Here is a 136,841-nt window from a genome sequence, read left to right on the forward strand (position 1 = left end):
TTTGTGACTTTTTATTTGTCAATATGAGGACCAGAGATCGATTATAGTAAGAAATTTAGCATCATGGAATTTCCTAAGCTTTTCCTCTAAATTGTCTGGACGAGTTCAAACTGGTACAATAATCTTATTGATGTTACGTGCGCCGATGACCCAACCACACCTTGTCATCTAGATTACTCATGGCCAAAATAGGCCTTCAGTAAGGGGAAAATGATGGTTGTATTACGCCCCATTCAAGCCTCCTGTTAATCACTTTTCTTACTGTTTCCCTCTTTGTCCATGGGATAGTGTACGATGTAGAAGGAAAAGTTTCCTGAGGATATACACCCATTGTGTTCACAAAATCCTTAATGATACATGTTCTTCTTCTCAAATATATGTATATAAGCAAGTATCAGTTCCTTAAGTTATGCTTGCTATTCTTGAGACAAGCACTTTGATTCACTTACCTTTGTGTTGATTGTGTCGACGTTCACCTCTTCTGCTGCTGATTGTTCGTTATTGTATGTGTGTACAAACATGACTATGGGATTTACCAATTGAACGTCTAAGTCGTAACTTCAGTCTTACGTCTATCAATACTTCCCCAGATTAGGTCTATTGCAAATAATTGGTTATTTACAGTGAAATATCATTGGCCCTTTCCTAAATAAATTTGTACTTGGTATGTCCTAAATGTCTCCATACCAATTAAACAATCAGCTACTAATTTCTCTACTATCAAAACACTGCATTGTACAGAATACTGTCCTAATTGGATGGGAATTAAGCTTGTATTTTGACTCCTTTCGATTCCTGATCGGTGGCAGTTTGTACCTTGTAATTTTGCAATGGCACTGTGGGTATACGTTCATGTTGTTTCAGTTCTTGAAAGAATCCCTGTGATATCAAATTAGTCATAGCACGTGTGTCAAGCACAATGGGCAAATAAAGGTAAAAATTTTGGCTTTAATAGTAGCTTGTACCTTGCCCTCTGTCAAGTTTTCCTATGTAACCTCATTACTTTAATATAGATCATCTTTCACATTACTATCTCGATCGTAACTGATAAAGCAAGTGTCAATCAAGCTCGTGTTCCCACTCTCCTACCAGGTCACAGAACGGGCGTCTACCGAGATAGGTTCAAGTTTCCAGCGTCGCTGTGGCATCAGTCTCTGGGCTAGGCATAACTTCTAAAATGCAGACTCTGAAAAACAAAAGAGAATCAAAAGGTAGAGCACAGGTGTTGTGAGCGTCGGGACAGAGACTAATAAATGCACAGTCTAACATAACAGTCGCGATATTTCGTCTCGTTTTTTGTTACCCACAACAACGGCAGTGCCCCAAACAGCCAGCAAGGGACACTCCTGAACATAATACCGTTGGGGTACGAATACCATCGATTATATCGATTTGCAATAACTTCTTTACAATAGGGAGTGTATTTGGTGCCATAAAAATGGCCAATAACTAAAAAATAACACCTCATTCGTCATTCTTTAGTTTCATAAGAACTCTGAGGGGTACGGAACGGTTCATCACATGATAGTTTATTTATTATTTTCTTGTAATGTACAGTTAATTAGTAAATAGTTTCGTTTTCTTTTAATAACAAAAAATTGCTAGTAAACACCAGAAGACCTGTCGTTTTGTGGAATGACCTCGTTTATCTACTGAACAAAGTGGAGGTATGTTTGCTACACTTTCAGCGAAACAAGGGAATGTGGGGCTTAGGAAACCTATATGGAATATACTACAAACATTACTTAACGTACCAAATATGCCACTGCACCTGTATTTTAAGGGATAACGACACAGTCGTGACAGCAAATCTTCAAAAGCAATAAAACTGTTTCTCAACACAGGAGGCAAATCCACAATATCGTTGCTAAATATGAGCCATGAACGGCAAAAATCTTCAACACATCCGCTTTGGAAGCAAAGGTAATTATATTTCCAAATATATTTATGTATTATATAGTCGAGTGAAGTGTATGAATGGGCGAATCATTAGACTCCGTAAAAATTTTTTTTAGGTGTCCAGGAAAATGTCCGTGATAATAACAATAGCAAACAAAAGACATATATGACTTTCAGATCTGAAATAAGTATTTATATTCTCTTGTGTTCATTGGAGAAAGCTGCAGATATATGCACATTCGAAAGTATTTCTTCTTGAATAAGTTGCAGCTTTTGTCGTTGAGTCAGTATGATTTAGCTCTTTTTACATCTGTTTCACAATACTTCATGTCTCTTGGAAATTTACTAACATATGGAACACGAAAATACAAGAACTATTTCGTTAATGAAGTAGAAAATAATTAAAAACCAATATTCTCCTTATGACGTATGCGATTATCTGCTTTCTCGCCGCTTGTGGTGCTAGTGTCGCTTTAGCTGCCAAACGATAACTTTCGCTGTGAGTGCTGTGACTGTACCGTATTGAACTGGAACATAGTTCAGTCCAGTCACAAAACTTACAGTCCAAGCAGCGAGTACATAAACAGTACAACTCGCAACACCTGAAGAAAGCGCCAGGGTCAGTCGTCGAAACGCAGTACATAAAATGGAAACAACAAATCAGCTGTTCATTTGGAAGCACACTATAAGGTATCTAAACGCTGATTCTTGAGATATTTCTACTCTACACTCATTCCAGAGATATTTCTACTCTAAGTTCTTACTCTGCTCATAAAGACGTTGAATTAAGTCGACATTCTTTGGAGAGATCTTTAATATAATTCTAACAAATTATTTGTTCAGACAGGAGAGTTAGACATTGTCTTAGCATAATCTTGTTATAATGAAGGCTGCAGCGAAAGGCGAAACAACATATCGAGATGATTTCAAGTGGCCTCAACTGGAGGAGACTTCTTGGGAGCAAAAGAGAAAAAAAATGCCAGAAAAAATACGACCTTCACCTCTCTACCAAAGATTTGATACACATGGAGAAGTGTCATCTGAAAACTGGCCGCGATTTAACTTTTATCACAGAAAAAAGGAAATACTGGCTACTGATCCAAGAGAACCGTTCGAAACAAAAGTAAGCAGTAAGTGAAAAATTTTTAATTCGAATAAGCTAATTTTTTTGTAACAGCTTGCATGTAAGCGACCTAGTACAATAATTTCCTGTAAAGGTTGCTGTTAATAAGTCGAATACGATCTGGGAACCACATGCTTATTTTGGAGATCGAAGGGGAACCACACATAACATTTAGGCCTACAGTTGCGACTCTCAGTCTCATTCACGATGCTGGCGCCAAATATGTCCACTGGTCAGAATGATTAACTGTCGAAGTTGATGATTCATGTAACGCCAAATAAACCGAAACTACGATTGGTCGACCAGTCACGAAACTATCGTGTTCATCGACTTCTTTATTAAGTGTTCCTGTTAATTTATCAACACAAACTTTCCGTGCACGTTTGGCATGACATCTAAAGTTAGTCGTCTTGTCAATAGGGTCTGGCAACCTTTCGACAAAATAGCAATAAAAACATTAATTAGAAGAGTTCAACTGCAATAGCATCCCCCCTCAAAATTTTGGATGTGGTTACAGACTGATATTGAATGTAACCCGAGTTCTGGACTTTATGCAGTATTTAAAGAATTTTATGATATAAATACCTAAAACTACAAGATAAAATCAGTAAAGCAGTATTATATAACACACACATTTTCGATTGTTATTAATAATAAGAAAGTCTCTAGTCGCCAGACTTATAACTTAACATGAAGTGGAATGCCATCTCGGATGTGTCTCTCTTTTGTATAGAGGATATCTAAAGTAGTTTTACTCATTCAAAATTGATTTCAACTATTCTACTAGTGTCCTTGACACCGGCAACGTTAATGATTCTGTAATCTCTTGAACTAAAATCTCAATAAGTGCAACAATGTCGCAAGAATTACTTAATTGGACTATTGGACGCCTTTCTCAAAACCAGGGCAGTCACAGTTGCCATATTTAAGGTTACATAAATCTGGAAAATCACTCGAAGGCTCGGCGGCAGGTTTATGGTTCATTGAGTGTAGGAAAACATATAAAAACGCGTTTATATTTATGTATTATTTTATTATTACTATTATAGATGAAAGTTCTATAATTAATGGATTTGATTAATTAAATTCTAAGTGGATTTGCATATAAGCAATTGCATTTTGCTAACATAATTTAAAGTCTAATACAGATGCTTCACAAGCTTTCTCATCAACACGGTTTCGTGCAATATGTAAATGCCACCCAAAAAACTTTTCAGCAATTCTTATCTGCAGATATTCTGCCTCATTTTCTAAAATTCTATATAATTGGGTAGAAGTGGTTGTCATGCATTGCAACGCCAAGCTAGTTTCTACAAACATTCTGCACAAGTTAGCACAAAAATATAACTATGGTTCAAATGGCTCTAAGCACTATGGGACTTAACATCTGAGGTCATCAGTCCCCTAGACTTAGAACTACTTAAATCTAACTAACGTAAGGACATCACACAAATCTATGCCCAAGGCAGGATTCGAACCTGCGACCATAGCAGCAGCACGGTTCTGGACTGAACCGCCTAGAACCGCTCGGCCACAGCGGCCCGCTAATGTAGGTTTAAAGACGTCTTACTAAATATGCGATTCCAAGTAGCTCTCATCATCTGTTGTAATGAATAACAATGTCTAAATGGCTGTGGAACACTAATTACCAATCGACTGAAATAGGAAATTATTACTGGGTAAACTTCAAAACTCTTTTGTATAGCAGTAATCAAAGAAAGCCACCTTTAGTCAGCCATAGTGCCAGTAGTGTCAGTGTCGTCGTAACCGCTGTCCGCTTCACGTCTGCTGTGCAGCGAGCTACCTTAATTTAAGTATTAACTGTATTTTTCTTACTTGTCACTTCTTCTTCCGTGTGTTTTTGCTTTTAGGAAGCTTTAATTTTCGAGTGCTAGTAATAGTGTTCCATAGATTTCGTGTTTGTTTTGAATACAGTCAGAGAGAGTCCCTTTAGTCAACCACAGTGCTAGTGCCAGGAGTGCTAGTGTTTGTTTTGAATACAGTCCAGAGACAGGTAGTGCTATTTTCATTGTTTTGTACAAGAAGTGGCTAGCAGCCACAGTTTAGTCAACAATCAGCTGTCTTTAGTGAATTAGCAGTTTAGTAAAAAGTTGATTAGCTCTCTACAGTAAATTGATTTCTTAGGATGGATAGGATGTGTGACTGCTGTGTACGGACGCAGGAGGAGCTGGTCAATGCTCGCGAACAGCTGAGCGTGTTGATGGCCGCGGTCAGCCGTCTTCAGGCTGCTGCCTCGGAGTGTAGCGGCAGTGGGGAGTCTGGTGCGTCGCATGGTACACCCCAGGTGTTACATGCTTCACCCACTGTCCCTGTTGTCGAGACATCTTCATGGGTACTGGGCATGGTTGGGCCACCCTCTCCCCAAGGGGAGTGGCGGGCTCGGCGGCGTTCGCGGCGCACGAGGCGGAGGGTAAATGTGGAGGCTGGCCGTGTGGCATCGCCCGCTCCGCCTGTGAGTGGACATGTGGCTGCTCCTTCAGCAAGGTCCGAGCAGGCACACGGGGGGAGGGGTTTATTAGTTATTGGGAGCTCCAACGTTAGGCGGGTGATGGAGCCCCTTAGGGAAATAGCGGAAAGGTCAGGGAAAAAGGCCTGTGTTCACTCTGACTGCTTGCCGGGGGGTCTCATCCGAGATGTGGAGGAGGCCCTGCCAGCGGCGATAGAGAGCACTGGGTGCACCCGACTGCAAATTGTTGCTCATGTTGTCACCAATGACTTATGCCGTCTGGGTTCAGAGGTCATCCTCAGTTCGTACAGACTGTTGGCGGAATTGGAGAAGGCGGAAAGCCTCGCTCGGCGGGTGGAACCAGAGCTAACTATTTGTAGTATCGTTCCCAGAACCGATCGCGGTCCTCTGGTTTGGAGCCGAGTGGAAGGCTTAAACCAGAGGCTCAGACAATTCTGTGGGACCTGGGGTGCAAATTTCTCGACCTCCGCTATCGGGTGGAGAAATGTAGGGTCCCCCTGAATAGGTCAGGCGTGCACTACACGCCGGAAGCGGCTACAAGGGAAGCGGAGAGGGTGTGGAGTGCACATGGCGGTTTTTTAGGTTAGAGAATTGCCTCCCTAGGCCCGACAAGACGCCTCCTGAGACGCGGCAAGGTAGGAGTAGGCAAAATGCAACAGGGAATAACAATATTAATGTGCTAATAGTAAACTGCAGGAGCATCTATAGAAAGGTCCCAGAACTGCTCTCATTAATAAATGGTCACAACGCCCAAATTTTAAAAAAGGTAGGAAGATTTTTCTGTTTAGCAAAAGTGACGAAAAGCAGATTACAGAGTACCTGATGGCTCAACACAAAAGTTTTGTCCCAAGTACAGATAGTGTTGAGGATCAGTGGACAAAGTTCAGAACCATCGTACAATATGCGTTAGATGAGTATGTGCCAAGCAAGATCGTAAGAGACAGAAAAGAGCCACTGTGGTACAAAACCGAGTTAGAAAACTGCTGTGGAAGCAAAGGGAACCTCACAGCAAACATAAACATAGCCAAAGCCTTGCAGACAAATAAAAATTACGCGAAGCGAAATGTAGTGTGAGGAGGGCTATGCGAGATGCGTTCAATGAATTCGAAAGTAAAGTTCTGTGTACTGACTTGGCAGAAAATCCTAAGAAATTTTGGTCTTATGTCAAAGCGGTAGGTGGATCAAAACAAAATGTCCAGACACTCTGCGACCAAAATGGTTCACAGGTAGATGCCGTGTTTCTTGACTTCCGCAAGGCGTTCGATACAGTTCCCCACAGTCGTTTAATGAACAAAGTAAGAGCATATGGACTATCAGACTAATTGTGTGATTGGATTGAAGAGTTCCTAGATAACAGAACGCAGCATGTCATTCTCAGTGGAGAGAAGTCTTCCGAAGTAAGAGTGATTTCAGGTGTGCCACAGGGGAGTGTCATAGGACTGTTGCTATTCACAATATACATAAATGATCTTGTGGTTGACATCGGAAGTTCACTGAGGCTTTTTGCAGATGATGCTGTGGTGTATCGAGAGGTTGTAACAATGGAAAATTGTGCTGAAATGCAGGAGGATCTGCAGCGAATTGACGCATGGTGCAGGGAATGGCAATTCAGTCTCAATGTAGAAAAGTGTAATGTGCTGCGAGTACATAGACAGATAGATCCCTTATCATTTAGCTACAAAATAGCAAGTCAGCAACTGGAAGCAGTTAATACCATAAATTATCTGGGAGTATGCATTAGGAATGATTTAAACTGGAATGATCATATAATGTTGATTGTCGGTAAAGCAGATGCCAGACTCAGATTCATTGGAAGAGTCCTAAGGAAATGCAATCCGAAAACAAAGGAAGTAGGTTACAGTACGCTTGTTCGCCTACTGCTTGAATACTGCTCAGCAGTGTGGGATCCGTAACAGATAGGGTTGATAGAAGAGATAGAGAGGATCCAACGGAGAGCAGCGCGCTTTGTTACAGGATCATTTAGTAATCGTGAAAGCGTTATGGAGATGATAGATAAACTCCAGTGGAAGACTCTGTGGGAGAGACGCTGAATAGCTCGGTATGGGCTTTTGTTAAAGTTTCGAGAACATACCTTCACCGAAGAGCCAAACAGTATATTGCTCCCTCCTAAGTATATCTCGCAAAGAGACCATGAGAATAATATCAGAGAGATTAGAGCCCACACAGAAGCATACCGACAATCCTTCTTTCCACGAACAATACGAGACTAGAATAGAAGGGAGAACCGATAGAGGTACTCAGGGTACCCTCCGCCACACACCATCAGGTGGCTTGCGGAGTATGGATGTAGATGTAGATGTAGTCAAATGTTTATTTAGCTCCATCCATTTCAATTGCGCAAAGGCTACAAACTTCTTCAATGTTCCCTTATTAAGATGGAAATTGAGAAATGATTGTAAATTTTGAAAATCACAGATTCCATATCGAGTTCCAGTTGGTACTTAGTGTGTTTGAATGTATTATTGAAAACATGAGCCAGGCATCCGGCTTTAAATACATTTTGATTTTTATCCTTCTGGAGTGTAAACACAGTTCTGTTTACGTATTATGTGCACTGAATGCTGAAACACATGCGATATCCAAATCAAACTTTGAAAGCATGGCTAGAAAAGCATTGCTTATAGCATCAGCCATTTCAAATGGACACTCAAAAAAACCCAATACTTTTGTCTGACATCCATCTTCATGGGAGAAATAATGAATACAAATGGGATACATTTTTCTATTTCCTTTGTTAGATGTATCTGTAGCGAGACTGAAGCAAATCCATCACGACAACTGTCATTGAAATTTCTTAGCTTTGGGGCCAAGTACATCTTTGACTAAACTTTCAGACTTAGTTCTGCCACAGGACCCTGTCTCTCTATCTATCTTTTTTTTTTTTTGGAATAGCTCAACTGGGTAATATGCAAGGAAGCAATTTCATGGCACTGCCTGTGGATCGGTATCAAATAATATGTTCAACATAATAATATGTTCCTGTTAATTCAGCCAGGGTTATTGTATTAGTTTCTGCTGAATTACATTTCGAAAAAAAGTTGTCATTAAGTTCGATGTGTTTCTCGAAAGCTGTTCCTTTTAATGTTCACTTCCATTTGCGTTATGTTTAAAGTTGCTCAATCCGCCATGAGGTATGAAAAAATCCTTATCGCAAATTTTGCATTGTGCGCAAAAATTTGAACTGCCTTTGTCTAACCATGAATTTGTAATCATTCATCACGAAATTTGCGTAAACGCTTTGCCTTTTTTTGGAGGGGGTGTACTCTCAGGTATTTTTTCAATTACTCCATCTTGGTCACCATAATTATTGTCATTTCCAGGATCACTCATTGTGGCAAACTGTTTTCTGAAAAGAGAGAAAAACATCACGCTATTCTGTGCCAAATCATGTCATCATGGTGTCATCCAGACACCCATAAAATAAAATTAAAAAACATTACAAAATTAAATAAATATGCACATAAATATTTATATAGAAATCCTGGCAAACCAATTCCTAAAGCCATACTTAATCAAAAATGATAAAACTAAGCTAAATCAATTAACTCATCAATTCCGAGTGTCGCATTCGATGAGAAAGATTTGTTATTGTATTACCTATGTGTAAATGCAAATTACATAGTGTTTTTTAAAATGCAAGGTGCGCAATATAGAAAGGAGATGAGAAACTTTACTCCACACACTCTTATTTAAAACAAAAAATGCGCTTTCATTCAAATATCTTTACAGAAACATGACAGTACAAACTTTTCTTGGTGTGATATTTTTACAATACAAACTTCGCTAGTGCAAAAGTGACGGCCTCTCAGAAATACTTCTCATCTGATTTCAAGGAATCTATTCAATATAAAAAGACTAAAACCTTAAACATCTCATAGTCATATATATTAGCTTGATAATGAACTTGATAATTTTTTGTAATTCGTTATGTTTATGGTTCAACTTTGAAATAAAGTAAGCCATTGCATGTGCTTACAGGGAATTTTCAAGTTACTACTAGTTTACTTTTGGTTTACTTTATATCATACATTATTGGCTTTGAAATGTAGCTAACATATCAAAGTTCTGTTTAGAGTTTGCCCTAAAGTGATATCTATTTTTACTCTCGAGTTATTAATTTGTATGTGTAGCATAAGGTTAGTGCATTGTTCATCCAATTCTGTAGTGTACATTGTATAGGTTTGAAACAATTCTTAAATACATTGAACTGAACTACCCAAAAAAGAAGTACCTCCTTTCCTTTCTTTATATACATGGCAGCACTAGGTAGCATTGATGTCGAGTACAGTCGGAATCGAAATGAAGCATGTTAGAACTACGAATAATCGTGTCGAATGAGGCTCGACATTGGAGCGGAAAACGTAATTTGCAATGTCGAGCACCACTCGACGGCGGAGTGGAAAGGGTTAATATAAACCCTAATTGTTGGTCAATGGCTTCATTGCTTCCACAGGGGGATCCGCGCAATTCGCTGTGGCGCGCTGCCGCCCAGGGAGCGGCGATTTAACGTATTTGCTTGAAAAAGCTCCGAAAGCACGCGAGCTGTCAGACAACACTGAAGACACACACACACGATAGTATGAAATGACTACTATTATTTATGAAAGTATAAATTACTTGTAGTTTTGAGGCACTCACCACAAACAATTATCAGATCATATAATGTGAATATAGGCCCCTAACACAACTCTAAATTTTCCAAACACAGGCATGTCTATGTGTTCTCTCGCCCAAACTGGCCACGACTGCCTATGCAAGGAATGCGCGGGCTGGGGAGGGGGACAGTGAGTGGGATACAAGCCATGAGTGTGGTGCGTGTGACGAGCGCGGGATGGCAAACTTGAACCGAGTGAGAGTTTCGTATGTCAACATAAGACAAACAAGTTAGCCGTGTCGGGATGAAACAGATATGTCGTGGGGATGCTGGACAAAACCGTGAACATCGGGACTGACCCGGAAAAATAGGGACAAGTGGCAACTCTCAGGGCAGTATACATCCCCCCCCCCCCCCCTGTGCATGTGGAAACACTAATGCCTGGTTTACACTAGCAAGTTATTGCAGCAATTTACTTGCATGGAGGAACTTGCTGCGCTATTTGCGAGTGTAAACATATCGCCAAGTCGACTTGCTACAGTAGCAATTTATTGCGGAAGTGACTTGTTGCACGTTTTCCGTTTCCAGTGTGAATACCACGCAAGAAGTATCTGCAAGTAACTTGCAGCTTTTAGGATTTATTTCTATTTCCTGCAAGTAGGAAGCGCAAGTTATAGTAAGTATATTATCTGCATAACACTCATATTTAACATTTTACTTAATGTAGTGACTTAATTTTATGCAACCATCTTACATATCATATGCAAACAAATTTCAGAAATGGAGGAGAAACGGAAATGGATGAAGCAAGATACAGAACATTTTATTGAAGCCGTGGAGAGCTACCCCGAAATACGGAACGTGCATAACCAAGACTTTAAGGATAGAGCAAAGAAGATGAGCGCATTAAATGAAATCTCGTCGATATTCGACACATCTATAAAAGAAGTACATAGAAAGTAGCATAACTTGAAGACACAACCCCTTTCCCATCTGCATCCACTCGCTTGTTGTTTTAGCAGTCTAGAAAAAGACGATGTGTAATTATTACATGTTCTATTTACTTAGCTTGTCACTTTCCATTTTATGAACATTAGAAAAAAAATTATAATCATATAATTCTGTAAAATGCAGTTTATTTCAATAAAAATTTAATTTCATTGTTGTGTTTTCACATACCTTCAAATAATTTTCCCTTTTCAAGACATTAAAAATGGCTCTACATACATCGGGTACGATCAGAGAAATCATGATGACGAGAATATGAAACAAGTACATTAAGGACTTGTATGAGTCTCCCACAAAGAAAAGATTTCAAAATTCAAACTTTTTTTGGTTGTATGTTTTGCACAAATAAATGAAGTGCCTATTTTATTCATAGCTCACTGGTAGCTATAAATCATAAGGGTGACTAGCAAACGTTCCTTTGCTGAAATAGCAGTACTGAAGTTTGTGTCTCGTTTTGATATGATGGGCGCTATTAACATCAACAAATACTCCAGATCATTTGAGGACATTCTGCAAAAGTTTTCAAAAGTATCCATGCTCTCGGTACTAAGTTCTTGCAAAACGTTATTACAGGCACCATTTTGCGATCTTCTCATTATCTACTCTCTAACCCAAATATTTCTCTTTTTATTTTTCACGTTTTGCATTACAATTACAAGAGCTGCAGCATATCTCACCCGCCTACTTGTCGTTTTACACTTCGGCTGACACTCGTAGTAGCACTGAAAGCATATGTAAACAGTATCAGCAAGTTGTTGACCCAAGTTTCTTGCCAAAGAACTTGAGGAAGAATCTTGCTTAATTCTTGCCCTGCTGTGTTAACACAGCTGCAAGTGGCCAGTAATAACTTCTGCAAGCGACTTGCTAGTGTAAACCCAGCTTAACTGATCTCTGAAGGCGACGGTTATGCCCGGTTTACACCAGCAAGGTATTGCAGCAATTTACTTGCATGGAGGAACTTGCCGCGTGTGTTGCTAGTGTAAACATACCACCAAGTCGACTTGCGACAGTAGCAGGAAGCGCAAGTTATAGTAAGTATGTCGTCTGCATAACACTCATATTTAACATTTTACTTAATGTGGTGACTTAATTTTATGCAACCATCTTACCTATTATATGCAAACAAATTTCAGAAATGGAGGAGAAACGGAAATGGATGAAGGAGGATGCAGAACATTTTATTGAAGACGTGGAGAGCTATCCTGAAATATGGAACGTGCATAACCGGGACTTTAAGGGGCTCTGGAAAGGCTCAAAATCATGAAAAGTTCAATTTTTACTTTTTGCGTTTTCTGAATCTGCAGACTATTACCTTTTAATAGATATATAATTTATTCAATTCCGAAGACTACAACTATTTTTAAATTTTTTTTGAAATGTGTTCTACATGGGCGTGACCCACTGTGGTGCTGTTAAACTGCTGTCAAATGGTGTTATTATTAACGTCCGTGTTCATCAGGTACATTTTAGTGATGTGAGATGAAGTATGTGTGATGGTTCAATATATATCGCTGGTGTGATTGTCGATTGTTCATGTTTATTCACTCTGTCGTTATCTTGAAAATTTTCGTAATTAATTCTGTTTCTTGAGTCTGTTTTGTTGAAGTATAATAATGAGTAAAAGTAAAGTTATTAGAAATCCTCTGAAGGCTTTTAATAAAAGGAGAAATGTTGGAAAGCCAAAGGTATGTGTTATTACTGTAAACAATAAAGACGATACCCAGCTAGCACTCAAGCTTATTTCAAGGTGGATATTGAGTTTACGTTCAGTTGAAAATTCAAGATTGAAAAATCAACCTGTTACACAGCTTGTTTCAAGGTGGGTATTGAGTTTAGGTTCAGTTGAAAATTCAAGATTGAAAAATCAACCTGTTACACAGTTTACATCAAGCTGTAAAAATTTAGCTTGAATTAAAATAATTTTCCCAAGCTTGAAATAAACTGTAATTTCCCTGGAAGGCTGTACAGCAGATGCGCGCGCAGCATAGCTTCCATAGACGTCCACGGGAAGCGCCACAAGCGTTTATAAGCCGTGACGTAAGGGTGTTGTCGTGTGTGACGTCATGACGGCGCGGAGTTTGGTTTGAGTGTGGCTGTCTCCAGTTCTGTTTTATCTTATTTTATTTACTTTTCTGAGCCTTGCTATGTTTACGGCCATTTTACCTTTGTGACGCGCGTTAATGGTTGTGGTTTGTTGACAAGTTTGTTTTATACTAGAAAACAGTTCGGTACGTTAATGTTACAAATGTTAAATATTACGTAACGTTAAGTTACGTTTACGGCCATTTTACCTTTGTGACGCGCGTTAATGGTTGTGGTTCGTTGACAAGTTTGTTTTATACTAGAAAACATTCGGTACGTTAATGTTACAAATGTTAAATATTACGTAACGTAATTAATTAGGTTCAATAAATTCAGATTAATATTTATATAGCTTAAAACAAGCTGTAAATACCAGGCTGTATTCCACGTGTGTAGATACAGCTGGAGCCAAGCTTGATAAGTCAAGCTTGAAATATAGCTTGAACTCTGCCAACTTTGATGTTTATTTCAAGCTAGAATCCAGCTAACAGGCTTGAATATTCCAGCTTTGATCAAGCTTATATACTTGAACTTTACAGCTGGAAACAAGTTTGAAACCGGCTTACTGTGCTATCTGGGTAACCAAGTGAGTGAACCTAACCTCTCAAGTACACCTGCCCATAGCAGTCAAAGTGGGAAAGAAAATACTTCACAGAAGAAGCTTGGTTCAATGAGTGAAAACTATGAATGTTTTATGGGCGAATCGGATGTGAATGAAATATTTGATATGTCGGTTCTCAAAGGAATTTTTTCAAACTGTGTAAGATGTATTCATTGTAGTGAAGTTGGTCTGGAACTCTCCATAATAAAGCACGTAGGACTTGCTAGTGAAATACAACTGAAATGTGATAAGTGTTCATACATTACCACCTTTTGGAACAGTGTTGCAGTAACTGCAACTGAGGAAAATGGTAGCAAAATCTACGAACACAACATTAGATTTGTTTATTCCTTGCGTTCAGTTGGTAAGGGTGCTACTGCAGAAGCAATTTTCTGTGGCATCATGAATCTTCCAAATCCCCCAACCAAGTTTACGACCTATAATAAATAAATAGGGTGTAAAGTAGAAGATGTCTGTATAGAATCCATGAAGAACGCTGTGGAAGAGGCAGTAATGGAAAATAATGGTAACAGAGATTTGACTGCAGCGTTCGATGGTACCTGGCATAAACGGGGACACACATCTCTTCATGGTGTAGTATCTGCCACCAGTATGTATACAGGGAAAGTTTTAGATGTAGCAGTAATATCAAAGTATTGTAGATGTCCACAAAAATATAAAGGTACACACGAAAATAATTGCAAAGCTAACTATAGTGGCAGTAGTGGAGGAATGGAAGTGGCTGTTGTTGCCAGTATATTCCAGCGTTCTGAGGCGTGTGATAAAGTGCGATATGTTAATTACCTTGGTGACGGTGATTCTAAAAGTTTCAAACATGTTCAAGGACTGAAGCCCTATGGTGATGATGTTGTAGTGCAGAAATTTGAGTGTATTGGACACGTACAGAAGCGAATGGGAACAAGACTTCGGCGACTGAAAGCTTCATACAAAAAACAAAAACTCAGTGATGGTAAAGGGTTGGATGGGAAGGGAAGGTTAACTGACAGTGTAATTGACAAAATACAGAACTATTATGGAATGGCTATTAGGCAAAATACACAAAGTGTCGACGAAATGATGAAGGCTGTTTGGGCTCTTTTTTTTCATACTTCTTCAACCGAGGAAAATCCCCAACATAGCTTGTGTCCCAAAGAAGAAGACAGTTGGTGTAAATATAACAAAGGATTGCTAACTGGTGAAGTGTACACTCATAAGCATAGTCTGCCTCATGCTATAATGGAGGTGATAAAACCTATTTTCAGAGACTTAGCAGCACCTGAACTGTTGAAAAAGTGTATTCACGGAAAAACTCAAAACCCCAATGAAAGTGTAAATAGTGTTATATGGTCGAGAATCCCCAAGACTGTATTTGTCGGAATAGAAACACTTCACTTTGGTGTGTATGATGCTGTTGCGACATTCAATGATGGCAACATTGTAAGGTGCAAGGTATTTAGAAATATGGGAATGAAGATAGGTTCTAACATGGTATGAGCGATGCTTGCTTTAGACAAGGAACGCCTTCGGGCTGCAGACAGGGCTGTAAAGAGTCTAGAAATACAAGCAAGAGTAAACAGGAGGAGGAACAAGAGGAAGCTGGAGGAGGAGTTTGCAGAGGATGAAGATAATCCATCCTATGGACCTGGAATGCACTAAAAAGTTAATCCAATCTTTGTCGCTCGATTCCCGAAACTTTTGTTTTCTCATATTAATTACATGTTTTCTAAGGACCTTCCAAACATATTTGTTTCAAACTTTCAGTAAATGTTACACAGTACCTTCTGCATAATTTAACACAGCGTTTTTCCAAAAAACTGTATATTTTTGAATATATAAATAAAAAATCGCAAAAAAAATGTTGTGAATTTTCATTACAATTGAAAAAAAATCATCTTTAATAACTGAACTAAAATTTTGTAAAATCCCTGTGTTAAGTTGTAGCCCATATTCCAATAAATAATCTGTAAAAAGTTCAACTTCCTACCTCAAATACTTTGTGAGGAAAGATGTAATTTATAAGTGTTATTTTAACATTGCAAGTATAGGACGTTCTGGAGCCCCTTAAGGATAGAGCGAAGAAGATGAGTGCACTAAATGAAATCTCGTCGATATTCAACACATCTCTGAAAGAAGTACAGACAAAGTAGCATAACTTGAAGACACATCCCCTTTGCCACCTGCATCCACTCGCTTGTTGTTTTAGGAGTCTAGAAAAAGACGATGTGTAATTATTACATGTTCTATTTAATTAACTTGTCACTTTTTATTTTATGAGCATAAGAAAAAAGAAATATTTTTATAATCATATAATTCTGTGAAATGCAGTTTATTTCAATAAAAATTTAATTTCATTGTTGTTTTTTCACATACCTTCAAATAATTTTCCTTTTTCAAGACGTCAAAAATGGCTCTACATACATCGGGTACAGTCAGAGAAATCGTGATGACGGGAATATGAAACAAGTACATTAGGGACTTGCATGAGTCTCCTACAAAGAAAAGATTTCAAAATTCAAACTTGTTTTGATTGTATGTTTCACATAAATATTCGTAGCTCACCTGTAGCTATAAATCGTAGAGTGACTAGCAAACGTTCCTTTGCTGAAATAGCAGTACCGAAGTTTGTGTCTTGTTTTGATATGACGGGCGCTATTAACGTCAACAAACACTTCACATCATTTGAGGACATTCTGCAAAAGTTTTCAAAAGTATCCATGCTCTCAATACTAAGTTCTTGCAGAAGATTATTATAGGCATCATTTTGCGATCTTCTCATTATCCACTCTCTTTTTCTTTTTCACGTTTTTCATTACAATTACAAGAGCTACAGCGTATCTCACCCGCCTACTTGTCATTTTATACTTCGGCTGACACTCGTAATCGTACTGAAATCATATGTAAACAGTATCAGCAAGTTGTTGACGCAAATTTCTTGCCAAAGAACTTGCGGAAAAATCTTGCTTGATTCTTGTGCTGCTGTATAAACCATGGAGGTACCTCCATGGTATAAACACAGCTGCTAGCGGCTCGCAGCAATAACTTCTGCAAGCGACTTGCTACTGTAAACCCAGCAGCATGTGCAAACATTCAATGTCTCTGGAAACGTGTTAACTATCCTATCATGACAGCTTGTATGACAGTGAGCCTGTAGGGTCTTTCGTCAGGCAGGTTGGAAGGCCTGTACGTGTTTAAATGGTAAGGCTACTGTAGGCGGGTGATTTTTGTCACTGTAACAAAAAAAGTTTTCGTCAAAGTGTAGTGCGCTAACAGTAGATCGAAGTCTGTAAACTTTTTTTCAAATCCAAGTGTCATTTGTCGATACATATTTTGAAGAGAAAGTCATTCATTAATTGCGAACTCGTGAAACTTAAAAGAAAAAAATCAAGAGTGGGTATACCCACTTTGGGGTGGCACATTAGTCAGTTGAAAGTTTTACACAGAACTTCATAAAGTTCAACAACATCTAAAGAAATTGTTTTCAATGTTTTCGAATGAGTGCTGAAGTTTTTAATGAATTTATTCGAATTTTACCTGCAATAACAAACAAAAATATGACCATGACAGTGCCTGTTCCAGCTGTATAGAAGTTGTTGCGATCACTTGAAAATATTATTCAACTGATTTGTTGCCATCCTTCAGATTTTTTTCAATAAGTGTTGATCTTTTTTTCTACTTCATCTATAGGAATATCATTAACAATATTGTCTTCATCACTGTCATGTTATGTGAAGACGTTGTTGCAATGCTTGCGTGTCACTGTGACGGGGAGCAGAAAATGCACGGAGGGTGACTGTATTGTCACCAGTGCGCGGCGCATGACTATCGAAACCTAGCGGCACAGTGACAGTTTTGTCGCAGGCTTGGTTGGGAGTCGGCAAACAAATGTGCCTACCGCTTCCAAACTTCACAGAAGCTCTTCTGCGGACCTTGCAGAACTAGCACTCCTGGAAGAAAGGATATTGCGGAGACATGGCTTAATCACAGCCTAGGGGATGTTTCCAGAATGAGATTTTCACTCTGCAGCGGAGTGTGTGCTGATATGAAACTTCCTGGCAGATTAAAACTGTGTGCTGGACCGAGACTCGAACTCGGGACCTTTGCCTTTTGCGGGCAAGTGCTCTACCATCTGAGCTACCCAAGCACGACTCTGCCAGAAAGTTTCATATCAGCACACACTCCGCTGCAGAGTGAAAATCTCATTCTGGATACATCTCCCAGGCTGTGGCTAAGCCATGTCTCCAAAATATGCTTTCTTCCAGGAGTGCTAGTTCTGCAATGTTCGCAGAAGAGCTTCTGTGAAGTTTGGAAGGTAGGAGACGAGATACTGGCAGAATTGAAGCTGTGAGGATGGGTTGTGAGTCGTGCTTGGGTAGCTCAGATGGTAGAGTACTTGCCCACAGACGGCAAAGGTCCCGAATTCGAGTCTTGGTCCGGCACACTGTTCTGATCTGCCAGGAAGTTTCATATCAGTGCAGACTGAAACTGTCACTCTAAAAGTGCCAACCAGTTGTCACCTCGGCAGATGCACTCTTTTGCATTTATATCCACAGACTGGACAAGAGTGACGAAACAGCTTCTGTGACAAAAATCATCCATGTGCATTAGCCCCAAAAAGTTTCATATCTGTGACATTTGGCGTTGTGAGCATAACTATGTTGAACTCACGTGGAACTCAAAGCGCTCTATGGTTTTATATGTACACTCCTGGAAATTGAAATAAGAACACTGTGAATTCATTGTCCCAGGAAGGGGAAACTTTATTGACACATTCCTGGGGTCAGATACATCACATGATCACACTGACAGAACCACAGGCAACAGAGCATGCACAACGTCGGCACTAGTACAGTGTATATCCACCTTTCGCAGCAATGCAGGCTGCTATTCTCCCATGGAGACGATCGTAGAGATGCTGGATGTAGTCCTGTGGAACGGCTTGCCATGCCATTTCCACCTGGCGCCTCAGTTGGACCAGCGTTCGTGCTGGACGTGCAGACCGCGTGAGACGACGCTTCATCCAGTCCCAAACATGCTCAATGGGGGACAGATCCGGAGATCTTGCTGGCCAGGGTAGTTGACTTACACCTTCTAGAGCACGTTGGGTGGCACGGGATACATGCGGACGTGCATTGTCCTGTTGGAACAGCAAGTTCCCTTGCCGGTCTAGGAATGGTAGAACGATGGGTTCGATGACGGTTTGGATGTACTGTGCACTATTCAGTGTCCCCTCGACGATCACCAGTGGTGTACGGCCAGTGTAGGAGATCGCTCCCCACACCATGATGCCGGGTGTTGGCCCTGTGTGCCTCGGTCGTATGCAGTCCTGATTGTGGCGCTCACCTGCACGGCGCCAAACATGCATACGACCATCAGTGGCACCAAGGCAGAAGCGACTCTCATCGCTGAAGACGACACGTCTCCATTCGTCCCTCCATTCACGCCTGTCGCAACACCACTGGAGGCGGGCTGCACGATGTTGAGGCGTGAGCGGAAGACGGCCTAACGGTGTGCGGGACCGTAGCCCAGCTTCATGGAGACGGTTGCGAATGGTCCTCGCCGATACCCCAGGAGCAACAGTGTCCCTAATTTGCTGGGAAGTGGCGGTGCGGTCCCCTACGGCACTGCGTAGGATCCTACGGTCTTGGCGTGCATCCGTGCGTCGCTGCGGCCCGGTCCCAGGTCGACGGGCACGTGCACCTTCCGCCGACCACTGGCGACAACATCGATGTACTGTGGAGACCTCACACCCCACGTGTTGAGCAATTCGGCGGTACGTCCACCCGGCCTCCCGCATGCCCACTATACGCCCTCGCTCAAAGTCCGTCAACTGCACATACGGTTCACGTCCACGCTGTCGCGGCATGCTACCAGTGTTAAAGACTGCGATGGAGCTCCGTATGCCACAGCAAACTGGCTGACACTGACGGCGGCGGTGCACAAATGCTGCGCAGCTAGCGCCATTCGACGGCCAACACCGCGGTTCCTGGTGTGTCCGCTGTGCCGTCCGTGTGATCATTGCTTGTACAGCCCTCTCGTAGTGTCCGGAGCAAGTATGGTGGGTCTGACACACCGGTGTCAATGTGTTCTTTTTTCCATTTCCAGGAGTGTATTAATGCCAAGGAGTTTCTTGTTTGATTACTGGTCATTTTCTTTGCTTAGATTCCATTTGGTTTTTTAGAACTTATAGCGAACTGACAGAAGATACAGTATCACCCACAGCATTCTTTGTACAAATTCGCTAGTTGGGGACATGGAAAATCATTGTTATAGTTAGTTCAGTTTGGGGTAAAGATCAGTGTGGTCGTAGAAATGGTGGTTGTACTACACAGATCAGGCATCATACATTACTTATTATATGGCATATATGTAAATTTTCACAAAATAGACAGCTATAACGAAGGGAGCAGATTTTGCTGGAGTACACTGGCATTGCTTATATCATAGTGATTGGTAATGCCGTGCTGCTCAGCCCAGATAGTGCACTGTGAAAGTGCACTTATGAAGGATCATCCACTTTACAAAAAGCCTTTACAATAGTTGTGGCATTGTACAATTAGCAACAGTACAGCAGTAGTGTGCTTTATTCTTTGATCCTTGTTTTCTTTGTAATTACCAAAGAACGACATAAATATGTTTTCTCACTTAAGTCGACTCATCGTTGAAAACATTTTAATTAAAGACTCAATCCATTGATGATGTTTGTGGACAGAATACTTTTTGTTTGTTCATGTATTATAAAATTTAAGTAACTTTTCTGTTTCAGATATTGGGTTTCCTTTGTGTGAGATCACGTGAATCAACAGGAGCACTGCACAATCATGATACGGTTCTACCAGAAATGCATCAAATAAAGTCACTGGTTTATCAGCTGCTGGTTTCTAATGTGATTATCGCTGCATGACAGAAATTAACAGGCTTTGAATGCGGAATGGTAGTTGGAGGTAGACGCATGAAACACTCCATTTCGGAAAGCGTTAGGGATTTCAGTATTATGAGATCCACAGTGTCAAGACTGTGCCGAGAATACCAGATTTCAGCCATTACCTCGCACCACAGACAACATACAGGCCGACAAGCAACACTACATGAAATAACCGCAGCAATCAGTATGGGATGTAAGACGAACATATCCATTATGACAGTGTGGCCAAATTTGCTGCTAATGGGCTATGGCACCAGACAACTGATAAGTGCCCTTACTAACAGCACGACATTGCCAGCAGAACCTCTCCTGGACTCATGACTGATAGTTTAGACCCTAGAGGAAGGAAAGACCATGACATGGTCAGATGAGTCCCAGTTTCAGTTGTTGAGAGCTGTGGTAGGGTTCGAGTCCTGTGGGCGCAATTGTCAACAAGGCACTGTGGAAGCTGGTGGTGGCTCCATAATGGTATGGTATGTGTTTATATGGAAACGACTTGGTCCTCTGGTCCAGCTGAACTGATCATTGGCTGGAAATGGTTATGTTCAGCTACTTGGAGACTATTAGCAGCCATTCATGGATGTCATGTTCCCAAACAATGATGAAATTATGGATGACAATGCGCCATGCCACCGGGTACAATTGTTCGAGATTGGTTTGAAGAACATACTGGTCAATTTGAGAAAATTGTTTGGACACCCAGATCGCTCAACATGAATCTCATTGAACATTTATGGGACATAAGTGAGAGGTGAATTCATGTACTAAAATGACTCGTGCAACACTTTCGCAATTATGAACAGCTATGGAGGCAGCATGGCTCAATATTTCTGCAGAAGACTTCGATTTGTTGAGTCCATAACACATTGAGCTGCTGTGGCACACAATGCAAAAGGAAGTCCGACACAATATTTGAAGATGTTCCATGACTTTTGTCACTTCATAGTACACCTGTTGATTTGAAATATGGTCACATGCTTCCTGCATGACTTTATGTCACAGTTACAATATTACTCAAATATGAACTCTTCGTGCAGTCTTTGCAATAAATCGCAAAAACAGAAGTTAAGAAACTACAAAGTATACTACTGTACTCTAGGATAAGAAAGCAGATGCTCCTTATTTTGAAAGTCAGTAACAGGTTGCTGGTAGACTTCAGGGTGGGAAATGATTTCCAGATACTTTGCTGGTACTCAGAAGCAAAGCAGAATATACCTCATTGATCCTCTATTATTTATTAGAATATATGGCACTTCAGACACATCTAAAATGTAAAAAACATTACCTGTAACTTGTGACAAGTGATATGTATTTGTTGTTCATTATTGGGTTCATCCTTTAAGTCTATAAATAATCTGTGAAAACTGCTGCCACTCAAGAAACCACTCTCCTGATCATTTAAATCATTTTATTTCACCTCTGACACTTTTTTTCCTCAATAAAAGTTGCAACACAGACTCTTGAAGAAGTCTCTACATTACATCTACATTAGGGTTCCTCCCTATTCCATTCAAGTGTATGGCTTGGGAGAAATGTCTCTTTTGATACCTCTGTGCCTGCAGTAGTTATTCTAAACTTGGCCTCACATTCCATATGTGAACAATACATAGGAGATTGTAATATATTCCTAGAACCATCATTTTATGCTGGTTCTTGAAACTTTGTTAATAGACTTTCTCAGGATAGTTTACATCTGTCATCAAGAGTCTTCCAGTTCAGTTTCTTCAGTAGCTCTGTGACATTCTTCCATGGATCATACTAACCTGTGACCACTCGTGCTACCCTTCTATGTAAATATTCAGTATCCCCTGTTAGCCCCATTTGGTATGGATCTGACATACCTGAGCAATATTCTAGAAGAGGTCGCGTGAGTGATCCATAACCAATCTCCTTTGTAGACTGATTGCACTTCCCCAGCATTCTACCAGTAAACCAAAGTCTACCACCTGTTTTCCCTACAACTGAGCCTATGTTGTCATCTCCTTACATATCCCTATGAAATGTTACACCCAGGTATTTGTATGAGTTGGCTGATACCTACAGCGGCTCCTTGACATATAGAAATACAATACTAAATTTTTTCATTTTGTAAAGTGCACAATTTTACATTCCTAAACATTTAAAGCAAATTGCCAGTATTTTCTCTAGTTTGATATCTTATTAAGATTTGACTGAATATTTAAGCAGTTTCTCTTAGACAGTACTTCATTACAGATAACTGCATCATCTGCAAATAGTCTGAGGCTACTATTAATACCATCTGCGAGGTCACTAATATACAGCATGAACAGCAAGGATCCTAACACACTTCCCAGGGGCACACATGAAGTTACTTCTACATCTGATGATGACTCTCCATCCAAGATAACATGCCACACCCTCCCTACCAAGAAGCCCTCAATCCAGTCACAAATTTTGCTTGATACCCCTTATGATCATATGTTTGAGAATAAGCATAGGTGTGGTACTGAGTCAAATGCTTTTAGGAATCAGGAAATACTGCATCTTCCTCACTGCCTTGATCAAAAGCTTTCAGTATGTCATACGAGAAAATAGTGAGTTGGGTTTCACACGATTGATGTTTTTGGAACCAATGCTAGATGGCATTGAGATCATCCTGTTCAAGATAACTGATTATGTTTGAGCTCCGAATATGATCTAAGGTTCTACAGCAAATCAGTGCCACAGATACTGGGCGGTAGTTTTGTGGATCACTTCTACCAGCCTTCTTGTAGACAGGTGTGACCTGTGCTTTTTCCAGAATTGGGCACAGCTTTTTGTTTGAGGTATCTTTGATAGATTATAGTTAGAAGAGGGACTAACTCAGCTGCAAATTCAGTACAGAATCTGACAGGAATTCCATTTGGCCCTGAAGATTTGATCAGTTTTAACGATTTCAGCTGTTTCTCAACACTACTGACACTAAAGCTTAATTCATTTATATTTTCAGTAGCACAAGGATTAAACTGAGGCAATCCTTCTGGGTTTTCCTGTGTAAAGGAACATTTGAAAATGGAGTTAAGCATTTCAGTTTTGGTTTGCTACCTTCAATTTCAGTTCCTGTTTCATTCGCTAAGGACAGGGCACTAACAATGGTGCCATTAACAGCCATTACAAACAACCAGAATATCTTTGTGTTTGTCAAATATTGTTTGAGAATACTCTGCTACAATAGTCACTGAAAGCATCATGCATTGTTCTCTTGACAGCCTAACATATTTCATTCAGCATCTCTCTGTCTATAACCCTAAGCTTTGTTTTACATCTTCTGTTTCTTTAGAAGTTTCTTTGCAGTGACTATATACTATGGAGGTCCCCTCTCATTATGAAATTTTATGCTTGTTGCAATTACAAGTTAGCAATTTGAATTAGAACATCATGACATATGACTCGCTTGCAACTGGAGATTCTTTCCTATTGATAGATGACAGGTCAGCAGTAGATTGAAATAATGCATGGAATTTGAGATTTGCAATTGTTTATCACGAGCTCAGATATCTTTTTCCCTGTGGGGACAGATTGTTGTGTATGGACCAGCCTAATATGAGTGAATGCAGCCAAGATAGGTTAACTTGTGAGATGATGTAAGATGATGATACCATTGCAAAAGACAAGTTTCAGGAATAGCAGCCTGTCAGACTATACATCTGCTTCATTGAGATCTACGTGTACAGTGATTTGGCCTCAGTAGCATCACACCTGCGACAAATAAATTTCTAGTTGCCTTTGTTTTGATAGTACCCAACCTATAAGTAGTTGGTGTTTCACAAAAACAGGTATAATTTCAGGTATGTATTCCCCATGTGTAACAGAAAACATTCATTACAATGTCTGTCTGTAAATGCTTGATTTTTGAGTCATGTCTTTCAAAACATTGATATTCACTGAAATTTTTTTCTTCCTGGAGCTAGGTGCCTTTACAAAATGTCCTCTTCCTGCTTGAATACAGGCCTCACATCAATGTCTTCAAAGCCCTATGAACATGACCCCAAATTTCAAAAGTATTGTGTATTTCCTCGCCAATGGCCTTGCTGCAGAGGTAACACCGGTTCCCATCAGATCACCAAAGTTAAGCGCTGTCGGGCTGGGCTAGCAGTTGGATGGGTGACCATCCAGTGTGCTGAGCGCTTTTGGCAAGCAGGGTGCACTCAGCCCTTGTGAGGCAAACTGAGGAGCTACTTGATTGAGAAGTAGCGGCTCCAGTCTCGGAAACTGACATATAGCCAGTAGAGTGGTGTGCTGAGCACATGCCCCTCGATATCCGCATCCAGTGATGCCTGTGGGCTGAGGATGACATGGTGGCTGGTCAGCCTTCATGGCCTGTTTGGGAGGAGTTCAGTTGTGTATTTCCTCACATCCTGCCACAATTCAATTCCCAAGGGGTCCATGTCAGGCACCAGAGATAAATACACCAATGATTTTAAATAGCCTCATAATTACAAATCTATAGGGTTCAAACTAGGTGAGCATGGAGGTCAAGCAATTGGGTCACTTCTGACTTCCCATCAGTTAGGAAACATTTGATCCAAGTACCCATCAGCTGCATGTCTGAAGTGAGCTGGAGTACCATTGTGCAAGAAGTGAGCTTATTGACGAATTGTCCGTAGAGTGTCTTATTATAAAACATGAGGTAGGGTATTTTCCAGGAAGCTTGTGTACACCTGTACCAAAAAATCTGTTTACAAGTTGGCTACTTGAGGTCCCACTAACCTCAGGTCAGACCATATGAAATCAACCAGTGGTCTGGTTCTTGATATGTCAGATTTTGATAAATTCTTGTACATTTTGTTCATGTTTGTATGAAAAATCCAAAATTAATTTATTTTGCAACCTTCATTTTTGAGGTATTAATTTTTAAAATCTTCAAAAGTCATGCATTTTTTGTTGGTTTCTGAAACCTTAAAATCATCATATCTCAAAAACTACTTGACTTGCAGTCTTCAAATTTCTACTCGTTTATTCAGATTCTTGTAAGCTTTAAAAGTATGTGCTACTTGAAGATGTTAATAACAATGCTGAACTTTCCCAAGCCAATTTTCTTTTAATTTTTAAAATATCAGGAAAGGGTGGGGTTGGTATAGACACTTTTTATATTTCATGTTTTATCTTAAAATTATGAGAGGCAGGTTTTTGGTATTTAATATCTTTGGATTAACTACCTTCCACACTAAGAGAAGAATTAAAGCAGTTCTCTGTATCTTCACTGTTTTGACCATTCAGCCCATCAGGTGTAAATGTGATAACTGGCTGAAACTGCAAGGAGTAGAAGTGGACAGTAGGTTTATGATATAAATAAAGCAAAATTTTCCAAAAAAGTTTTATTCCTTATTAAATGTCACAAGACATCAAAATTAACCTAAAGAAAACTTGTTTTTTGTTTTTTAATAAGTATTGCACATTTCAACATTAGCATTAAACTGCAGCATCCTTCCTTGCCTTCATGTCTCAATTGTTTTTGCAGAAGGCAGGTGACTAATAATATCAGATCTTTCCACTCCTGACAATAGGGAACGCAAATACAGAGCCTGTTCTCTTTGCATTTCTAAATTGGCCATCGTCATGTTCAGAAGTCTTTTTTGTGGAGAAACAAACCAAAACAAAATCATCAGACCTCACTGTCAACTTTTGTAAAGATTGGGCGTCTTCCATTTCACATCATTCCTTATCTTCAGATTTCAGTGCACTGGATGAAAGGGTTTCTGATTCACTATCTCTATCATCACCGATCTTATTTTTTTTTGCAGAAATCTTCAATACCTTCTTGATCTGAAATAAGGTCTTTAAAGTTGGTCCCATTTGATCAACCACTCCTGCTTCTAATTTGTCTTTGACTAGAATAATAGTGTAAACTGCAGGAAATGTCATAACCTATGCTGAGAGGCGTGCTTTCATAACAAATATTGTACTCCACCTCAGTATGAGTGCACTGTGCTAAATAATGTACTTTAAAGAACATTACACGAGAATAAAACATGAGTGAGTGCTTAAATAATGTTCAAGAAATGAATATCTACATCTATACCCTGAAACCATCATGACATGTATGGCAGAGGGTACATCCCACTGTTCTAGTTATTAGGGTTTCTTCCTGTTCCATTCATGTATGGAGCACAGGAAGAATGATTGTTTGAATGCCTTTGCTGCATTCTGTGATTATTCTAATCTTATCCTCACAATCCCTTTGTCACTGATGCATAGTGTAATGCAGTATATTCCTGGAATCATCAATTAAAGCCGGTTCTTGAAACTTTATAGACTTTCTCAGGATAGTTGACGTCTGCCTTCAAAAGTCTTTCATTTCAGTTCCTTAGCTATCTCCGTGACACTCTCCCATGGATTAAACAAAGCTGTGACCATTCTCGCTGCCCTTTCCTGTATACATTCCATATCTCCTGTTAGTCCCATTTGGTATGGATCCCACACACTTGAGCAATATTCTAAAACAGGTCACATGAGGGATTTATAAGCAATCTTCTTAGTAGACTGATTGCATTTCCCCAGTATTCTACCAATAAACGGAAGACTGCCACCTGCTTTACCCACAACTGAGCCTATGTGATCATTCCATTTCCTACCCTTACGAAGTGTTACACCCAGCTATTTGTATGAAATGGAAAATTTCAACAGTGACTCATTGATATTATAGTCATAGGACACTACATTTTTGTTTTTGTTTTGGGAAATTCACAGTTTTACATTTCTGAACATTTAAAGCAAGTTTCCAATCTATGCACCACTTTGAAAGCTTATCAATATCTGACTGAATATTTAAGCAGTTACTTTCAGTAGTACTTCATTATAGATAACTGAATCATCTGCAAATAATCTGAGGGTACTATTAATACTGTCTGCAAGGTCATTAATATAGAACATGAATAGCAAAGGTCCTAACACCCTTCCCTGTGGCACACCTGAAGTTACTTGCACATCTGACAATGACTCTCCAACCAAGGTAACATGCATCCTCCCCACCAAAAAGTCCTCAATCCAATCACAAATTTCATTTGATACCACATATGATCCTACTTTGACATGGTACTGAGTCAAATGCTTTTTGGAAACCAAAAAATACTTCAACTTCCAGACTGTCTTGATCCAAAGCTTTCAGTATGTCATGTGAGAAAAGTGCAAGTTGGGTTTCATATGACCAATGTTTTCAGAATGTTCACTGGCTGGCATTGAGGAGGTCGTTCTGTTCAAGATACATGATTATGTTTGAGCTCAGAATATGATCTAAGATTCTACAACAAGTCAATGTCAAGGATACTGGACGCTAGTTCTGTGGATCACTTCTACTAAACTTCTTGTGGATGAGAGCAACCTGTGCTTTTTCCAAAAACTGGGCACAGTTTTTTGTTAAAGGTATCCATGACTGATTATAGGTAGAAAGTGGACTAACTCAGCTACAAATTCAGTACTGAATCTAACAGGGATTTGAGTGGGCCCTGGAGATATGATCAATTTTAACAATTACAGCTGTTTCTCAACACTACTGACAGTAAAACTTATTCATTCATGTTTTCAGCAGTATGAGGATAAAACTGGGGCAACTCTGTTGGGTTGTTCTGTGTAAAGGAACATTTGAAAATGTAGTTAAGCATTTCAGCTTTCGCTTTGCTACACATATAAGTGCACTGAGACTTTCTCTAAAGTTTTCATTTACATCAGGAGATGAGTTTAGTGAGCATTGCCATTTTTTGGCCAACCCTGTTACTGAGTCTTGCCCAAACAAGCTACATGCAGCTTCAATTTCTGTTTCAGTGGATTTGAGTTTTATGTCTACTGCACAAATACATATCATACATATCCTTCATATCTCATTTGCCTATTCTTTTGATATACACTTAAATTTTTCCCAAAAATCTCACCGGTATCAATTTCAGGTTTAACCAGCTTTCTGAACCTAGTATTATGTGAGCTTCACTGCTTTGTACAAGCACTTCTAACTCTGGCACTTTGTTGTGAATCCTTCAGCAGTTTACCATAAGGATTTTAATACTCTCACCTGTATGCATTTCTTTCAATCTTACACTGATACTCTCAGCTTTTCTACAGCTATCATTATTTGAATTGGATGGAGAGGTGCCAAGCTAAAAAAACCTTGTGTGCATCCCACACACAGTGAGCTACTTGAGTAGCAGCCTTCAATGTATAGTGCACACCTGGCCTATGTAGGTGGCCCCTACAGTTCTTAGTCTTATGGCACAAGTCCAGGCAGTTTCAACCTAGTTCATCACAGAACCTTTGAAGCCTCTGGTTTAGCCCTTCCACTTGACTCAGAACCAAAGGGCCATGATCAGTTCTGGAGATAATGCTGCAAATTGTGAACTTTGTTGAAACTCCGTGCTCAAGGCTGATGTTCACAGTCTTCTCAGCCAGTCACTAGAATGACGCAAGTATGACCTTGAAGATCAGACATCAGGCATCATTTGTTCCAACATGCACCACAATCTGCAGTTTGCACCGTGTTACCTGAATGGCTGCTGGAATAGCCTCTTCTACATGTTGAATGAGGCCTCCAGGCGTACACACAGAGTGCACCTGGTGTCCTTTCCTGTCTCTTGCTGCCATTTCCCTAAGGGGTATCATCATTCACTGCCCATTTGAACTGCCGATGATTGTTACGTCTGTATCCTTTTGTGTTCGCCTCCTCTTGATGTTGGAAAAAACAGGTTTCCCCATAACAGGTGAAGTAAGTCCCACTGGCACAGTTTCAGTGAAAGACAGCACCTCAAACTTGTTGGTTGGGGGGATCGGTACAACACCCTGAGTCCTCCCTGGCTCCTGTCCTCCCTGTACAGGATGCTTAGAATTATCATTGACATGCCACTGACAGAGGAAGTCAGAGGATGTGTGATGACAGATCCTGTACTTTCTGCAGAGGAGACAGGATCCACAGGAAAGGATAGTACTTGAAGTACCTCTGTTATAGGTATCACAGGTGCACGACTCTCTTGGAGCTCTTCCATCATACCGATATGCAGTAGCTGTCAATCATTGATAGTAGTCAGGGTGATTTCATGGGGCTTATGAATGTCAACCAACTCATCTTATGTTAAAGAATAGCATTCACAGTGGGGCTGCAATTTGGCTCAAGCAGTGTATCACAAGGCAGTGAACAAATAACTTTAAATAAAGCCCATTGATTATCAAAATGGTTCAAATGGCTCTGAGCACTATGCGACTTAACTTCTGAGGTCATCAGTTGCCTAGAACTTAGAACTAATTAAACTTAACTAACCTAAGGACATCACACACATCCATGCCCGAGGCAGGATTCCAACCTGCGACCGTAGCAGTCGCTCGGTTCCAGACTGTAGTGCCTAGAAGCGCATGCCCACTCCGGCCGGCATTGATTATCTTTTAATCTGTTGCACTAAAAAGTTGCTAATTCCCTATAAGAACTGAAGAAAATACACAAAACAAGATTTATATTAGGGCAACACAAAAACCTGTGATAAAAATTACTAGTTTCCTAAAATTTTTTATATGTTAGAATATCTGCTACAGTAACTAAATCAAAAATGCTGATTTACTACAAATTGCTCATAGATTATGCAAAGGACAATGGTAGCTTCCGAAAATTCACAAAAACACTCATTTATATACAATTAAATTCAGGGGTGATGTACTCTTTGGCAGAACTGTGAACCACAAATGCCGATATGCTATGAAACAAGTTATATAAGCCAAAACATTTGTACTGCTAATTTACAAAAATATAGTTCTGTAAACATTGGAACATTTTCATAAATAACTTATTTATCACATAATTGTACAATGAAAGTAGACAGTAATTGTTTTGAACGAGGACAGATATCCTGTTCTCAAAAATTTTAAAAGAGCGCAATTAAGCATAAGCCTATAATTGATGATAACAGTATGAGTTTATCAGGGCACTCACAAATGTTTGAAATTTCTCAATACATCACAATATGGGAATTGATTCAATCACAGAATGATTATGCAGCAGTAACAGTAAAATATGCAAATCTAGAACTTTAAATTGGCACATGAATCTTGTACACATTGTCCCACACAAAGGAAAATTCCAAAGTTGGCTTTTATATGTAAATAAATGTGTATTGGATGGATTTTTCATTTAGCTTTTTTTGTGCACTCTTCTACACTGGCATGCTGAAGAAGAAGACTGCAGCTTGAATTTATCATGGTCAAAATCACTAAAATACATTTATGTATGTTGAAACAGTAAATAATTTCTTTACGCCAGTATTATAATTTCTCTTAAAAATGACAATTTACAATAGCCTGTGCCATTTGTCCTAATAATATGTTAGTATATTCAGTATAATAATAATACTATGTGATATAGTCGAACAATTGTGTCTAATTGCATCTGGTTTGCCAATATCTGACAAGAGAAGAATGTCAGGAACAATAAAAAGAGTGAGAGTCACCTGAAATGATTGAATTACAAAGTTCAATCAAAGCATCTCCCTGTAAGCGTTTATTCTCTCTGCTAATACCTAGAGTGCTTGGTATATATATTAGCTGTATTTAATCAAAACCTGCATAATGAAAAGATTACACAGTGCACATAAAAGCAGAAAAATGCACATTTACACATACTAATTTACTTTGTAGGAACATATGGCTCCATAGATGTTATAAAAATGAAATGGTAATCATAACTATTTACAAATTTCTAAATACTAAACAATGTACATGTATGATCTCTTTAAGCTTAACATGACATGTGATATGATTTTAGATCTTGAAAAGGATATAATCCTTTAAATCTTTCTGTTTCTGGATATTCTTATAGGTCACTACCAGGGTTTGGCATTCTAGTCACCACATAGGGATCAGAGTATAGCAATTGTCATTTTTTTATTCCTTTTTGACTAGAGTGATGGCCTGGGATGGCAAGGTATCAGCACTTTGTTACCAGGTTTATATGTCACTTCATGTTTATTTTCTTGTCAGATAATCTTTTACATTGATTAGCCTTTTCAGTAAGTGTCATTACTGCTTGCCATACTTTGTCTTCCCATGCTACATTATCAGGTGGTACTTTAGGAATTGGAAAACTCCACTCATTATATTCAAATTGGCTCAACATCAACTCTTTTGGTGTGCAATTGGTCAATGTGTGTGGCAAAGTGTTCATGACCTCCTACCTTGAATTTTCCCAGATACTGGAGCCAGGTACCCTGTTTATTACAACAGTAGGTCCTCATGAATTGATTGAATTCACAAAATACATATACTGCCTGGTTGCTTTGTGGGTGGTGATGTGAAATTAGGACTTGCTTAATACCATTTTATTGTAGTAAATCCCTCCACTAGTTACTGGTGAAGATGGTACCACTGTCTGATAGAATAGGCTCGGTTTTGCCCATTCTGGGGATATAATCATTCTGAATTTTCTTCAGATTTGGCTCACTAGTGGCTGTACACATTGCATACATTCATAAATACTTTGAAAAAGTGTCATAGAAACATACCACAAATTTCACACCTATCTTACTTCTTGGAAGAGGCCTGGTTACGTTGATTGCCACAATTTGAAGCAATTTAGTTCATATTATGGAGTATATTTCACCTCTCCTGGTTGTGTTTGATGGCTTCACTCTTTGACAGAGATGACAAGGTCATAACTCTTGTTGTACTTTGTGTCAGAGGTTATTAAAATAGCAGTACTAGCTAATATTGCGAGCACACTTCATTACTCCACAGCGGAGTTTACTAAAATAGCAGTACCAGCTAATCTTGTGAGCACACTTCACTACTCCACAGTGGCCCCAAGCACGATGGATGTACCAGAGAAATCTTTTTATTGCTTAATCAGGCATATTCACAAGCCAAGTGTTTGTTCCAGGATGCCTCCCATGGAACGGTACTCCTTTATGTGGTTGGCATTGTTCTCATAACTTTGCTAATGGATCATTCATTACAAGCTGCTAAACTCATAGCCAGTTTACGTCAGCATCCTCAAACTGAGACATATTTCTAGACAAGTGTAAAAAGTACCATTTAATTACCTCATCTTTCATGACGTAAATATTAATTCCAGTTTCTCGTGTGTTCACTGCAAGCAAGACAGTGCATCAGCCATGACATTCGTCTGGCCTAGGATGTGTATTGTCTCAAAAATATACTCTTGCATAGACAAAGACCACATTGCAAGTCTTGGATGTGATAGTTTGCAGCTGAGTAAACATTAACTGCCTGGTGGTCACAGTTAACTTTCGTGTGGTGGCCGTATAATTATTAGTGAATGCGCTTAAATACTCACACTACTGCTAATGCTTCAAGTTCAGTGGTTATGTGTGATCACTCACAATTAATCAGCACCTTGGTTGCAAAACCAGTAGTGCAAACAGTAAGCCATCCATCTATATTTCGCAACTGCTCCCACTCCAAAGTTTCAAGAGTCTGGTGATAAACAGATATCTTTTGTCATATCTGGATGGTGTGAAAGGTCTGCTTCATTCACTGCTTGTTTATTTTCTGAAAGTGTCTTTGAAACTTTCTTGACCAATACCATTGTTCATATTAAACAGTAGTTGTGTTAATGGTGTACTATTTAATGTCTGATCTCTCAAGAAGCGACAATAAAATGATACTATGCCAAGAAATGATTTTAGTTGTTTTCTAGTATGTGGTACAGCAAAATTCCATACCACATCAGGTTTGATACCTTCTGGAGCAAGGATCTGCCCAAGAAATTCAGTGCTATTACACCTGAATTTAGATTTTGTTAATTGGCTGTTATGCTGGCACATTTAAACTTTTGTAGCACCTGCTGCAGGAAGTCTATATGCTCTTCCCATGTATTGCTTCCAGTGAGTAGGTCATCCACAGAGTTATCCTACCTAGTTATACGGGTCCTAACACTGTATACAGGGTTGATATGAGTACATTGGAGCTAACATCGAGTCTGCATGGTGGTACGGTGAGATGATAACTTTGTCACACAAATATGAAGTGTACAAATATGAAATGCAGATTTCAGACACCAGATGTTGCATCAATGCAGTTTATTCTATAAAGATCTGACATGGTACCATTTTGTTGTGTCATCAATAAGTGTCAGATGTGTATGAGTAACAAATTGGCAAATTATGTGCATAGTGTTCTGTTATTGTGTAGTATGTCAAAATTTATACCAAGCAAAGGGCATTCGCGGTCAGCCTGAATTTTTTTGTTTTCATTTGAAGAAAACTTCTGCTGAATCATACCAGTTAGTTTCAGAAGCTTATGGTGGACATGCTCCATCACAAGATATGTGTGAATGATAGTTTTGGCATTTCAAAAATGGTGACTTCGATGTTGCAAACAAGGAATGTGCAAAGCTACCAAAAAAATACAAAGATATAGAATTGGAAGCATTGTTGAACAAAGATGATTCACAGTCACAAAAACAACTTGCTGAACAACTGGGCATTAGTCAACAAGCTGTTTCCAATCAGCTACAAGAGATGGGAAAGAGTCAGAAGACCGGTACATGGGTATCACATGAGTTGAACAACAGGCAAATGGAAAAGTGCAAAAACACTTGTAAGATTTTGCTTGCTTGGTACTAAAGGAAGCCATTTTAGCATAATATAGCTACAGGTGATGAAAAGTGGATTTATTTTGAGAATTTCAAGGCACGCCATCCACATTGATCGCAAGACCACATCACTTTGGCAGAAAAATGATGCTCTGTGTTTGGTGGGGCCAGAGGGGCAGGGTCTATTATGAGCTGCTAAAATGTGGGGAAACGGTTTATACTAAATGTCACCAACAATATTTGACTGATTTGAAGCATTTGCTGCTTGAAAAATGTGACAATACTGAAAGAGGCAATACAAAGTAATTTTTCTTCAAGACAAAGCTCCTTCACATACAGCAAAACCAGTTCATGACATGTAAGCACTCAGCTACTCCATGCTGCTTACTCACCAGACTTGGCTCCTTCCGATTACTAGTTGTTTGCATCGATGGAGCACACACTTGCTGAGTAAAATTTGGTTCATTCGAAGATGTGAAAAAATGGCTCAATGAATGGCTAGCAGCAAAAGGGGAAAATTTTTACTGTCATGGTAGTATGCCTGTAAGATGGGAAAGACGTGTATCAAATGGTGACACATACTTTGAATAAAGAATTATTTATCTTTATTCTGAATTTAATATGTTTTTTAGAGAAAAAACCACATTTTATACTTGTACACTTGGTAACAATGTGGTGTACTTGTGAGACTTCCTGGCTAGGGGAATCTGTCAGTAGGAATACTGAAGATCAATACAAGAAAAGTACTTCACACCATGAAAACATTGGATATTTTCCTCCAGTTTTTTTTTGCCGAGTTCTGACTGGTACTAAAATTTGATTAATTGCCCTGGCATTGAGTACTAGACCCACACTACCTCCTGGTTTCATTAGAGCATGAAGTGGGCTGCTTATGGGCTCTTAGAAGGTTCAAGCATTCCCCAATTGAACATCTTGTGGATCTCTTTAGTCATGGCTAGCTGCTTGGTCCAGGGCACACTTCAGGAAGTGTACCAGAAAGTCTGGTATGGATAAATGTCCAGTTTACATTCGTACCCACAATTATTTTGGGGCCCTTGTCAAATACTATAATATGACATGTAAAGACTTGCAGTTGTATGGTATGACTGATTCTCATGCTTCGGTATAGATAATATCCTATACCTGTTCACACTGTATTCACTCATACACTGGGCCAAAGTCTGAGGTCTCTGTCTGACAAATCTTATTTGTAGTCCCTGGCAGTATTTGCCATGGCCTGTTGCTGTGGTAATCAAGTCTATCATGATATGACCACAACCTATTTTCACATGGAATTTACGTGCAGAGTGTCGATCATTGCATCCTTCTTGGCCAAAAAATCAGTCTCTGCAGTACATTCGGTTGTTAAAGCATTGACTATAAGGAATAAGTGCTTATATTTTGTTTCCCCAAGCTTGATTCCAATATGGCTTGAAGTTTTATTGGCTTGGATGTTGGGCTAATGGCTCCATGAATCTTGCAACCACTAACTACATCTACATCTACATCCATACTCCGCAAGCCACCTGACGGTGTGTGGCGAAGGGTACCTTCCGTACCTCTATCGGTTCTCCCTTGTATTCCAGTCTCGTATTGTTCGTGGAAAGAAGGATTGTCGGTATGCCTCTGTGTGGGCTCTAATCTCTCTGATTTTATCCTCATGGTCTCTTCGCGAGATATACGTAGGAGGGAGCAATATACTGCTCGACTCTTCGGTGAAGGTATGTTCTCAAAACTTTGACAAAAGCCCGTACCGAACTACTGAGCATCTCTCCTGCAGAGTCTTCCACTGGAGTTTATCTATCATCTTCGTAACGCTTTCGTGATTACTAAATGATCCTGCAACGAAGCGCGCTGCTCTCCGTTGGATCTTCTCTATATCTTCTATCAACCCTATCTGGTACGGATCCCACACTGCTGAGCAGTATTCAAGCAGTGGGCGAACAAGCATTCTGTAACCTACTTCCTTTGTTTTCGGATTGCATTTCCTTAGGATTCTTCCAATGAATCTCAGTCTGGCATCTGCTTTACCGACAATCAACATTATATGATCATTCCATTTTAAATCACTCCTTATGCCTACTCCCAGATAATTTATGGTATTAACTGCTTCCAGTTGCTGACCTGCTATTTTGTAGCTAAATGATAAAGGATCTATCTTTCTGTGTATTCGCAGCACATTACACTTGTCTACATTGAGATTCAATTGCCATTCCCTGCACCATGCATCAATTCGCTGCAGATCCTCCTGCATTTCAGTACAATTTTCCATTGTTACAACCTCTCGATACACCACAGCATCATCTGCAAAAAGCCTCAGTGAACTTCCGATGTCATCCACCAGGTCATTTATGTATATTGTGAATAGCAGCGGTCCTATGACACTCCCCTGCGGCACACCTGAAATCACTCTTACTTCGGAAGACTTCTCTCCATTGAGAATGACATGCTGCGTCCTGTTATCTAGGAACTCCTCAATCCAATCACACAATTGGTCTGATAGTCCATATGCTCTTACTTTGTTCATTAAACGACTGTGGGGAACTGTATCGAACACCTTGCGGAAGTCAAGAAACACGGCATCTACCTGTGAACCCGTGTCTATGGCCCTCTGAGTCTCGTGGACAAATAGCGCGAGCTGGGTTTCACATGACCGTCTTTTTCGAAACCCATGCTGATTCCTACAGAGTAGATTTCTAGTCTCCAGAAAAGTCATTATACTCGAACACAATACGTGTTCCAAAATTCTACAACTGATCGACGTTAGAGATATAGGTCTATAGTTCAGCACATCTGTTCGACGTCCCTTCTTGAAAACGTGGATGACCTGTGCCCTTTTCCAATCCTTTGGAATGCTACGCTCTTCTAGAGACCCACGGTACACCGCTGCAAGAAGGGGGGCAAGTTCCTTCGCGTACTCTGTGTAAAATTGAACTGGTATCCCATCAGGTCCAGAGGCCTTTCCTCTTTTGAGCGATTTTAATTGTTTCTCTATCCCTCTGTCATCTATTTCGATATCTCCCATTTTGTCATCTGTGCGACAATGTAGAGAAGGAACTACAGTGCAATCTTCCTCTGTGAAACAACTTTGGAAAAAGACATTTAGTATTTCGGCCTTTAGTCTGTCATCCTCTGTTTCAGTACCATTTTGGTCACAGAGTGCCTGGACATTTTGTTTTGATCCACCTACCGCTTTGACATAAGACCAAAATTTCTTAGGATTTTCTGCCAAGTCAGTACATAGAACTTTACTTTCGAATTCATTGATCACCTCTCGCATAGCCCTCCTCACACTACATTTCGCTTCGCATGATTTTTGTTTGTCCGCAAGGCTTTGGCTATGTTTATGTTTGCTGTGAAGTTCCCTTTGCTTCCGCAGCAGTTTTCTAACTTGGTTGTTGTACCACGGTGGCTCTTTTCCATCTCTTACGATCTTGCTTGGCACATACTCATCTAACGCATTATGTACGACGGTTTTGAACTTTGTCCACTGATCCTCAACACTATCTGTACTTGAGACAAAACTTTTGTGTTGAGCCAACAGGTACTCTGAAATCTGCTTTTTGTCACTTTTTCTAAACAGAAAAATCTTCCTACCCTTTTTAATATTCCTTTTTAAGGCTGAAATCGTCGATGCCGTAACCGCACTATGATTGCTGATTCCCTGTTCTGCATTAACTTTTTCAAATAGTTCGGGTCTGATTGTCACCAGAAGGTCTAATATGTTATCGCCACGAGTCGGTTCTCCGTTTAACTGCTCAAGGTAGTTTTCAGATAAAGCACTTAAAAAAATTTCACTGGATTCTTTGTACCTGCCACCCGTTATGAATGTCTGAGTCTCCCAGTCTATATCCGGCAAATTAAAATCTCCACCCAGAACTATAACATGGTGGGGAAATCTACTCAAAATATTCTCCAAATTATCCTTCAGGTGCTCAGCCACAACAGCTGCTGAGCCAGGGGGCCTATAGAGACATCCATTTACCATGTCTGAGCCTGCTTTAACCGTGACCTTCACCCAAATCATTTCACATTTCGGATCTCCGTCAATTTCCTTCGATACTATTGCACTTCTTATCGCTATAAACATGCCTCCCCCTTCACTGTCCAGCCTGTCTCTGCGGTATACATTCCAATCTGAGTTTAGGATTTCATTACTATTTACGTCTGGTTTCAGCCAACTTTCTGTCCCTATATGGGCGTTGCGACCGTTTATTAATGAGAGCAGTTCTGGGACCTTTCTGTAGACGCTCCTGCAGTTTACTATTAGCACATTAATATTGTTATTCCCTGTTGCATTTTGCCTACTCCTACCTTGCCGCATCTCAGGAGGCGTCTTGTCGGGCCTAGGGAGGGGATTCTCTAACCTAAAAAACCCCATGTGCACTCCACACGTACTCCGCTACCCTTGTAGCCGCTTCCGGCGTGTAGTGCACGCCTGACCTATTCAGGGGGACCCTACATTTCTCCACCCGATAGCGGAGGTCGAGAAATTTGCACCCCAGATCTCCGCAGAATCGTCTGAGCCTCTGGTTTAAGCCTTCCACTCGGCTCCAAACCAGAGGACCGCGATCGGTTCTGGGAACGATACTACAAATAGTTAGCTCTGATTTCACCCTGTGAGCGAGGCTTTCCGCCTTCTCCAATTCCGCCAACTGCCTGTACGAACTGAGGATGACCTTTGAACCCAGATGGCAGGAGTCATTGGTGCCGATATGAGCAACAATTTGCAGTCGGGTGCACCCTTAATGACTCTTAGTGTTGTGACTTTTTCCCGTCCATTTATGATGTTAAATAGTCCAGCTACATCCCAGTGTCCAAAATGATAGTTATAGGTAAATTAGTTTCCATGGTACGAATGCTTGCACATCATATTTCACATGGTGGTTACAGATGATGTGCTTGCAGCACAGTTCATCCATCATGCTCACACATCTGTTATAAAGTAGTAAATGTAAATTGGTATCCACATCCTTACAGTCCACTGAGATCAAGTCAGAAGGGGGCCTGCAGGTCTCAATTAGTTTAACAGTTTAGTGTGAGGATTTCTAAAGAGAACCTCTACTATATGCACTCCGTGTTCAAGGTTGAGTGAACAGTTCCCATGTCTTTCCAAATGATGATCATGCCATGTCAATTTGGTACTTGTTACCGTAGTTTGGTCATGGTGTTCTCATGTCTCTCACAGTGATCACAATTTTTGTTTCCATCAAGAGACCACGGGCTGTGACTGCCTAGTTGGAACAACTGGTACAGGGTTATTGCAAATGATTGAAGCGATTTCACCGCTCTACAATAACTTTATTATTTGAGATATTTTCACAATGCTTTGCACACACATACAAAAACTCAAAAAAATTTTTTAGGTATTCACAAATGTTCGATACGTGCCCCTTTAGTGATTCGGCAGACATCAAGCCGATAATCAAGTTCCTCCCACACTCGGTGCAGCATGTCCCCATCAATGAGTTTGAAAGCATCGTCACTGAATCTTTCACATAATCCCACAGAAAGAAATCGCATGGGGTTAACTCAGGAAAGCGTGGAGGCCATGACATGAATTGCTGATCATGATCTCCACCACGACCGATCCATCGGTTTTCCTATCTCCTGTTTAAGAAATGCCGAACATCATGATGGAAGTTCGGTGGAGCACCATCCTGTTGAAAGATGAAGTTGGCGCTGTCGGTCTCCAGTTGTGGCATGAGCCAATTTTCCAGCATGTCCAGATACACGTGTCCTGTAACGTTTTTTTCGCAGAAGAAAAAGGGGCCGTAAACTTTAAACCGTGAGATTGCACAAAACACGTTAACTTTTGGTGAAATTGCGAATTTGCTGCACGAATGCATGAGGATTCTCTACCGCCCAGATTCGCACATTGTGTCTGTTCAATTCACCATTAACAAAAAATGTTGCTTCATCACTGAAAACAAGTTTGGCACTGAATGCATCCTCTTCCATGAGCTGTTGCAACTGCGCCGAAAATTCAAAGCGTTTGACTTTGTCATCGGGTGTCAGGGCTTGTAGCAATTGTAAATGGTAAGGCTTCTGCTTTAGCCTTTTCCGTAAGATTTTCCAAACCGTTGGCTGTGGTACGTTTAGCTCCCTGCTTGCTTTATTCGTCGACTTCCGCGGGCTATGCGTGAAACTTGCCCGCACGCGTTCAACCGTTTCTTTGCTCACTGCAGGCCGACCCGTTGATTTCCCCTTACAGAGGCATCCAGAAGCTTTAAACTGCGCATACCATCACCGAATGGAGTTAGCAGTTGGTGGATCTTTGTTGAACTTCGTTCTGAAGTGTCGTTGCACTGTTATGACTGACTGATGTGAGTGCATTTCAAGCACGAGATACGCTTTCTCGGCTCCTGTCGCCATTTTGTCTCACAGCGCTCTGGCGGCAGAAACCTGAAGTGCGGCTTCAGCCGAACAAAACTTTATGAGTTTTTCTACGTATCTGTAGTGTGTTGTGACCATATGTCAATGAATGGAGCTACAGTGAATTTATGAAATCGCTTCAATCATTTGTAATAGCCCTGTATAATGATTGTTGTCATTACATGATTTTCTGATGTTATTCTGGTGCTGTGGCTGTGCACTTTGTGCTGCCTGTGTATCTTTGTGAATCATCTCTATTGCAACTTGCAATTTTGGACAGCAAATGTTGGAAATTTGCCTCTCTTCTTCAATTCACAGAAAAATGCATTTGACATGAGGGTGGTAGCTGAACCTGTATCTAAAATTAACTCTCTGTCAATATTAAATATTTTAACCTCAGTGATTGCTTGTACTTGTTCTTCCTGGATATTATTCATTGTATATAGCTCATGCTGATACAGAGCATCCTTGATGACACCTTGTTTGTCAAATCTTACAAAACATGTTTGTAGTTTTGCTTTGCTCCCACTACCAGAGAGGTCAATAGGCTGGGGCTGCGCTACAACCTGTTGGGGTTTTCCAAAGGCGTAGTATGACTTAATTCATTACCTGGAGTAATTTCAGTTAGTTGCTTGTACTTGTTCTTCCTGGATATTATTCATTGTATATAGCTCATGCTGATACAGATCATCCTTGATGACACCTTGTTTGTCAAATCTTACAAAACATGTTTGTAGTTTTGCTTTGCTCCCACTACCAGAGAGGTCAATAGGCTGGGGCTGCGCTACAACCTGTTGGGGTTTTCCAAAGGCGTAGTATGACTTAATTCATTACCTGGAGTAATTTCAGTTAGTTGCACAGTGTCGGTACTTCACCAGTTTGTATCGTTGGCTGCTCATTCCTTTGCGAGTGCTCATGTTGTTATTAGTAAAAACTGCTGTTCCATTACTTTGCTGCCCATAAGTTGACTGCTGTACAGCTTAAGGCATGTCACTGTTGTCACAAATTGGCTGGTGCTGTAGCTGAACTGTTTCTGTTTATATTCAGCATATGGCCTTGTGATGGTGGATTGTAATTCAATTGTCCATTGAAATTACTCCTGTTGTTTTGAAAATTTTTAAATCGTTTGTTTTTTCCGTTCCTGTTACTGTAATAATTACCTTTGGGTATGTAACTTTACTGTTGTGTATACTATCCCTGTTGTATGTTTAGATCACACTTCACTGACTGATTTACATAGCTATGTTGTTGTTGTGCCTGATTTTCTATTTGCTACAGGTCTTTCCTTATAGATTAAGTCAATAGAATCAAGCACTCACAGAAAATATTCTGTGATGTGCTCAGCATTGTGACTAATTTTTCTCTAATGTTGGATGGTAAACGATTTTTGAGAATTTTTAATATGTCTACCTGTGATACTGGGTTTGTCCAGTATCATGTCTTCTCAGGTATTTTTCCAAGTATCTGTATAGACTACTGTATTTGCAATTCAGTGGTGTGGGATTGAAAACCTCGCATCTGAGTCTTTATTGTACTACCTCAGAGCAGTATTTGTTGAGGAAAGCTCGTTCAAATTGGATATAAGTGCTGCACACATTCGACCACTTCAGTTGCCCATAAAAGAACATCACCTTGCATATATCCCACAACTAATCTGATTTTCTGTGCTTCCATCCAGTTGCATGGAAATCCATGACAAAAAGCACTGATAAATCCTACTGGGTTTATTCGTTTGTCTTTGATAAATAATGTAGGAAGCTGTCGATGACTCAGCAAACCTTCGTCTGCAAAAATAGTTGATAGACATTTGGCATTTTCAGTCATATTTATGTTGTTATTGTAGTTACCTATAATTCCGGATGGTAATTGCTCAGGTGTTGGAGTTGTGGGTAAGTTTACATTTTGCACTCTACAACTGTCACTGGTACCTGCACCTGCTGTAGGACTCTTAACAATTTGTGGATAAATACCGACAGGTTGTGGTTTGTTCACTGTAGCCTGTGTATTATTTACATGCATATTTCAAGATCTGGTAATATTTTCTTCTAAAAGATTGAGAATCCTACCTTCTGCGGTTGTAGGTTAATGTTTACCTTGTTCACTATTTCATTTTCTTTTTTCTGAGTAGCTTTTACTGCTATATCTATGTATAACTTACAATTGGTTACTAACTTCTCTGCAATGGTATTACTCTTATCTAACGTACCTGCTTCAGCTTGATTAATGACATCACTTAGATTTTCATTGATCTTCCCTCTCTCCTTCTCAGCACATGCTGAGTCAACTTCTAATGTAGCTACCCTTAAAGCAAGCTCTTCTACAGCTAGAGGTACATCTTCATAGTCTTTGTTTAGTTTGTTAATGACAATGGTTACCTTTTTTACTGTTGAACACAACTAGTTTTGTGTGGCTTCAATACTTGTGTTTGCATCTGTGATTGTCTTTATCTGGTGTCTTACTAGACCATGATGGTCGTTGAAAGAATCTACCTTCTGTTTTAACTCCATAATGTTACTGTTAATTTCAGCAAGCACTTCATGCTTAACTTGTTTTTTCATATCATTCAATATTTTGTTGATTTTTGGCTAAGTCATTGAACTTCTGTGAGACCATGTCTTGCAAATCCTTGAATACTTGTTTTTGTTCTTGTTACATTGTATTTAGATCTTGTGTAACAGTGTTTTGTTGCTATTTTACCGTGTTCATATCTTGTGTCAAATAATCAATTCTGGTAATCATATCTTGTTTCATATCACTGAAATTGGTGATCATATTATCTAATTTCATGTTTATATTAGATAATAATTGCTGTAGCAGTGCATCAGTTGTACTACTCTGGTTGCTGTCAGCTGTACTTTCCAAGTTAATGGTTGTGTTGTGAACAAGTGGTGTTTGTAACATATTGTCAGGATTCATATTTGTATCACTCTCCAATGTCTCATTCATGAGCAGTATATCAATCTGGGTGATGCATGAAATTGTCTTGTTAATTGTAAACATTGTGTCGTCAAGGTTATTTTGCTGTGGAGCATCGCTATCATTTGTCACGCCCATGACATGCATCTCTCACCTTCGTAAGCTTTCTGTGGTAGCCATGCATGGTGCCTGAACTTCAATTGTTCAATCGTGCAATTCTATGCCATCTTGGATGATGGTGTTTTCGCTATTGCTATCAACAATGGACATATATTTTTCTGCCATGTTGTATGAATATGTAAAAATAAAAATTTCACAAAGAATGGTAAAATTTCATATGCTAATTATTACACTTGATAATTGTAATTTATTTGATTTCAAAGCCTTGCCTGTTTTATGTCTATTATGATAGGCAAGCTATTGTGTCACAATTATTTATGTTTTACTGACAACATGTATCACACTGAAAAATTCCACAATAAAATTCAAGGAAGGGAATAATGAGGAAAAGGTTTGTATCTACATCAAAAGAAGTGCTACCAAGCATAACCATGCAAGCAACTTGTGTAGCTGTCCTACCTTTGGTGCGCCGAACAAAAAATGTTACGTACCCTGGGTGCAATTCTTATTTCCTTCCAAATTTTTCTTCTTAATTTTTTTCCTTTTTTGCTTTACTTGCTCCCCGTCATGATTCATGTAGACAGAAAATAGAGACAATTAGTTTTTATGACTAATAACAATGTCATAGAAATTTCTTAATATAACAATAGTTAACAAACTCTACTTACAACCAGTGCCCTGAAGATGTGGCATTTAGGTCACCAGTCATATAATAATAATAATAATAATACCAAGCAACAAACCTAGAAACCAACACAATTGGATACAGATCACAAGTATACACAACATTTATTACCAGATACCCAGAATTAAAATTTTTAACAGAACAATGACTAGCTGATCAGATCCGTGTAGTAATCAAAAATAACAGGATACCCCAGGCAGAATTAGAAAACATCAAACAACAAGTACAACAAATACTGGAACAAAATAATGTGCAATCAGAAGAAGAAGAAAATACAGTAATGGACTCAAACATCCCAGAGCAAACAAACAAAGACCAACACACATCAATTAAACAATCAGAGGAAAACGAAATCTTAAGACAGCCACCACAACAATCACAAATAGAACACGAAGTGACACACATGTTAGATATAGAAGAAAAATTTCAGCTGACGTATATAGAATACCAAGACACAAATACAGACATTAGACCATTCTTGCATAGACCACCAAATAACCCTCAAGTCGAAACAACAATAAAAACTATCAACACAATCATACACAACAAAATAAATGAAAACACAACTATGGAAGAGTTACAACTACTGGTTTATATAGGAGCATTCACTGCACTAAATATACACACTAGGCAGAAATCAGAACCAACCAACACACAGAAGAAACCCACAAAACCAGCATGGCAACACAGGCTACAGATCAGAATAGAAAAACTGAGAAAAGACATCGGACAGCTAACACAATTTATAAGAAATGAAATGTCAGAAAAAAAAACAAACATAAAAGGTTAGGTAAAATCTCACAACAAGAAGCGATAGAGCAATTAGATGAAAAGAAGCAGAAATTACAAGCATTGGCCAAACGACTTAGAAGACACAAAAAAGTGAAAATAGAAGGAAACAAAACCAAACATTCAACACAAACCAAAAGAAATTTTACCAGACAATAGATAACACACACATTAAAATAGACAATCAACCAAACATAACAGACATGGAGCACTTCTGGAGCAACATATGGTCATACCCGGTACAACATAACAGCCATGCACGGTGGATACAAGCAGAAACAGACATATACAAGATGATACCACAAATGCCTGAAGTGATAATTTTGCAACATGAAGTCACCCAAGCAACTAATTCTACCCACAATTGGAAAGCTCCTGGAAAAGATAAAATAGCAAATTTCTGGCTAAAGTAGTTCACCTCAACACATTCACATCCAACTAAATTATTTAACAGTTATATTGCAGCACCCACGTGATCTACCAACTGACCTGCCTACACTGTGATGCATTCTATGTGGGAATGACCAGTAACAAACTGTCCATTCACATGAATGGACACAGGCAGACAGTGTTTGTTGGTAATGAGGATCACCCTGTGGCTAAACATGCCTTGGTGCACGACCAGCACATCTTGGCGCAGTGTTACACCGTCCGGGTTATCTGGATACTTCCTACTAACACCAACCTATCCGAGCTCCGGAGATGGGAACTTGCTCTTCAATATATCCTCTCTTCCCGTTATCCACCAGGCCTCAATCTCGGCTAATTTCAAGTTGCCGCCACTCATACCTCACCTGTCATTCAACAACATCTTTGCCTCTGCACTTCTGCCTCGACTGACATCTCTGCCCAAACTCTTTGTCTTTAAATATGTCTGCTTGTGTCTGTATATGTGTGGATGGATATGTGTGTGTGTGTGCGAGTGTATACCTGTCCCTTTTTCCCCCTAAGGTAAGTCTTTCCGCTCCCGGGACTGGAATGACTCCTTACCCTCTCCCTTAAAACCCACATCCTTTCGTCTTTCCCTCTCCTTCCCTCTTTCCTGATGAGGCAACAGTTTGTTGCGAAAGCTTGAATTTTGTGTGTATGTTTGTGTTCGTTTGTGTGTCTGTCGACCTGCCAGCACTTTCATTTGGTAAGTCACATCATCTTTGTTTTTAGGTATAAATTATTTAACAGTTACATTGCAGACCCATACACATTCCCTGATACACTTACACATGGAATAACTTATCTGAAACCTAAAGATCAAGCAGACACAGCAAACCCAGCTAAATATCACCCCATAACATGCCTACCAACAATATACAAAATATTAACTTCAGTCATTACACAGAAATTAATAACACATACAACACAGAACAAAATTATAAACGAAGAACAAAAAGGCTGTTGCAAAGGAGCACGAGGATGTAAAGAGCAACTGATAATAGATGCAGAGGTGACATATCAAGCTAAAACTAAACAAAGGTCGCTACACTACGCATACATTGATTATCAAAAAGCTTTTGATTGTGTACCCCACTCATGGTTACTACAAATATTGGAAATATACAAAGTAGATCCTAAATTGATACAGTTCCTAAACATAGTAATGAAAAATTGGAAAACCACACTTAATATCCAAACAAATTCAAATAATATCACATCACAGCCAATACAGATTAAGCGTGGAATATACCAAGGAGACTCATTAAGTCCTTTCTGGTTCTGCCTTGTTCTTAACCTACTATTCAACATGCTAAATAATACAAATTATGGATACAATATTACTGGAACATACCAACACAAAATCACACATTTGCTATATATGGATGATCTAAAACTACTGGCAGCAACAAATCAACAACTCAACCAATTACTAAAGATAACAGAAGTATTCAGCAATGATATAAATATGGCTTTTGGAACAGACAAATGTAAGAAAAATAGCATAGTCAAGGGAAAACACACTAAACAAGAAGATTACATATTGGATAACCACAGCGACTGCACAGAAGCAATGGAAAAAACAGATGCCTATAAATATCTAGGATACAAACAAAAAATAGGAATAGATAATACAAATATTAAAGAAGAACTAAAAGAAAAATATAGACAAAGACTAACAAAAATACTGAAAACAGACTTGACTGCAAGAAACAAGACAAAAGCTATAAATACTTATGCTATACCAATATTGACCTACTCATTTGGAGTAGTGAAATGGAGTAACACAGACCTAGAAGCACTCAATACACTTACACGATCACAATGTCACAAATATAGAATACATCACATACATTCAGCAACAGAAAGATTCACATTAAGCAGAAAGGAAGGAGGAAGGGGATTTAGCGACATAAAAAACCTACATTATGGTGGACAGGTAGACAATTTAAGAAAATTCTTTCTAGAACGAGCAGAAACTAGCAAAATACACAAAGCAATCACTCATATAAATACATTGGCTACACCACTGCAATTTCATAACCACTTCTACAACCCTCTAGATCACATAACATCAACAGATACGAAGAAAGTAAGTTGGAAAAAGAAAACACTACATGGCAAGCACCCGTATCATCTAACACAGCCACACATCGATCAAGACGCATCCAACACATGGCTAAGAAAAGGTATACAGTGAGATGGAAGGATTCATGATTGCAATACAGGATCAAACAATAAACACCAGATATTACAGCAAGCATATTATTAAAGATCCCAATACCACAACAGATAAATGTAGACTTTGCAAACAACAAATAGAAACAGTAGATCACATCACAAGCGGATATACAATACTAGCAAATACAGAATACCCCAGAAGACATGACAATGTAGCAAAAATAATACATCAACAGCTTGCCTTACAATATAAACTTATAAAACAACATGTTCCCACATACAAGTATGCACCACAAAATGTACTGGAGAATGATGAATACAAATTATACTGGAACAGAACCATTATAAAAGATAAAACAACACCACATAACAAACCTGACATCATACTCACCAATAAAAAGAAGAAATTAACACAACTAATCGAAATATCCATACCCAACACAACAAATATACAAAAGAAAACAGGAGAAAAAATTGAAAAATACATCCAACTGGCTAAGGAAGTCAAGGACATGTGGCATCAGGATAAAGTTGACATTATACCAATTATACTATCAACTACAGGACTCCTACCACACAATATCCACCAGCACATCAATGCAATACAGCTACATCCAAACTTATATATACAACTACAGAAATCCGTAATTATTGATACATGTTCAATCACCCGAAAGTTCCTAAATGCAATATAACATATACGGTACAGTTAAAAGGAAGTCACACTTGTTCAAGGTCCATGTCACTTTCCATTTTTGACCAGACATAACGTCTGAGAAAATAATAATAATAATGATATAATTAAAATGGAAAAAATTGAAGGATAGTACAATTGCACTATTAGTAAATGTTATGCGTGTACAAAATTTCACTATTCTTCATTCACTTTACCTTGCATCGCTTCTTTTATTCTGTGTGTTTCCATCACTATACATATTTTAATTATATTTGTCATCTTCTGAAAGCTCTTATACTTCTGTTAATCATACAAAATGGACTGTGGACTTCCTCTCTTACATTTCAAATGTAGATGCAGGCAGCCAATTCCAACGCCACCAGGACCTCTCAAGATGAAGGAAGTCCTCCTAACTTGGCTCCACTTCACTTCAATAAAAATACTTAATACTTTTATTAAGTTTTCTCTGATTCAGAATCACATATAACACAAAACATTTGTAGCAGGTCATACTTCGAGCAGTACATCTTAACCATCCTTCTACACATGAGTGATTTTAACAAAATCGTGTACAAAGAAAAGTGAATGATGTTTTTTTGTTCATTTGTCTGTGCCTTATTGCACATTCGTAACTAGTGTCTTTGTCGATGCTTACGGTTGGTCTTTGCTTCTGTCATTATCACTGTTTCTTTTTTTCTTTTAAATAAATTTTAACTTTACCATTCCGGGGTGTCTTTCACCAAGTACCTACACACTCAAGGCATGATAGACCCCCTGAAGTCTGAACAAGCTGTCCTTAGGGATGCGGTGGATTAGTGAGGCTTATCTGCTATCTGATGGGCGAATGATGTCAGCTCGTAACAACTCGTCCTCTGCCACCGTCACCGATTGGAGGTGATCGAGGGGATCAGCAGGCAGACGTCTGGGGCACTGACTAATTGACAGGCTGGGTGTAGAGTTAATGGAGTGCACCATGCCGTTGTTGATGGCTGCCAAGATAAAAAGATCAAGCCCCTAGTTAAGAGCTTGTCAGCGCAAGCCGTGTGGAGGTCAGTGTTCTGAGCAGCATAAACAATGTCGGATGTCAGCTGTAGATTGGAGCCAGCTTGCCTGAGCAAGGTGGTAGTCTGTGCATGCATGGAATTGGTCAAGATGTTCAGATGCAGCACAGCAAGCAGCACTTCGTGCAGGTGCTGTTTTGGCCCAGGAGGCAATGGCATCAGATGGCTGGTGTATGCACTTGCGTGGCACGGTCGGCTAGCTGCAGACAATTGGTCACAGTGCAGCAGGCAGTGCTGGGTGCAAACACTGGCTCAGCATGAGCAGTGGCATACTGCGCAGGTGTGAGTGTGTTGTGGACGAGATCATTCTGCACAGGTGCAGGTGTGGAGCAGGATCCGGATAGTGTTCAGCTGCAGACGTGGCATGGTGCAGCAGGCATAATCTGACATGGGCATGTGGGTTGAAGGGGGGGGGGGGGCTTAAAGGGTGAGTTGCGGTAGTGCAAATGTGGCACAGATGACAGAAGGTGGCAAAGGAGCAGGCACGGAATAAGCGGCAGGTGATGTAGGGAACTGCATAAACTGTGAGGCAGGGGCAGTTGTGCCAGGTGACTTGAGATGCTGGGTTACAGGTGCAGGTCTGCAAGCGTAGGTGATAGGTGAGGAATGGAGGTGCTCGACAGTGGAGTGAGCCTCTGCAAATTCTGTTTAGATGCTTCTGCATAGGGACACTTTGTCCTGTTGGAGGTGATTGAGTATCTTTTACGTGCCAATATGCTCTCGACAGGTGCATAGTAAGTAGTCAGCATAGTCCACACACTGTTGTATGTACGATTTTGTGTGCTTGACTGAGGGATAGGAGTGTCAGCATCATCACATTGGGGTGGCTAGACGTGTGTACTGTCAGCAGGGTGGTCAGGAGGCATGTAGTGAGCTTGTTTGCAAGCCATAAGGGGACAAGATGAAAGTCTTGTAGGAAATTAGCACTTGGGACTGGCTCCATAGCATCAGCAATGATGAACATCACATGAAGGTTGTAGCAAAGCCGAGGTCTAGAGTCTGTGTCTGTATATCGCTGACAGAGATAGGAAAGCCATTAGCAGCTGTCAAGCAAAGGCATGAGTCTTAAGCTGCAGACAAGGCAGGTGAGTGAGGCACTGTGCTGATCTGTGATCTGGTTGCGACCAGGAAATGTAGTCACTGTTGTGGTCAAGGACGTACAGTTGGTTGTTTGGTGTGACTTCGGAAGCCAGCAGGCAGATAGCAACTTTGTGTGTGTTGAGGTGGCTTACGCATTATTCATGGTTTTGGGGGCACCTTTTGCGGACCGTGAGGTGAGTTTGGGTAGCCATGAGGTTGATGACAGTGGTGCCCAGTGTCACTGAAACAGATGTTGTACCATCTGAGGTAAGACTGCACATGCACGGCTGCTGATGTACTGGGAGTGAGAGCTGGAACTGAGTTTGTTTTGTGAACATCAGAGGCAATGGCTGTTGTAACGTCAGTGTCGGGTGGGGCCAGAAGTCTCAGTGACTCTCGGTGGCTACATAAGGTCGTGTGCATGGCAGTGCAGTTTTCATATCCATACCTCTGTTGGGAGCTTTCTTGATGTTACGCCTATGTCAAGAAATGGCAAAAATGTGCTCAGCCAGGGCAGGTGGACTTTGGGAGACTGGTTACTAGTGGCAGGTAAAGTCACCTGCACCTGGGATGGGTGCTTGAATAGAGCATCTCATCAGTCACGATACGTGAGTATATTTTGCTGTGAAGATGCTGCTGCAATTTGGAGGGGTTGCCATCCTGTAAATTTACCTGGTGTAGTTGCTCTTTGAGAGTCAGAGCATTGTTTTGATGGCCTCCTATTTGTCCATATATGGTGGTTCCAGGATGAGTCATAGATACCGTTAACTTGGGTGTCAAGGTGGATGAGTAGTGTGGTGTACCTTGTGTTGTTCATGATGATGATGATTGGAGTGAACATGCTTTTGATGATCGTGAACCAATGACATGGGTTGTCCATAAGGAACAGCAGAAATGTGAGCTGCAAAGCAGTTGATTGTTCAGTTTGGTGATGTGCTTGGAATTTGTCCGCAGAGCATGGGGAGAACTGTGGGTGAGTGTTGGCTGGTAATGCAGGTGGCTGCATGGGCCGGAGGACAGGCCTTGCGGCACAGATGAGGCGGCATGTGTATTGGGTGCACATGTGTCTGGTGTGTAGAATAACGGTCGCAATGTGGTCAGCACAGATCAGTGCTCCAGGTCATCAAAACGTTGACAGATTGTAGGGGCAGATGTTGCACTGCTAGAATCTGCAACAAAATCAATAACTGGATTGTCAGTTGCATTGCACTGTTGTGCCCCTATGATTTCTGATAAAGTTGCAATGTAAGAAAGGTCACTGTCACTTTTAATCACTTGGGTAACACACAGAGTACTGTCCATGTCTGTTAACAGTGAAGGGTACAAGAGTTCAACAAAATTTGTGGTCAGCATAACACACTGATGGTGTGATGACCACATTGTCATGATGCAAATTTGCACTATTTTAGTGTTCACCCAAAGTTCCAGGTCACCAGTTCGAACTCTGGTACATAGTGATAGTGAGTGATAGACAACACGCTAGCACAGAGTATACAACACATTTTATTTTATATAAAATCGATACATACAAGTATACACTGTATAACACACTTAAAGTCACAGAGCAAACTGAACTGCTATGGTCAACCATCAGGGATAAGACTGCGAGCTGTTTTCTTGACAGCAATACTAACATTCCCACAAATTTGATCAAATTAATATTAAACTAGCAACAGGATATAAACATCGTCCATTTAGTAAACTGAGGAAGCAAGAGCTTTTTCTGAAATAGCAACTTTCTTTCTCATATATGTGATTAAATTTAGTAACATAATGGCAGTTTATTGCTAATATAACTTGCAGATTACATTTCTATGATATTTTTGTATTTTGCTAATACATACTTTAACTTGTTCCACATCTCTGAAACTTTTCCTTCTTGATTGTTTTTTGTGGAAAATGATGAATGGATGAAAGAAGGTAGGAAGGAAGAAAGGAGTGTCTGAATGAAAACAGGTCATGCTGTAGCCCCTTTCATCTATTTGTGTGAGATGAAATATTGTCAAGCAGCCTCTGAAATGGGTAGCTCCATTTGACATGCAGAACACTCCTCTGATCCAATAACACACCAGTGTACAGTATTTGCAGTCTGTGCACATCAGAATGACAAAAGTTTTGCTCTTGAGTTACTACCGGTAGTTCATGGTTTGCTCTCTATATTTGGTAATGATACAATGTGTTAAGTATCTTGTAATTTTGTTCCTCTGAACTTCAATTTCTAAGAAGTTTATGTGTAATGACAAATCATTTATGAATGAGTACTAATGACATCATAATTAGCACACTTAAACAAAACAATGACAATAGCTGAAGCAACAACATCAAGAACAACAGTTCTTTTGAGAGGACAAGAAAATCTTCACACATGTGGACAGCAGAATGAGCATGTGCAGACAGAAACTATGGCAGAACTGTATACATTCTGAGGAGTCCTGATCATATAAATAAGTTTGTCAACATTTAATTGCACATCTGAGGAAAAAATTGCAATACCAAAACTGAAAGTAATAAAGCAGTTTCTGTGGTAATGAATGGTCAAATAAAGTGCTTATAAAATCCTTCACTGTGGCCTGCCTAATCTGAGACACACAGTCAAGACATCACAGCAATAACACCCTGTTCAATATATGTGCTGCTGCATATAAACTATGACTTGGAAACTGACTCCTGGGTACTGGCAATGTTCTTTTTATTGTAATATTTCCTGCTTTAGCATAGAGTTGTCATGGTTATTAATAGGTCTGGCATGGTTATCATAAAGAGCAGCTGGCTGCTTTTCCTGTCACCACTCCATTAATCACTGGGACTGTCTGCAATATTGTGATTCATGTGAGAGTGAGAAAAGTTATTTTTTTTTAAATTTTTGCAAATTGTGTAACTGAAGCTGGACCTCAGTACCAGCATAGTGTTCACCTAGTGGAATGTGGGAAACTGCCTAAAATCAAATCCCCATTCGTCAGCACACCAACACGACTCTTATCATCAATTTGCTGGGTGGTTTCAATCTGGGACCAGCACATCTTGTTGTCCCAGAAACAGCACTTTGACATGCATGACTGTCTGGACAGGTCTCCAATCCACTGACAATAATGGAGGTTTACAATGTTTTGAAAACATTACTCACATTTCTAGCACAATCATGGGAGTGCATTCTATGGATGGTTGCAAACAGATTTTATGTGGACACCTCCTGTTATACACAAAGTTTGGTGGTCATGGATTTCACAGTTTTAGCTCATAGCACTTTATTTTATGTTATTTTATTTAAGATTGCTCACACATTTTGTAGATTAGTTCTGCCAAACTGATAAATATATTCACTTCAAATTTGCTTAACTGTATTTCATAAGCTCGGAATGTCTTCATAAATAATTTTGAGTTTTGTTTATACAATCCATGCATTTTCATTGATCTCGTATATTTTAAAATGCTTGCACAGGAACCATCAAGGGAGGATGATGAACTCATAAGAAAAACTCGACCACGTGTGGTAATGGCACCGGCACTCTCTCTTGACGATGCTGCTGAAGTACTTGGAAAGAATGAATTAGATCTACTACTTGCATACACTTACAACTCCACTTGGGGTAAAGATTCAAAGGAAGCTGCTCGTTGTATTCCCAAGAAACCTGTATTAAATACGACATATGAGACTAATGCAGATCAAGTAAGCTTTCAAAACTTATCTGTTAGTAACTTGAATGTACAACATTTAAGAAACATGGGGGTGGGGAAAAATCAGAAATGCAAATTTTAAGATGTGGTAGAATAGAACTTCATTTTTTACCAGTGCAAATGTTAGAAAATCACTTTTAAAATGCACAGAAGTGCAATGAAATAATGTTTTAAGAAGTCTAGATTTCAAAATCTCTCCACCAGAAGGTCACAATACTGGAACCTCTTTTTTTGTCAGCACTAGTCTTATGTATTATGTAACATGGGCTGCCACAACATGTATTTTTCATTCTACAACTGAGTTTAAGAACTGATTATGTGAATGATTTTTCTTTCATCAGGGACCACAGTCATGAGTATTTTATGTATGAAATTTCCACTATTTGAGTATGTGTTTTAATATTCATTTATTTCACACTATTTCAGTTTCAGCTGTGTTGCCATTATCAAGATCACATTATGTCCAACATGTCTAAACGATATGTCATCATCAAAATATCATGACACACATCTGGTCACACAAACCAGCTGTTGCATTATGGGACATGAATATGAACTGAAAGTAGTTGTTTCAGCTGACACTGTGCATGCTATAGCTGAGTTTTGGTCATCATAAACACAACACAGTGTGATAAAGTGTTTCTGCTATGTACAGTGTCAGTCCCACTGTATAATTTTAGTTTGTACTAAATTATATTGGTGTATATGACCAGATATATATTGTAATAGTGCCATTTTCAATAATGACATATAAAAGGTGAAATCGTGATAGTATGAAATAAATGGATATTAAAACAAACAGTCAGATGACCCAAATTTCATTAAAATTATTACAGTAAGTTTCTTGTCTACTGTAATATTTGCAACTGTGATAACTGAGGACTTATTAAAAAGGAAAACAAAAATCCTGAAGGAATGGAGATAATGTGCTTGCAAACAAAGAAGCCCTGCCTCGTGATGACTGGGTGTTGTGTGATGTCCTTAGGTTAGTTAGGTTTAAGTAGTTCTAAGTTCTAGGGGACTGATGACCATAGATGTTAAGTCCCATAGTGGTCAGAGCCATTTGAACCATTTTTTTGAAAGAAGCCCTCACTACCTTTTAAGAACATTGTAATTAACCCTTTGATGTTACAAGAAAAATAAGTTTAGACAGGAGTTCTCTCTCTTTAAGAAATATTTTTACATTATCTGGTATTGTTTTCAATCTAAAGTGGCCTGATTTAACCAACATCATGTAGGTGGTTTTCTCAGCATTTATTACAATATTACTACATCTGTAAATTGTTTCCTTTGCATTTTAAAGGCTGTATATTGCCCATGAAAGATAAGTAGGAGATTCAGTTGTTTCTGTACAGTCTGTTTGGGGACTGGTTTTAAGAATATGCAACCGAATTCATTGGTATCTAGTGAATGAAACCATGAAGAAACCTTGCAGCACACTACAACATTGTAAATGAATAGTTGAGAAATTTATTTTTTTCCACTGTTTGGTTATTTTAGGCTTTCATATTTTCATTTAAATATCCTTCAGTTAATGGTATGATGGCAACAGACATATTCAGTCACTGAACTTTTATCATGCAGGAAATGGAAATATGTGAAATCTTATCAGAACATCTCTCACAAAGGTGCAAGAAATTCTAATCATATATTAAAAGCTGCCAGTGGCACCAAAGCTAGTGCATGGACACTCATTGATAACACAGTAACTGATGAGGGTGCATACCCATTATCAAAGATCCCTTTACAAAGGAAGATTCAGGAACACAACCTCCTTTTCATTCTCATATCACTGGAAAGAAAAGTGCTATAGATATTAGTGTTAGTGGCACTGAAAAACAACTGATATTGCAACAATTGAATAAAGCCCATGTACAGAATTAGTAATCCAGTTACTCATTTCTTAACCACAATATACTGTATATCTGTGAACAAATACACTCCTGGAAATGGAAAAAAGAACACATTGACACCGGTGTGTCAGACCCACCATACTTGCTCCGGACACTGCGAGAGGGCTGTACAAGCAATGATCACACGCACGGCACAGCGGACACACCAGGAACCGCGGTGTTGGCCGTCGAATGGCGCTAGCTGCGCAGCATTTGTGCACCGCCGCCGTCAGTGTCAGCCAGTTTGCCGTGGCATACGGAGCTCCATCGCAGTCTTTAACACTGGTAGCATGCCGCGACAGCGTGGACATGAACCGTATGTGCAGTTGACGGAATTTGAGCGAGGGCGTAGTGGGCATGCGGGAGGCCGGGTGGACGTACCGCCGAATTGCTCAACACGTGGGGCGTGAGGTCTCCACAGTACATCGATGTTGTCGCCAGTGGTCGGCGGAAGGTGCACGTGCCCGTCGACCTGGGACCGGACTGCAGCGACGCACGGATGCACGCCAAGACCGTAGGATCCTACGCAGTGCCGTAGGGGACCGCACCGCCACTTCCCAGCAAATTAGGGACACTGTTGCTCCTGGGGTATCGGCGAGGACCATTCGCAACCGTCTCCATGAAGCTGGGCTACGGTCCCGCACACTGTTAGGCCGTCTTCCGCTCACGCCCCAACATCGTGCAGCCCGCCTCCAGTGGTGTCGCGACAGGCGTGAATGGAGGGACGAATGGAGACGTGTCGTCTTCAGCGATGAGAGTCGCTTCTGCCTTGGTGCCAATGATGGTCGTATGCGTGTTTGGCGCCGTGCAGGTGAGCGCCACAATCAGGACTGCATACGACCGAGGCACACAGGGCCAACACCCGGCATCATGGTGTGGGGAGCGATCTCCTACACTGGCCGTACACCACTGGTGATCGTCGAGGGGACACTGAATAGTGCATGGTACATCCAAACCGTCATCGAACCCATCGTTCTACCATTCCTAGACCGGCAAGGGAACTTGCTGTTCCAACAGGACAATGCACGTCCGCATGTATCCCGTGCCACCCAACGTGCTCTAGAAGGTGTAAGTCAACTACCCTGGCCAGCAAGATCTCCGGATCTGTCCCCCATTGAGCATGTTTGGGACTGGATGAAGCGTCGTCTCACGCGGTCTGCACATCCAGCACGAACGCTGGTCCAACTGAGGCGCCAGGTGGAAATGGCATGGCAAGCCGTTCCACAGGACTACATCCAGCATCTCTACGATCGTCTCCATGGGAGAATAGCAGCCTGCATTGCTGCGAAAGGTGGATATACACTGTACTAGTGCCGACATTGTGCATGCTCTGTTGCCTGTGTCTATGTGCCTGTGGTTCTGTCAGTGTGATCATGTGATGTATCTGACCCCAGGAATGTGTCAATAAAGTTTCCCCTTCCTGGGACAATGAATTCACGGTGTTCTTATTTCAATTTCCAGGAGTGTATATGGTCCATACCCAGAAACTGGAAGAAAGCACAGGTTATATCCATTTACAAGCAGAGTAGCAGAAGTTACCCACAAAAATATCACCATCTAGTATCACTGACATCCATCTGTTGTAGAATCACAACATGTTCTAAGCCCTAATGTAATTAAGTGTGTCAAAGAGATACAACTCCTTTATCATAATCATATGGATTCTAAAACATTGGTCATCGAAAACTCGACTTGCGCTCTTCTCTCTGACATACTGGATTTCATGGATCAAGGCTTATAGTTTGATGTATTATTTCTTAACAGATGAAAAGAATTTGACTCCCTTCACTTGTCCATTCCACCCAACACAACCTCCCAGGCCAGTAGAGCTGCAGTTCCAGCACAATTTAGTCAATTAGTCAGCGACAATGTAGCCATGGTGGTGGTGGTAGTTTGTGTGTGTGTGTGTGTGTGTGTGTGTGTGTGTGTGTGTGTGTGTGTGTGTGTGTGGTTTTGTGTTAGTTCTGACAAAGCATTCACCAAAAGCTAGCAAAGTTCTCCATACTGTTTATGTGTCTGCCAACAGTTCATTACACTATGTAACCCTTTTGGTATTACATTTTTTACATTTTATTTCTTTATTTTCCTTCAATTAATTCAGAAAATTCCTCATCAATCAAGATCAGATTTCTTACTTTTTCTCTTTTAAATTAACGTTGTATCAATAACACAATAAATGACCTAGTTCTTGATTGGTCATTTCTATCAAATTGTGTGCTTTATTTATTTCTCCATGGATTTTATTAGCATCTTCTTTTACTTGTTCTATCTTTCTTGTAAGGTGATCCACAGGCTTTTTATTCTCATGTGGTTGAAAACTTCAGGTGGTCACCTGATCCAATTGTTGTGTTGCCTTTATTTATTTAACCCTGTTTCCACCATATTGTACAATGAATCTATCCTTTCATTTAAGTGATTCCCAATCTGCTTTGTGTCTACTCTTAAGTCTTGTACTTTTTTATTGTGCTCTTGAATTGTTTCATCAATTTTTTCATCAGCTGTGATAGTTAAATTATTATTGTGCAATGTATGACAACTGCCATGGTATTGCTATTATTGCTACCACCAGTATTATTGTCACCACGAAAATGCAATAGTGTAAAAACAGTCATATACAATTCTGATAATAACACCTCACCAGTTTACTGTTAATTTATTCTTAAAGCAGTTCTTTATAGAAAGGAAGCCAGATACTGTAACAGCCACACGTTTCCTTCTGTGGAAGAAATGGCATTGTTAGGTGTACGCTGTGTTTGTGTTGAGGCAAACAGTGACTCTTTCAGCCTCCACCCACCATTGATGAGTTGTCCAGGAAATATTAAGTAGCCCTTTATTACTGGGTGCCAGTAACTATGCTAATATTTTGATTGGTGCCGATGAAATTTGACTGTTATACTTCAATTAAAATAATACTGTAATTGATATTTTAGCAACTTGAGTGGTAGGGGTCAGCCATCAGTCTATCATAGATCTGTCTTTAACTCCACATACTCACAGTGTTGCCTGTTTTGAGGATACATACAGAGCCTTGTCAAGTGTGGCTAGCTGCATACCACCAACTTTGCCCCTTGCCTCTGCAATCTGTCAATCATGAAGTCATTTCAGGTTTAATTCAATAGGGAAACAGTTGTGCCCAGTGACTGTAATCATTTCAGGTACTGATTTGTCAAAGTTATTTTATTTGAGCTGTAGTTGGTAGTAACAAAATTTTTATTGGAGAGGCTTTCTACACTTTTCATTCACTTGCGTCTGTTCTTCTTACTTTCTATGATACTTTGCTGGCTACCAGACTTCATTATTTTTGATCTTACAAAGGCAAGCTGTTGGAACAAGAATCCTGGTGGTGTCATGTATGTCCTAGGTGCTGTTGTGCACAGAGTCTCTCACAAATAAATTTTATTCATAAGGGACGTGATACAAGAAATGATGTGTTGAATGTTACCAAAATTAATTTTATAGTTTTTGTAACAACTTTTTGTTTGATGTTTCTAAGAGGTTGAACACAACGAAAATTCATCAGCAATGACATTTTTGATTACACAGATGAAACAGTTTCTCAACTCTTGTGGTAGTTTATTTTTATCTCAGAACACATTTGAGTCTTCACATTAAAATATGTACTGCATACACCTTATAAACTTTGACAATATTCATACTTTTTTCAGTTCAGATATGTTAATGTCTCTGGCTTTTCCTGGCTGAAGTAAAAATAAATAAATTAATTAAAAATATAAATAAAAACATATACTCTTCCTGGAAATATTGTGTAACATTAGATTGTTTGTTCACCCACTTCTCACCATAACTGATTCCATCATGTTCTAGACTAGTTTTTTTATGACCATGATAGTACAACAGTTTGAAAAGAGATGACATCATGGACATTTCACTCTTCAAAATCCAATTAGTAGTTTCAGAGAAATCACAGTATTTAGAACCTATGATTTAACTCTGTTTTGAAAATGGAAACTGATTGTTATCTTATGTAGAAGTTCATGTTGTTAAACAGAACTGTCACATCAGTCTGATAGCTCCAGCTTAAAACATCTAAGAGAGTCTACTTACAGAAACGGAATAGAGGAGAATAGTTTAAAACTGTTACTAATAACATGTTCCTACAAGTGCCTGGACCAACACACAACTGGAAGACAAAGGATTCAGCATTTAAGGGTGATTCATCAGTTAACTACAGCATAGTTATGTTCTTGTCTCTGAAAGAGCCTTGAAAGAAAGAAGCACATCAAAAATTTAATGTATTTATAAAACAGGAAACTGAGGTATAAAGACAATTAAATGATAACTTTGCCTCATGAGTTTAATGTGAAGATACACATTTGCATTGCACATATATATCAGTGACAGCAACAAAAAGAAAATCATAAAAGAATTTGATCATAAACACTTCCTTAACATGTGTTTGCAGTTGCTAATGTGAGGACTTTTGGACAGGCTGAAGAGAACCCTTTGATGTGGTATAACAATGTAGCTGCAGTAGTTGGGTTGTGGTACAACCACTATGGAGGGGTAGGGAGCCATTCTCTGCTCAATCAGGACAACATTCTGCTCTCCCACCTACATTGGGGCTGTAAGGGGCTGGTGAGAAATGTGGCTGCAGCAAGATATACAAATGTCAGGACAATTCTTTATCATTCATCAGGCTAAATCAGATATAGGTGCATTCCCTCATATTGTTGGTGCAGCTTGACATCATCTATCTCATCTTTGTCTCGTTGTAGGGGCATATAGAAGCTAAAAAAAAATTCCTTTCTTAAACACCGCACCAAAAAGAAGGATCAATTGAAATGACAGGTATTGTACTCCACAGTAATGATCTTAAGTTACCAAAGCATAAAGTGATTGGAGTATATAGGCCACCAAATGCTGATGTAATTCTGTTTATGGATAAACTTAGTAGTGTTGTTGGTCAGGCTGGTTCTAATGACCTTACTATATTAAGTGACTTTAATATAGATGCAAATTCAAATAGTATAGTAAACCTGAAACTCGGTGATGTACTGACCTCATACAATCTTGTAAACATAGTGAACTCTGACACCAGAGTGACAGACACATGTTCCGCTAGAATAGATTATGCTATAATCAACAAAGATGTTATAGATAAGGTAAATTACAGTAACTTACATTTTCTTTATTCTAACCACTTCTGTCAGGTGATAGAATACAAAAATTCAATTGTGCCTAAAATAACAAAAATTGTGCTACAGAAACGGATGCTGAATACCTCAAATATTAATCCTCTTCAAGACAAACTAGCGAATGAAAAATGGGATTCTGTGTACCAGGTTAAAGGGTTGGATGAGAAATGGAATGAATTCTACTCAACCCTACTGCATCATTATGATTATAGTTGTCCAATCAGAGAAATCCAGAAGGTAGTTAAACACTGTCAAAATGGTAGTAATCCTAGACTAAAACTCCCAACAAATCTGATTAGGCTCAGGCAGCAAGAAATCTACTACTAAGCATTAGTACTACTATGTATTAGTATATTATGGAACACTTTACGCCTTTCTCAATTATGGAATTGAACTATGGAGCTGTGCAGCTGATGTGTATTTAAAAAGAATACTACTACTACAGAAAAGAGCAATAAGACATATACATGGGAGAGGACATAGAGATTCATTTCGTGAAGTGTTTGTGCAGCACAAATATCTGACAATATATTCTCTGTACATCTTCAAAATAGATGTATTTTTTATAAGTCAACCAACAGAAGCCATCAAGGGCAGTGATGTACATGATCACAACACTAGAACAAAGTGTAACTATTTCCGTAACAGAACAATGTTAAAAATGACTGATAGAAGTCCATATATCAGTGGTTTGATTTGGTGTAACAAGCTAACAAATTATCTAAGAATGTACACGGGAAACGTTTTTAAAACAAAATTAAAATCTTTTCTAATAGAAAAAGTTTATATTCTTTCAACGAATTTTAAGATAGTGATTGTAACATGAGGCATTAGCATATCAGTTTTAATGTGATAAATGTAAAAAAAAAAAAAATAGACATAAGAAGCAACAGCTACAGAATATAGTGTATTTTATAAGTGCAAATATAACCATAGTATTAAGTCTGACATTTGCAAAAGCCATCATTACGATGGCTCCACGCAAAGAAAATGTAAATAAATAAATGTTGGACATTCATGCATACTGTTGTTAAATTGTTTTCTGACAAAGTACTGAGTGATACTGGTGTCTAGAAAGGAAGGTGGCTAGTAGAGCATTCCTGCAGGCTGTGATCACTGTACTTAACACAGCCATCAGTGGCCAGGTGAAGGCTGCAGTGTAGAGGCAGAGCAGCATGGTACCTTGAGTGCCCCAAGTTAGCATATGAGTAGATGGCTGATGATGATGACGATGGTTGCCAAGTGGATGTTGGTGGGCCCTAGTAGTATGGCAACCATCTAGTTATGGTTACTGGCTTAAACCTATCTGGTGTCTTGATCAGCATATAAAAATAACACCCTATTGACTGTTTCTTTGCCTACATGGTGGTGAAGAAATTCATCACAAATTGGTGCAATGCTGCAAAGATAAGTCATTACGTGAACCTCATCAGGCACTGCTGTAATATTTTGCTTGCTATGTAGATCAGCTGTATTGTCAACTGCTTGCCTTTAAGGCAGTAAGTGGATCACTGAATCCCGGACTCACTTGGTATCACATTAATCCGGGCATACCACAACACAGCCCCCCTCTTCATAGAACTGTGGTCCCCGAATTTAGCATGATGCTGTGCAGATGAAAGACAGCTAGAGAAGACAGTCAGATACAATTAGGAATAACAAGACTTTCCATAGCCTGTATAGTTCTAGTCAGTCGCTGGTCCTGAGAACTATGTACATGGGCAAATCTCTTAGCTGGACGTCATCATACTTGACAAACAGAAAACAAAGAGTACTTATTAACATTAATGGCAAGAAATTTCTCTCTGGCTGAAAAAAAACACTCAATTAGGTGTTCCACAAGGTTCAGTATTAGGGCCACTGCTTTTTCTGTATTATATTAATGATATGCCGTGCCAGGCCCAGTCTGATACTATCCTCTACGCAGATGACTCAACAGCTGTAGTCTGTTGTAAAAATGAAGTAGACCTAATTCATCATATTGAACAAACACTTTGGGAAGTGGAGGCATGGGTCAAAAACAATAACTTGACATTAAATTCCACAAAAACAGAAATTGTTCATTTTACCACAAAACAATCTGCACAACCTATAAGTGAAATAAGGTGTATGGACAAAAAATTAGAGACTGCAGACTGTGTCAAATTCCTTGGTGTGTTAGTCAATAAAAACCTGTTATGGAGTCACCATGTGGACAACATACTGGGTTGACTGAATAGCCTTGTATATATTATGAATATCTTGTATAGTATCACTGATTTAGCTGTAAGAAACACTGTATATAACGCATATTTTATTCCAGTCATTAGGTATAGTATAATTTTCTGGGGGTCTGAAAAAACAAATTTACTTAGAGCTTTTAGACTACAAAAAAGAATCATCCGAGTAATGATGGGAACAAAACCAAAGCAACATTGCAAACCTTTATTTGTAAAACTAGATCTAATGAGCATTCCAAGCATATACATCTATGAACCTCTCACTTTCATGAAAAGAAACCCACAACTTTTTGAGGGCAACTTCTTCTTGCATCAATATGATACTAGATATAGAACGAGCTACATGTTACCTACCCACCGTTTAAAATCATATGAAAAAACCCCCATACTATATGGGCATGAAATTTGTAAATAAAATATGGAAAGATATGGATGACCCAAATGTAAAAGGTACCAAAAGAGACCTGGAAAAATATCTGAAAGATAAATGTTACTGTAGTGTAGAAGATTTCATGAATGGCAACAATGCACTATAATTGTAATTAAAATACCTCTTTGAAGATGTTACACAATATATATTATTAGTTTATTGTCTATTTTTGGTATTATTATATTTAGTGTAAAACTGACAAGTCACCTGTGTCACAATCTTTGATTGTATAAGGCATGTTATGTGATAATAAAAATTGAATTGAATTGAATTGAAATGGGCTGTATATTGATGGTAGGATAGCTGATATATGTTACTTTCATCCACATTATTCAGGCCTGGGCCCACTTTTCATGTCTACTAACCACTTTGTGCAATGTTCTCTGTACTGTCCTTTGAGTTTCTAGGTAAAGCTATTCCATATAACACTGATAGTACATGAAATCCACTTGTCCATTCTGTAGCAAAGTTGAACAATCTCTTAGGGATAGAGTTTTGGGATTCTAGCAGCTTTTCTACTATCTCACAATCTCTTCAGCATAGTGCTCCCTTTTGACTTATCTAAAATTACAGAATTGGTACGCAGTTACTTTAATCCTATATCTATCCTCATCAATGTACTTCTCATCATCAGTATTTTCATTATATTCTCCACTTTGTATGTCAACCTAGTGAACAGTTACATCTTATCATTACATCACAAAATCTGTTAATTACAGTAAAGCAGAAGAACTCGACCAGAAGGTTAATCTATTTTCAAGACAAATCTGTCACACAAGGTTTTCCAGGAAGAATGGTCAATATTCAGGGATACAACAGGTATCATCATTCAAAGCAAAAAAGCACAATAAACATGGGCTCTAAAATGCTTATCTCAAGAAATGTTAGCACTTCTTCATTTTCAATACTATGAAACAAATCTCTTCTACTGCATGCTCTTTGCTTTCCATATTTTGAGGCATGGTGGTATAGGCCAAAACAAGAAAACATGGGCTCCCAAATGCTTTCCTTAAGAGCTACAAGAAATTGCCCCTCTTCACTAATTGAAATAAATCTCTTCTACTGAACAAGTACTTATGCTCTTGTGGTTTGCATTTCAGAGCCCATGTTTAATACAATTTTTCACTTCAAGATATCGTTCCTGTCACATACCTGAATATTGACTGTTCCCCCTGGAACACCCTGTAGAGTTACTACAGTCACATCGCTGACCATAATGCTTGCAGAGCTATCACCCAAATCTTATGACATCACCACTCATCCCAGAGAGACCAGTTCCACATGTATACTCTATAAGCCCTGCGATATCACTGATGTATTTGACTAGTGACGGACACTCTACCAGCTTCAACCTGTGCCACCTTATTTCATCTATTATTATGTTCTTAGCATTTTCTCCTCATGGTTTGCTATGTTTTCCCCTTATGCCACACTTGATCTTTTGCCTGTAATCCCCTCCCCTGTTTCCATTAGTTTCCTCATGTAGATTATGTACTATCATACCAAGTGTATTTTGAGGGACTGGGAGTGGTATAATGATGATATAGTGGCTAATGACCCATCTTGTTTGAGTCAAACTTTTCATGATGGAAAGACAAAATCCATTACATTGTTGTAACCATGCAGTATCTTTTGAAACAGTGTCTGTGCTGTATTGTGGCCTTTACCTAGAGGAAAGTATCACAGATAGCAGCAATAGGAGTGGAGCTTAGAAATGGAAAGAAGAAGGAAAAGTTCCACCCATGACTCAATCTCTCAGTGGACACCAAACCAGGTATCTGCTAGGGTTGATCCCTGGAGAACTCTTAAATTTATATATTATATGTTTACTATTTACCTTCATCTAAACTTTCCCAATATATTAGGTTCTCCATGTCTCAGCCAGGCATTTCCCTAAATTTGATTATTGGCAGATGTAACATATCATATTGTTTGACTCAGTAAATAGATCCACATGACATGGTAGATTACGATGATAGCAGATAACCGGTTTCATTAGTTCATCTCTATGACACTTTCCTGATGTCATATACATATATTCCCAAAATAGTTATGGTATACCAGTAGGAAAGAAGAAAGAGAATAGATACAAAATCAGGAATGATAGAAACAAGGAACTCAAGAGTTGTCAGTACGTACATGCTACTATTACTCGTAGAGGTGTTGCTGACTTTGGTAATACCTCAACCAGTCCTGCTTCTCACTGTAAAATACAGTGGTTTGGTACGAAAGATGGAGTTTATGAAACTCTTTTTATCACATAAAGCTGGAGTGCATACAGATGCACACCCTTGTCCAGTGGGGGCAGCCTGGTGTTGACTCATGATGGTGTTGCAGTGGTAGGTGAGCTTAAGGGTCATGACACTGCAAAGTGATGTGAGGGGCCAGCTGAAGCTAGTGGAGCATTCCTGCAAGCCAGGAGCAACAGCACTGAGCACAGTGCACCAAACTCTGGACCTCATCGTACAATTGGTGGGCTGATGATGACAATGGCTGTCCACTGGATGCTGGGAAGTCCAGCTATACAGCAGCCATCTGTTTATAGTCACCATCTCGAACCAGTCTGGTGTCTCACTTGGCATGTAAATTATTCCCTACTGTTTGGACTGCCTGCTGGCGAAATTATGCACCCCCAATTGCCACAATTCTACATTGATGGATACTACAAGAGCCTTACCACACATTGCCAAAATGTGTGGTGCATTTTGCAGGTCGTCTGTGCCATCAGCCATGACCCTTCGGAACTGTGAGTGGATTACTGTATCTCAGATTCCTCAGGTGTCATGGTATTCTGCCACACTGTGACCCAATCTTTCAAAACTTTCTGGGTCATTGGAAATCATGCATAAACTTCAGATTAGAGTTTACCACAGAGAGCAAAGTACATGTGTACTTGCAGGTCAATTGATAATGCATACATGTCCTATCCAGTGACCAGAAAAAAGCTGAGTGAGCAGTTTCCTGGCCTCATTTAATTAGTGAGCTGAACATGAATCATGCTGGTACCACATACATCTACATATTTTAAGTGGTAGTTCCTCTACAAGAACCACTAGCACTTCACTAAGAAACTGTGCATAGCTTTCACCTGTTAAGGTTTCTCCAATGAAGTAATGGCCAATCATGTTGCTTCCAAAATCCTGCACAAATATTCACACTCCACTGTCTCTGATGTTCAATCTGCCTCACCCAGTGCAAATTCTTAGTGGCCAATAACACATATTTTTTGCATTCAGCTCTCCACGATTTTTAACTCTCTATCGCCTACGTGGGGCCCTGACAGACTTCAGGCACACTTTATTTCCCTGCGCAATCACCATCTTGCCAATGGCCTTGCCACAATGGTAACACCACTTCCCGTCAGATCACCAAAGTTAAGCACTGTCGAGCTGGGCTAGCACTTGGATAGGTGACCATCCGGTCTGCCAGGCGCTGTTGGCAAGCAGAGTGCACTCAGCCCTTTTGAGGCTAACTGAGGAGCTACTTGATTCAGAAGTAGTGGCTCCAGTCTCAGAAACTGACATACAGATGGGACAGCGGTGTGGTGACCACATGCCCCTCCTTATCCACATCTAATACGCCTATGGGCTGAGGATGACACGGTGGCTGGTCGGTACTGTTGGGCCTCCATGGCCTGTTTGTGAGGAGTTTTCTTTTTAGTTTTAATACCATCTTGCCTTCCACTGCCCCCTCCTTGAATCAGTAGTGCTCGAGACATTGACAGGGCAGCAACAATCCCACAGGTCAGTAACCCTTACTTTTTCAATTGTTTTGATGAAAAGCACTGTTGGAGTCTGAGCAGACCCCTCATAGGAGTCAGTGTAAAAAAGAAAAAAAAACTGACAAATGTGGACACTTTCTTTCCCTCTTAAATTTCCAACATTTGAGCTATGTAATGGTTATTTTCACTGTCTGCATCATGGATAAAACTGGGAGTTTTGCAAAGGTGTTATTTTTTCCAAACTGAATGGAACAGCTTATTCTTCCAGGTTTTCCTTTGTTGAGAAGATATCAGGTTGATGGGGAGGTCCTTGGTTTATCAGTGAGAAGCAAATCATGGCAGAGTGGGAGAGACAAGAGACAGAAGAGCCACTTGAACACCAGGATATTGGAGAAATAGACAATGAAGTCTAGGACAAAATTTTGCCAAACTATGATACAGTGTCTGATAAGTTCTTCATTGCTTCTGCAACAGCCAGATTTAGATGATTTTGAAGACAGAGACTTCATTTTGGGATTGGATGTAGAGACAGCTTGGACAACTTTGGCATTGAGAAATTCTGCAACCAGTACTTCATGAACCAACATCATTACTCACCTTCCCGGTGCAAAATGGGCTGCCCAAACAGGCAAAAACTGCTCTCTTCCTCCTTAAATTATTCATGAGTGAAGATATTATTCAGAAAATTGAACTTTAAACCTTATAAATAAATCAGTAAAAGAGAAACTTTGGATCTAAAGTTAGAGATGCACTGAACCCACTGAGGACATAGATATGAAAGCACTTATCAGATTTACTGTTTTTGACGGGCTAACAAGAAATGTGAAGTGGACCTTGTGATATTCACCGTCTTTATTTCCTCATTGATTGTCCTCAGTGTTGATGTACTGCTTTGCTATACTGGCTGATATAAGGGGGGGTGGAAGTTCAGCACTGACTACTGCAAATTGTTAGACAACAGTTGCACAGTTGTGTTTCACAGTTCTTTACTTTCACTGTTCACAATTCCCCCCCCCCCCCCCCCCCTCCATAATACACAGTTATATGGACAGTGCACTATTGTTTAACTTTTGATAAGCCTCAGTAATAGTTTGCAGGCCTACATCAGCATATTGCTATGATAGTTTACTGTTGAATATCTATGAGCAGTAAAAACCTAACCACACAGTTCACAAGTCTTGCAGAATATTATGGTACTTATTGAACAGACACTGTCATTATTCTAACACACAGCCTAATTGTGTTACACTTATTTCACAGTTAAGTTGCTGTATTGTTGTAGTTCTAACCAGCACAGGTTTCTTGTATGAACTTGGCCATGGATTGACTGTTTCAGGACCAAACATTGGGCCTTTATATGTCATCACAATAATAAGCACTGAAACATTGCACTGTTCGATGTTTAATTTACAGAAATTACAATAAAAACATAACTCATTAAATTGATTGACTCCATCAAAAAATTGTGTCTTTTTAACAGTTTCTTCTGCTACATGGGTTAGGCCGTATTATTTGTTTAAATCATGAAATTAACAGATGTAGTTATGCAAACAATATTTTTGACAAAACTGGTAATTACTTTGAAATTACTTAAGAGCTGGCTTTGCTAACATGTTTTTCAAATAGAGCCAAATAAATTAGAAAATCAATTACATACATAAAACTAAGCACATAATTAGACCTGGTGTTATATTCTTTAAAACTGAACGCTAACCTTTCTCTTTTATGAATGACTTCCAACTATGTGATTCTTAATAAAACTCTTTTAGTTTCAGAGGGAACTGTCTCATTAAAATGTATATCCCTATAAAACCTAATAAATGTAGTTGTCGCTTAGCGATGCTTGCTCATTTTATTTTTGAAGTGGGATATTCTACGCAGATAAAAATGCAGTTCAGAAGAAAGGCTCCCATCTTTTACCAACATATTACATAATTTTCCTGTGTCAAAATATAAAAAATACCACACAAAATGTAACAGTCCACAATGGGTTTGCATTATATGTGTTGGCTAAGGAGCTTTCTGAATGTAAACTTACTTTTTTGAAACTATACAGAAAAACAAAACATAAATACTTCTTGGATTTCTCACTGTGGAAGCATTAGATCCTATGACATCAAGATTTGTTTACCAGCTCAACAAAATGCTCATCACCTTCTCTGAAAAGAAGAACAAAAATTTTATACTTTTATCCTGATACATGGAAAGCTGATGTCACCGAGTTTTGTAATTCGACAAGGGGAGGAGTTGATTGTTTCAGTATAATGTTTCATTCTTACAAAACGGAGAGATACTCTTGTCATTGGCCCATACAATATTTCTATTGCATATTTGATATAACAGGAATAAACAGCTGAGTTTTATTAACCTTAGCTGAAAGTAAATGTCCCTACCAGATTTTTTTGGTAAAATCTTACCTACATCTTGGCTGAATATCATATGAAGTGAGGGTAAGCTAATGTGAGGATTAGGAAAACCCTACATGTCAAAATAGGGATGATTCCTGGAACTAAAGAAGATAACAGTCACCCAGTCTCTGGTCCACCACCCCTCAAGAAAATGAGATTCCACATGTGTGACAGAAGAAAGGATAAGGAATCCAACAGCATATGCACCAAATGTAACCATCCAATTTGCAATGAACAGGAAAAACCATGTGTCATATTTGATGTGTAATGCATATGATTCACAAAGTGAATCTGTAGAAGACTGATCCTGTGATTCAAATTTGCAACATTAGTTTGTTCCTATTTTCAAAGTTTGCAGACTGTTCAAGTTTATACACTTTTCCATGTTTGATTTTGGAGTAGTCAGTAGTACAAGTTGTTTTTGCTTCATCTCTGAAAAGTCAGTTTCCAAAACAGTTCCAATTTTATTCAAAGTTTTCTCAAGTTTATATTTATCTTTTATGTCAATACAATATTTTGAGTTGGTTATAATAGAAGGAAACATTCCACGTAGGAAAAATATACCTAAAATTTTTTTGAGTTTATATATTTTTCCATCTCTGATTTTGGCAGTCACTATAGTTGGTTGGTTGTAATTCATTTCTGGTGGCAGTTTTCAAGAAATTTCCAAATTTGATGTCTTAGATCTGCATTAGCAATGAACATATGTGAAATTTTGCAGTTACCTCTGCTTATCCCAGTAATAAGGCCAGTTTCATGTTCAGTGTTCGCTCAAGTTTATATCTCTTTCTGGTGTCAATAGAATGCTTACCAGTTCTGATTTCTTTTCATTTTGATATTCAACAAACTATCCAATCCAGTATGCACTCCTGCATGTATCATGTGATGTTTTGATCCCAGTCTGATGTAATTACATGGTACTGGTGCCAAAAATGTGAGTGAGTCCGGGCAGAACCCAAGTGGGAGATGGTGTTCCACTCTCCAACATGGATGACAGAGGGTTAAAGGTAGTTTTGTTGGTAAAAATAATTCTTTGAAGAAAGAACCCATTGTACCAATGTCACATCATTCTGTCCCACACTTCTGTGCATGTTCTGCAACCCTGCTGGTGTTCTGTGCTGGTGAAGTGTCATACAATATGGATGGAAGTTGATTATATGAAAAATGTGAACAACACTGGACTCTCTTATTCCACAGGCAGTCGCAGTTTGTCTGGAGATGACATGTTGATAATGAGCAACAGCTGCCAGAACATCTATTTCATTCTCTTGCTCCTTACTCTCTGGATGTTACTCCATTCCCCATCCAACAATACTTTCTTGCACATTTGTTGAGTTGGTATTTTTGTTGGACAACATCTGTCAGTGTTGTTCTTACGTGTCTAAGTCAATTGTTCTCCTTGTGTTCCTTCTACAGTCTCTGTAGAGATGTACCATCTCTAGTTTCTCTTGGTTTGTGAAAGATATTTATTTTTTTTTCAAATTTACCAGTACTCAAAACACAGGAATGACAGAGACAGAATAAAAATTACATATTCTCTGTGCCAGTGTTGCACCAGTATTGCAGCAGAGCAACACACTGCTTCCTCCTTACCTGACGTGATTTATGTCCTCATTTATGTATGAAATCTTGAACTTCTGCTATCAGTTTCATATGAAAAACAGATAAATAGTAAGTTCTTAATATTATAATTATGCTGAAACTACCAATCAGATTTTGAAGAGTGAAACACCATTGAATTCACCTCTCTTAAAACTATGACATTAGCAGGAGAAATTGTTATAACTCTATGGTTATAAAATATCTTTATAACTAATACAGCTATGAAAGAGACTACACATCATTACAGTATGTCTGGGTGAAAACAGAATTACGATATCTGAAATGCTTCTGGAAATATCTGAGGTGAGATGAACAGCTTAGCTGAATCACCCTATATATACTACTAGTTCCTAACAATATGAGGGGTACCCAAAAATTCCTGTGTTGGCACTGCCCCAGGTTAAGCTCACATAGTATGCATTTTTCATGCTAGGTGTGTGTCATCCAAAACCTTCCCTGGAAAAGTGCTGTCTGCCTGTAATGAATTTATCGCCACAGCTGATCTGTTCTCTGCTCTTTTTTTTTTTATAATGGTGGATATATGTGAGCAATGTGTAATTATGAAATTTTGATTCCTGCTTGGCAAAATGCCACAGAAACTGTTGTGATGCTGGAAACAGCTTGCAATAATAAAACTACAGAAAAAATCAAGTGGTTCTCCCATTTAAAACATGACAACTGGAAGACTACAAACCTCATTCTTGGTGTTCATTAACTATCCAGACCAACTGAAGTGTCAAGAAAATCTGTGAAAATGTTTTTGAAGACTGACAATGGACTGTTTAACACATGCAAAGTTAACTGAAATGTCTTGGAGGAGCATTCCACCATCACATGTGGGACATTTGTACTCTTTTTATTCATACTTTTTTTATTATTCTGCTTTAAAAAAAGCATGCAGCAACCAACTAACATGCCACTGAAAACCGTCTAGAAAAACCTCTGTTATTTATAGGAATTAATTTTTGGAATGTATGTGGGTATATGAGATACTGTAGGAAATTCAAGTGTCACCTGTGAGACTTGGTTATTGGACATGGAATTTTTTTCCTCATTTGGATCTAGAAACTCTGTGAAACTAAGAATCTTTCACTGTAACAGAAGTTTTTTGTTAAAACTACATAATACTAGCTACATATTCAACAAATAACATTAATTTAAAACTGTGAACTAATTGTAAAAAGTAAATAATTAGTCACTGTCACATGTGGGACACTGTTGTCACGTGTGGGACATTATGTGAACTCTCATTCTTTTCTTGGTTTACCAAAGAAAAAAAACCACATAATAATAACTTATTCATTAAAGTTACATTATTGTAACATTAAATTGATCACAATTGTTAAATAATTGTCTATAAATTTATACAGTCCCCAATTGCTTGGTTGGTTGATCCGGGGGAGGGGACCAAACAGTGAGGTCATCAGTCACATCGGATTAGGGAAGGAACCATCCCAGCATTTACCTGAAGTGATTTAGGGAAATCACAGGAAACCTAAATCAGCATGGCCAGATGCAGGTTTGAACTGTCATCCTCCCGAATGCGAGACCAGTGTGCTAACCACTGCGCAATCTTACTCGGTCCCAGTCCTCTGTTGTTAGCAATTACTGGTCCAGAAATTATCTTACAATTTCATCATGGGTGTAAGTTATCTCATCCCTTTCTTTTGGCCATCTGAAGATAGTGGAAATCTTTGACTCATATATGACATTAACTCTCCTCTGTAGTGAACACCATGGTAATTAACTGTAACCCACTGGTTGATAGCTAGATCCAATAAATCCACTGTACTAATTTCATCTCTGAAATTTTATGCTATGTGGCCTGTCCTCTTGATTTCAGTATGAGAAATGATGAAATTCCAGGGATTGGTAGAAAATCCATCCAAGGATTTTCTTTTTCAATTTTTTTTGTTGATGAATTGTTCATCATGTAGAAGGTCCTTGTATTAGTTACAATTTTTGCAGCAAGATCAGCAAAGTCTTTTGCACTATGAAAAACTGGCATAATTTCTCTATTGCTCATAATTTTCTCATGAACAAGTCATTTGACATTTCCCCCTTCTCCATCAACAAAGCAGTTTCATGGGATGTGAAATAATTTCATGAAAAATCTCTATCATATTTATAGAAGAGCAAGTTCAGAACTTTGGCCATGTATCTGTTTTTAAATTCAGAGGCAGGACCATCACTCCATATTACTTCTTCAGAAGCTTCTTCATTGTTTGGTTGTTCTGAATTGAAAACACTATAAGATAAAAAAAATCAATGAAAGTAAAAACCATGTTTTTGTCCTTATTCCTACTGTTGGAACAAATAAGTAATGTTTCACATTTGCCTTTAAAGAATAAGACTGCTGTAAATAACAGAACACTGTCTCTGGACCAAAGTGCAGTCATAATTTCTTTCTGGTATTGACATGAGAAAGACATGGCAAAATCAATCTGCAAAATGCAATTACCATTGATTTCTAGATTATCATTCTCAAATGCTGCAGACTGTATTCGTTTGAGATTTACGTGGGCTTTAAAGCTTGGCAGGTCTTGAGGAGTGGCTTCAAATAGGTCTCCAATCTGCCCTAGATTTACGTGGGCTTTAAAGCTTGGCAGGTCTTGAGGAGTGGCTTCAAATAGGTCTCCAATCTGCCCTTCTTTAGCAGAAAGTTTTAATTCTTGATCTGAATTTTCCCAGCATTTTCAAATAACTTCATTATCGCTGTTTTCTGGCACCAGCAAAAGTTTGCCATTACAGCAGGCTTCACACCTATTTTGCCAGCAAGCTGAACTGATTTCCATTTTACACAGTATTTTCTCCCACAAAGAGTCTGAATAGATTTAAGTTTGAAAATAAAGTTCTCATGTACTCTGCACTTGCACTGATTAGATGGATTACTTTTTAGAAGTAAAACATTCTTTGGTCTCAATCCACAAAATTTGGAGAAATCAATAATGAGGTCTAGGTTTTCTTCTTCCAAATTGAGGGTGCTTCTTTCAAGAACATTATCAAGTAGTGTTTCTGTAACGTTTTCTGATTCTATTCTCCCAGATAGTGATAAAGTTCTTAATTCCTGGGCATGGATATATAACATCTGGTCTGTGGTAGAAATCTCTCACTTTTGAATAATTGACTTTGGATTTTGCATGAGAATGATGCCCTTCTGTGTTTGATAGTGACAAACCAGCACTTCTGCTAAGCATGTCAAAACTTCCTTTTTCTTCCTTATTGAAAGGGCAATGCTCTTGTTGTTCTCCATATGGCCTTGCCCAGTGACTGCAGACATTGATATGGACCCCCAGAGCCTTGAGAGAAGGTAGGGGGAGATTGCCGCTGAAGCTTATCACCCCTTTTCTTTGACCTCTGCAGTGTCTTCCAATCTCTCTCATACTTTTGGAGTTTGTCCAGCTCATTTCAGTCATGCCTTGTTTCTTTATCTTCCTTAATTGTGAGATCCACTTATTTTTCTGTTTTTGAAAATCTGGGTTTCAGGTGTTAGTCACTGACTCCATCTTTTGCATCAAAATTGCACTTGTGCTAGCTGCCTTCGATATTGTGTATCCCTAGAAAGTGATAAAATATTGTAGCCTTTATTGATAACAAAGTAGATGTTATTTTCAAGAAAGTGTTAGCTCCTTTAATTTTGAGCTCGTCAGCTACACAAAGTCAACAAAACACAAACAGGCTAAAATAACAATAACAGTAAAAATATTAAATAAGATGACAAATGCATACAAACATATAAAAGAACTGTGAAAAAGGACAACATAACCTCCAACAGAAATGTGGTAAAATCATTAAAAATTATGGGAGTTATAGACCATAAAACTAGCTTATAAAATAAATAAAAGAAGTGAAATTGTTGAAGGATATGCACAAAAAGCAAAAAATATGTTGTTTTGCATCAGATGTGGGACAAAGAAATTCTTAACTACGTATGTCATAATTATTGTTCATAATTATAAGAATCATTGAACAGAATACTGTAAATGTGTTGTCAAGTACGTACCTTCCACAAAGCATGTGATACAAATTTCTAAAGAACGTTGCTGTCTGCTGACAAAGCCTCCAGAATTGATCGGGTTTTGCTTGCCTCAGAAAAAATCTACAGTTTGCTGCCTTGATGCAATACTACCAACTGCTAATTGCAAATTTCATCAAAATTTTCTTCAATATATTGAATTTAAAGTTTAAAGACACAATATTATCACCTCCCCCCCCCCCTTTTTTAAGGAAAATGTCCTGTTTTCTGTGGAACTCTCCAGGAGATTTTTAACACAAAATTTGCCAAATGACAAGTGTGTTTGTCAAATTTGTGGCTCAGTTTTGTGACTAATCACTGAGGAGCGTATTGAGTGGATGCATGTTGTGCATTGAAAGGCATAGCTCTAATCTGACAGAGAACTGTTTTCCAAGATCATTACAGGTGACAATTAATGTTTTGGTTATGACCCCAAAACCACTCAACTCAGTGGAAAATGTCTTGGTCACTTTGTCCATACAAAAGCTCCTCAAGTGAAATCAAACCTAAGACAATCCTCATTTGTTTTTTGGGCATGGAGACAAGTTCTCTATTTGGAGGTTTTGAGATGGATGTGTAAGAGTACGCATGAAAAAAAGATGCTGTATGTGGCAGATTAGAGACTGGTTTTTCCACTATGACAATGTTTCTGCTCACACAGGTCTCTCATTACATCAGTTTTTGGTAAAAAATGGCAAACAGCTGCTAGGTGCAGCCACAATACAAGATCTCCTGATGGCAGCTTTGGTGGGGCGAAACATCACTGGCCACTATCCACCGACATGAACTATGGAAATGCAGCATGCCTTTGAACAAGTAAAGGCCAGCTTACGCAGAGTGCTTCTTTTCACTTACCCTGTACAAACAATTTGCTTGCTGCGATTGTGGATGCTAGTCAGCTGAAACTTGGCATGGCACTCACAAGAAAGTTAATGGTGTATGGCAACCCTTGGATTTTTTCTCATAGGTTCATTGATGCTCAGAGCAGGTGGAGTGATTATGATCAGGTGTTAATCATTTTATACAAGGCTGTCTGGCTTAGCAATTTTCGAAATTAGAATTTATCAGTCAGTTTACTACAGATCTGAGACTCATTAAAGAATCAGATAACATAGTCACTGATTATTTTTTGTGCCTAAATGCAGTTTCCTGTACTACTGAATTTGATAAATTCACTGCAGTACAAGCAACCAATACACAGCTAAGAGAATTCATGGTGAATGAGGACACGGAATGCAGCTTTAAAAAGTGCCTCTTAGCCAACCTCATAGGCCATTTGTACCCACTGTTTTTCACAAGTAAGTTCACAGCCTCACACACCTCAGAGGTAACAGCACAATTAAGCTTTTCAATATCAGGTATGTTTGGGTGAGTATGAAAACAGACACTCTCATACAGACTAAATCATGCTTAGCCATCACATTCATAAACCAATAAATCAGTTTTCTTGAACAATACATCATTTCTCACACATTCACATTGACCTGGTGAGCCCGTTGCCTCGTCTGAAGGATCCAGGTTATCTTCACATCCAGTGACTGATATTCCCATTGGGCCAAAGCTGCTTCAATCATGAACATTTCCACAAGAACAATAGCCAGGACTTTCCTTGCTACGCAGATCATTTGGTTTGGCTGCCCAGTACATGTCACAACAAGCCAAGGATGGCAGTTTGAGTCTGTCCAACTCCTCAACTTACTAAATTATGTAGATTCCAATACCATCACACCACTAGTTGCCACCTAGTCAGCAACAGCATGGAAGAGTGCTGCCATAATATGCTCAGAGCCATGTTATGAGATATGATCTTATTTGGACAGTAGCACTAGCACTAATGCTACTTGACTCTGGACTGCAGTCAAGCAAGATATTACCTCTTCAATGGTTCTAAAGGTCTATAGAGAGACACTGCAGCTTCCATTTGATTTTTCCTACCTCAGTAGCACCTCTCTGCACCAGTATTGCTGTTTCTACTGCAATAAGTTTAGTGTCAAACTCCATGCTTCACCGAACACTGGCATCTTTCCAGGGAAATACCAATATTTTCAATCATAAGGATTTGAATAAGTACTCACATGTTATGTCGAGCACAGACACTAGACACTATACATTGACCATTACAACCTTTTTATGCTTGACCTTACCGAGTTTTGAAGCATAATGAACATATTAAGCAAATATTATACAGCAGCAGAGCCTACAACAGTGTCACTTGAAAGGGTACAGCCTATTGATAAGCTATCATCTCAGAACCACTGTCCCCTGTCATCACATGAGATGAGCGAAGTCAACGAGCTGCCCATTTCAGCGACGCCTACACCACCACCACACTGAGAACTCCTGATGACATCTTTCCAGGACATGCCTCAGGAACCACAACTGCAGCTGGCAGCTTATATGGGAGGGGGGGGGGGGGGGGGGGTGGAAGACAGGCCCTATGTGGGAGCAGAAGTCCAATGATTGGTTCAAGTGTAGTGTGGCTCAGTGGATCGCTGTTCAACTGTTCAAGCCAAGTGGCATGTTTCTATTAGTTTCTGGTACCATTAGCATTCACTCATGTTCTGTGCACACATTAATATTGTGTAAATGTCTGCAAGCTGTGAAACAAATTTTGTTCTTATACAACATTCCAAACACACGTTATTTATTGTGGTTAACATAAACACAGAGCCATAATTTGTAGGCAGTGGTCACCAGCAGGTGTTTTGATTATGGACAACCACTAGAGGCTTATCTCCAGTTTTTTGTCTCTGTGGTTGAATGTCCAAATAACATCACAATGGTGCACACCAATTCGTTGCACAATTTCTTGTGCTTGTAAAGATATAACTGTTGGGAAATTATATAAATAATTTGTTCCTTTTTATTTTGTTTTATTCATCATATTTAGTAATAAATGTCAGTACATTCAAATAATACATCTATCTGGGCATAAATGTTTCAATGCACTTGTGTATGTATATCTACATTATAAGAGAGCATGTTTTTGACTACTGAAACTGAATGATTGAGTGGCAGAGTGATAAGGAGAACAATGACTGTACATGACATTGTGATTGGTGTGATGGTTTTTGTGTGTAAATACACTGATGAAATACTTAAATTAATATGTGCCCCATATTGAAATGATGTGCAGAAAGTATCAATAATGTTGATTGAACTCAGCACCATGGTTTTATTCGTGGATGAAGTAAGATAGTTTTTGTGTGTGTAATTGATGCAAATTGGTGGGCCACTGGTGAAAAAATGCATGTATTCTGTATCAGCTCAGCACAGTTTGAGGACTGTTCTTTGATGTGAATAAGCCTTGAACTGTGTAGTCTTGATCATTAAACTGAAACTATTCTATGGGTGCCACAGTTTAGGTCAGTGTATAGTTGGAAATACTCCATAAATACATCACTGCCACATATTTCAAACTGTGCACACTCTGGAACTGTAGCCCCATATCAAGCTCAAGACAACAGCTGTGACAGTGCAGAAGTCTACTCATTACCTGCAACAGATAAATAACAGATCTGGACTCTGGAGACATTATATTCAATGCAGAATCATCAAATACCAACATCACATGTCATCATCAGCACAGTATCTTGTAATTCTGTAACAGGATGAGTTGGAACCAAAGTAAAGATTTTTTGAAAAAGACTGCTGCATAAATCATGCTCTCAGTTGCAAAATTAATGTAGTTCATTCACACGTGGGTCAGCACTTGGTCAGATGGTCTTTTACATTATTTAAATTTAGGTCAACCATTCTGACTATGTTATTTACTGACAAACCTTTTGGTCATAAACTGACAATGCACATGTAGTACTTTACATTCTATACACAAGTGGCTGTACATAGCAATTTCCTGTAGTTAAATGAGAATTGAGAAAGAGGTTTCCTATTCTGAAAAATTACAATGAAAGTGATAATGATGACACAAAACCTATTTTGAGCCATTTAAAATCACCCCTCTGTAGCTGAACAAGGAAAAATATTACTACACTAAAGAGCCAAAGAAACTGGTATAGGCAAATTCAAATACAGAGATATGTAAACAAGCAGAATATGGGGCTGGGGTCGGCAACACCTATATAAGACAACAAGTGTCTGCTGCAGTTGTTGGATCAGTTACTTTTGCTACAATGGCAGGTTATCAAGATGTGAGTGAGTTTGAATGTGTTGTTATAGTCAGTGCACGAGCAATGGGACACAGCATCTCTGAGGTAGCGATAAAGTGGGGATTTTCCCATACAACCATGAACATCGGGAATCTGGTAAAACATCAGATCTCCAGCATTGCTGTAGCTGGAAAAAGATCCTCACCAACAGGGCCAACGACAACTGAAGAGAATCGTTCAGTGTGACAAAAATGCAATACTTCCGCAAATTGCTGCAGATTTCAGTGCCAGGGCATCAACCAGTGTCAGTGTGCAAATCATTCAACAAAACATAATCGATATGGGCTTTCAGAGCCAATGGCTTACTCTTGTACCCTTGATGACTGCATGACCCAAAGCTTTACACCTTTCCTGGGCCTATCAACACTGACATTGGACTGTTGATGGCTGGAAACATGTTGCCTGGTCGGAAGAGTCTTGTTTCAAATTGTATTGAGCAGATGGATGTGTACAGGTATGGAGACAACCTCATGAATCCATGGATCCTGCATGTCAGCAGTCGACTGTTCAAGCTGTTGGAGGCTCTGGAGTGACATGGGACCCCTGATATGTCTAGGTACAACTCTGACAGGTGACACATACTTAAGCATGCTGTTTGATCACCTGCATCCATTCATGTCCATTATGAATTTTGAAAGGCTTGGACAATTCCAGCAGGACTATGCAACACCCTCCATGTCCAGAATTGCTACAGAGTGGCTCCAGGAACACTCTTCTGAGTTGAAACACTTCCACTAGCCACCAAACTTTCCAGACATGAACATTACTGTGCATATGTGGGATGCCTTGCAACGTGCTGTTCAGAAGAGATCTCCGCCCCCTCACATTCTTACTGATTTACGGACAGCCCTACAGGATTCATGGTGTCAGCTCCCTCCAGCACTACTTCAGACATTAGTCGAGTCCATGCCATGTCGTGTTGCAGCAGTTCTGCGTGCTTGCGGGGCCCCTACACGATATGAGGCATGTGTACCATTTTCTTTGGCTCTTCAGTGTGAATTATCAGTTCCACAGCTAACGATTATCATGATACACTGTACATATATAGAACACACATTTTGTAGATAAGTGGTAACATGTCAAATCTCATTTGCACTTGAATATGAATTTATAATTAGGCTTGGTTTAGGTTTTAAATTCATTACTGTACAAAAATTTACTTTCATAGAAAATTCCAGAAAAATTGACATGGCATAAGTTCATGTAATTTGCTTCTATAATTTGTTTACCATAGAAATGATAGATGTATAATATTCAGTACTAAATAAATAATCACTGTTAGTATTAGCATGAAAATCAATTTTGTAACTGAAAGAAAATATTTTTTGAAATATTATATAGCAAAACATATTTGACTATGATTTAAAGTATATGAACAGAACGTCCAATTTGTTTTAGAACACTTTTCATACTTCAAGTAATGGGAAAGTATAATGTTTAATTTTAGTTTACTGTGCTATATGTATGTAAGTTTGAGCAGTTTCAAATAACATATTACATAACAGAAAAAAATTCCACAAATAAAAAGAGTCTGCTTTTCCAGTTATACTATTAAACTGCTGTTAAGATAGCTCTGTGTACTACTTTTTCTTCTTCTCTTCTACCATCTTCTTCTTCTTCTTCTTCTTCTTCTTCTTCTTCTTCTTCTTCTGCTCCTCCTCCTCCTCCTCCTCCTTCTTCATTTATTCCAGCTGGAAAAATACCATGTTGTTCTCACTCTCATTTTCCTTGAGGTCTAAAGTTGCCTAATAAATTTGTTATTGATATTACTCTTTTCTGTCCTTGTAAATTCTAGTTTTAATCTTAGTTTTTTCCTTCATGATCCCAGAGTTTTTTCAGTTCCTTATTTAGTGTGAGGATATTTTCCCAACTGATCCCCATTTCTTGTAGGTCTCTCTCTATCGTGTAATACTGGACTCACTCATCCTCTTATCCAGAAAGTAAAAAACAATTTTCTTTTTTTCATTTATTTGATCAACATGTTTACAAAAGAGACCTCCCTAGGTCTATCACTTTCTTCTATTTAGTTGTGTTTATAAATAATACAACAATGTCACATACCATATTCATTATAGTTTATTATTCATTCACTGGCTACATTAAGTTTTGTTAAAAATTTCAGGTTCGTTACCAACCAGAAAAAACTGATACTGTTGAGTGTCCTCCATATAAAGCATTGCAGGTAAAGGTTCCAACAGAAAAACCTGACGAGTAAGTATCTTGTTTAAGCAGAAGCTATAAAGTTGTATGAAATACAGTGAAAAGCTGTAGTCATAGCAATATACAGACTACCTACTGGGGATACAGACATATTCATTAATCAATTAGAAACACTGCTTAACGTTCTTTTCACTGAGAAAGCCGCTGTAGTTGTCTGTGGGGATTTCAACATAAATCTTATGAATGAAAGTAGGCTAAAAAATCAGTTCCTAAATCTATTATGTAGTTTCAATCTGTTTCTGCACATACACGAACCCACAAGAATAACATATAATACAAACAGTCTTATAGATAATATATTTTCAAATGTCTAAAGGTTTTCTTAATTACTGTTACCAGTCACAAACTTTGTTAACTATTGTATTATTTATTTATTTTGCTACATGTTTCTAGGGAGTACCTTATCTTCAGGCTAAATGGCATTACAAAAATAATTTCACGATAAGATTATACTGATGTTACATAGTCTTTTCATAAGTGCTGTGGTTAGATGAGGTATTCCCTCGAAACATGTAGCAAAATAAATAAATAATACAATAGTTAACAATGTTTGTGACTGGTAGCAGTAATTTAAAAAACCTTTACATGTTTCTTGAGACAGTCACAGTCGAAAAATAGTCAAAATGACTTCAAATTATTTTAAAATGTACAATCCACAGAAGTAGAAGTAACAAATACTGATTTGGGATTATCAGACCATAATGCTCCTGTCCTCAAAATGCCTTCGTGCCACTGCAAGAAAAAAATGTACTTCATGTATTAAAGAAAAATTTCCACTGAAAACTGTGTAGAATTTACGAATATCCTAACTAGCGAGTCCTGGGCAGAAGTGCAGTCCCTAACAAATACGATGCATATAACACTTTTTCTTCAATTTTCATGGGATATTTCTAAATGTGCTTTCCAAAGAAGCTGTCAAGAATCACATCACATCACAATACAAAGCAAAGTTCTTGGATCACAGCTGGATCAAAAACTTCTTGTGGCACTCTAAAGAGACTAAATTCAAAATTGAAGACCTCTACAGTTCCACATTTATAGAATATATTAAGAATTACAAGAGGGTATATCAAAAAGTAATAGCGAAGGCAAAATTTATGAGTAATGACAACTTAATAAGATAGTCTGATAACAAATCAAAAGCCATATGGGGTACTGTGAAGACTGAAACAGGAAAGAGATGCAAAGACAGGGATATCATTCTCAAAAACACAGAAAATGTTGATATTAAAAAACAAGATCTGCCAAATTACATCAACAATTATTTCATAAATGCAACAACTTCATTAAGCTCAAAATTTACAACCCAAGAAAAACAGAATTTCCAAAAGCTGCTTGTAGCATGAGAACAGATCCAACAGATGATCATGAAGTGTTTAAAGTAATAAAAAGCTTGAAACCTAAAATGTGAGCAGGATTGGATGAGGTGCCTGTTTATATCATAATAATGACAGGTGCACAAATCGCAAGGCCGTTGGCATACATAGCCAACTTATCTTTTAGTGAAGGAGTGTTTCCAGAAAGAATGAAAATGTCAGAATTGAAGCCATTATTCAAAAACAGCAACAAGCATAAGGTAGAAAACTAGTGGCCAATATCCCTCCTTCCGGGATTTTCCAAAATAATAGAAAAATTAATGGATGACAGAATCAACAAATATCTAAATAACTGTAAGTTACTATATAGAAATCAGCATGGCTTCCAGGCAGGTAAAAATTCAGAGACAGCATTAACGTGCTACACTGAACAAATAATCAAAATCTAGAAAAAGACAATAGCACAGTAGGAATAGATTTAGATGTCTACAAAGTATTTGACACGGTCACTCATGGCATTCTTTTAGAAAAACTGGAAGCATTAGGTATTCATGGGACAGAGAAAAAGTGGTTTGAATCATACCTACAAAATACAACACAGAATGTAGGACTGATGTCAGATTACTCCAACCACAACATAAATTTAGTATCAGATGCAAAAAAAGTGGAAATAGGAGTGCCACAAGGCAGTATTCTAGTTCCCTTGTTGTTCCTTGTCTACATAAATGACATTCATACCTCAGATGGAGCAGCAAAGGCCATACTATTCGTAGATGATGCTAGTGTGATAATAGGTGCACCAAAGCAAATGCTGCAAACAACTACTGATCAAGTAATAAAGAATGTCCACACTTGGTTCAACCAGTTGACGTTAAATGCAAATAAAACAAATTATATGCAGTTTGGAAAAATATGTCAAAGTGTAAATATTAATCTGTTGTTGAGTGACAAGGCCATAGACAGAGTGGTATCAGCAAAATTGCTGGGGATTCATGTAGATGAAACTCTTCATTTTTAATGAAACTTGTGCAGAAACTTAACTCAGCCTGTTTTGCTCTTAGAATTATCACAAATGTTTGTACTGCAGAGGGTGCCAGGGTGGCATATCTTGGCTATTTTCAGTCTCTTTGCAACATACGGAATAATATTTTGGGGTTCCACTACTTGCCATCTAAAACAAATCTTTCTATTACAGAAGAGGGCTACCCAAATAACAACACACAGTCATCCATGGACACAATTCAAATCCTTACTCAACAGGCTTAAAGTTCTAACAGTACCATGTTTTATATGTTAGGACCCACCTTGCAGATTTTCAGACAAATGCTGTCTTGCATAACTACAATACCCGAAATAGCACCGCACTTGGTACTCAGCGAACAGGAAGAACACGCACACAAAGCCATGTGAGCCATATTGGTACAAAACTCTACAAGATATTGCCAGCCAACATCAGAAAGTTAGAAGATGAAAACAGATTTAAAGTAGAATTTAAAACATTTGTACTTGAACAGTGTTTTTACTTGGTAAATGACTGTTTAGGCCAATAAATAATTCTGATAATGTTTATATTATAGCCAAACTGATAACACTGTCTTTCTTCCACTAAAGTTTCTGTTAATTTTGTGTATCTGGTAGACAGCTGTTGAGTGTGGTAAAACTCTTTACTGAGTTATTGTAGTGAATATAGGGGCTTCCTGTTTAGGAAAGACAAAAGTTATGCCTTAGGGCAAACAGACTATGCAGCTACAATACTGTTAGTATATATGTATAAAAAGTTGTATTACTGTGTTTTGTATGATCAAGTATTATTCTTTGCACTTTTTTTGTACAACTTTGTATGTATTATTCTTTGTACTACTTGACATAAAATTTTTTATGTTCCTTTTCCATAAATTGTTTCCCTAAATTTACATGTACTTTTTGACAACATCCAAACAATATTTTTTACATGTACTTTTTGACAACATCCAAACAATATTTACTGTCTATCAATGGATAAATAAATACATAAATAAAACAAAATGAAATAAAATAAAGAACTTATCAAGGGAATAAAATGGATTTTCAATTAAGATTATTCTTAGTTTGTCTTTTGATTTGCTGTTATAAAAGGCTGTGAGCCTTTTTGGTTGGGCACTGGCTAACTTCAGCCCAGCATGAAGTGCATTTTTTTTCATACAATGCTGTTCTGTGGGTATTTACATGGTATCTGAATTTTTATCTTGTATTACGCTGGTGTAGGTCACAGTTAAAGCTTGGCTTTGTTGTTTTCACAAGAATACTATTTCTGCTGTATATACATCTATACTGGTTAGCACTCCTAATTTTGGAAACAGATTCCAACATCATTCTCTAATTTTAGCGCCACAAACAGTTCTGATAGCTTTTATCTGTGCTGTTAAAATATGTTTAGGTTGGTTTGTGTCATTGCACCCCATATTTCTACTGCATAGTTTAAATTTGGCGAGAATAAAGAATGATAATCAGTTTTTAGTATGCACATATCCTTGTAATATTTGCTAATCATGTGTAGTGCAAACATGTTTTCAGAAAGCTTATGGACTTAGGAATCTATAAGTGTTTGCACATCCCACTTGAGGTTGTCCTGTGTTGTGATTCCCGAGAATCTTGTCCATTTTCCCTTTTGTGCAGTGGATAATTTCATACCAAATTCTATTTCTTTCCTGTTGTTAAATTCTATTATTGCAGCCTTTGAAGCAGTTACATTTAGCTAGCTTTAATTGAAATACTTCAATATTTCATTGTTAACACACTATCATAGGTTTTATGCTTGCATAGTTTATGTATCATGACCATGGAATGTCTTTATGGTGGGTGTTATAACACAGAGAACACCATGTATTTTCACTACGTAGTTTTCTATTGGCACACAATAAATCAAAACACAAAGAAATAGATTTCGACAATCACGGTAACAGTCATGACGAATGTCTAACACCAACTAGTCAACAACCAAAGTAAGTAAAATGAAGTACAAAAAAGCAAAGATATTAATATTTTCTGGCAGTTCTGCCACAGAGCAAGGGGTGGACGCACGGCGTCTTCTCTAAACATCACATAGTTACAACAACTGAGGTGTGGGTGAATGAAAACCGGAGGGGTAGCATGCAATCGAGGTTGCGGAAAACGTAACTTGGTGATATGCTGTCGAACCTGTCGTACCAACTCGGGAAGTTGATCCTCGGGAAGTAGAGGAGGATCACCAAGAAAATCCGCCGAAAGTGTGAGGTTTTCTCCGTATACCATCTCAGCAACTGACGCTTTAAGGTCTTCTTTGAAAACCGTGCTCAACCCTAAAAGGACCCAGGGGAGTGCCTCAGTCCAAGAGGAAGAATGACACATGAGAGTGACCTTCAGCGTACGGTGCCATTGTTCTATTAGGCCATTAGATTGTGGGTGATAGGCTGCAGTTCTGAATTTGTTGATACCACACAGTTGACAGAGGCGATTAAAGAGATTAGATTCAAATTGTCTCCCCTGGTCTGTGGTAAGTGAAGTAGGGCAACCAAAACGAGAAAGCCAATGGTATACAAAAGCGTTAGCTACAGTGTCGGCCGTAATGTCCGCGATGGGGATAGCCTTGGCCCAACGTGTGGTACGATCTATCATGGTCAATAAGTAATGGAAATTGTTAGATATTGGTAACGGACTGACAATGTCCAAGTGGACATGACGGAATCTACCTGAGGGCACAGTAAATTTGCCTAATGGGGGCTTAGTATGTTTGTGTATTTCGGCTCTCTGGCAAGGTATGCATGCTCTCGCCCACCGATTACAATCTCTTTTTACATTAGGCCAAACGTATCTCTCTGTAATGAGGCGCGTAGTCGCGTGAATGGTCGGGTGAGCGAGATTGTGGATTGTGTCGAAAAAGTCTTTCCTAAGAGCTTTAGGGACTATAGGACGAGGATGACCTGTTTTAATGTCACAATACAAAGAGCAATCATCATTAGGGAAGGGAAGTAGAGCAATTTGTAAGGAAGTATCAGAGTCAGAGAGAAGGTGCTGTATTTCTGGGTCGGATAGCTGGAGCTCGTGTAAGCAGTGAGGATCAATAGCTGTCTTCAGGGTGGACAGGCATGACAGGTAGTCTGCTGCAACACTGTCATTACCCCTGATATATTGTAATACTAAATCCATATGGCGGAACATTCTGGGTAGTACATCTAATGCTGGTTTGCGGAGAGCCTCGACAAGGGGCTTGTGATCTGTGTAAACTGTCACAAGTCGGGCTTCAGTATCTGTACGAAAGTACTTTACGGCCTCATAAATGGCGTAAAGTTCACGATCAAATACGGACCACTTTCTTTGCGTTTTGGTGAGCTTTTTTGAGAAGAATCGCAGGGGTGTAGTACCTGTTGGTAGGGTCTGTTGCAAAACTGCGCCAATGGCATTATCGCTAGCGTCTGTGGTTATTGTCAGGGGGGCGTCAGGGTGAGGCTGAGACAGGGTAATAGCATTCACTAAGGCGTACTTAAGTGAGTCAAAGGCTCGCTGCATGGTCTGATCCCATTCTGTGTGTCTGTCGCCTGTGGTATTCTTTCCCTTTAAGGCCTCAGTGAGAGGGGCTTGAAGAGATGCCGCATGTGGAATGTGGAGTCTAAAAAAATTTACCATTCCGAGGTATCTACGTAACTCTTTATAGGTTTGAGGGAGGGGAAGGTCAAGTATTTGTTGTACTCTATCTGAGGTGGGACGAATGCCCTCATTATTGACCGAATGTCCCAGGAAAATAACCTATGGCTTCTCCAGTTGGGATTTGTCATGATTAATCTCAACTCCATGTCATGCCAATCTATCAAAAACCTGTTGGAGGTGTTGTTTGTGTTCCTCTGCAGTTGTGGAGAAAATAAAAATGTCGTCTAGGTAGGCATAGCAAAAATTAAGGCCATGTAGAATGGTGTCAATGAATCTTTGCCAGGTCTGAGTGGCATTCTTCAATCCATAAGGCATAAACAAATATTCATAGAGTCCAAATGGGGTGATGATAGCGGTTTTGGGGATATCTTCTGGGTGCATCGGAATCTGATGGTATGCCTTTTCGCAGTCTAACACAGAGAAAAAGTTGGCACCGAACATGGATTGTGAAAAGTTGTGGAGGTGTGGGACAGGGTAGTTATCAAGTATTGTTCTGGCGTTCAAACACCTATAGTCTCCACAGAGTCGAAAGGAATTGTCCTTTTTGGGAATGACATGTATTGGGGAAGACCACGCACTGTCCGAGGGGTGGACTATACCCAAGCGTAAAAGTTCATTAATACATTCTTTGGCAGCGGTAAGTATTTTTGCATTGAGGCAACGGGGGCGAGAACAGACAGGCGGTCCCTCAGTTGTGTTAAGCCGGTGACAGACGCCTGTAGTAATGGCCTTGATTTTGCAAATAGGTGTGGCTAAAATACGTGGAGGGATGCAAGAAGGCGCGACATTATCATCGGTGCGCAGTAAGTATGAAAGGGAGCTAACCTCAAACACGTTATCATTGAACGGTAGTTCAGTGAAAGCTGCAGTGTTGTCTGCGGAGCTGCGCTGTGCAACAACCGGCAGGGTTCCATTGACTATGGTGTCACTGCACGAAGGAATTGTTGCGCGTGCATGTGCGGCGGCGTCTGTAACAGCTGTCGCCTCTGTGTTTTGATGAGAGGCGGACGGTGAAGCGCAGGGTGGAGGGTTGCTGGGCGGGTTGCCGTCTTCGCTGTCTGGGTTGTGGCAGGCGCTGCTGTGGCTGCGTATAAACAGCGGTGCAGTATTCAGGTCACGTGTAGTTTCGTGCGTGTTATTACTTTTAATCTTGATCTCCTCTCTAAACCCACGCAGTTCATCAGTCAGGGCATCACAACGTTGAAGTAGCCTTGCATTGTCTTCAGACAGTTGGTCGATTTTGAGGCGTTGCCTAACTAAGTTCACTACGGCAGCTTTGACCTCCTCAGATAGGATAGAAACTGTCTCTTTGTCTTGTTGACAGTACGTATTCGAGCTGCATTCTGTCGGCGTGGATGGGGAAAATCTCACCGAAAATTTTTGTTTAAAATCCACTGAGCAGAGGGCAGGTGTAATTAAGTCAAAGAAAAGTTATGAGCCGTTAAGAAGTCCAATCCTAATACTGGCTCGTCGATTTCTACTACCGAAAATGTCCATCCATAATTATGTGTATCATCGAAGTAAATGCGAAGTTGCGTTACACCATGAACCTTTAATGAGGAATTGTTGGCTACTCTGATTTGGTGGAGCAAATGCTTGATTGTAGAAGTAACCATTGAACGTGGAATGATGCTCACATCGGCACCAGTGTCCACTAAAAACCATTTCTGAGAAGCAATATCCTGGATATACAAACGTCCGAGAGAATAATTCGGAAGTACTAGCCTGTGATCTGTTAGGCGACTTGACGTCACAGTGCGGACCGGTGTGCCTATAGCGGCCCACCGTGCATGTTTGGGTGCATCGCAGAAGGTGAGCGGCAATTCCTGGCTGTATTACTGTAAACGGAGTGATACCAACAGAGAGGGTAAACTTGCTGATTCTGTGTTGTTACCAAGTGAAGGACGTCACTTGAAGCTGTGGTATGGGATGGTGAAGGATGGTGTGGAATCTGGTGCTCAGCCAGTGTACTCTGTCTGCCACACGTAGATAACTTTCTTCTGTTGATTATCTTATATGCGGTGTCGGCGAGCAATAATTTCGCTTGTAGAGGTTCCTGGTCGTGTGATAGGAGCTGCAGTTGGATAGCTTGTGGTAGCTTTGCAACCTAGAAAGAAAGTAAAGCTTCATCTGGCATAGTTTTGCTATCGAAGACTGCCCTGATATGTCGCCACAGTTGTGAAGGAGTCGAGTCTTTGAGATGTACATCACGCAGTATGTATAAAACAGACTCTTGCGTAGTTCTAGCTCGATATTCGCAGATCTGTTGTTTTGCCAGTGCATAACGATTTGTGGGGGCTGCCGACAGCACTAAGTCCTGTACCCACTCAGCGTGGTCTTCTATAGCATTAATAAACACAATAAATTTAGCACTGTCTGAATCAATGTTTAGGGTGGTGAATATAGCCTCTGCCAAAATAAACCACGTATGCGGATTGTCCATCGTGAACCTTGGTAATTTAGGAATTTTCTCACTCTTGTGTTGTGGATGTAACAGATTTGATAGCACAGCGGATGGGAGTGTTTATGAAGCTGTCACTCGCGGCGGCTGGTTTAAACACGGTTGGTGTGGCAGGTGCAGCCGGGGCTGTGAAAACAATCGGGGCGGGACGACTGTCAAACCGGTAATTGTTGTCACTGAAATTTGTACCCATCTGTTTTTGTAGCGAGAATGTGCCCAAAACCGATTTATCAGCAATATATGGGGAGCTCCAAATGATCTGTGGGCTCGAAAAGTCTGTGAGGTTCATAGTGTTGGGGCATTGTTGCACACTACATGTCACAGGAGGTTGTAAATATGACGCACTGTGAGTCACAAATTTAGGCACAGCACTCATGATTGGTTTGTTATAGACGAACGTAGAAAAAGATTTCATAGCAGGTGAAATCACTGATGATGTTGAACGAGTCCACAACGGCATTGTTGACGACGGAGAAAACTCCACGGCGTTGTACTTATCTTCCAATTTTATCCCAGTTGTTGGTGGCATTGTGCGTAGGAAACCGTGGAAAGGCAGTGTAGAGGCACCATTAGTATCATGTTGTAGTCCGAAAGGAGCAGAAGGTGAGCGATGTGGAGATGTCGAAGTAAACGGCCACATTGTCGAATCGGATGTATGTTGCGCGTCGGAGGTCACCAGTATGGCGGGTGTTATACTTATAACACAGAGAACACCATTTACTTTCACTACGTAGTATTTTATTGGCACACGATAAATCAAAACACATGAAATAGGTTTCGACAATCACGGTAACAGTCATGACGAACGTCTAACACCAACTAGTCAACAACCAAAGTAAGTAAAACGAAGTACAAAAAAGCAAAGATATTAATATTTTCTGGCAGTTCTGCCACATCTTTTTAGAGTTAAGAGAATTGTACTTTATAGATATAACTTAAGTCACAAAAGGAAGGGGCTCCAACACAGAACCTTGAGATACTCCACATCTGACGCCAGTAATTCTGGACTTAGAAGACCAACAGTTTGTTTTAAGCAACATAAATTGTTTCCTGTTGCTCATGATTGATTGTATTAGCTCACAGCCAGTTCCTCAAATACGCAGCTTCCACAGCTTGTGAAGTAATATGGTGGTGTTGACACAATCAAAAGCTTTTTCTAGATCAAGGAACATTTCGCTAACTCCTTGTTCTCTATGGCAATCATTATTTCTCATCAGTGATAAGATCTGCTAATGTCATAAAAATTATTTATTTCTAAAAAGGGGCATGCCTTCCTTTTAGTGGATTTTATCAGTTATTTTGCCTATCCACCCTTTTTAATGTGTTGATAGAGTCTCTATCATAGCCTGCTGATTTTGTATTCTTTAGTGTCCATATTATGTATTTTATTTCGTTGCTGTTAGTTGGCACCAAGTATATGATTTATTTAGCTGAAATGCTTTCATAATTATATTGAAGGTTGTTAAAATGGTCGTTGATTTATTTTCAAACAGAAGAAAAGTACTCATTAAAAAAATTTGCAATCTGATATTGGCATTTCATGATACTCTCCTTATAGTTGATTGTAGGATCACTAGCTGATCTGTCCTTACAATATCTTATGCTATTTATAATTTTAAAACAGTTATGCCCTTGTTAGTCGATTTCCTTAATGCTGTGGCTAGTATTTACTGTTACTTTCTAATAGCAGATCTTTGAAATAGTCATGATAGTTCTTAAATTTTACCCTTAGTCTGCTATTTTTGTTATTCTTCAGCACTGCACATATTAAAAGTCTAGGTTTCTCTCTTGCTGCTTTCACTTCATGATTTACCCAGTTATTTTTTTTATATTTCTTACGGTCATTTACTGGCAAGGTCACTTCTAGCTGTGAGACATTAAAGCAATGATAAAAGTCCAATGTAAACTCACTGAAAGTAACGTAGGTTTTTGATACCATTGTAAACTTTTTAGCATACGGTTGAGATCTTCAACATTGTCATCATGGTGCAACATTACCTACGGTTAGTGGTAACTAGTGCTGCTGGCGATCGAACAGAGGGTCAGTGCACAACCTGTTAAACGTTTCATCTGCACAAGGGTTTCATTACACATGATTGCATTATGCCCTTACAGAAGTGCTAAGTTGCCCTAAGGGATCAGTCAGTGAAATACTTATATGTAAAACAAGAGTAAATTATGTAATAAATGAAATCAGAAATTAAGGCTATGATCCCTTGGGGTATTAAAGCTTATTTAGTGTATGTTTGCATTATACTGTTGCTTTATTCATAGAAAATGGCTTTGCTATGAATAATGGTTCTACACATACTATACACAATGGTCCAATAGGAATCTGAAATAGTTCTAGCAGAGTAGTTGGAGGCAAATAAACAGTTCACTACATCAGCCACTGAAGGTACACTATGTTTACAGTTCAAATTCTCAGCTCGCAAACTGATAAACCTCAGACTAGTTTCAGAATAATGCTATAGGCCTGTTACTACTGCAGAACTCGAACATATATAGCCTCCACCCAACCCAGCACAGCTCCCACCACTAAAAGACCTCGATATCTACTTGCATCTATTATCCTGAGTTTTGTCATGCGACGCACTACTCTAGTCAAATTAATATCCATATACCTGACTGTCATTAGTTTACAAATACTTTTCATAATATGCAAATACTTCAACGAAATACATTACACAGTTCTGTACACAATTATTCATATCACATACTACTATACATTCTTATTACAATTATGAACTGGAATAGCAGTCACTCATCAAAACAACTACTCCTTCAGGCCTGTTTCACATTTTGTTATTCAAATTCCTCTACAATTATTAATACTTAAACTTATTATCATATAAACATAGGAATTAAATAACAGTATAAAGTACCCATGCAGAGGCTAATAGCTTTATGTACGAGGGCTGTTCAGAAAGTAAGCTCCGATTGATCGCGAAATGGGAACCACAGTGAAAATTAGAAATGTTTTATTTTTAACAGTTAGCTACACCATCCAGCTACTTCTCTACGTAGTTGCCGTTCTGACTAAGACATTTGTCGTAGCGTTGTACCAACTTTCCAATACCCTCATCATAAAAGACAGCCGCCAGTGCTTTCCGCCAATTCTCTACGCTGGCCTACAGCTCGTTTTCTGTGCCAAAATGTTGCATTCATAGCCAGCGGTTCATGTGAGCAGAAATGAAACGCAGGGGGAGTCAATTACGGGCTGTATTGTGGGTAGTCAAACATTTCCAATTGAAAACGATGCAGGAGCATCTTCATTGCCCCTTCAGAATGCGGCTGAGAATATTGCCTTGTAGAAGAAACTGCACGACAGTTATGTAATGTTGGCTGTATAGCTTCAGGCGAAATTTCTCACCAGGTCCTCGTACTTGGCGGGAGACATTATTCTCTAGACAACTTTACGCGATCACTGTGAGCTCAGAAATGAGAGGAGTGACGTGATGCTATCTAGGGTCATACTAGAGACACTGCCCAACACATCTGTGCAAAGCTTTATCGGATTATCATAGTCGTTTTCATTTCGCGATCAATCGGAGCTTACTTTCTGAACAGCCCTCGTATAACTATGTTTTAGGTACACAGTTTCATCTGTTATGCCACATACCCCCTCTTCATGAAGACATTACCTCAGTAATGGCTGCATGAAGTAGCACCAAGACTGCCACATCCATACTACTACTATTGCTGCTACTGCTACTACTACTACTACTACTACTACTATATAAATAATAACAAATGTGAATTCAAATAAAACTGTGCCAAAACATGAATAGGAACTTCATGTGTTAAACAGTTTGGCTTTGAAATAAGAGATATGTAACTAATTATGCATATAAACTGTAAGTGATGTGTACATTCTAAACATTTTTGTAAATTTCAATAATAATTGGTCTCTCTGTGGGTATCAATCAAATCAAATTAAAGAGGATTAATCGCCTGTCTCCAATTCCCCATGTCACTGCACTTCACATTTACTGATTATGCCCTCACTGCAGTCTTCCAGTCACTTCCACAGCATGGACCTCCTTCTTGAGTCCCAGTTCCGTCTGTGCTTCAGCAGACCACTTCTCTCACATTGTAGTATAGCCGCCAGTGCATTGTACTCCTCGTCAGCCAAGCCATATCCTGATATATGTCAAAGAAATAACCAAAATCAATAGTTGCCTGTAACTTGTGACCCCTTGGCTTCCCAGCAGTCAGGCTACTCACACCCTCCCTGGTTTACCATGTGTCCACTGCATCAGCTCACAAGTGAGCACAGAACAGGCACACAGATGAATTTCAAACAATGCAGATTCATGCTGAATCAATCTCACAATTGAATTACAACCATAGACTTCATAAACCAAAACATTTTACTTAAACATACAAATTATATGCTGTTTTGCCCAGCGAACACACTGTAAGTCCCAGCTCATTCAATATATTTTCTTATTTCAATCATCACTATTAAAAAATTAATAATAATTTATACAGATTTCCCCTTATTTAACACATTTATTTTGGGTTTTGTCCACCTCACAACTGGCACCACACCCATACACCTGTCGTCAAGCTCTGTGTGCAACTTTCATTGCCGTACTAAGAACAATATATTGCCCCACAAAAGCTTCCTTCATACACACTGGTGTAAGTGCTCATACAAATACAATCATCAGCATCCTCTTGTGTAATAACAAATCTGATGATCAGTGTATATGTAACCTCTCCCCCCCCCCCTTTTTTTACTCAACAAACCCCTCCAAAATCACAACATTTATTAAACATACAACATAAGCCCTACAAAATTTCTTATAATTGCAAATACAAATAATAAATAATACACATTTCAACACTGATACATTAACTTATCTCCATTTTTAACCTATTCTGCATCCTACATATCCAATACTGCTGCAGTCTTCCTCTAGACAATATGCAATAATAACCTTACATTAAAACCTGTGCTTCCATTTCTATCTCAGGGTGAATTTCATTAATAACACTTCCATTACAATAATTATTTACCATTTTGCTCTTTCACTCAACATTAGCACCATAGTCACCAAACAGTACACCTATTGGTATTGGCAAATCTTTAGAACTCCAAGAACATCAACACCTTCTGGTGGATTACCGCCAATAACCTTAGTATCAAGCTCAAGATCCCTCTGAGTAGTCCAGTAGAAACCAAAGTATTCTATCATCACAAACTTATGAAAACATTCTCCCTTTGAAAATGCCATATCGTAATAAATGAAGAATACAGTCATCACAAGCCTACTGGAACGTGCTCCCTTTGAACATGTCCATATAATAATAAATGAAGAATTCCATCACAAAGTCAACAACACATGCTTACTTTAAGCAGGTTCCCATACAATAACTCTATAACTTCTATGCCACTAACAAAATTGCCCCACAACTCCATTTCTACATTTGTTCCCACTTCTTGCAATGTTATTGCCTCTGTTACAGACACCACAGTGACTGCAACGGTTACCAACCCACTGACGAAGTCAACTTTCACTCCATCCTCTGTACATTAGCTTTCAGTTTTAATACAAAACATACAAAATACATTACTTTTCTAATTATTACTATGTACATGGCACATATTCCTTCTATTCAGGTACTTCTCTCTGTTTGTCATTACACAGTGTGGCGGAAACTCCAGTTTTTCAGCCTTTTACGTTTTCAAATGAGTTTTCTCCATTAAACCAGCCTCAATTTCTTCCCTTATCTCTTTATTCATTATAAATACATCCTAGTACCTATTCTCATCTTCAGTCTCTGTCTCCCCTTCAAATAGATCATTAAATATTTCACTCAGATTCCCACCATTCAATTCCTCTTCCTCTCTTACGACTGTATGGCAACGAAAATAATCATTTTTTGACAATATAATGTAACTGGATAGATAAAAAAAATCTACTGACCAAGTGCCCGCAAAAGCGTACACACACACACACACACACACACACACACACACACACACACACACACACACACACACACGAAAGGTTGGTGAGTAGGTTTTTTTCATCTATCCAGTTACATTGTACAGTCAAAAATTGATGTCATCTGTTTTCTACCTCATGTGCTAGTAGTCTGATCATGTATTTATCTGTACCACCTAGATTAATTGAAACTTTGATCTTACATCTTTTACGGTACTGATTTCCGTGCACGTAGACTGTTATTTATGAATTTGCCTATAACAATTTATTTATAGTTTACTACACTGCAGGGCCTTCTCCCGATCATCTTTCGCCAATTTATTTGCAAATTTGACAGCTATTTTCTTTCCCACTGTCCACTTACCTTGTTTATACACCATTTTTTTCACGTTTTTGTGCGTTTGTTTTTCACCAAACCACTTAACGACTTGCTGTCTCCTACATTATGGTACTTTATTTGTCAAGCAAAATAGTTTACATTTTCTCCTATGACTTACTCTTTCTGTTTGCTCACTTTTTAAAATTCTGTCTCCTTTCTCAACTTTCCATATTGATCTTTTCTTTTCAAATCATTTTTTTGTATCATATAGACCACTACTCTAATAAGAAATTCGCATGCATTCATTGCCTCTTGTTAACCATTGTCTGTTTTCATGATTTTGATACGAATTTTTCCCTTGCCTTTCTTCCACTTTTCTGCGTTTTCAACTCTGCCTCACGATTTTTGCCACTCCCGCCATTTCTAACACTCCAAACTGTCCTCTCTTGCCATGATGAATCACATCACATAATACATCCATTATTCTTGAAAACATGCTTTTGCACTATCAAAACTAAGGTCTCACACTCTGTTTCTTGAAACCTGCTTGTCGCTTGGATCTAACCCCAAAGGCCTAAGAGTGAAAGTCCCTGTTTCTGGATGTAATCATACTCTACACCAGGCTCTTTTACAGTTTCAAATACAACAATCTCTTGCACTTACCCAAATAATCTGTGCCCTATATGCCTCATCTGCCAGTTTCCGCTCCAGCAGACTCCTCTCCTTCTACAAAATACTGCAGTTATCTGCCCCTCATGTTTCCATGGATGGTATCATCCACCAAGCCAACTTCGGACTGCAACAACATGCCAGACTTCACCTCAAAAAGCTATCCCAGCTTTTCCTAAACTACCATAACAGTGGTGTTTCCCTTCCTGTCCCTCTGCAGTTCTCCTAACAGCCACACTGTCAACCACCACTCCTCTCCTACCAATCAAGCTTGGCAAAACTCCTTAACATCCCACAGGCTTCACCACTGCCTCCCAGACCAATAACAACTCATAATCTCAAGAACCATTCACAACAGTAGAGTGTTCTCAACTTCTCAACTAAAACACTCACCCCTCCTGAATTATCTGTATTATCCAAGGACCTCACTGTAAGTGTTAACCATGCATGTAATCATGCTGCTTTGGTGAAGGAACTTCTTTCCTTTACACATAATGTCAACTGGAAATATCACTTTACAACCCATTCTGAAAGGCTTTCCAACAGCAAACCTGATGTTGAACCCTGCCTTGAACAGATCCAACCACAATTCCAGCTTCATCCACCACCACTACCTCAAAATCATCCCTTACAAGCCTTCTAAGAATTCCTCACATCCAGCACACATCCAGCATTGCTTCGCAACCCCTCCTCAGGTCCCTACACCATGACACTAATCTGTTCTCTGCAGAACTCCAGGATATACATTCCCTCTTGATTCCAAACTTATGAAATCCTCCCCATTCACCTTCATTAACTTTATACTTACTAACAATTATTTCAGCTTTGAGGGGCAGATGTACCAAAGGATCAGGGGTACAGCCAAGGGAACCAGGATGGCTCCTTCCGATGCCAACCTCTCTATGGGTTGCTCGGAGGGGGCTTTCCTGGGATCCCTAAGCCTTCTGCCCCTGGTTTGGTTTAGACACATTGATGACACATTTACCATATGGACTCACTGTGACACTGTCCTGTTAAAATTCCTGGAAACTCTAAATATCTTCTCCCAATTAAATTTCACATGGTCCTATTCCAGATCCCATGCCACTTTCCTTGATGTTGATCTCATCCTCACTGAAGGCCACCTACACACATCTTCCACATTAAATCTACTAACAAACAACAGAACTTACATTTTGACTATTGCCATCCTTTCCATGTCAGACTTTCCCTCCCTACAGCCTTAGCATTCGAGGCAAACATATTTGATCAGATGCAGACTTTTTATAGCAATACACCATCATTCTCACCTCAGCCTTCACTGGATATAATAACCCCAACAGCCTAGTTCAAAAACAGATTTCCTGGGCTTCACACCAATCATGGTCTGCTGATGCCTCCAAGAAACACCTTTGCAGCACACTATTTGTCACTCAGTACTATCCTGGTCTTGAATATATTAATCGGCCACTTTGACAAGGCCATGGCCATGACTTCCTAAAATCATGCCCTGAAATGAAATCCGTTCTGTCTGAGATATTGCTCACCACACCTAGAATAGATTTTCATTGCCCTCCCAACCTCCACAATATGCTTGCCAGCCTCTATGTTCCTTCTGCATCCATCTCCCTACCTTAAGGTTCCTACCCCTGTGACTGTCCACGCTGCAAGACTTGCCTTATGCACTCTCCTACCACCACTTGTACCAGCTGTGTAACTGGAAAAACATACTATCAAAGGGAGAGCCACCTGCGAAATGACACAACAGCAGTCTTAGGCAACTGAAACCACACTGCGAGCAGCAGCACCAGTGCATGATGGGAGTTGCAACTGGGTGGGGGTAAGGAGGAGGGCTGGGGCAGGAAGGGGAGAGATGATATGGTGGAGGTGGTGGACAGTGAAGTGCTCCAGGTCAGACTTAGGGCAGGAGAGAGGGGTGTGTGTGTGTGTGTGTGTGTGTGTGTGTGTGTGTGTGTGTGTGTGTCTAGTGTTTTACTTGTGAGAGTCTTTTTGTTGTTGTGCCTATCTGTGACACAGCATCTCCACTATATGGTGAGTAGAATAATTGTTACATTCCATCCTGGATATTCCATTGTTTAAAGTTTCTGTATAATTATACTTCTTATGCACCTTAGCAAACTGCACTGATGAAATTGCTTCTCCAATTACTTCATCAAACACGACATTTCTTAAATTGACTCTCTCTCTTTCTATATTGCTAACTTCCCTTCTTAATGGCTTTCTCTCATTTTCAATGGCCTTACTTTCATTTACACTTAAACATTTTAATCCTGTATCTGTTTGCAATTCATATTGTGTGCATTCCTGCATTCGATTTTGAGGCGTTGCCTAACTAACTTCACTACGGCAGCTTTGACCTCCTCAGATAGGATAGAAACTGTCTCTTTGTCTTGTTGACAGTACGTATTCGAGCTGCATTCTGTCGGCGTGGATGGGGAAATTCTCGCCAAAAATTTTTGTTTAAAATCCACTGAGCAGAGGGCAGGTGTAATTAAGTCCAAAGAAAAGTTATGAGCCGTTAAGAAGTCCAATCCTAATACTGGCTCGTCAATTTCTACTACCGAAAATGTCCATTCATAATTATGTGCATCATCGAAGTAAATGCGAAGTTGCGTTACACCATGAACCTTTAATGAGGAATTGTTGGCTGCTCTGATTTGGTGTAGCGAATGCTTTATTGTAGAAGTGACCATTGAATGTGGAATGACGCTCACACTGGCACCAGTGTCCACTAAAAACCATTTCTGAGAAGCAATATCCTGGATATACAAACGTCTGAGAGAATAATTCGGAAGTACTAGCCTGTGATCTGTTAGGCGACTTGACGTCACAGTGTGGACCGGTGTGCCTATAGCGGCCCGCCGTGCATGTTTGGGCGCATCGCAGAAGGTGAGTGGCAATTCCTGGCTGTATTACCGTAAACGGAGTGATACCAGCAGAGAGGGTAAACTTGCTGATCCTGTGTTGTTACCGAGTGAAGGACGTCACTTGAAGCTGTGGTATGGCATGGTGAAGGACGGTGTGGAATCTGGTGCTCAGCCAGTGTACTCTGTCTGTTGTTTTGGAAAGATCGGCCTCTGCCACGTGGAGGAGGCGTAATATCGAGGAGGACACACATAGATAACTTTCTTCTGTTGATTATCTTATATGCAGTGTCGGCGAGCAATAATTTCGCTTGTAGAGGTTCCTGGTTGTGTGATAGGAGCTGCAGTTGGATAGCTTGCAGTAGCTTTGCAACCCAGAAAGAAAGTAAAGCTTCATCTGGCATAGTTTTGCTATCGAAGACTGCTCTGATACATCGCCACAGTTGTGAAGGTTCGAGTCTTTGAGATTTACATCTCGCAGTATGTATAAAACAGACTCTTGCGTAGTCCTAGCTAGACGTTCACAGATCTGTTGTTTTGCCAGTGTGTAACGATTTGTGGGGGCCGCCGACAGCACTAAGTCCTGTACCCACTCAGCGTGGTCTTCTAGGGCATTAATAAGCGCAATAAATTTAGCACTGTCTGAATCAATGTTTAGGGCGGTGAATATAGTCTCTGCTAAAATAAACCACGTATGCGGATTGTCCATCGTGAACCTCGGTAATTTAGCAATGCCTGATGCCTCCAAGAAACACCTTTGGAGCACACTATTTGTCACTCAGTACTATCCTGGTCTTGAATATATTAATCGGCCACTTTGACAAGGCCATGGCCATGACTTCCTAAAATCATGCCCTGAAATGAAATCCGTTCTGTCTGAGATATTGCCCACCACACCTAGAATAGCTTTTCGTTGCCCTCCCAACCTCCACAATATGCTTGCCAGCCTCTATGCTCCTTCTGCATCCATCTCCCTACCTTAAGGTTCCTACCCCTGTAACTGTCCACCCTGCAAGACTTGCCTTATGCACTCTCCTACCACCCCTTGTGCCAGCTGTGTAACTGGAAAAAACATACTATCAAAGGGAGAGCTACCTGTGAAATGACACAACAGCAGTCTTGGGCAACTGAAACCACACTGCGAGCAGCAGCACCAGTGCATGATGGGAGTTGCAACTGGATGGGGCTAAGGAGGAGGCTGGGGCAGGAAGGGGAGAGATGATATGGTGGAGGTGGTGGACAGTGAAGTGCTCCAGGTCAGACTTAGGGCAGGAGAGGGGTGTGTGTGTGTGTGTGTGTGTGTGTGTGTGTGTGTGTGTGTGTGTGTTGGCATGTACGTGTGTGTGTCTAGTGTTTTACTTGTGAGAGTCTTTTTGTTGTTGTGCCCATCTGTGACACAGCATCTCCACTATATGGTGAGTAGAATAATTGTTACATTCCATCCTGGATATTCCATTGTTTAAAGTTTCTGTATAATTATACTTCTTATGCACCTTAGCAAACTGCTCTGATGGAATTGCTTCTCCAATTACTTCATCAAACACGACATTTCTTAAATTGACTCACTCTCTTTCTATATTGCTAACTTCCCTTCTTAATGGCTTTCTCTCATTTTCAATGGCCTTACTTTCATTTACAATTTAACATTTTAATCCTGTATCTGTTTGCAATTCATATTGTGTGCATTCCTGCATTTATGTCTCAGTAATCCCAAGATCACCAAATACATGATAAACTTTCTTGGAATCCACATATTAAGTATATTAGTGGTAAATTGTCTAGGGTAATCTATTTGTTAAGGCGATTAATGCACTGTGTACCTAAAAATTATGTTAGAGTATCTTACTACTCATTTTTCCAAAGCATCATATCCTATGGCATTATTTTATGGGGAAACTCCACTTGTGTGCATGATATACTATTGCTGCAAAAGAAAGCTATTAGGATAATTACAGGCTCACCATACAAGGCTCATTGTAAACCTTTGTTTACTCAACAAAAAATCATGACAGTAATAAACCTATATATTTATTATGTTTTAATCTACACAAAAAAGAACTTACCTAAAGTAAAACACAGGGCAAATATACATTGTTACAGCACTAGGACAAACAGCTCTATCTATACGCCCTACCACAGACTGTCAAAATCAGTTAACAGTTATGAACTTATGGGCCACAAATTATTTAACAAACTTCCACAAGGTATACAAAATTTACCAGAGCAACAATACAAACAAACACTTTATGACTGGTTAGTTGTAAACCCATTCTACAATGTAAAGGATTTCATGACCTGTGATATTAAACTGTAAAGTTCTTCACAATTCTGTCCTTCTATAGCATGTACTGTACTCTATTGTATTATATGTATGACTTTGTCTATTGCTGTAATGGCTTAAAGACAATAAAATTATTATTATTATTATTATTATTATTATTATTATTATTATTATTATTACAGTTTTCACATGAGTCCCTATTTCCATTTCCATTTCTGAACAGCATTTTGTAACTAATATCAACCTCAATATTATCAATAAATTCATTTATTTTGTCCTCAATGTGATCTAATTCTTTGCAGGCTTCAAATGTTTTTCTTTAATTCCCAATTCTGCTTCCTTATGACTGATTTCAACTTTCTCACAACCCAATTTATCCTCCCCCAGATCACTTTCTCTAATTTCCTCACAAGAATTATTCATCTTTATTATTTCATCAGACGTTGATAGCATATTATCAAACTTGCTAGAAACTTATCTACTTTATCAACATGTTCACTTTTTAAATTCCCAACTTCAGACTTAATACTATCAACAATTTGTGACTTCATATCATCAAATTGTGACTTTATATCATCAAATTGTGATTCCGTTCTGTCAATTAGTTTCTCACTCAGTGAGTTGAAGAACAGAGTGAACTGATCAACCATGACTGATAACTAGCAGTACAAGAGCTATACTGCGACTGATGTTGATACTTTGCTGTGATGCTGTGAAGTTGACTAATACTGAAACACATAGAGCAGGTGACAATAGTCACTGCAATGATGGCAAAATGAAAACAGTGTGAGATGGATGGTGTGGGGACAATCAGATGCTGGCATGGTGATAATCACAGCACATGTGTGTGTGGGGCACAACAAATGAGAACAATGATACTGGCCTGTACTAGTGTGGTCAGTGGCATCTCACAACTGCCACATGGACTGGCGGTAGCATGAACGTAGCTGGTCTGCAGAACTCCTGCAGACAAGTGGTGTCCTGAATTGATGAAACAGACTGTGGCACGAAACTTACTGAGTGGAAATGAAACAGTCTAATCCCACATACAGCCCCAATTACAACATTACCTATCATTAGCAGTAACTACTGCCTCCAGCAATCCAAAAGAGGGTGAGTGCACAACTTGTTAAACGGCTCATCTGCACAGGGGTTTCATTGCATTATGCCCTTACGTACACAGTTACTAGGGTGGCCTAAGGGAACAGTCAGTGAAATACTGATATATAAGGGAAGAGTAAATTATGTAATGAATGAAATCAGAAATTAAGGCTATGATTCCTTTGGGTATTAATGTAAGTTTAGCATATGTTGATATTATACTGTTGCTTTATTAATAGAAAATTACTTTGTTATGAATCATGGTCTTACACATACTATACACAATGCTCCAATAGGAACCTGGAACAGTTCTAGCAGAGCAATTGGGTGTGGGGGGACAGTTCACTATTATATCACAGTCACTGAAGTTACACTATGTACACAGTTCAAATTCTCAGCTCGCAAACTGATAAATCACAGACTAGCTTCAGAATAATGCTATAGGCATGTTACCTCAGAACTCAAACATGTGTGGCCTCCAGGCCATTGTAGCCCACCTTATCTGCACAGCTCCCACAACTGAAAGACGTCCATCTCTGCCTTGCATCTCTGTCCTGAGTTTTGTCATGTGACACACTACTCTAGTCAAATTAATATCCTTATATCTTATGACCATTAGTCTAGAAACACTTTTCACAGTATTCACTTTAACCAAATACGTTACACAATTTTGTGCACAGTTATTCCTATCACATGCCACTGTATTTTCTTGTTACTATTATTTTTATCTTAGCACATTGCATGAACTGGAACAGCAGTCACTTGTCAAAACAACTACTTTATCCTTTCTTGCCCATTTCACATTTTGTTATTCAAATTTCTCTTCAATTATTAATATATAAATTTACTTTAAGGTGAACATAGAAATTAAATATCAGTACAAATTACCCATGCAAGAGGCTAACAGCTTTATGTATTTGTGGATAACTCTGTTTTAGCTAACAGTTTCAACTGTTATGTTACAATCGGTAGTTCTTTTTCTCACATACTGTTTCATTATGCAGCTAACCTGAATATTTTCAGCTTCTGTCGGTATCCGACTAAGCATGGTAGTCAGAAATGGCAAATTACAGAATGGATGCATTATATGTAAAGTGAGATTTGTTAGTGTTGTCAATGCATGGTTTGATGTTACTGATCTCTCTGTTGGGCCACTTATCAGAGAAGTTATACTGAGCTAATATTAGCATTAGTTTTTTTTTTTTTTTTTTTTAGCTGGTGTCAGTAGACAGCAAGTGAATGTTTATATCTCTAAACCATCAGAGTTATCAGTCTCTGAAATGGTAGCCAACTTGTTGTGCTAATTGATAAGACTTTGGAAGTTTTGTTGAATTAATTTGAATGTAAGTCTGCATTGCTAAACACTGGTTGGAGGTGTTACTTACCAGATAGCTTGTTTTTAAGACTATGAAAATTCTGCTGTATGATATTAAGGCTGAGTTTATCCTACTGGGCCATATAGTGTGATTTATGGCTACCAAGCTTTACAAGTTTCCCTGGCTTATCAATAGTGGCTGTTTGTGTCACAGATCCTGTTTGAGTGGGATGCACCATTCCATTGCATTGCACATGTTTACACCACTTTGTGGAATATTTCATCTAATTTCGTCAGTAATTAATCTACTAACAATCTTTTTACCTCTTTTAGTCATGAGCAAGCCATGAGTTTGTCCCTGTTGCTGACTTTTCCCAGGGTCACATTGTGAAATTTATTACATATCTTTATAAGCCTGTCATTTGCTTTGTGCACTTCCAAGTTCACAGTAGATTGTTCCATTAGATCATGTCTCTGTGGAATATTAACAGCAATTACTTTAGTGCCAGTTAACCTATTAAATATCACTTTTATGTGTGAGATAGTATTATTTACTTGATTTTTAGCTACATCATGTGTGCATCCCATAACAACAACAAAGTCATTTGATGAGAAAGATTTACTGTCTTGTACAGATGGCTTCAGCTCAGCAGAAACATGTGCTCCATGTTGAATGTGTGCCATAGCCATAAAGTCATCTCGTATACTTGTGACATGCTTATTGTAAAGTGAGGAGAAACCATGAAACTGACTGAAAGAGTCCATACAGTTGCAGCTATTACATACATAGTAGTTTTGTGGAACAACCTTAGCTGAAGAATTTACAAAACTGTGCATGCATATTTTTGTTTGATGATACTCAGTGATTAGGATGCATCTATACTCTGTTGCAAGCTGTGATAATCATATTATTGATAGAAAACCAACATTCCCTTAGGTCAGCATAAGCTACAACAGGAGGTCCTTGTGTTAAGAGTACTGAATATTACCCACCCCCACCTCTGCATGTCCAGTCCTGTATTTATGCCTTCCACTTCTCTCCATTAAACTACACCCATAGTGTTTTCTTTTTGGTCTCCCCCTTCCTTCCTCTATTCTACCTATCTCCTCCCTCCCATCCCACTTCCAACCCATTCCTCCACTTCATGTGCCAGGACAGATTTGCCAGTGCCAAATTCCTGTCCCTTGTTCCTCACAGCTTTCCTTCCCTCCACTCCTGCCTGTCTCTTTCCTCCTCCTTGTTGCTCTGATGCGCACAAAAAACGCAATCCTCCTCCCAGATGGCCTGCAGCCCTAAAATGATTTAGCTGACTGGGACAGACATGTGACGCATGCCATTGAGTTTTTTGGCTCTCAGTTAATGTCAGCGACAGTTGCAGCTCGGCCGTGAGACTAGAGGGTATCCAGGGTCATGAGGACATGGTTTTAAGGAGTGTGGCATGCAGTAATTGGAGTAGGAAGCACAGCGAACATTGGACAAGTCAGTAAACATGTGACATGCCACAGCAGAGCCGGGTTGTGGACTCCTGGAGGGCACGAGTGAACCAACATCCAGGGCAGCGAGGCCTGGTGCAGTGCTGTTTGGCCAGGATGAAACAAATCACTGCAGTTTGCATCCTGAAGGTTTAGCAGTTCGAACTCCTAGATCCATGGTAATGTCATCAAATATTGTTCCTGGAGAATTTGTCAGCTACTTTTTATAAAACTCAAATTGCCATGCACTGAAAGGCTCAGGTTGTCTCCTGAGCTGTGTCTTAGTGGGCAAATACGGAGCATTATGACTAAAATTGACTGGCGTTGTGCAGCTGGATTAGTACTGTTTTGTACCGATTAACGATTCCCTATGTAATTAAGCTTACTGTGTGCTTAAAAAAACCTAAAACACAGAGGTTAAACACCGTTAAAACTGTCTGTTGTGTGGCTGTACTGGTAGCCCAGTGGTGTCATTTCTGATATTTTTCAAGTTAAATGTTTGGATCAACATAGGCTGGTGTACTGTTTTAGCAATTAGTTGATACGTGAGTGGCTAGAGGCATCTAGTTGAAATATTCTGTGTAGTTATTATTCTTACAGCCATCTTTAACATATTCTGGCAGTACTACCATATGCGTTGTTTCATAGTAATTTGTTGCAGTAAAATGGTTTTTGTCAAGCCTTCAATCACACCTCTATATTTAAATTGTTATCATTGAATATTTTTAAAACCTTCCACCTGTTATGTTGTACAGTTTGAGGGCTTATTCATTGATGAATAGTAAGCTTATCTCTGATTAAGTATCAAGCAACTAATGTCCATATTATTTCATGTGAATAGTTGGACTTACATGTAAAGTGGTGTGTCATTAGTGCAGAAGTCACCAGCAAATGCGAGTACTGTTTTCATGTGCCATGTTGATCAAGGCCAATGTGTGAGGACATCCTATTAAATGATTGCTTCATTAATGCTTTAAATTGAAACCCCCAAACACCTGTTACTGCTCAGGAAAATTATTAACCTGCTTAGTTTAGTGGTGGCTAGTGTAGCCAATAGCAGGATTTAAATTTTTTTGATGCATTCCTGAAGTTAAAATGGCTAGTGCTGATTTGAATTGGTAAATTCATTTGAGAATTTAAAGTTGGCTAAGTGCTGTGTTAAACTTAAAATATAATCTGTCAGTATAAGCTGCTTGTGTAGTTTGAAAATTTAAATGGCTAGTGATGATCCACACTGATTCAGAGGCAGATAAGTGCTGAGTTAAACCTCAGGTTTTGTTTGCACAGTCCTCAGACGAATGGTAAATTTATCTTATTGGCAAAATAAGTGGCTATTGCCGGTTTATGTAGGGAAGCCTAGTTAAGTGTTTTAAGGCTGCTACACGCCAATTAAAATTTTAGTATTTTGAATGTTGTGTGTGGCTCAGTTGGTTATTCTCATAGAGCAGCTAGTGCCAATTGCAAGTGAGAATCATAAATGGTCCTTTTAGGTGAGACTGCTGAGAACTGTGGGGAATATTAAGGTCTCATTGTCTCATAATTATTCAGTAACAAAAAGCTAGTTGAACTTGGATTACTTGTTAGCTTGTGTCATATTTTTTTGAGAGTGGCTTGGGCCAGTTGAAACTTAAGATCCTGATTGCTCAGGTCTTGTTGAATTAAAATAAAAACTGGAATGTGTTATTTCGCAATGTGGTTAATGCCAATTGTATGCTGTTTTTCTTAATGACTGTGTGCGTTGCTCAAGTGCTGAAGTATGATTTTGTCAATAAAGTAAATCTCTTTTTTTGTGCTTAGTACTTTTCAGCCCAGGATCCTTAAATCCTAGCCACCCCTGCTGCCCCAAAGGGTTCCTCCATTCCTTGTTTCCATCATAGGACAAAGGGAAGGTTTCAGCATATATGCCTGCGTGTGTTTGATGGTGTGTGTTTTAGCCGTAAGAAAGAGCAATGTGTGAAAGCTTAGGAATGATCTCAGTGTTATTGTCTGTTGGCTACTTAGTACGTAATCATAAGGTGAGTATCTATCTTTGGTCATTCAACACTTCAGCTCTTATCAGTTAGGAAAAAAGTCAAGAAAGCAGAAAAGAATTTATTCTGTACATAATGCATGACAACAATTACTTGTGCAATTTGTTAAAATGCTGTTGTACTAATATTTGAGCTCCTGTTTCTCATCTATAAAACGAGTTCTCAGTTGAATCAAAATATACATATGGTAATGTTTAATCTGCACTAGATTAAGCACTGAAAAGATATGATGTAGTCTGCTGAACTGGTTATTTTCTGTAAGTCATTTCAGGTGAATAGTGAGGTGCTTTCTTCAACAAAATTAGGTTCACTTTCTGACCATCATCATTGTGGAACTTGAACTATTGCATTGCTCCCTGGAAATTAATGATGAGACCTCAAGTTCTGACAAAGTATGAAATCACAGAAGGAAGAAGCTACAACTGAATGAACAAAAGAATACCTCAATTTGTAGGTTGAGTGTTGAATACTTCTCTGTCATTTTATAGGTCATATTCTGAACAGAGAGGGACAGAAGGGCAGTCAGACATCACAACTGAAAACTGTGAACTGAGAATTGCTCATGACCTGCCAAAATCAGGATATTCAGGCTACGTGCCTAGACATGTAGCAAATATTCCACTTTGCAAACCAAAATATCCTGTTACAGATGTACGGGTCTCTGTAAGCCAAGCTGTGACAATGTAAGTTGAACGTTTTGTCAAAATGTTTTAATTTTCAGTGTTCTCATAGTGCAAGTTACTAAACATATGGAAATATTTTACTGTTACAGGAGAACGGGATCAAAAGAAATCTGTTGATTAATTCCCAATAAGAACATGCACAGGATAAATATGATACTATTTTCACAGTGAAATAAATGTCAAAAGCTTTTACAAAATCTACGAAATCTGGAGTATTACTACTCCAGAAGTTTGCTTGAAAACACACAAAGCATTATATAATGTAAAATATTAAAGAATATAATAATTAGGTGACTCCTAAGTATAGTTTTAATTCAGTATCTAGCAAAAACACTGTTCTCTTGTTCTCTCAGACTTATTAAACTTCATTATAATTACTTTAAAATAAAGAATTGCTACATCATATTTTTAACAACATGTTGTGGTGCTACTGTTAACTAAACAAATAGTCTATTCTCCTCATTCCCACTAATGCAAGTCATGCTCATGGCCATGTCTTACCAGGTATTTTCGCTCACAAAGTCACTGTGATTACTGACCCATGCTTGGTTCAGTATCCAGCAAAAACACTGTTCTCTCAGACTTATTTGACTTCATTATCATTATTTCAAAATAAAGAACTGCTACATTACATTTTTACTAATAACTTGCAGTGCTACTGTTAAGTTAGCAAATAGTCCATTCTCTTCGTTCTCATTAGCCACATTACACGGCCACCTTCATCATTCTGTCTACAGAATAATTGTAATCTGACAAAAGTTCATTTTCTGTATCTTACAATGTTTGTAAATTGTTAGTATAACTGTGTTGTGGACTATGCAGATATCCACGGCAGGGTGGCAATGCATCGCATGCTTACGGCCAAGTATGACCAGGTATCTTCTCTCACAAAAGCACTGTTATTGATGTCCCATGCTGAAGACGTGTGTCATCCCTCATTATAGCTTACGGAGTGCAGAAAAATAAAATTAATGCACAATATCTGCACATTTGTACTTGACTTTTATTTTTGGTTACTCTTTTCTTATTATACATATAACTTATGGTTAAAAGTATCATTCATTGGGAAGCACACACATCAATTCTCTGGAGTGGTATGGACACCCCCACCTGCATGAATGATTTCCCTGTAAATATATCTGCATGCTACACATAGTACATAACATTTTCACCATTTAGAAGTCTTCAGCGATGAGTAATAAACTCTTTTGATACATCTCCCTACATGTGTTTACCCATAACTTATCAAATATGGTTATGATCCTTTGGTAACAATCATCTTACATCTTCGTGAATATTGATATTCATGGTAGATATTTAACTCTATGTTAGAAAATTAATGACAAATAGATTGTGGCAAGACTAATGTTCTTTTTATATGTGGCATTACTTAACCATGATAAACATTTCTGGCACGTTTTTGGTTTAGTTAATCAGGCTGCAAGACTAGTATATGCTGAAAATTTAATTTATTTTACAGACATCTTACTTTCAATACTGATTTTAGTAAACAATACTGATTCTGCGTCCATGCTATAGTTACAAGAAGTGAACTTTAAACACTGATCTTTCATAAATAAAGTAACAGACCCTGGCTGACCTTCCATTCCATAATATCTTTTATTTTGCCTTAAAGTTAATTTTGATGATATTACATTCTGAGGACTTAGAAATCTTAGAAATTCTATATTTACTTTGTCTTTTTAGTCTATATTATACAGATAAATAATTTCAGATAGCATTCATTTCTTCATTATGTTCCTACTTACTTAACTCTGGCTAATATTATTCCACACAATTTTGGAGTGAGTCTAAAAAATAAATATTGAATTACCATTTAAATTACTTTATACTGCTGTCACCATATTCCTCAGATTTATGTTACTCACCATTCTTGTCTGCTCTCCATTTCACTTCAGAGATGGTGTCCCTATATAAAATTCCATCCAACCTAGACCATACCTTAACACAGGTATAGGTCCTCCTTTCACAGTACAACTATCTGTAACATGCCAAGTCATATCTGCATGATGGTCTTCTATTTGGTTGAGTGTAGCATTTCAGGCACGCATGGGCAGAGTTAACACCGGCAGCCAACAAGCAGCTGTGCTGCGGCCAGGCGGCACTGGGCAGAGGGTCGCTTTCAGTAGAGGTAGCCTGGCCTATGTGATTCTTTTGTGATCTGGGCAAGGTGTCAGCATCCAACAGCCATTGAGTCCTTCAAATTGCTGGTACTTTTGTGCACATGTGCAGCACGTATTGTGCTGAGTACAGGGAAGCATTAGGTGTCAAACGAAAGAGAATTTGACATGAATCCAGTGAAATACAGATATGATCTGGGATTTTATAAGAGAGGAGATACAGACAGAAATAGGTCTGAATACAAGTAATTCACTAAATAATTTATAACCTCTAAACTATTCATCCCCCCCCCCCCCCCCCCCCCCCCCCCCCCCCCCCCCACCATCAACCATGGACCTTGCTGTTGGTGTGGAGGCTTGCGTGCCTCAACGATACAGATAGCCGTACCATAGGTGCAACCACAACAGAGGGGTATCTGTTGAGAGGCCAGACAAACGTGTGGTTCCTGAAGAGGGGCAGCAGCCTTTTCAGTACTTGCAGGGGCAACAGTCTGGATGATTGACTGATCTGGCCTTGTAACACTAACCAAAACGGCCTTGCTGTTGTGGTACTGTGAACGGCTGAAAGCAAGGGGAAACTACAGCTGTCATTTTTCCCGAGGGCATACAGCTTTACTGTATGGTTAAATGATGATGGCGTCCTCTTGGGTAAAATATTCCGGAGGTAAAATAGTCCCCCATTCGGATCTCCGGGCGGGGACTACTCAGAAGGACGTTGTTATCAGGAGAAAGAAAACTGGCATTCTACGGATCGGAGCGTGGAATGTCAGATCACTTAATCGGGCAGGTAGGTTAGAAAATTTAAAAAGGGAAATGGATAGGTTAAAGTTAGATATAGTGGGAATTAGTGAAGTTCGGTGGCAGGAGGAACAAGACTTCTGGCCAGGTGAATGCAAGGTTATAAATACAAAATCAAATAGGGGTAATGCAGGAGTAGGTTTAATAATGAATAAAAAAAAGGAGTGCGGGTAAGCTACTACAAACAGCATAGTGAACGTATTATAGTGGCCAAGATAGACACGAAGCCCATGCCTACTACAGTAGTACAAGTTTATATGCCAACTAGCTCTGCAGATGACGAAGAAATTGAAGAAATGTATGATGAGATAAAAGAAATTATTGAGGTAATGAAGGGAGACGAAAATTTAATAGTCATCGGTGACTGGAATTCGACAGTAGGAAAAGGAAGAGAAGGAAACATAGTAGGTGAATATGGATTGGGGCTAAGAAATGAAAGAGGAAGCCGTCTGGTAGAATTTTGCACAGAGCATAACTTAATCATAGCTAACACTCTGTTCAAGAATCATGAAAGAAGGTTGTATACATGGAAGAATCCTGGAGATACTGAAAGGTATCAGATAGATTATATAATGGTAAGACAGAGATTTAGGAACCAGGTTTTAAATTGTAGGACATTTCCAGGGGCAGATGTGGACTTTGACCACAATCTATTGGTTATGAACTGTAGATTAAAACTGAACAAATTGCAAAAAGGTGGGAATTTAAGGAGATGGGACCTGGATAAACTGACTAAACCAGAGATTGTACAGAGTTTCAGGGAGAGTGTAAGGGAACAATTGACAGGAATGGGGGGAAGAAATACAGTAGAAGATGAATGGGTAGCTCTGAGGGATGAAGTAGTGAAGGCAGCAGAGGATCAAGTAGGTAAAAAGACGAGAGCTAGTAGAAACCCTTGGGTAACAGAAGAAATATTGAATTTAATTGATGAAAGGAGAAAATATAAAAATGCAGTAAATGAAGCAGGCAAAAAGGAATACAAACGTCTCAAAAATGAGATCGATAGGAAGTGCAAAATGGCTAAGCACGCATGGCTAGAGGACAAATGTAAGGATGTAGAGGCTTATCTCATGAGGGGTAAGATACATACAGCCTACAGGAAAATTAAAGAGGCCTTTGTAGAAAAGAGAGCCACTTGTATGAATATCAAGAGCTCAGATGGAAACCCAGTTCTAAGCAAAGAGGGGAAAGCAGAAAGGTGGAAGGAGTATATAGAGGGTCTATACAAGGGCGAGGTACTTGAGGACAATATTATGGAAATGGAAGACGATGTAGATGAAGATGAAATGGGAGATACAATACTGCGTGAAGAGTTTGACAGAGCACTGAAAGACCTGAGTCGAAACAAGGCCCCGGGAGTAGACAACATTCCATTAGAACTACTGACGGCCTTGGGAGAACCAGTCCTGACAAAACTCTACCATCTGGTGAGCAAGATGTACAAGACAGGGGAAATACCCTCAGACTTCAAGAAGAATATAATAATTCCAATCCCAAAGAAAGCAGGTGTTGACAGATCTGAAAATTACCGAACAATCAGTTTAATAAGCCACAGCTGCAAAATACTAACGTGAATTCTTTACAGACGAATGGAAAAACTGGTAGAAGCCGACCTCGGGGAAGATCAGTTTGGATTCTGTAGAAATGTTGGAACACGTGAGGCAATACTGACCTTACGACTTATCTTAGAAAATAGATTAAGGAAAGGCAAACCTACGTTTCTAGCATTTGTAGACTTAGAGAAAGCTTTTGACAATGTTGACTGGAATACTCTCTTTCAAATTCTAAAGGTGGCAGGGGTAAAATTCAGGGAGTGAAAGGCTATTTACAATTTGTACAGAAACCAGATGGCAGTTATACGAGTCGAGGGGCATGAAAGGGAATCAGTGGTTGGGGAGGGAGCGACACAGGGTTGTAGCCTCTCCCCGATGTTATTCAATCTGTATATTGAGCAAGTAGTGAAGGAAACAAAAGAAAAATTTGGAGTAGGTATTAAAATCCATGGAGAAGAAATAAAAACTTTGAGGTTCGCCGGTGCCATTGTAATTCTGTCAGAGACAGCAAAGGACTTGGAAGAGCAGTTGAACGGAATGGATAGTGTCTTGAAAGGAGGATATAAGATGAACATCAACAAAAGCAAAACGAGGATAATGGAATGTAGTCAAATTAAATCGGGTGATGCTGCAGGAATTAGATTAGGAAATGAGATGCTTAAAGTAGTAAATGAGTTTTGCTATTTGGGAGCAAAATAACTGATGATGGTCGAAGTAGAGAGGATATAAAATGTAGACTGGCAATGGCAAGGACAGCGTTTCTGAAGAAGAAAAATTTCTTAACATCGAGTATAGATTTAAGTGTCAGGAAGTCGTTTCTGAAAGTATTTGTATGGAGTGTAGCCATGTATGGAAGTGAAACATGGACAATAAATAGTTTGGACAAGAAGAGAATAGAAGCTTTCGAAATGTGGTGCTACAGAAGAATGTTGAAGATTAGGTGGGTAGATCACGTAACTAATGAGGAGGTATTGAATAGAATTGGGGAGAGGAGAAGTTTGTGGCACAACTTGACTAGAAGAAGGGATCGGTTGGTAGGACATGTCCTGAGGCATCAAGGGATCCCAAATTTAGCATTGGAGGGCACCGTGGAGGGTAAAAATTGTAGAGGGAGACCAAGAGATGAATACACTAAGCAGATTCAGAAGGATGTAGGTTGCAGTAGGTACTGGGAGATGAAGGAGCTTGCACAGGATAGATTAGCATGGAGAGCTGCATCAAACCAGTCTCAGGACTGAAGACCACAACAACAACAAACTATTCATCATCACACCAAAGAGATCGAGAACTTATTTGGTAACTCTTGGTAAGATGCATCTATGGGCTTATTTACTTGTTCAACAACTTTAATAATTAAGCTGCGAGAGACATTTTAATTGGAAAATTAATTAAAATCAGCATAGCTTTTGAGTGAAGGCAGATACCGTGACAGCCTGGCAGCATTTGTTTGCAGCATTACTATCCACCATACACACCACATGAATGTTAAGGTCTATTATTTTTATTGTCCATTTTCATTGTTCTATGTTAAATTTGCATAGTTTTGCCCATAATTTGAATTCTATTAAAGATACATGAATTCTAATAAAAACAATGAAAAGAGGAAACAAAATCCTATGAAAATGATGTACTATTCTTAACTGTACATAAATAGTAAAGGAACCAGAAGAACAAACAATTTTGTAAATATTTAAACTTTGATCTGAGAGCAAATGAGGGAGTGGGGGGTGGGGGTGGGGGGTGGCAGAGGTGGGAGGGGAAGGGGGGGGGGGCGGAGCAACTTTGAAATCTTCAATGAATCTATGGCAAAATCTACGTACGTTTGCTCTCAAGAATTTTCTTCATTTTATCACAGATTTTCTAATTGGAAACCCCATTTGCAACATTGTATTCCTATGATGTATCGAACACACGACTACTCAACATGCCACTGTGGCCATGGCTCAAGGTGAACACTACTCTGCTTTTCCAATTAGAGTAAGTGTTCAAATGTAGTATCGCCAACTTCAGTGCACTCAGTGATCTGCTTTTCAAATTACGATACACAAGAGAGAGGCATATATGTGGAAATGTCGGCACAGGCATTTCTGATGCAGTTTGCCACATCTTCACAACCTGTTGACACTTGATGGTACACCTTATCTTTTAAATATTTCCACAGAAAGAAATCCAGCAATGTCAATTCCAGCAACCTAGTAGGCCAATTAATAAGGCCAACTTTGCTGATCCACTGACCTATGTAAACATAGTCTAATACCTCCCATGCTTCAGGTGCGTAATGCACCATGCAACCGTCATACTGAAACCACATACACTGTCAAATGTCCTTGGCAACATCCTGCAGTGGTACTGTTAGTTCCTGTACCGAAAATGTTTGTTATTTGCATCCATTCAACATGGAATCGATAAAATATATACCAAAGAGTTTGTTCCCCATGATACCACACCATACATTAACCGACCAAGGACACTGATGGTCAGCATACTGTAACCAGTGAGGATCGTCTGCACTACAGTAATGCATGTTGTGCTGGGTAACGCTACCATGATTTGTCAATGCAGGCTCATCAGAAAACAGCACCTCGTCAAATAATGAGGGGATTGTTTGCATTTGTTGACACACCCATTCGCAAAACACTACCCAGCTGTTCAGATCAATGCCATGAAGTTCCTGATGCAGTGACATGTGGTATGGATGATACTTATGATGACATAGTTTTGTGACAATACTACCTACATACACATTGGAACCACGGTGTAATTGTTGGGTACTTATCCATGGTTTGTGGTGCGCTGCTGCTACTAAATCTATTTCATTAGCTTCTCCTTTGTTTCCTTTTGCCGGTCTGTTGTCATCAGACTTAAAACTGCTCATAACCTTGTAAAAGAACAAACTAGAGTGAACTTTCTGGAAAATGCTCGACATACAAGGCAACAGCAGTCTTAATATTTCTCCTACATTCTCCGTAAATCAGGCTCATTTCAGGTTTTTCTTCTGTGGTTGCAACACACATCACAGACTTACACGTATGTTCTCCAAACGATTGGAGGGTGTACAGCCAAGAAACACTGCTTAAGTGTTGTAATGCTTAGAGCTGCTATCTGTTCTACATTTGCACAGTACAGGAGCTCTGGCAGCACTGTACTGCCTGTTATGATATGTCATAGTTTGCCACATGGCCATAGTGGCGCGTCAAGTAGTCCGCAGCTCGATATATTGGAGGAATGCAACACTGCGAATGGAATTTCCTATTAGAGTTATTAAGTACTGGCCTGTCCTGTCCTCACAGCATGGAGGTGGGGCCTCAAGTGTCATTGGATATTCCAAGGCTATTGAGTAGCACGTCATAAATTATATTGTGTATCCATTTTTATTCCTCCAACTACAGTACCATCTGTGGCGAAATGAAGAAAATGCTTCAGACAAAACTGATGTAGATTTTTCAGTAGAATAGTAGTCTAAAATAACAAATGGGGGCTGCCAGTGAAGATTTCAAAGTTGGCCTCTGCCACCCACACATGAGGTGGTATGGTGGTCGAGGGTGTGTCATTGGATATCCTGCTCTGAGAAAAACAAATTTGAACTATAACTTTTTTTGATCCAATGTGTTGTTTTCAAGATTTTTACACAATACTTAACATTTGGATGGAGGTAGACCGTGTGCATGTATTTCAAATTTTTATACAATGCACTAGTAAACGCTGAGACTGCGTAACTTACACTTTTTTATACGACAATGTTCACGTTTACAGTTAAAACCAACTGTGAGAAAGAAAGTGCTGTGTTGCAAAAATGTATTGTTTCCTTTTCTTTCTCACAGTCAGTTTTAACTATGACTGCAAAGCATTTAAACCAAAAATTGTATACACAACTATCTGCTGTTTTGTTTTCTTCGTTGCAGTTAGTGTTAACAGCAAATTGTATTTAAAGCTTATTGGTGTATGATTATGAAACTACTACGGAATCTGAATCATCCAGAACTTTGTAATCCTACCCGTTTGCAGAATAAAACTATGCAAAATACTGACCCTGAAGCTACTATCATCACAGATCCAGCAGCTGGAGAGGTCTCTCTCATACCCTTATATCAACGGTCCAAACTGATTTACCCATTCATTCTATGTGACTTCGATTTCCAATCAAGGTTTTGTTTGCAATAACAATAAACTAATCTCAAGATCAGAGAGCAGGGGGGGAAGAGGAGATGGAGAAGAGGGTAAGACGAGGGGATGGACAAACAAAGACAGTGGGGAGTAGGTGGTGTAGAGAGAGAGAGAGAGAGAGAGAGAGAGAGAGAATAATAATATCTGGACATATATTTGATCCCCATACATATTTAGCAACTTTGTAGGATTGCCGGGTTCGCTAGCAGGTAATATAAGTTCACAGTATATGACAACATGCAGTCCTCACAATGTGGTTTAATGTCTTTGCATCAAACAAATCACAAAGTGACCAAGTCGTGATCCTAATTTGAATCACAAGAAGGTTGTTTAGGATTCTCTTAGAAGGCACATTGTCTCCTCCTTAAGCTTTTGATCTGCTGACAGCGGCTTTACAAGAAGAATGGCATTAATTTTTTGTAAAGCTCACACACACACCATCATTAAAGGTATCACATATCGGTTTCTGTGTTGTATTGCTGCTTCTCAGTGTTATCCTACACTATATTGTTAGATGTGTTGTAAAAAACTGCCATATCCATTCTCACATTTAGGTTAAAGCAAAGTACAAGCTCTTTGATGAAACTGGATGTTGTTTATATAGTACCATTGTATAATACACTTTGGATGGTACATAATTTGACACACAACTTTTTGAGTTACTGCCCACTAAATTTCTACTGGTGCTTAAACAGCTCCCCTAGTGATAAAACTGGTAGTGTGTTTGCCAGTCCCCCAATTTAAAACTCATATAGGGAAACAGAAGTTCTTGGAATTTTTAAGAAACTCTGTTAATATTGCAGTTGTCCTTATGTTATAAATGAACAGGTATCAAAACATGCATAATTAAGGTCAGGACTGCAGGTGTGCTCAGTTTTTGTCACGTTTTTGAAGTATACACTCCAAAAATGAATTCATGGAACCCATATATTGAGGGCTCCAGATATGCAAGTATTGATGTATCCAATTGTCTATATATGGGGTGCATGGGGCCTGGAGATTACATTACTGAGATGTCAAAACTGATTGGCAATTTTCCTCAGTAAATAACTTTAAACGGTCTTTTTTCTACATGCTGTTGCAGACTATATACGCTGCTGGCCATTAAAGTTGCAACACCATGAAGGCAGCATGAAACAAACACCAAACTGGCATTCTTAGACATATGAATTATTAGCACTTCAGGGCAACTAAACAAAGTAGGTAGGAGTAATACAATCCAGATTCCACATTAAGGAAAGATTGAGGAGTGGTCCTCTCATTCATTAATCAAATCTGAATGTTGGTTTTTTATGACAAAATAGTGTTGTGCCTCATTTAAGAAGGAGAAATTCTACCAGGATGTTTCAGATTTCAACTTTATCAAGACTGTGGCCTATTGAGAATTATGGTTATTGTCCTATTGAGAATGTGAATTATGGTTCTGCAATATAGCTGCTCAGTTGGTTGGGATCTCATGACTGGCATCCAAATATGGAATTCATACATTCAGGAGGGCCACACTCAACGCTATGCAGGATTTTAACAGCCCTGCATATCTTGTTATCTGCAGGACATATCAGTTGTTATCCGGACAGGATCATGCAGCCACATCACATACTTTGAGTCAGGAAATGGGCTTGTTTGCAGCAACACTAGAATCCACTTAGACAGTGCTTCCCAGCATTGTTCACATTAACAAAAATTGCCAGAGGTGAAAGAAGGGATACAGATAAGATAAAAGCCATAATGATGACCGGATTTTGAACCCCAGAACTTTGAATTTGTAGTCTGCCTCTTAAGCACTGAGCCAGCTAGTCTCAGCATTGATATTTGTTTTCATCTAGACATAGGTGATGGTGGACACTTTGCACTTGGACTTGTAGGTATTGTCTGTCTAGAAGCAATTATCTGCTTTACCACTGAAATACTTTTACAAGTACACATATTGACATTATACCAGTTTCCTACATCTGTGTCTCCACAGTTATTCTGAATAATTTCTTCTGCGCCATTAAAGACAGTGATGTTGAAAAGACATGTAGTGACTGAAGTGATATCAGGTGTTCCCCAGGGAAGCGTCCTGGGACCTCTGCTGTTCCTGATCCATATAAATGACCTGGGTGACAATCTGAGTAGTTCTCTTAGGTTGCTCGCAGATGATGCTGTAATTTACCGTCTAGTAAGGTCATCCGAAGACCAGTCTCAGTTGCAAAGCGATTTAGAAAAGATTGCTGTATGGTGTGGCAGGTGGCAGTTGTCGCTAAATAACGAAAAGTGTGAGGTGATCCACAGGAGTTCCAAAAGAAATCTGTTGGAATTCGATTACTCGATAAATAGTACAATTCTCAAGGCTGTCAATTCAACTAAGTACCTGGGTGTTGAAATTATGAACAACTTCAGTTGGAAAGACCACATAGATAATATTGTGGGGAAGGCGAGCCAAAGGTTGCGTTTCATTGGCAGGACACTTAGAAGATGCAACAAGTCCACTAAAGAGACAGCTTACACTACACTCGTTCGTCCTCTGTTAGAATACTGCTGTGTGGTGTGGGATCCTTACCAGGTGGGACTGACGGAGGACATCGAAAGGGTGCAAAAAAGGGCAGCTCGTTTTGTATTATCACGTAATAGGGGAGAGAGTGTGGCAGATATGATACGCGAGTTGTGATGGAAGTCATTAAAGCAAAGACGTTTTTCGTCGCGGCGAGATCTATTTATGAAATTTCAGTCACCAACTTTCTCTTCCCAATGCGAAAATATTTTGTTGAGCCCAACCTACATAGGTAGGAATGATCATCAAAATAAAATAAGAGAAATCAGAGCTCGAACAGAAAGGTTTAGGTGTTCGTTTTTCCCGCGCGCTGTTTGGGAGTGGAATGGTAGAGAGATAGTATGATTGTGGTTCGATGAACCCTCTGCCAAGCACTTAAATGTGAATTGCAGAGTAGTCATGTAGATGTAGATGTAGATGTAGCTGTTGCCCTTTCTTTAACATTCTGTAGTGTAAAGTCACATTTATATGACTACCTGTCAAAATCCTGGACAACCACCTTTTGCAGTGCAGAACACTGTGAGGTGTGCAGGAAATCAGTGAGGTTCTGGAAGGTACTAACGGGAACATAGGGTCATACCAATTCCAGTGCTGTGGCCAGCTGTGCTAGGTTCTCAACTGAGGAACCATGAGACAAACAGTCCAGTCAATGTGGTCTTACTGATTCCCAATTGAGTTTTAATCTGAGGAGTTTTATGACCAGGGGAGTATGGTAAAATCATCATGACATTCTTTGAACTACTCACGTACACTGCGAGCTGGTAGATGCCATCAAGCAGAGGAAAAACAAACTGCATAGTGCAGAAGGATATATGCATACTTGTGGTGATCCATTCTGCCTTCCAGAGCCATAATGCTCCCTCCTCCAGCTTGGACCCTTCTGACAACTGTTTCAGGGTGTTTGCCTTCAGACATTTCACACTTTGCATGCCAATGGCCATCCTTCTGATAGAGCATAAAATGAGATTCATCTGAAAAGGCCAACTGTCGCCCCTCAGTGGGCTTCCAGTTGCAGAATTGGCTTATGAATAGCAGTCAGAATGGGGGCATGAACCAGGCACTGCTGTGGAAGCCCACATGATAGTCATTGAGAAGAATCTGTTGGTACCCCTTGGTTCACCTGGGTGGCCATTGCTCAACAGCTGTACACATCACAGCAGTCATTGACCCATCATCTATGGCCCTTGGAGCACCACAGTTGCCTCAGTGCCAACCTTGGCCCAAAAGTGAATGATCATGCACTTTTGGACATCTGTTAATCGCTCTGTTTCCACATTACAACAGCAACTGCACTATTTGTTTTCCATGTTACTGACATGCTTAATGTAATCTCCACTGCTAGTGCTGCCAACATGCCATTTACGAGTTGTTATTGCATGTACATCAAACATTGGTGGTGGTCACATTAATGTGCCTAGATCACGTAATTTCAACATACAGAACAAATCATCATGATATTCTTTGAACTACTCACATACACTGCGAGCTGGTAGATGTCATCAAGCAGAGGAAAAACAAACTGCATAGTGCAGAAGGATATATGCATACTTGTGTCGATCCATTGTGCTTTCCAGAGCCATAATGCTCCCTCCTCCGGCTTGGACCCTTCTGACAGGGTACGGTCAAGGGTTGCTGTTCCACACTTTGTTAAGAAACAAAATAAGAGTGACACTATGTGACAAATTACAAATGGTTTTCAAAATATGGCTTCCAGCTTGAAGGAACATTGTGAAATAAGGGTGGCAGTGCACTGAGTATTTAAGTCTCAACACGGATTTGTGCAACACAGTCCACCTTTGATGTTATGAGAGTATGATTCAAAAAGTTAGTCTTATTTGCATTAGATATGGCCTAATGATATGATCACAAATTACACCAGCCCATATGTTCACACTAAATCTGTGTTGGTTCCATCTAACCACTTGCATAGGCAGACCTTTTGTCTGCCCAAGTATGAGTTTTGTGCAAGTTCAGAGGGCCATCTCGATGAATGACATTCATGAGTAGAAAACACAAAGTTAGGAATTATGGCTTGAGCATGCAGCACTGTAAACGCCACTGTGAAAACTGTACTCATTGTAAATAGTTATCCATGGCTATCATCTGTACTTTCTGAAGATGATATGGCTGTAACACTTGTTCACAGACATCTCTCCACACATTAGCAGGACATGTGCTCAATGTTACCCTTAGACCTAGGACAGTTCCTCTTTGAAGTGTTCCAAAATATTCTCATGAAAGGCAACCATTTGAATCTAGCATGAATGGCTAGCATCCATTTTTGATATTTAATACTGGACAGAAATGCAGAATAATTGCTACAGCTTTCACAAGGCCTACCACACATACAGCAAATTTCTCATTATTACATAATACTACTGTATGTATAAGGAAATTCACTTTGATATGTGTGCACATCACTATTTTGAAAAACTCCAAATGAGAAATAAAAATCTACTTGTGATGTATTTCTGTTGCAAAAGCTTTCAAAAATAAAATCATACAGCAACTCTGCTGTTGCCATCAACTGTGCCATATGCAAGCATAGTAGTCATAATTTCATTTCTTGTGTACTGCTGACAAGTTACTGCACTGGTACAAAACACAGCTACCCTATTATGACAATAACAAGGTACATTGGAAGATGCATCACACAAGGATTCAGTTAGTTTATAAATTACCTCATCACTGGTCTTTAGCTTCAAGATGACTTTGAACTCCTGACTTGTTGATAAGCACTTCTTATCTCTGTAGAAGAATTCATCACCTCTGATTTGCCTTCAGGCTTTTACTATGCCTCTGATTACAAGTGTGATCGAGGTTAATGAGTTAGGTAGATCTCATTATTTAACAAACTCCAAATGTCCAAAGCAAAAAACAAAAGTACCTATACATCAGTATTCACATTATTAATCTTCTGGTCATTGGGTTTCCTCTATGTCACAGTTCATGCAGAAGGTTCTTTGCTGCGTCCAATCACTTTGCACATCATGATGCCAATTACCACTTTAACATCTTTGGGACAGCTCAAAGCTCATGCAGAACACCTCAGACAAAAATAATAAAACATGCAAACAAGATTTGCTCCTTAATACATCTTCTAACAAGATAATTTAACTTTTAACTCCTGTACAATTTTTCCAGAACAGATTTTCTGGTAATAAAGCTTGTGCATTCATAATCAAAAGTGGTATGATATTTCACCCTGTATCAAACAAATGATTTATTATCAAAAACTCTGGCCACGCAACATTTGGGAAATCTCATACCCTCACAGTTGTCACCCCCTTATAAATGAACAAGCTTTTGACTGCTAATCAGTTTTCATCTATAATAGACAAACGTGAAAATAACGTTTTATTAATTATATTATTTTCTGTAAATTGCATTCCAGCCAGTCTCTCTTTCTTTTTCCTTTTTAGACTAATCAAAAGTCTGTATGCAGTATATACAAAATCGTGTACAACTATAAGTGGTTTTACTATTGTCTAGAAATGCTGAATGCACCTGGTAAATCATCAACGAAACAGTTAGAAACATGTAGTCTTTTTTGTCCAGTATACTGTAGTAGTTCGACACTATATCAAAAGATGCATTACCACATTTGGTCTTGAAAGTTTCACTGATACTATTGGACTACAAAGCACATAAAGACTAAAAAGCACATTCAAACTACAATTACCTTCCTCTAGAAAAACTACAAACCCTCCCCAAGCATTCGAGAAAGAGTAAAAAAAACTCCCTAAAGATTACAAAATTTTACAAACTTGACACTTAAGCAAAGATAGATCTTTCCTGATAATCCACTAGTAGGTCTGGCTTAATATTCTAGATTACTTGGCCATTAAAGACCTTCATATATAAGAGGCCATGGAAAAGTTAATGCTTTATCTATTTTCATTGCTCACGACTGTTATGACCACTGTGGTATTCATTGTTATCAGAATCTTTATTATAAAAATCTACAGTAAATCTTACTATCTACACCTTTAGTGTTCTTCATGCTGGGATGACAGGTTCAAATATTTCCAACACTAAAGACAGCCGCTCTTCCACGTGTTGTGGTCTCCAAGAACACTTCAACTTATACCCAATCATTATTTTTCGGCTACACCAAATTTTAAAATAAATTTGATTAGTTCACTTCCCACGACAAGTCACCTATGAAGACCCACAGTGACACACCTTTAATACCTTAAGCACACACAAAATGCTGTCCACTTCCAAGGGCCTGCTCTCAAAACCTAGTCTTTCAAGGCCCTACACTGGTGCAATATTACAGATTGTCTCTTCTCTATGGCTGTCTTTCGTCTTATACCTCCTTACTGCACAATATAAGAATATTTATGGTCTCAAACATCTTTTGAGTTGGCTGAACAGTAAATATATCCTCCTATAATCAAAAATTTGTAATTTTTTTTCAACATACTAATTATACTATACAATTTTGAAACTACATGGATTATTATTACTCTTCTTTTATTTGCTAATGAATGGTCTCAAGTCTTGAACACTTTACATACCTTTATCCTTTTCTGTCTCCAGGTCATTTAATATGGCTGCTTTTGGTGTGGCTTCCTAGTTATTAAGAACAACTCCTCGTATAAAGGGTGAACTTTATATATGAACAACTCTTAACTAAAACTAAATCCCCTACTTTGTACTGTATGGGTGTACCTTTATACTCTCTCTTTTTCCTTCTCTTGGCCTCTCTCATTACCAAATTATTCACATCACTGCTGAATAACTCCTGTGTACCAACATCCCCCTATGGCACTTTGACACACTTAAGGAGCAATTCTCCTTCCATTCATTCTCCTACTATTTCCACTGGGGAACCCTTCGTAACTGAATGTGGCAGCACATTTAATACCTTTTCAAATTCTGTCATCATGACTGTCCACTGAGCAAGGTGCAGTAGTTAGCACACTGGACTTGCATTTGGGAGGACGACATTTCAAACCTGTGTCCGGCCATGCTGATTTAGGTTTTCTTTTATTTGGGAGGATGACATTTCAAACATGTGTGCGACCATCCTGATTTAGGTTTTACTTTATTTTCCTAAATTGCTTCAGGCAAATGTTTAAAGGGCACAGCTGACTTCCTTTCCATCCTTCCCTAATCCAATGAGACCGATGACCGTGCTCTTTGGTCGCCTAACCCAAATCAACCATTCAACCAAACTTGTCTGTCCACTTTGAATGTCTATCCATGTAATAAGTCTGACAAAGTCTGCCCAATTCATGCATGACCCATGTTGCTATATTACTTTGAGGTTGAATTTTAGAAATTAAGATATAGTTCACACCTTCTAAAAAAGGAACAGTACTTTTGCAACAAGTCATTATTAAACAGAAAAGACTGAAATAGTCGAGCTATATATTCTTCTTTCAAAAGTAACAGTTTTAAAGAAGTAACTGGCAGTACTGACATGACTATTCAGTGTCCAAGACTAATGATTGTACGATGCTCAAACGTCAAAGAGCAGTACAGCCAAGGGCACAAAAAGTGAAACACAACAGATCTGAATAACATATGCTTTTGAGCTGACTTTTTCATATATTTAAATTTCTGTTCATGAACAAATCTGCTTGTAGCAACAAGATTGGACTTTCGTTGCTAAGCAGTTAAACAGCCACAGAATTACAAGAACACATCATTCAATTAGGACCAACTTATCAAAAGTAAAGATGGAATCTGAACAGCAATGAGTAATACATATTCAGAGTGGTTATACTGAAAATTTCAACTGAGTTATCCAGTGGCAATCCAGAATTTCAGCTATTTCTACTGAGATATGCACAATCAAAGCACCAATGACAAGCAGTCCTTTGTACTGCTCAGAGTATAGAAGGTCAGCAGCTGTCCATGAGATGTTGCAGTTTGCTGAACCGCTACCAGGCAGCATGCTAATACCCACAATAGCATACAATGCCAAACAGCAAACAGCGTTGCAGTCACATGTGACGAGGCGCAAAACAGTGTAACTTGGTGGGTTCAGAATTTTATTTATTTTTTTTTCTTTATCTTTTCAAAAATACAGTGGTGTGAATGCGTGAATACATGGATTAAAGTGAATTATGACAAGTGCTGTTACATACAGTAAATTACAACCAGGTCATTGCAGCAAATATAAAGACACCAATTCCATTATTAGGACAACTTACATAGGATATAGTTCACTACAGCGACATTATTAAGATATATAGTTACGAGTATAAATTTGTTTTAGTTTGGGAATGTGTGATGGCTCACATAGATCACAGTGTGAACCTGAAAGAGTTACTGCTTGACAACAGTTGCTCACTTATATACGACAGTTATACCTATGGATGAAAAGTTAATCCAAGTTGTAAACATAATGATGCAAATGGACACCAGATTCACGAATTTAGAAACATGGTTTAATGAATTTACTGACCAACTTAACAGTGGAGTAGGTACACCAAAAAAAAGACTGAACATGATCACGTTTCTGAAATAGACAGGTGGTTAGAGATAGCAGAAGGTAAACAAGACAGTACTTTAGAGCATGTACATCTTATCAAGGCAGAAAATGACAAATTAGTGCACAGATTTGAGATTTTAACAAAAGAACTCACAGAGTCCGAAACAATATTACACACTTATATTAACAAAATAATTGATGTTCTGTAAGTAATAATTAATGAATTGGAACCAAGATTACAAAAACTTGAATTAAGTACAGACATACATTATACAGCAGTATATTCTAAAAGTAAAGAATTAGTAGACAACATATTTACATCTGCAACGACAACATGCGCACTGTCAGCAACACTAACGGATCACAGGAATGATAGATTTAATACAAACACAAATACAATGATATCAAAAAATAGGAGAGACAAAGAAAGATTAAGAAAAGATAAACATGACTTGTCATTAAAGAACAGGATAATACCTAGTAACTGTGATGACTTTACCATAACAATGAGCAAAGGATTAAACTGGAAATTTCCGAAGTTTTCATCTTCAGGCAATAACCACCCAGATTTAATTCTAAAGTCATTAATGGGCATGTTACCTGATTCCTGGTCAGATTCTAATAGATAAGATTTGTGGTACACCACTTAATGAGTGACATTGCACATTGGAATATGTTACAGCTATAAGAATTAACAACTTACATTGATTTCAAAACAGCATTTAAGTCTAAGTATTGCAGTGAGGGAGACAAAAAGAAACTGAGATTAGAACCTTTAGGACCAAAACCTTACAACAACAGTTCAAAGAATGGACATAGAGACTTTGTGGAATGACATCTCAACAAAGCAAAATAACTATACGATCCTAAAAGCAAAGAACATTACATTACATGGCATGTAAGGGACAAATTTTTAGGAAATGATTTGAAAAGTGACAAACTTACTGGAATATCTAGAACAGACAGATACTGTCAAGAGGCAAGCTGGAAGACGATACACAGGCAGCACTACCAATAATAATAATAATAATAATAATAATAATAGTAATAATAATAATAAATGAAAAGCACCATTTTGCTTTTGTTCTACAATATTGTAGAACAAAAGCAAACTGGTGCTTTTCATTTATTATAATGTTGTTCTACCAAGAACCGATGAAAGATTCTGTTAATATAATCATGATAATAATAACAACAACCAAAACAGTAATGTTAACAGAGGACCCACCATACTAAAGAAGGGGCTACAAATGGAGGAAACAGGGTGCACAATGGAAATGATTATAAATGTTCAGGGAATAGATACAGAAATGGGAACAATAACAGAAATTATCACAATAACACATTTAATAGAACTACCACTATGGAGAGGGAAATTTAATATGCTTCTGGAGAGAGGTTTGGTCCTCTGAAGCGATACAAAATGAGCCAAAAAAAATTTCTTCTAGCTTAATTAGATATAATTATGAGCACAATTTAGCAGATGTCTTACTACATGAAGATAATACACAAATTAAAGAACATATGAAAACAAAATTAACATTCACTGTGAGTAACATAACTGAGGAAGTTATTTTAGATTCTGGTAGTGACATATCAGTGGCAGATTACCACTTTTTAAAGCGAAATAATTTGTTGGATGCTTTCCCTCAGTTACCAGTCAAAGGAATAAAGACAACACGCACGACAGGTAAACCAGAAAATGCAGAATTTTTTGTCAAGTTTACATTAAACACATACACGTTTCGACAATATATGTTTGTAGTGAAATGTTTAAATGTACATTTGATTTCAGGCACAGATTGGTTGTTGGATAATAATTTACTGTTTAACTTCCTCCATCAGTAATGCTGGAATTCAAAATGGTGTTGGCCCACCCTTAGTTTTCATTACAGCTTCCACTCTTGCAGGCACACATCCAATCAGGTCTTGGAAGTTTTCTTGGGGAATGGCAGCCCATTCTTCATGGAGTGCTGCACTGAGGAGAGGTATCAATATTGGTCGGTGAGGCCTGGTACGAAGTCGGCGTTCCAAAACATCCCAAATGTGTTCTGTAGGATTCAGGTCAGGACTCTTTGCAGGCCAGTCCATTACAGGGATGTTACTGTCATGCAACCACTCCACCACAGGCCGTGCATTATTAACAGGTGCTCAATCGTGTCGAAAGATGCAATCACCATCCCCGAATTGCTCTTCAACAGTGGGAAACAAGAAGGTGCTTAAAACAGCCTGTGCTCTGCCCCCTACATGAAAATCACGACCACACCATAACACCACCACCTCCGAATTTTACTGTTGGCACTACACATGCTGGCAGATGATGCTCACCAGGCATTCACCATACCCATACCCTGCCATCAGATCGCCACATTTTGTACTGTGATTTGTCACTCCACACAACATTTTTCCACTGTTCAATAACGCTATGTTTACGCTCCTTACACCAAACAAGGCATCATTTGGCATTTACCAGCATGATGTGTGGCTTATGAGCAGCCGCTTGACCATGAAATCCAAGTTTTCTCACGTCCTGCGTAACTGTCATAGTACTTGCAGTGGATCCTGATGCGGTTTGAAATTCCTTTGTGATGGCCTGAATAGATGTCTGCCTATTACACATTATGACCCTCATCAAATGCTGGCGGTATCTGTCAGTCAACAGACAATGTTGACCGGTACACTTTTGTGCTGTGTGTGTCCCTTCGTGTTTACACTTCACTATCACATCAGAAACAGTGGGTCTGGGGATGTTTAGGAGAGTGGAAATCTTGCGTACAGACATATGACACAAGTGACACCAAATCACCTGACCATGTTTGAAGTCCGTGAGTTCTGTGGGGCACCCCATTGTGCTCTCTCACAATGTCTAATGACTACTGAGGTCACTGATATGGGGCACCTGGCAGAAGGTGGCAGCACAATGCACCTAATATGAAAAACATATGTTTTTGGGGGTGTCTGGATACTTTTGATCAGACAGTGTATAAAAGTATTTCCAACACACCTAGGCATTCTTAAATACTTTGTTTGCAGATTGAAGATGAAACCACACAATTAATTTTATGTCAGACCCTACTCCATACTAGTTTCAACAAAGCCATTAGAACAAAAAGAAATTGAAAGAATATCACAATGGAACATTATAGAAATATTCAATAGTTGTTAAAAAGAAACAGATGATGATGTATGTATAGTATTGGATGCATGAACTATAAATAGAATATTACAATCAGAGAGCAATAGGCTATCAAAATAGAGGAACTGCTAGTGGAATTTGAAGGAGTAAAGTATATCAGCACAATGGACCTAATGGCTGATTATTGACAGATTGCCTTAAATGAGGATACATGGAAATATATGACATTCCTGTTTAAAGGAAGGTCATATCAATTCCATATCTTCGTAAGATCTTTGGACAAAATAATGAGTTATGAAGTAAAGTGTTGTTATATGCTAATGATATATCAGTAATATCCACAACGTGGGAAGAACACCTGCAAATATTGGATCAATTTTTCTCGAGATTAGTTCCCAAGGTGTCACCATTAAGTTGTCAAAATTGTAATTTGGGAGGAATGAGGTTAAGTTCTTGGAATATATGGTAAACATTTCAGGCATTAAGCTTGATCCACACAGATTGGATGCAATTAGACTGTGCCCAAAACCAACTAACAAAAAACAAATCATTTTTTGGGATGGTGTTATTTTACAGAAAATTCATTGTCAGTTCAGTGCTTAATGTACCAAGTCTGATGAGAACAGAACACAGTAGGGAGATGGGATATAAATTGCCATGAAAAATTTTCAAAAATAAAACTAGCATTGGCAGCATGTAAACTGCTGGTCCCATTTTCTGAAGATAAATGAGTATGAGAAAGAAAAAGATTTTTTTGTAAAAACTTAGATAATGAATAAATAAATAAAGTCACTTACATTTACAAGTTGATGCCTTGCACAAAAGTCATACTGACACTACTGACGATTAGAAATTGTACAAAGGAATATTGTTTCATAGGGAGATGGTTACTATGCATCCCACAAAATAGCATTAATTTAATAACTTCGTAAGTGCATGCAGGATACATCTATTTCAGCCAAAAAAACTATATCAGGCACATGAGCTAATTTTACTACTTTGGGAATATGAGTAGTCTTGTTAGAAAAATCCTGAGATCCTGTGAGGGGTGTCAGAAAGTTAAAGTAGAAACTATTGGTGTGCACTCTAATTGTATCCCATCATTCCAATTAATTTGTGGGATTTACCAGCCATTCACTTCTGTTGTTCTCTGTCTAGTGGCTGGAGACAAATGACGTTTATATTTTTGGTATTTGAATGGTGGGCCAAACAAGTAAAATAATAGCCATTAAGAAAGGCAACATCCATCTCATCACGTTATAATGAAACACAGTTTCTCGACAAACAGTTTAAGGAATTTTTGGCATGGCAAATCGCGAACCGTATCTTAGTTCCTAAATTTCACCCTCAAAGTAATCCAGCAGCACAGTCATGCATAAATTGCACAGACTTTATCGGACTTATTGTGTATACAGACATTCCAGATGGACAGACATTCCAGATGGACAGACATGGTGATAGAATTTGAAAAGGTAATAAATGAGTTGCCACATTCATTTACAAAGGTTTCCCCAATGGAAATACTAGGTGGGTGGGCAGAAGGAGAATCACTATGGAAGTGGGTTGGATGGCCAAAGGAGTTAATGAGCATGATGTGAATACTTTGCTAATGAGAGGGGCTGAGATAAGGAAAAAGAGATAGGAGAAAGGTACATCCTTAAAGTACAAAGTAGGGTATTTAGTTTTAGTTAAGAATCATAAAAAGAGCAAAAACTAATTATAAGTAAATTTCACCCTTTATATGAAGGACCATTCTTAATAACTAAGCTGCTGACCCAAAAGCAGCCATTTTAACTTACTCAGGCATAGGAAAGATGAAGGTATGTGCAGTATTCAAGACTTGACATCATTCATTAGCAAATACAAGAAGAATAAGAAGAAGAAGAAGAAGAATAAGAATTAGAAGAAGAATCCACAGTTACAAAATTGTCCAGTATAATTATTATGTTCCAAAATCTTTGAAATTTATTAGTTACAGCAGGATGTATTTACTATTCAGTCGAGTCAAAAAATTGATTGAGATCATAAATATTCTTATGTTGTGCAGTAAGGAAGTATAAGAGGAAAGACAGACACAGGGAAGGGACAATATGTCATACTGCACCAGTGTAGGGCTATGGAGTAGGTTTTGAAAGTAGGTACTGGGAAGAGGGCAGCATGTTGTGTATGCTTAAGGTATTAAAGATGTCAATATAGCTCTTTGTAGACAACTTTCAAATGTAATGTTGTGTTGGGAAGTGATCTAATAGTGTTTGTTTTAAAATTTGGTTTAAAATGATAGTTACATCTGAAAAGTAATGATTGTGTATAAGTTGAAGTGTACTTGGAGACCACAACACCTGGAAGTGAGGTTGTCCTTGGTGTTGAACCTTTTTGAACCGGTCATCCTAGCATGAAGAATACTTAAGGTGTAGATAGTGAGGTTGAATGTAGATGTTACTACTGAAGATCCTGGCAGGGTCGCCACATATGGGGGTTCAGTTAGTTTGTAAATTACCTTGTTGTTTCAGCTCTGAAAAGTGAGTGAGCCCGCAACTCATTGATAAACACTTCTTATGTCTGTAGAAGACTTTTTCTTATATCACAACCAGAACTCATCACCTCTGATTAAACTTTAGGGTTTTATTATGCCTTTGATTACAAGTGTGATCACGATTAATCAGTTTTGTACATATTGTTTTTAACAGACTCCAAATGTCCAAAGCAAAAAACAAGAGTATCCAGAAATCAGTACTTATTTTATTAATCTTCTGGCCATTGGGATTCTTTGACATAATGGTTTGTGTAGAAGATTCTTTGCCACATCCAATCACTTTGCATGTCATATTGCCAATTACTGCTTTAACATTTTTTGTATGGCACAAAGCTCATCTAGAATACTCCAGACAAAAATAATAAAACAAACAAAACAAGACTTTCCCCTTACCAAATCTTTTCACAAAATAATTAAACTTTTTACTTCTGTACGATTTTTCCAGATAAACAAAAGAACAGATTCTCTGCTCATAAAGCTTGTTCATTTATATTCAAAATTTATACTTTTTTCCCCTCAATCAACAAAATGATTTATTTTTCAAAAACTTTGGCCATGAAACATTTGGGAACTCTCGTACCCTCACAAGCCCTTGCACAGCAATGCTATAAGGCACAGTCTGTGACACCACCTTACAGTGATGAGTAGTGGCTGTATAACTAACTAGGCAACCAAACAAAATCCTAAGAAACAATTTACAACCTTTGATTACATAACAATGTATTTCCACACTTGGGGGTCCTCTCGAAAAGTCAGCAGTTTGCCAAGCCACACAGCATACTAAGAACTACCGGTGATATTTTCATACAACATGTATAGAGCAATCTTGATCCTTCACAGCATGATTTTCATGTTTAATATAGGGTTGTGGAGAAAACATTATGCATCTTTTCCACTGACAGTTTTGTCCGAGTTACCACATGTTGCTGGCCCCTTATGTGACACTGGGGTGCTTCCATACGGCTGGAATCTGATTCTTCTTAAAGGCCTAGACATGGAATTCTATAATCACCCATAGTCTAGGAGGAGCATCTTTGACTAGTAACACCCTTGTTCTCCCAACAGCCTTGTCAAAGAGGGCAAAGGGCAGACAGAGGTCCAGGACACACACTTGTCATTAAGATGGGAATTTGCCCCTAAAAGGCAGAAAAATCAGCAATGATCAACAGCACGAGGATGCAGAAGGCAACAGAAGGCACTGCATTAAAGACACACAATGTGTACCCACAGGGCATGTGGCCTGTAGTTGAAAAAAGTGTCATGATGATCGCTCTAGGGGAAATAGATACCAAATTAGTACTCCATTTGAATCTTTGGGAGGCGACTGCCAAGGGGGCAGGTGACCATTAGTAAAAGGAGGATTAACCAACGACAGAATAAATTTTACAAGTCACAGCATGGAATGTCAGATGTTTGAATGTAGCAAGAAAATCCGAAAAGGGAAATGCAAAGGTTCTGTCCAAATATAATGGGGGTCAGTGAAGCGACATGGAATGGAAAGATGGTCACGATTTCTGGTCAGACAGACATAGACTTAGAGAATGGTTTTGACAATGTCAACTGGAATACTTTCTTTCAAATTCTAAGGGTGGCAGAGGTAAAAGACAGGGAGCAAAAGGCTATTTACAATTCGTACAGAAACCAGATGGCAGTTATAAGAGTCAAGGGGCAAGAAGGAGAAGCAGTGGTTGAGAAGGGAGTAAGACATGATGTAAGAAATGATATGCCCTCTAGGATTACAAGTAACTCTAAAATATTTCTGTTTGCTGATGACACAAGCTTGGTAGTAAAGGATGTGTGTGCAACACTGGCTCGGCTTCAAATAGAGCATTTCATGAAATAAGTTCATGCTTGTAGAAACTAAACTAATGCTAAATCACAGTAAGACTCAGTTTTCATAGTTTCTTACACACAATTCAACAAAATGTGATGTGTTGATTTCACAGGATCAGCATATGATTAGTGAAACTGAACAGTTCAGATTTCTAGGTGTTCAGAAAGATAGTAAACTGTCATGGAAAGCCCACATTCAGGATCAAGTTCAAAGACTTAATGCTGGCATTTTTACTATTTGAACGGTATCTGAAGTGATTGATCGTTCGACACAGAAATTAGTCTGCTTTGCTTATTTTAATTCGCTTATGTCATATGGTATTATATTTTGGGGTAACTCTTACCATTCTAAAAGTATATTTTTGGCTCAGAAACGGGCTGTTTGGGCAATTAGTGGTGTAAGTTCATGAACTACTTCTCAACGCCAGTTCATTAGTCTGCGTATTTTGACATCCCCCCCCCTTCTCTCTCTCTCTCTCTCTCTCTCTCTCTCTCTTTAAATATGTCTGCTTGTGTCTGTATATGTGTGTGTGTGTGTGTGTGTGTGCGCGCGAGTGTATACCCGTCCTTTTTTCCCCATAAGGTAAGTCTTTCCGCTCCCGGGACTGGAATGACTCCTTACCCTCTCCCTTAAAACCCACATCCTTTCGTCTTTCCCTCTCCTTCCCTCTTTCCTGATGAGGCAACAGTTTGTTGTGAAAGCTTGAATTTTGTGTGTATGTTTGTGTTCGTTTGTGTGTCTGTCGACCTGCCAGCACTTTCATTTGGTAAGTCACATCATCTTTGTTTTTATATATATATATAGAAGGAAACATTCCACGAAGGAAAAATATACCTAAGGTAAGTCTTTCCACTCCCGGGACTGGAATGACTCCTTTCCCTCTCCCTTAAAACCCACATCCTTTCGTCTTTCCATCTCCTTCCCTCTTTCCTGATGAGGCAACAGTTTGTTGCGAAAGCTTGAATTTTGTGTGTATGTTTGTGTTCGTTTGTCTGTCTGTCGACCTGCAAGTATATATATATATATATATATATATATATATATATATATATAGAGAGAGAGAGAGAGAGGTAAACATTCCGGACATACCAAACAAAAGCGTTGGTAGGTCGATAGACACACAAAGCTTTCGCAACAAATGGTTGCTTCATCAGGAAAGAGGGAAGGAGAGGGAAAGACTAAAGGATATGGGTTTTAAGGGAGAGGGTAAGGAGTCATTCCAATCCCGGGATTGGAATGACTCCTTACCCTCTCCCTTAAAAACCATATCCTTTCATCTTTCCCTCTCCTTCCCTCTTTCCTGACGAAGCAACCGTTTGTTGAGAAAGCTAGAATTTTGTGTGTATGTTTGTGTGTCTATCGACCTACCAGTGCTTTTGTTTGGTAAGTCATCATCTTTCTTTTATATATATATATATATATATATATATATATATATATATATATATATATATACACACCTTACTGTCATTTCTTGTTAACAATATTAGCTTATTCCCAAGAATAAGCAGCTTTCACTCAGTTAATACTTGGCAGAAATCAACCCTGCATTTGGATCAGTTTGGATCAGATTTCCTTAACTCTTGAGAGGTGTGCAGTAGTATACTGCTGCGTCCATTTTCAATAAGCTACTACTCAAATTAAAAAAATCTTAGCAGTAGTCCAAATGTTTTCAAATTAAAACTGAAGAGTTTCCTCATGGGTCACTCCTCCTATTCTGTCGAGGAGTTCCTTGAAAATTAAGCTAATTCTTGTTGTATTGTTGATTGCATTTACTTAAACTTATGGATTGATTTTTTTGGGTTCATAAACATTTTATTTTTATCTGTTATTACTTTTATGTTGTAATTTCATGTACTGACACATTCCATGACCTTGGAGATTTGCTCCTCAATTTGGCCTTTTGGAACTTGAAGTGTAAATAAACAAATAACAGGTTTGTAGCCGATCCCCCATGTAGTTCAATCTGTATATTGGATGGGCAATAAAGGAAATAAAAGAAAATTTGGAATAGGAATTAAAATCCATGGAGAAGAAATAAAAACTTTGCAGTCTGCCGATGACATTGTAATTCTGTCAGAGACAGCAAAGGACCTGGAAGAGCAGTTGAACGGAATGGACAGCATCTTGAAAGGATGATATGAGATTTTAAAAAATCAACAAAAGCAAAACAAGGTTAATGGAATGCAGTCAAATTAAATCAGGTGATGCTGAGGAATTAGATTACGAAATGAGCCACTTAAAGTAGTAGAGGAGTTTTGCTATTTGAGGAGCAAAATAACCGATGATGGTTGAAGTAGAGGGGATATAAAATGTAGACGGGCAATGGTAAGAAAAATGTTCCTGAAGAAGAGAAATTTATTAACATCAAGTATGGATTTAAGTGTCAAGAACTATTTTCTGAAATTTTTTGTATGGAGTGTAGCCATGTATGGAAGTGAAACATGGATAATAAACAGTTTAGACAAGAAGAGGAGAGAAGCTTTTGAAATGA

General features: G+C 39.0%; 1 protein-coding gene across 1 annotated transcript; it reads left to right on the plus strand.

The window, feature by feature from the left end:
- Positions 1–16,920: 16,920 nt before the first annotated feature.
- Positions 16,921–94,303, plus strand: LOC126162208 (uncharacterized). Its single transcript, XM_049918552.1, has 4 exons — positions 16,921–17,011; positions 54,009–54,236; positions 81,979–82,067; positions 94,108–94,303. Exons 1-4 carry the CDS (start codon positions 17,009–17,011, stop codon positions 94,148–94,150), a joined length of 363 nt encoding a protein of 120 aa, XP_049774509.1. The 5' UTR covers positions 16,921–17,008; the 3' UTR covers positions 94,151–94,303.
- The last annotated feature ends 42,538 nt before the right edge of the window (positions 94,304–136,841 follow it).

The sequence above is a fragment of the Schistocerca cancellata genome, chromosome 2 (genome assembly GCF_023864275.1).
Source record: "Schistocerca cancellata isolate TAMUIC-IGC-003103 chromosome 2, iqSchCanc2.1, whole genome shotgun sequence".
NCBI lineage: Eukaryota > Metazoa > Arthropoda > Insecta > Orthoptera > Acrididae > Schistocerca > Schistocerca cancellata.

Bases quoted from the DNA above. Each gene is read 5' to 3' on its own strand.
- LOC126162208 (XM_049918552.1), top strand. The intron at 54,237-81,978 runs GTAAGCTTTCAA...TAAAAATTTCAG, and splicing joins ATGAGACTAATGCAGATCAA to GTTCGTTACCAACCAGAAAA. The intron at 82,068-94,107 runs GTAAGTATCTTG...ACTATGTTTTAG, and splicing joins CCAACAGAAAAACCTGACGA to GTACACAGTTTCATCTGTTA.